Source organism: Haliotis asinina, chromosome 3, assembly GCF_037392515.1.
Source record: "Haliotis asinina isolate JCU_RB_2024 chromosome 3, JCU_Hal_asi_v2, whole genome shotgun sequence".
In the NCBI taxonomy this organism is placed as follows: Eukaryota; Metazoa; Mollusca; class Gastropoda; order Lepetellida; family Haliotidae; genus Haliotis; species Haliotis asinina.
The window spans coordinates 44101227-44223638 of record NC_090282.1 but is presented as its reverse complement, the minus strand read 5'-3'; the positions used below and the strand labels follow the sequence as shown (position 1 = coordinate 44223638).

The 122412-nt window shown below is 39.5% G+C and overlaps 2 protein-coding genes across 2 annotated transcripts; one reads left to right on the top strand and one right to left on the bottom strand.

The window, feature by feature from the left end:
* Positions 1–3402: 3402 nt before the first annotated feature.
* On the top strand, positions 3403–31070 carry LOC137278083 (uncharacterized). Its single transcript, XM_067810170.1, has 18 exons — positions 3403–3471; positions 4426–4642; positions 6638–6786; positions 9898–10001; positions 11917–11975; positions 14824–15002; positions 15763–15905; positions 16243–16313; positions 18179–18345; positions 19111–19191; positions 19631–20049; positions 20472–20539; positions 21224–21620; positions 22612–22730; positions 23192–23349; positions 23942–24021; positions 24577–24667; positions 30895–31070. Exons 2-17 carry the CDS (start codon positions 4446–4448, stop codon positions 24610–24612), a joined length of 2427 nt encoding a protein of 808 aa, XP_067666271.1. The 5' UTR covers positions 3403–3471; positions 4426–4445; the 3' UTR covers positions 24613–24667; positions 30895–31070.
* Positions 31071–37052: 5982 nt separating this feature from the next.
* LOC137276869 (transmembrane protein 221-like) lies at positions 37053–78415 on the bottom strand. Its single transcript, XM_067808517.1, has 3 exons — positions 77883–78415; positions 39947–40032; positions 37053–38317 (listed from the first exon to the last, which is right to left on the bottom strand). The coding sequence occupies exons 1-3, from the start codon at positions 78413–78415 to the stop codon at positions 38082–38084; spliced, it is 855 nt and encodes a 284-aa protein (XP_067664618.1). The 3' UTR covers positions 37053–38081.
* Between the last annotated feature and the right edge of the window lie 43997 nt (positions 78416–122412).

The window sequence follows — 122412 nt, the reverse complement described above, 5'->3', positions numbered from 1 at the left end:
ACTACTATGGTACATATATGAGACTTGTATTACTCCGGGCATTACTCCTATGTCGAACTGACCCGTATATCACAGCAATTCTGTCCATTGTGTTGGAGAATTCCTTGTACATCACATTTCCTTGGATGACACTTAGATAATATAACCGTAACGTTATCCTTTGGCAGGGGAATTAACATGGCCCATTTGTAAGTCTAAATAGAGCACTGACGCTTGAATTATAAAAGAAAATTGAAAGCGAGAATGGATACATTTTAAATGTTACCATTAAGCGCTCATTTGAAGCTGTTCTAAAACATATGAAATATGCATACAGTAATTGCATGTTTTCTTTCAATTCAAAGACATGACTTGTTTTTATACTTTACATGTGGAGAGAATGATGTAATGATCCTTGATACAATTTACAATAATCTACCTTGAAATTCATTACGTTTGTATAATTATCAAAGTGAACTGTGATATGGCTTCGAAGTTCTGGAACTGTCTCTTGTTAATAAAAGCAAGCTGGTTCTATTTACTCCTTTGTTTGTTGTTTGTTACCATAGAAACCTGATAGATCTACGGCGGAGTGGGCTGATGGTGTTATGCTTACGACTTGTCGAGGTTTTTTTTAGTTGCTGGATCAATTTAATTTACATCCATCGCAGATGGGTATTGATTTTGGAGGTATACTGTCTCGCTTTGCTGGCTGAAGCCTTTGAGCACTGGGTAGGCACGGGAGGACGCTACAGGGGAACAATAAGACATACACAGATAGAACTGATCTGTTGTCAGGGTGTGTCCTCGAGCTGTTCCCAAGAATATACGGAAAGTATAATGACGTCATCGGCCATGAGTCTGTGTCTGATTTGCTTACAGCGTCGCAATGCTTGGCAGAGTTACCGCCCTTATACGTGCCAGAAATGTTAGGGCATGGATTTGATTCCCTGTTTGCTCTATGTTTTAGGTATGTCAGAACCCTTGACTCCTATATGAAGCTCAAATCCTGTTCAACACGACGATAGACCTGACTGCCTAAGCAGCATATGGAATACATGGGCAATGAGAATCTACATGTAAGCGATTTTGTTATGGGAGGCTCCAATGGTCTATGATAAGGCATTGCCCAATAGAGAGTCTCTTTGAGTGTGGTACTTGATCTGCCCACGCAATGTATTTGGATTTCGGTTTCCATCAACTTGATGGGGCGCTTGATCCTTGCCTCGGATGTCCATGCTAAGTGCCAATGCTTGGGATAAACAGGAGTAAGTGGTGTCTGAGGTTTATCAAATATTGGGTTAAAGTCCAAACCGCAGTGTGAAGTGGTGAATGTATTACTTATGAACAAAATATTACGTTACGTGGTAGGGAGGGGGCGTGGGTGTTGATCCCCACCCCACCCCACCCCACCCCAAACCTCCCTTTTGAAAAGGACATGAGACCACTTTGAAGCGTTTGCATCGGAGGAGCCAAGGGTAGGGGCGCGGACACACACACACACACACACTCTGATCTATCTCTCCGACTAGACCGTCTGACTGCATGGTGCTGTCAGCCACTGTGTGTTGTACATTGGGACAACAAATGTGTTGTGACAACAATTGTAACATAGGCCCAGTTGGCCAATATTACTGAATAAGATCTGCCTGCCTGTCTGTCTGTCACGTTTTGGAAGGTCAGTGACCCAGATGTACATGTACTTATGTAAGATTCGACGTCGTAGGGAGGGAGGTGTTAATCGGCATTTGCATACTGATAGCATTGAGAGTTTAAAAGGGACATGCCCGGAGGGGGTTTGTAGGATGGGATACACCGATTAAGTTCTGTAAGACTTTTCTCAAAATCAGCAGGTATACCAATAATAGCATGGCTCTTGGAGAGTGTGGCAGACTCCCACTGCAATACCATTATACCTCTAGATCAATAATGTACTGGTGCAGACTGCTGCAGCTACAACACCATAGACTTCCTTATCAAGCCTACCAAATACTCAGATCTCTTGATGATAACAATAAATCGACCTGGGCTTCACACATAAGACAAATACTTTTTCAATATGGTTTTGGATTTGTATGGATCTCACAGGATATTGGTTGTATAAAAACATTTATATCTATTTTTACGCAACGATTTTATGACTGCTTCCTTCAATATTGGCATTCTGCACTTGAGTCTTCATCAAAATGTAAATACTATTCACAATTTAAATCTTTACTTAATGTTGAACACTACTTGTCCTCAGACCTCCTACCATTTCAACGGAAAGTTCTAGCTATGTTTCGCTGTAGCAACTTTAGATTAGCAGTGGAAACCGGTCGCCATACAAATACACCATATGATCAACGTCTCTGCCTCTACTGTCACTCTGCTGGTTTGAGCTATGTTGAAGATGAGTTTCATGTCCTGCTTATCTGTAGCAAATACTCAGAAATAAGAAATAAGTGTTTCACAATCCAGCAGACCCATCCTCCTACAATTGAAACCTTTGTACGTTTACTTACCTGCACCAACATTAAATGTCTTAAATCATTAACTACATTCCTCTCCACTGTATTAAAACTAAGAAGTAAATCCACTACATCAACAAACTGACCATGTACTTCAACCATTACTCTACATCTAGCATGTATATATTATATATTTTTGCATGATATTGTATTATGGGCCAGTGGCCTACATTACTGAATAAAATGTCTGTCTGTCTGTCTGTCTGTCTGAATGTTTGCTGGAGATATTAAAAAGGCACATGCTGGAGTTGGAATTTCGGTGTACTTTAAATAGATATTGGAAGAGTTATGTGGGTTTGAATAAGTGCAGCTTTAAAGAAACTTGTGGCAGTGGTATAGTCTACGACACTACAAAGGCAGGTGTCACTGAAAACGCATCTGTATATTTGTGGGACATTGTTAAATTATATGGAGCCTTAAGGGGCCTTTTCATATGTTATGGCAGAGGGGTGGGGTGAGGGTGGGGGTGGGGGCTGGAGAGAGGATATGATGTTTAAATCATGGAATATCATGCACAATGTGATTTTTCTTTCGTATGTAGTGTATTAAAGTACCCTGTTGACCGCTCCACTCCCACTGCTCCCCCCATCCCCGACACCCCACTCCCCTCCCCTCATATTATCGTGATAAAATAATTGATGCATACACACAGACACACACACACACACTATATCTCTCTCTCTCTGACACACACACACGCGCACACGCACTACTAAACAAAATGGGTGCATGCAGACAGTCTTGTAATGAATTGTGATAGACGTTTTGACAGATTCCATGATATTGCACAAGTACACATGGAAATTAATCAAACCTACGGTAGCGGGTTTCGAAAATGATTACTTCATTATCGACATTGTTTTTATTATCTGAAGACCTTCGCACAGTCTAGGGCAAAATGTCAATCAAAGGGAGACAACTGACGTTGCCCGCGAAACTGCACACACACACACATGGAAGACAGTTGACCTCGGTTGAGACGGTTGTTTATTTGCAATATTTTCTCTTATCAATTCATGTTTCTGAAGCTATTTCAATGCAGTGAAGTGTTCATACGTTTCTCTGTTTCAGAGCAATCATTGTCAATCTTGCATACTTCCTTTATTAGGTAACATTAATAGATTTGTGTGAAAATATCGTCGAGTGTCCACCCACGAGTCAGTTTGAGATGATCTTATTGGACTAGAGGAGGCGATGTGATTTTGTGTCAACAGCAAATACATGTGACATATTCTGTAAACAATCTTTGTGGGAAGAAAAGTGATATATGATGGAAAAGCAGCGAATTAATCTGAAATTAAATCGCCGATTATACCAGAGTTCACGAATAGTGTCTGACTCTTTGACAAATCTGGCAGAAACGCCAGTGGTCAGATAAAAACCACCAACCCGCCAGCCCCAGTGTCTGACTGAATATTTCACGTTGTCTTTGTGCGAAGTTGTTATTTGTGGCATGTGACACTTGTGTGCTGTGTATTAATGTTATGTTTGTTATCATACAATGTTAATAATTTCAATGCCAGGTATAAAAAATGTTAAAACTGAAATGTTTGTTTAACCTAATTCTGTGGGTCCTGTGAATTTTCGGTTGGTCAGACACACATCTGAAACTTACAGGACGCAAAGTCCTGTTATTTTGAAAAACCACTGTGAACACTGTTATCAGTTATACTACATTCACGTTTTTGGTCTTCCATCGCATGCATTTTTTCCTCTCTTGCGTGTTAAGAAATTACGTACTGTCTCGTGCAGATGGAGTTTAAAAGACTTTCACCACTTGCTTTGTGATTATAATGCCTGTAGTAGAATAATAACATGATGTAGAGGTAGGTCCCTTTGTAAATGAACAACAATTTTACCGACAGTTTTAAGAAAGAAAGCAACAGGCTTCTTGTTAATATGCCATTAAATTTGAACTCACTTCGTCCATTTTCAGAACCTTTTCCTGGCTTCATTATGTCAGGTAGTAGTATTCCTGATGATGTAAAGAAGAATGTCAGAGCTGTACTCTTGTCAAAGTCCGGGGGCTGTGGAGTCCTTGTCAGTGACTTCAAGAAAGACTACCGCCGTCTTAACAACTGCAAACTCTTCATTGAGAACTATGGATTCAGTAATATCAAGGATTTCGTTGAAGCTATCCCTGAGTATGCCAGGTAAAGAAATGCTCAATCTCTTCATTTTTAGTGCAGGTTTTATGGGGAATACTGCTTGACAAGAGATAATTCAGCCTTGCAAAGCAGGATCATGATGAGGTATTGTGGCATGCAATTTACATTGCTTGTGTGTTCATTGCAACATTACGGTAAGAGTTCCTCTCGTTACCCCAATCCCAAATAATATTTATTAATTGATATGTACTAGAATTATTAATAAAACCTAACACAACTATTATTAGAGGACTCACAAAAACAACTAGAATTCCAAAAATAAAGTACATGTACAACATATAGGGCTGAACCACTTAGTGCTATGAATGTTAATCTGAGGAAGAAAGAATACAGGGAATTGGAAGGAACTCTTTCCAATAAATCAAACCTACCAGGATATTTCCAACATGTGGGTATGAGTCTGCGAAAAAAGTTTGGTTTACAAATCTCCGTGTTTGTTTACGGATCTCTGTCCTGTTTCCATGTGGTTTTACTGGAATTTTGGGCGAGTCCAAATGAAAGCTGAACTGCCGTTGTAGGGCTTATCAACAGAGGGTATTCACTGCGTCATTGAGAAACAGTCAGAAATTGAGAGAAATGAAGATAAGCATATGGAGGCTAGAATTTGGCAACAATCAAAATGCACAAATGGTAAAGACGAACCATATTTGCAAAATTCATTCTTCTAACAACTGACAGCCTAATACCAATAAACAGTAATATTAATAAGGGCAACCCGTGAAGGTCCCGGGGTTGAATAGGCCTTCAGCAACCCATGCGTGCCATAAAAGGCGACTCTGCTTGTCATACGGTTCCCAGTTACGCAGATCGATGTTCATGCTGTTGATCACTGGATTGTATGGTCCAGGCTCGATTATTTACAGACCGCCGCCATATAGCTGGAATATTGCTGAGTGCAGCGTAAAACTAAACTCACTCACTCACTTAGTAAGGGCAAGTGCTGAATTCTGCACCACGAATTGAGATGTTCAATGTGCTACAGTCTGATAGTTATTACTCCGGATAACCCTAGATGCAGCTGGAAGGTGAATAGTCACATGACATGTCCCACCAGGTACCCATTTTCTGCTGGCTGAACAGAGGCAATTTTGAACAAACTCACTTGAATGGGGTGAGACAACATGTATCACATGTGCTTCTTTGTGGGGCAGGACTGAAGTTGTAGAAACTCTCAGGAGTCAAGGTGTCAAACATGGTCACCCATCCAAGGATTGTCCCTGTCAGATGTTGCTCAACTTTAACATGATTTGTGACCTGAGCTCTATGCACAGGACCGCATACCACCACAAACAGTCACTCCTATATATGACTTGACCAGCCAGCCTCAAGAATTTTGTTTGATGCCAAGTTTCTTTGATATTAGCTGATGATACATTGATAGTGGAAACACAATTGAATAAAAGAAAACATGACTGTCAGTCCTGAAATTAAATATGGCTTGATACAGCTTGACTGGAAAGGTGGATCCTGTCTATGCCTACAGTTTTGCAAGCCCAAATTTGCAAAATGGAATCTGGTGAAATTATTGTGATGGTAAACTTTGGTTTGGCTCTGTATAATGAGCCAGCACCTGTACCCGTAAGTCACATGGGAACCAGGGGTAAGGAGGGGTCACAGGTTGACAGACCATTCCATTACGTCCATGCAGCTAATAAGACTGGCACATTCTTGAACACTGTAATACACAGGGCTCTTTTGATTATTTTAAGACCTTAGATATCTGGTCCAAATTGAATATTTACTCAATATACTGTTGTTTCACTGGATTATTGACTGGTGATATACAGTGGTTCCTAATCTCTATTGAATCGGTTTCCATGTTAATTATTCCTTGACAATGCAATAATGATTTAGGTTATTTGTAGACTGTTATTATAGCCTAATTGTTAAGACAGTATCATGTGCAAAATGTGAAGTTTTGCCATCCACTGCCAACACTGTTTTGATCATAAATTTGATTCAATTGTATTGACATTCCAGACTTGAGTACTCCGAAAAGGATATGGCCTACAGAATGTTTGGTGTGGGGGACCCGAACACGTACATGTCCTTGTCTGCAAAGAAGGCACAAGGAAATATACCTAAAGGACATCCTGCAAACAAGGGAAACAGATTTTCAAGCAGAAATGGTCAGTATAATGATGATTTGTGGTGGCTCAGTAAGTCCCTATAACCATGGTAAATTTAGATTGTCCTGAAGGATAACATCTGGATAATTACACTAAATGGGTGTTCATGTGCCAATGCACCAGTGCTTATTCTGTCAACATAAACTGTTTGGCCCTGATTTGATTGTGGAATAGGACTGAGAGATGAAGCTCCATTTTCCATCATCATCTGACTCCATTATAACAATGGATGTGAGAACATGTTAAAACTACATTGATGGCTGAGTGGGGTGTATATCTTAACTTAGACTTGGTATCTGAGTATTAGGCAGCGTAACTCACAACATCTACACATGCCAGCAGATGCATGTATTGTCTTCAAGCAATGGACCAGTGATGGCCAACCATGTTTTCATTGAAAGGTACGAGATGTTGCCCTGTAGTGTGGAAATGGAGAAATTTATGCTTGTATTTTGACCAGGGTACTAACTGATGGTTGTGTTCTCTTTGATGATTGTCTTGTTTGATATTTCATGCTTGATACCTGCCGTGTTTGAACAGCCTTGTTTGATATCAGTCACACTGATATCTACTATTTTATATGCCATCACAGATATCTGCTGTCTTTGATATCTGTCATGTGAGTATCTGCTGTCTTATATGTCAAGTCATAGACATAGGAGCAGTTTAAGAGTTTGGGAGGCAAACTTTAGAAATTGATAACCAAGGACTAAGGAGTTCAAATGAAACTTTAATTAATAGCAAATGCATTACATTATTCAGGTAACACGTGTTTGTTTTAACTAAATTGACTGTTTAGCCATGGTGGCTGTTAATATCAGAGTCAGCCTGACTTTCCCTTTGAAAAAATTTGGATTCTATCAGTATCATTAGTGGTAAAAAAGTTTTTGATCTTGCTATTTTTTCAACTTTACCAGGGACTTGAATTTGTGTTTTATTCTTTTATTTTGATCTCCCTAAAACGATTTTCAGCTTTTTGAAATATGGAGGGTCGCTGCAGCTGCCTATGCAAGTTTGATGTCTGTCATGTTTAATATCTTTCATGTTTAATATTTGGTATGTTTCTGCTGGCATTTTTTACAGCAGGACATTGTGACCGCTTAGCATTTCCTTAACGTCACTGTGATAGTGTGAAAACGGGAATCTATTTTTCTTTATCCTGACTCATGCTTATTACTCTTATCTCCTTCTTCAATGTGAATGATAGTGGAACTCTTGAATCCCTCGTAGTTACCCGTGATAGGGACGCAAAAGTTCACTCACCTATGGTCCATGAAACCCCTTTCCTGCCCGGGTTGGTTGGGTAACCTAGTGGTTAAAGTGTCACGCCAAAGACTCGGGTTCGATTCCCCACATGTGAAGCCCATTTTCTGGTGTCCCCTGCCGTGATATTGCTGGAATATTGCTAAAAGCGGTGTAAAACCAAACTCAGTAACTCAAGTTGATGTGTTTAGCTAAGGGACTGTTTTATGTCTTCTCACTTCCCAGATTCCAGCGGGACAGACTTGAGGTAACTGATACTGGACTAGTGAGTGATTAAAACCTTACTCACTTACTTACTTTTCCTACCCAGTCATGTGACTTGCCATGCTTGTCACTTCTTTATCGCCAAGCAGCACCATATCCCTTTTTGTGTTTAAATCTTTTGCCCATCATCTTTTTGCCCATTCATCCATCGTCTTCCAGCTTACATGGCAGATACTGTATTCAGTGTTTGCCCTATGGCAGAGAAATTGCGTATTTGAAGCACAAATGTTCTCAAATACACAGTTAATTGAAAAGCTTGCGTCATTGTTGATGCAATGCTACTGCACCCCAAGTTCAGATAATCTAAGCTTGTACTTGCCGTTGTTAAAAACTTTGTTTATTGTTTGCCAGTTAACTACTCAGTGCTGATTAAATACCTGAATGCTTTACCTTGTTTTCTTATCGTGATTAAACAGTTACAGTTGATGTCTTGATGAAAGTTCCAAACTGATGTTGACTCCCAAAAACATGTCTATGACTCCCTCTCATGACACAAGGGAAATCATGATGACAAGTGAATTGTCATGTCTAGGGCAAACACTGATATTAATTTTCCGATTTGCAATTTATTCGTTATGCCAGAGGTCACAAGTCATTTATGGGAATGATCTTATCATGGTCTTTGGGTTGTTTATGAAAAAGATACTAGTGTATTAAAATCCACATAAATCCACTTTGTCCTAGAGAAGATATGACAAGATGTTGTTGACAGTGGAACTTGGAAGAACAGGATTCAGGAAGTGCCGTTGCGCAGTTCCCATTGGGAAGATGGGGGGAGGGATACTACAGGACGTATCTAAGGATAGCTGATGAATCCACGAAGTGGTCTGACTCATCACTGATTCTGTTGATTCTGGAAGCATAAGAAGCATGTGTCAGGATATGGGAAAATATTTAATACTTATTCTGACTCATGGCATCAAGCCCTCCCAACCTGCACCAGGGTTTGGCAAACCCAGGTGCAAGGATATATTCAGGAGAGACTGACAAGCATGGCAAGTCACATGACTGTTTGGATGGGAAAAGTGTTCAAGGGAGGCAACTGGTTAAATGAACTTTTATGTCCTCTTTGAGTTTGAGGGAACTACAAGGGATTCAAGTATTCAACTGTCCTTTGCATGGAAGGAGAGAAGCATAATAAGCATGAGTCAGGTTAAGTATATAATGTCAACTTTACTTAAAAACTTAATTTTTCAAGGAGAAATATGATTGATGTGGTGATTAGAAAATTGTTTTTAAAATTTGCCAGACACGATGACTGACATACTTTAAATTACCGGACATTGTACCAGTAAAAGCCAGGTAAATAGCAAATAACAAGAACACTACTGTTGTTTGATACCTGCCATTTTGAATATCTGTCATTTTTTATAGCCCCAATGTTTGGTATCTGCTGTGTTTGATGCCTGTCATGTTTGATAACAAATGTGAACAAATTATTGTTTTGGGGGAATTTTATTTGATTGATATTATTTTTTAGACTATTTAGTGATTATATGAGAGAGATCGAACTTAGCTAGCAAACAGGTTAACGCCAATTTACATCAATATGTACACTGCAGTGAAGTAGTCATGTTTTTGCAGGTGCGTCTCACTGTGCCAGTGATGGCAAGAAACTGATACCCAACAGCCGTGGACTATACACTGTGTGCTACAACACTGAAAGGGCAGACACCAAAGACAAAGATGTATGTATCTCACAGAGACTAGAAAGTCCAGTGTTCATGATAAGAAAAAAAGCTTTGCATTCCTTTAATGCATAGCCCCTGGAATTTTGCATGTGCATGCACTGCAAATACACCAGAGAAAGAAAACTCCCCATAAAACTTTGAAATTTAGACATCATTTCCTTGCATTTCAGAGCGTGTTGTCATTATTCACTTAGAGTATCTGAGAGAAGGTTGATGATATTTTGTTGTTTTTTGTGGAAAATATGTATTTCAGTTGGGCTGCATAAAAAATTACGTTTTTTGTGCACATTTTTTTCAAAAGTGACAAGGGAGGTAGGACTTCTTTAAATTTTTGATAGAAAAAAATGTGATGCGTTGTTTTTTCCCTCAGAAATACAGCTTGGCAAGTTTTATACATGTTAATAGATGTAGATTCAGTCAAACTCATTCTTACAAATGCTCATTCTTACAGTGGACAAATTGATGATCGGGTTGTGGCCTAATCAAAATTATCTTTTTTAAATGGCAATAAAAACATGGTTACGCGCACAAATAAAAGTGACATGCTGATGCCCAGAAACAGTTCACATTTTCTATTTAGCCTTATTTGTTCCCAGAACACGAAATGCTTTGCATGCAGAAGATAAGGTAGAAAATACCTTTAGTGAAATGTAGATTTATTTGCATGAAACATGCAGGTTTTTGCATAAACATGAACGCTGAAATAGTACTAGACTGGCAGCATTTCTTATGCTTGGTCAGGCGATTAAAGAAATATATCATAATGCATGTAACATCTCTGCATGCAAATTCTGTTAATTATTGAGCAGCCCAGAAGGTCTGGGTTAGAATTGATCTTCAATAGCCCATGCTTTTAATAAGGAGCAGTAACAGGACTGGATGGTTAGGTTTGCGGACTTGGTTGACACATGTCATTGTATCCCAATTGCATTGATCAATGTTCATGATGACGATTTTATGTTGATCACTCCATTGTCTGGTTTAGACTCGATTATTTGCAGACTGCCTCCATGCAGCGGGAATATTGCCGAGTGCATCATAAAACTAACCAGACTTAATCACTAATTACAGAGCAAGAATATTCTTGTATTTTGTGTTATACTTTGATAGCAGTTGATAATGTTTTGATAAGGATGGATAAGTGACAAAGAAGTGACTGGTTTATTGTGCCACTTTGGCAATTGGATATGCATACAAGCGATAAAATGACTTACATGACCCAAGAGCGTTAAACATGTTGTGATATAAATATTAAATGAGTGAAATTCACATTGAAAACAGTGTAAATACTTACTGGCTTTTATTACACAAATATGTAGGTACATATTAATCAATCATGATCAGAAAATAAATCAGTGAGAAGAATTATTAACAATTATCGATCTCAAAATTGTGGCATTAATAATGTCATACCTAACCTTTCATAATGAAATATAGTTTTAGTTTATTCACCAAATACACAAAGGTTGTAATTCATGGACTGCTTCTAAGTGTTGATTTCTGTTTTGGCTGTTTTGCTGAAAGTTACCTCTCTAATGTTTATCAACAAACTGTCGATATTAAATGAACCATTATTGATCTCTATGATCTACAGCATTAGCTGCAGATGTCAGGCAAAATCATCAAATGGATTTACACATATCCATCCATACTGTTTCCTAGTATTATGGGCTTGTAAGGTGATGTTTAATTCCCTTATAACAAGAGCAGCTTAGAGGAGGGAGCTTTACTGCTTACTTCACTTTCTTGTATTGACTGCAGCTTTTAAGGAGTGTTGAAATCCCTCTGTAGTTTGGAACTTAAGAGCTATAACAAAGGAAACAAATTTCCATTTTAGAGAAAAGAACGGTTTCAACATTTTTGTAATAAGACTCTTGTCACTGAGAGTACAGCCTTTCTATGTGTCTTGCAGGACATCACTGACTTGTTCAGACAAGCCGGGGAGGTGGCCGAGGTGAACATCACACAGAAGTAGGTGGTAGAATTAGGAGCTGTATTGTTGGCATTGACCAGTTTAAGCACTTTGGACTGACCGTTGCTCATATTTCTTGTTTCATCAATGTTTTAATTGTTCTCAGTGTTTGTTATGTCTTGTTCAGAATTGTCACAAATAATGAAACATGATGTCATTCATCTTTCATGTTGTCAGTCAGTTGCTTATCCAACAATAAATGCAAAGAGCTAGTTTCTTCACTGGAAACCTACACCTCTTTTAATGCTCTTAGAAAAAAAGATTAAAGGCAACACTGACTGATGTAGCTAGGCAAACATCTTAACATCTACATCATGCCAGAGTGACATCAGTTCTAGCATTTGTTTGTGAGTTGGTTGCCTTGGAATGAAAGCCTGTACTTACATGAATTGAACAAAATACCTAATAGAGACCTTTAGCATGAAAAACGTAACATTATTTACTGACTACGTTTGTTAACTTTGTGACAAGTTGTCACTTGAAAAAGATGAGTCCCAACAAATTTCTTAATTGACATGATATTTGTGAGAATCATTCTCAGTATGTAAGTGTGTATGTCACACCACCAAATGCAATTACAGCATAGTTCAGTTCAAACAACCAGGATTATTGTCTCCTTGTCTGAGTTAACAATCTGACAGTTATGAAAAAGTCAAATGAAAATCCCTGAAATCTTCATTGTTTATCTAGTCTAATTTATTGAACTGATTTCTGAGGGTCACCCATGAGACTTGTGTCAAGCTTTACTTATATTATAATATTTTGAGAGTCTTTTACAAAATTGTTGCGTCAAATATGTATGAATCACACACCATTTAAAACTCAGTAGGTGGGCCCAGTGTGCATTGGTGCTCGTTTGAATGAGGAGCATATTGTTTTCACATTTCTACTCTCAGGTACTATGTTGACCTGTTGGCTGTGACTGGACATTGTTTCTATCAATCACTGGTTGTTCAGGTCCAGTATCATTATTTACAGGCCAGTGTGATGTGAATAGACTATTGCCAAGGTGTCTGGAAACAACAAATAATCAAATAGGGCATGTAGTTGCACACTTGTAACGGTGTATAACTTTCAGTTGTTGTCTAGTTCCTGCTTCAGGACGAATATGTCCTTATGTGTAGGAATATGTGCCTTCAGTGTTAGTGTGTCTGGTGGGTACATCAGCAGGGTGGGAGCATTGTGCACTGACAGCAACAATTGCTGGTCAAGTGTTCTGTCTTATGTGACTAGAAATATGTGTGAGAACTATCATGTTGTTATCAACTACAAGTGTGCAATTTCATTATCTGATTTCAGTTGTCCAAAAAATCTAACACAGCTTAGACATATAGCTTGAAACAACAACAAACTTTTGTTATACAGTTGTCCTATGGAATGTTTGTGTGTGTCTCATTGTGCCATACATTTGCTCCATTCTTTCATTATATGTTCATGTCAGTGAATATTTTACAGCAGTTTGTTACTGTCATTTTCCATCACATCACGTAAGTTTACATATTAGAATACTTTGTATCATGATATGGTACATAAAGTTAGCTGATGGTGTCTGACTGTGACGTAAATGCAGACTTTGGCCTGAAGAAATCTGTGGTCTAAAGCAGACTGTGGCCTATAGCAGACTGTGGCCTGAAGTTGTCAGTGGCTTATAGCAGACTGTGGCCTGAAGTTGTCAGTGGCCTAAAGCAGACTGTGGCCTGAAGTTGTCAGTGGCCTAAAGCAGACTGTGGCCTGAAGTTGTCAGTGGCCTAAAGCAGACTGTGGCCTGAAGTTGTCAGTGGCCTAAAGCAGACTGTGGCCTGAAGCTGATAGTGGCCTGAAGCTGCCTATGGCCTATGGCAGACTGTGGCCTGAAGTTGTCAGTGGCCTATAGCAGACTGTGGCCTGAAGTTGTCAGTGGCCTAAAGCAGACTGTGGCCTGAAGTTGTCAGTGGCCTAAAGCAGACTGTGGCCTGAAGTTGTCAGTGGCCTAAAGCAGACTGTGGCCTGAAGCTGATAGTGGCCTGAAGCTGCCTATGGCCTATGGCAGACTGTGGCCTGAAGTTGTCAGTGGCCTATAGCAGACTGTGGCCTGAAGTTGTCAGTGGCCTAAAGCAGACTGTGGCCTGAAGTTAATAGTGGCCTGAAGCTGCCTATGGCCTATGGCAGACTGGGGCCTGAAGTTGTCAGTGGCCTAAAGCAGACTGTGGCCTGAAGCTGATAGTGGCCTAAAGCAGACTGTGGCCTGAAGCTGATAGTGGCCTATAGCAGACTGTGGCCTGAAGTTGTCAGTGGCCTAAAGCAGACTGTGGCCTGAAGCTGATAGTGGCCTAAAGCTGCCTATGGCCTATGGCAGACTGGGGCCTGAAGTTGTCAGTGGCCTATAGCAGCCTGTGGCCTATAGCAGCCTGTGGCCTGAAGTTGTCAGTGGCCTAAAGCAGACTGTGGCCTGAAGCTGACTGTGGCCTGAAGCTGATAGTTTCTAGATATGAAGGTAGGGTGGTAAGCTATGTATGTGTGATGTTGGTAAGTATTTTAGTTGCTTAGGATAATGAGCATGGTTAGGGGAAAGATGTCTTTTGATGACATGAATGTTTGCTAATGGAAACCAGCATGGCTTTATGCACTATCTATGACTGTCCTGTGTTGGACTTGTTGAGACTTACCATCTATCTGTCGATCACTTCTTAAAACTATCCATCACTTCTTGAGACTTTCCATCACTTTGTTCATCACTTCTTGAGACTTTCCATCACTCTGTTCATCACTTCTTGAAACTATCCATTCCTTCGTGAAACAATGTGTTTGTTCACAATGGTCTCTTAAGTGCCAGGTTTCCTTGTATTAATCATATTCTGTGTTCAACAGCTGGATATTTGTACGCTTCAAAACGAAGCAAGGAGCCCTATCATCGCTTGAGAAGTTGTCTTATCTGCATGTACGCATTGCCGATGAGGGTAAGAACAAGAACAAAGAACAACGGAATTCAGTAGTGGAGCAGAAGGAGGATGAGGAGGAGGCAAATGATAGTCTCACGGCCAACAAATGTACCTAAACCTTTGTGAATTTGTCAAGTGTTTGTCACCTTAGCCAGAAGTCCACTCCACTCTACTTCCAAAACTAACATGCCCTCACCATAATGTGTAGTATTACAGTGTTTTGTACTGGTATGTAAACAACCTTTGTTCTTCTTGCGGGATATTCATTACAGAACCCAAACCATAACCTATCAGTGAAACCTAGGAATAAGAGCAAGGGATCTTTATCATTTTCCTAATATGAAGAAGACTTGGGAAGTTCACAGATTAAAACGTTAACTTTACTACAGTTCTAGGGACTGCTTATTTTTTAAACCAGGAAGCTTCTTGTAAATGTTGGAAGGGTTCGATCAAAGACTGATGGCTAAGGCTGGCAGATAAGCTGGTTAATAGTTTAGAGTAATGTCTGTCAACTGAAAAACAATGGTCAGTGCAGTGTTGTAGTATTGTTAACTGACCCAGGCACAAGATAGACCCAAACAGTATACATAAATATATATTAAACAGAAGTTGCAAGTTGTTATTTTATCATAATAACATGGTTATTACCTGAACTTGCACCTTTTCTTAAATTGAGTCCTTTGTGAGCATTACTGAATTAACCAAGAGTCACAAGGTGGGTCTTTTGCAGTAAGCTCAATTAGATAGTACAGGGCTTTCCATGACCACACTTTCAACATTGGTGTTCTGTCTATTTTGTACATTGCATCAAGTATAAATTACAAATTTCCCAAGAAGTTATATAAGTTTACTTGTGTTAATCCATTAGTCCATGTGCGTGACGGTGCGCCAAGAAGACAAGATAATCCACAGAAGAAACAAGATGCTACAAAACAGTTGATCAGTAAAGTGGTTCCTGGTGGTCAGAATCATGAAGTCTTTGTGGGGAACATTGCAAACACTCTCAAAGAGGTAGGTAGATGGTTGTGGACAGTTGGAGGTTTTGTGTGTATATCTCCATATGCATACGAGGCCCATACTGTTCCGTGTTAACTGGTTAACTTCGAGGACCATTCTGGAGTTTGGGTTTTATCTTCTCTTTCCTTCAGTGTCAACATTCAGTGCAGATGCAAGTATATAGCAAGTGAACAGAATGAGCCTTATGCATGTTACATCCAAAAAATAAATAGCTGTATAATGGGTTATGTTGGTTTAACAAACATTGTTTATCTGTATGAATTGTGGGTTTTCTTTTTGGTCTAGATAGAAAAAGAAAAAAGTGTCAAGATTTCTTATATTTCTTTAACAGGAAGAGTTTGATGACATGATTGCTGAGTTCAACCCAAGAGAATCCCGACTAATTCGGAAAGATGTGAAGTTGTAAGTTGTAGTGCAAAGTTGAAAGTTCTTCATGATCCTGACAAGTATGACATGGTTTGGGCAAGTTTCTAGGAACTTACACCTCTAGTGGATAGGATTGTATATCTGGGGATGCTTGCCCCAGCATTTTCTGTTGATGCAGTAATTTCTTTGGCTTGGAACAGGGGTTCATTAAAACATCCTTTGTCTGGTAACCTCATCTGCTAATTATCTTATTATTTACTCATAATGTCTGCAACTGACAGCAAAGAGATTCCACTTTTGTGAGAGATATCTGTATACATGAAGCTGATCAAACATCCGGGAAACAATGTGTGAGTGAAGGGCTCATGGCATTCCAGACACTGGAATTAATCTTTAAGCATGTTTGAAGCTTGAACATCAATGTCCACACATTTGTATTTTCTATTTTTCACAAATACACTAATTTGTTTCTCGCTTTAAACCCACTGTTTGGTGAATAGAAAATGTTTTTAAATGGAGAAGTGATCTGTTAGACTTTTGATCACCTGCTTGTGCAGTTCCCTAAATTATTATGCAAAATCAATTTTTATCCACCCAGTATGTAATGTAGGGGGATATAGTCGACGCCTTATCTGTCCGTCCGTCCCCCGTCCGTAATCATTTTGTTTCCGAAGCATAACTCAGAAACCGTTCAATATTTTTAGACCAAACTTGATAGATATGGTTGTGCCTTTTGCTATTTACAGATTTTTGGCATTTATATTTTTTTTGTTTTTCCATGGAACGTTTTGGTGTTAGTCTTATGGTGGGGTGGGCTTCGTTTCCGGAGCAGAACTCAAAAACCGTTCAGTATTTTTCTGCAAACTTGGTAGATATATCAATCAGAACCTGAAGTGGTGCCTTTTGCTATTATTAGGTTTTCGTTATTATTATTTTCTTGGTTTCCAAGGAAACGTTTCTGACATAGTCTGAAAAATGAGGTGTGTGTTTCGTTTCTGGAGCAGAACTGAAAAGCTGTTCAATATTTTTCTGCAAAACTTGGTAATACATCAGTCAGAAGCTGAAGCTGTGCCTTTTCCTATGTACAGGTTTTTCTGATTTATTATTTTCTCGGTTTCCATGGAAGCGTTTCGTACTTAGTTTCAAAAGTGAGAGGTCTGTTTCGTTTCTGGACCAGAACTCGAAAACTTCTTAACATCTGTCAGTGTTACTTGGTAGACATGTGTGGCAGACCCCAAAGAGGTGCCTTTTGCTATTTACAGGTTTTTCTGATTTATTATTTTCTCGGTTCCATTCCACGTTGCCGACTTCATTTCCAGATCAAAACTCGAAAACCATTTCCTATCTTTCAAAAGATCTTTGCAGATATACGAGACAGATCTTGAAATGGTGACTTTTTCTGATTACAGATATATGTCTTTTATATTTTTCATGAATTCCATGGAAACAATTCTGCCATGGTCTAAAAACACAATAAGTAACTTTTTATGGATATCAACTTCTTTATATGAGAACACAACGTTTCGGAGTTAACCTTTACGTTGTGTTCTCATATAAAGAAGTTGATATCCATAAAATCTTTATTCCTATGCATTTCACTTCCAAATGCCCTTCAAAGACACAATAAGTAACTGTCAGATGATTTGTCCTTTCAAATATGTGGGTGCCGGGGGGATATGTCATCTTCTGATGACTCTTGTCATTCTTGTCATGCTCTTTTCCCACTGCTTCTAAGTGAATATGGAGTCCTATATCTCCTATATCTCCTATCTCTCCTTCTGTTGTCAGAGGAAGTCACACAGTTCACTCATAGGTTATGGGTAGTTACAGGTGATTTGTCGAGTCCCCTGGACAAGCACCTTCTTGACATATTGAACAGAAAGACCTTTACACCTTTTAAGGTATGCATTTGTGGATTTTGACTCGTCTGTGGATGCCCAGAGGATGATTGAAGCCTTGGATGGTGTTGAGATCAAAGGTCGGAGAATAGAAGTGAGGATTTCCAAGGCAGAGAGTCCGCCAACCCAGAAGAAACACCAGACCAACCCACCACCATCTCATGTTGCAGGTGAGTAGTGAGACTGCTGGATGACTATTGACGGGGACACATTTATTATGTGAAATAAGAAGAAAACTGAAGTATTAGTAACTGACAAAAAAACTGGAAACCCAGATCAAGTTTGTTTAAGAGGTAACAGGGGCAGATAACTCAAAGTGAATGAATCTAGTACTTCCTGTATTTTGTGCTGTGCTTTTATCAATAGAAGTCAATTACTGGTATAATATAATACTGAACTATCAATAGTCACTCATACTATTGATGCATCAATAGTTTTGTTGTTTCCACCATTGATTAATCGCCTTTGGAAAACATACACTTGATTAATTGATTGGATTTGGACATTTTGAGATATCTCTTTCCCCCCAGCATATTTCAAGTGCATAGATTGATACTCATGCTGTTGATCTCTGGATTGTCTATTCCTGACTTGATTGTTAACTTCTGCCATATGGCCAGAATATTAAGCCACAGCTCTCAAACAAATCTCAGCTGACAAGACTGAATCAAATCTGGAGGCCTTGTTTGCAGTCCTGTGCCTGTGGCATTAATACTGAGAAGGAAGGCATCAGAGATCAGATTGTCAGTCCACGGTAGGCTTGTGTTGTATGTACTCTGTGTTTGTGTGTAGTCAGGGCAACTCCAGGAAAGGTTATGGAGAAATGCTCCTCATGAAATGTTTTTGTTGTGTGCGCATCATCTCCTCTTTCCTTTTGTGCTATGTTTCTATCAGTGTATTTATGAGTGTGCAGTGTTGGTGTGTATATTCCCCAGGTGGGGAAGCTTCATCAGGGAGTAACATGAAGGCAGACGTGAATCACAACAGTCACAGTAAGAGCTTCCAAGATAAACCAGGTGAGGCTCCAAAGTTGTTATGTTGAAAACGTGACTAGTGTTTTCAAGCAAAAACATTCTGCATAAGATGAATTTTTTATTGAACTTTGAGACTAATGACATTTATGTAAATGATCAATATATTCCTTGTTATGAAACCTATAATTAGGTCACAGAATGTTTCAAAATGCAGATATTAGACCAGTGATTTCCAGAATTATTTCCTCACTAAATTTGGTCTTTTGATAAGAATTAATTAACCTGTTAGTGGTCAAGTTAAAAAATCACCACTTCACTGGTTGCATATGCCAACTGATAATTGATGAAATAGCTTCCTCGGAACTCTCAAATGCAGACTTATATGGCGAATCATCAGTACTTTACACAGGCCACAGACATCGGTGCAGGACATGGATGTGTTGAATGTCCAACCAGTGACATATTGTGTTTTGTTTGTCAGGTATTTTAGGACCCATACCAACATCTGGCCTTGGACGAGGGGATGCTAGCAACTCTGAGCTGAACCTTAGTTTTGAAAGTTCCTCTAGCTCGGGCTGTGGTCGAGGACTGAATCTCGCTGATTGGATGCGAGACATCAGTATTAGCATTGACAGCCGGGGGAAGAAGATGGTGACATCCACCCAAGTAGTTCGGTCGCCACAGAAACCACAGAAGCAGGAGCCGCCTGCCAGGCAGGTAGCAGAGGCAGAAGATGATATGCCTGAACTTGAGGCCTCCATGCCAGAGCTGGAAGTTTCGATGCCTGACTTGGAGAGTTCTGTTGATGTAAACAACACATCTGGTGAAGGGCTAGAGAATGGGACTGATGACAAACCCATCAGCATATTTGTTGCCAACTTCCCCAAGTCAACTACAGCAGTAAGACGGGTTTCTATTGTAATATGTCAGTAGCAGGTAAATTTCACTGTACCTGAACTGGTACACAACACAGATAAATTGGGATTATGTTCCCAGAGTCCTGTTTTACAAGGTAAAAGTGCCACTTCTCACACAGGTGTTACGTATTGGTAATGGCTGCCCATTACAGGTTCACACCTTAGAATGTTGTCAACTTTTTCATGAGAGATACCTTCTGCTTTGGCTGTGTGACTTGTGACTTGCTGATCAATCATAATGATTTTGCAGACAGATGATCATGATGTTTTTTGCTGGATTGTCTGGTCCCGACTCGACATACAAACACCAGATCATACTGCCATATAGTTGGAATATTGCTGAATACTGCATAAAACTAAACTCGCTCACTCACTCACTCACTGAGATTTTTATTTTGTTTTCAGCGTGAGCTTTACATTTTGTTCTTGCGCTACCACGTTATGAGTGTCAACATTGTCCCAACCACCAAATGGTAAGTGGTATATCTAAGTGTTGTGATGACATATCTAGACCATTACTATAGAGACGCATCTGTTGGTCATCAGTAATGCATGTTGCGGATATACAAACAATATTCCATAGAGGTTTTCAGTAATTTTGTTTTGAAGTTCAGTCCTCTTGTTCATAACTTCTCTTTTCAAATTAATCAAATTGAATGTTTAACACCCTTGTTCATTAAATAGGCAGTCTGCTTAAATTTACTTCCACCTGCATCATGAATGGAGATGTGATGACAGAGCTGTTGTCTCATTTTTGTAACAGTTCATTTTGCAAGTGAAATTCTCAACTGATGTCATTGTAGCTTTACCCATGAACATCTGGATTTACATTTTTCTTCAGCAACCCATGCTTCTTGTTAAGAGGTACCTCATAGGTCTTGGTTGAAATTGTTTGCTTGTATCAGTGTTCTTTAATATCACACGTCCATGGTAATACAAAGTGTGAAAACACCCAAAAATGTGACATAGCCTTTGTTTGGGGAATGGATTGAGTAAGATGGGATGAATCCCGTTTCAGAGGCATTACTGTAGTGTAAGGAATATTGTACACTTAATGTAATACTCATTCTTTGTTTTCACAGAATTAAATTTGTGATGAATAGTTTAATTAAAGCTGCATATCTTTCCACCTTACTTTCATTTTGTTGTAATTACAGCCCCAAAGCATATGTGTTGTTGCCAAATTTGGACATGGTTGAGGCTGCCATCCGAGACTTGAACCAGATGGACTACCTAGGTCGACCATTGTTGCTAGACATTCCCCGAACCACCCCTGAGGTGAAGGAGAGACTGATGGCCCGCAAGTGCAATACAGGTCGACCTGTCGCCAAGACACGCAGCCAAGTTTTGGATGGAATTAGTGACTCCTTGGACTCTTCAACTGAGGCATCATCAGAGTCTGAACGCAGTATTTATGAGGTATTGGAGCTGTACTCTCACATACTAGACAAGATGAAGGTGAGGAGGAACGTCCTTAAGGAGGGCAGCCACATCAAGGTGCTGGTGACATCTGCTGAGGAGGAGACCTTCTTCTGGGGGCAGGTTGTCAGTGAGGTGAGGGACACTACCCTGATTGTATCACCCATTATTTAACATAGGTTTTGTCATGGCACTAACATCTCTTCGTGCAGTGGAACAAAATGATCAGTGAAAAGACCAATTATCGGGTGCTAATACTGCAAGGAAGAGACAAAGTAAACAGTATGTGATGCATGAAGGCCCATTTTGATTCCCCTCTTGATTACAATGTGTGAAGCCCATTTCTGCTGCCATTTGCTTGGCATATTGCTGATAGTGTCATAAAACCGGACACACCCACTCTTAAAATTCAGATGTGATGGGCCAAGTTTTATTCAGTGTTGTACAAACAAATCAATTCAATTCAAGAAAATACTTCAGTTATATAGCCTGGGGTTATCAGTTTTCACATAGATAAGAAACAGTTGCTTACAAAATATAGACAAAAAACAGAATAAGCGTGTGATCGTACCTACTCCTTGATATGATGTATTTGTTTCCTTCACAATGATTGCTGTGACAGAAAATGAAAAGTTGACTGCGTTCGCTTCGGGTGACTCCAAGCCGCCATGATACTATGGAGTGATGTCTCCTATTTTCACTCACCTGGCTATTTATGTTTACGGCCTCCCAGTCAGGCATTGTACTTCAGTGGAATTCCCATCACAAAGAGAAATGAATAAACTTGAATTGAGCTGGCAGGCAAACTATCACTTGGAAAATTGACACGTCTAGACTATTTTAATACATAGTTTACTTAGCAGTAGTTTATGCCTTAGTGAAATCTGTTAAAAAGTCATACATTTCACAAATTGCTTCGATAACTCAGCTTTTTTCAAGTTCATCCTCTGTATTTGGTTACATGAACAACAGCCATACGATTGTTTGTAAACAAGCTCTTAGTGATATCATATCTCGTAAATTTCAGGTTTCAAAATGGCTGACCAAAAATGGGGCTTGGGCAGAAATGAATAACTAACAGTAGTGTGTAATGGATTTTCAATTTGATGTTTATTTTCGATCAAAGATGGAGAACCTAAGGTCTTTGAAACGACTGGTCCTTGAGCTGCAAGATACAGAAAACCACCTGGCCAGGACAAAGGGCCTTGGACGATGTGCTGCAGTGTATGAAGGGGAGTGGCACAGGTTGGTTCTGACGGTCTGTCCTGATTGTATGAAGGGGAGAGGCACAGGTGGGTTGTGACAGTCTGTCGAGATTGTATGAAGGGGAGAGGCACAGGTGGGTTGTGACAGTCTGTCGAGATTGTATGAAGGGGAGAGGCACAGGTGGGTTCTGACAGTCTGTCAAGATTGTATGAAGGGGAGAGGCACAGGTGGGTTCTGACAGTCTGTCCTGATTGTATGAAGGGGAGAGGCACAGGTGGGTTCTGACAGTCTGTCAAGATTGTATGAAGGGGAGAGGCACAGGTGGGTTCTGACAGTCTGTCCTGATTGTATGAAGGGGAGCGGCACAGGTTGGTTCTGACAGTCTGTCCTGATTGTATGAAGGGGAGTGGCACAGGTGGGTTCTGATTGCCTGCCTATATTATTGTAAGGGGATAGGTACAGGTCTGAATGTATTTCAGTCATTCACTTTTTTGTTTCAGGGCCTGGATTCTGAAAACCTCTCTGCGGCACAATGAGAAGCTGAAAGTGTTTTTTGTGGACTATGGCAACATAGAGCATGTGCGATCGCATGAGACTTGTGTGGTAGCACCCAAGTTCTGGGAACTCCCACCCATGGCCAGACCATTTACCATTGCAGGTAGGACACTTGTGGTATGCAGGGTGAATTATCTTCATCTTCACTATCCTTAAGTATCCCTGGTTATTAGTTGGTCCTGTTTATTACAAGTTTGTCGTGTGTGGAAGTAGCGACTCAGTCCTTAAGAGAGCTCTTTGATAAGAATTGGTCTTGTGTATTGCATGCTTGTCATACAGAAAAGGTTGGTGGCTCAGTCCTTGGGGGAGCTCCTGGATAAGAATTGGCCCTGTGTATCACATGCTTCTCCTACTTTTCATACAGGAAAGGAGGGTGGTTCAGGGATCTCTTTTGTAATGATAGGTCTCTGGTACAATATGATCATCAAATGTGGGAACGAGTATGGATCTGCTAGTAGGGGAGCTCTTTATAAGAATGGATGCATCGTACACAATTCTTGTTGTAAGGGGCAAGGCACCAAAAGGAATGATAAGAAAATGTTGATCTGAGTGCGTTCAAACACTCAGCAGGTAAGTTGCTGTTATTGCTCTCTCTTATTTCAGTTGTACTGTCGTGGTATTTTCCAGATGACCGAATGATTTCATGTAGATAGTGCATATCAATACACATGTGGGAACATGCATGTGTGTTTCAGGTGCAGGACTCCCAGACCTTGGCGCCCTAGAGTCATCAGTTGTTGACTGTCAAGTGATGAAGACTGCCCCAGTTGCAAGTGTAAGTTGTATTGGAGTCATGACATGTACCACCTTGTACCATCAGCTGCTACTGTCTTAGAGAACATTAGCTACTGGTGTACCTTATATTAATGTGTGTTGATGTTTTAGTTTACCAATGTCTGCACGCCAATGCACCTGACTCACTGTTGAGTTTACTCTCTATGACTAAAGTTTTCACAGGTTACTAAGACAGTGTTGAAACAGCCTATTTGTCATTGCCTTGTATATGGCACTACCAGAAACGAAACAGAATTACTCCTCTATGAAGTCTTAACAGAAATGTGCATGTCATGTTTCCAGTTTTTGTTGATCCACACATTCTCTCAGACATACCTTACCTGTGACGTTGAAGATGTGATGAGTGACACGGTTGCTTCTGAACAACTTCATGGTGTCGTTGAGCAATACTGGTGCCAACAAGGGCCAGTCATTAAATGTCTGTGTCCAGATAACAAAATCATGTTGACGTCTGACTGAATGAAATTGGAAAAATATTTGCTGGAATAAAGAAAATTGCTGAAAGCAGTCATGAAGTTTGTGTTGCTCGTTTCAGGCTATGCTGACTGAAGTGGACATACTGAGAACATGAGGAATGCATGTTGTTTGGACAAGCTGTGGAGCACCTCCACACATGATCATACATGGTACAGTCATCATAAAATGCTACAAATATTTCATTGGTTTTTATACTTTGATATCAAGTTGATATCTAGATACACATATGTTAAACATATCTAGATATTGGCGTATCACATGTGCCCTGGGTCATATGGTCTTGGTCATTTTTAACACAATATTATGTTGCTGTCATGGAAACAGCTCAGTCTGTTTGATTATATTATATGACTGACACGTTATATAAATTTGTTGCAAGTAGAAATCTCTGTAGATCTCGGGGATCACTCTTGAGCAAATGGTCACCATGAAGAAAACCCTTCCTTAATCTGAACAATGGGATATTCGGAAGATGTTATTAGATATTTCTATGTTATTACATGTGTAAGCATGAACAAGTAATGGCAGTTTCTCCCCATGTTAAATGGGTAACAATCCTCAAATCCCTGCCCAATGTGATCCCTGAGATCAGTTCATGGAGAGACATTAGCTGTTCCCATTTAGTTTATATTGCATTGCTAACTTGTGTATTCTCCTCAGGGTACAATCCCAGCATTAACACACCTATCCTCCATACTACTTCATAAGTGTTTTGCCTTGAAGTTTTGAACTGGGCTGATATCCTATAAACAGATGCACATTAGTCTGAGATTGTTTTTGTTAACATGATTCAAAGCTTATTTTATGAAAGGTTTGTGATCTGATGGTTATTTTTTATCCAAATTTTTCTACAGCCTTAATGTTGTTTATTTAGGGTTAAAGTAGTATTGAACGAGATGACAATCAGTCATCAAATAAAATCAAGATTCACAACTGGACTGTATGTTGGATGTTCAGCAGCAATGCCAGTTGTCTAAACTAAGAATGATTTGTTTTCCAGTCATGAGCATGTCAAGGCATTTATTCTAAATAATGTCTTTATTTTTTTGTGACAAAAGTCCAGCCATACCCTACTACTCAGTGTTTGGCAAATTTTGTCAGTGTCCTCGATGGCTTAAATAACTGGCTGCATGGAGACGTTGATATACACACAGTATCCCATGGTGCCCTGGAACTGGCATCTTCAGCTTCTAGTTCAGCATTTCAGCCTTCTTCCTGTCTCAGATGTTGAGTTGTACATGTTTAGAGAAATCTAGGGTGAATTTACAGTAGACTTTGCAGACATTTTCTAGATTGTGAACACGTATTGAAGAAGTATTTGTTATTATATCAGTAAGCTGTGCATATAACTAACACAAGAGGGATCTGTAGCTTTAGTTCAATATAACCATAGTTCGTTGTATGCATTTACACAAGAAAATAGGGCAGCTTGTGAATTATATCTTTTATCACTGAATATACCGATATTCAGAGTTTTCGGTTATGGTGGGAATGCATTTTACACACATTAGATGGGACTCAGAGCATGTGATCGAGGATACCAGATGTCAGACTTCCAGTTTTATTGAAAGCACAGGCTACTAGAATCTCTAATTTTCTGAGAAAGTTAATTTCCCCAAATTACAGATGTTATGTCTGTCATGTCATGTAAATGTCTTTGGTACAAACATAGTACACTGTGTCTTCATTATGTGTTCTATTACTGTCAATTATATCGTGAGTCAGTCATCAAGGTGCTTCAGGTTGTTGTTCCAACCTTTCAGATAAATCTTAGTTCCAGCCAGTATTATTTCTCTTCAGTAAGAGAACTGAATGCCTACATAGACTGCATAGTCAGAGGTGCCTTGACAAAGGATCAGTATGAATTCACAAGGCCATTTAGAAGTGGTCAGATGCAACATATGTTGTATTACACTTACTGTCCTGTCCTGTGCTGGTACCTAGGTGTCTGACTCTTCTGGGATGGGTTTGAACCCAATTCTCAACCCAACAAAAGTATCAGAACCTGTACTTAACTAAGAAAGTGTAAGCCCAAGTACAATATATATTACAACTACATGTATATGTCTACTCGCTTCATATGATGTGTTACAAAAGATAAGTACCCCCTTGGTCAGTGGTCAACTTACTATAATAGTCTTTATTTATTGTGCATTTAGAACAATCATCTGAATATCTTACAGCTTTGGAGTTTACCAGAAATGTCATTTTTATGAAGAATGCTGGAAGCAGTAGATTTCCTTAATTGGAAACTTTGCAAGGTGCTGGAAACAGCTGACAAGGTGCTGCAAATGTTTGTTTGAAACATGCAAGATTTGCGCTTCGGGTCCTCCACAAACCAATTTGTGCAAAAAACAAGGAATATGTACCAACAATTAATCAGATAAGGTTAACTATGCACAGCCTCACCCCCACCCCCACCCCCACGCCCACCCCCACCCAAAAAATACAAAATAAGCATTTTGTCAGTCTAATATTTTCTAGGTCTGTTGACTCTGGAATACAGGGAAATTGGTGTATAGGTGAAACTGATACTCCTTCATTATGGCATTAACTGTATGTTTTTCAATAAACAAGAAATTTGGATAATGGTATATGTTCCATCGCAATATCTTGATACACTCTTACCAGAAAGAAAAACATTTGATTTTAATATTTAAAAATATGATGAGAAACACTTGCCATTGATGACCGCATATAAGCCAAATTTCTAGAACCAAAACAAAGCAGGCTGTAAAAGGGGGTTGTCTTATCTATGACACACAATTTCACAAAAGGTAATTATTTTCTTGTATTAATAAAGAGTTGTGATACTGAGACACTTTCAGTGTAACTGAAAACATCCTAGTCTTGTGTCAAACAATCTATGGGCATTAACCATCATCCTGTCATTACAGTCAGTGAATATGCTTATGTTTTACAGGTGTTGTGTGATATTATTTCTTGAGAGGGATATAATCTGTTTATCCCCACCATGTAAATATAACGTGACCGTAAGTGTTTCAGAAAGCTTGTGCTGTCGGAGGAAAGTTCATGATTTTTAATGTTCCTGGAGTCTGTAATAGGCTGGTTAACAGCTCTCATTTAAACAAAAATCATTGATATAATGGTAAAAACATATTACTCACAGGTTTAATAATAAAAAGGTTACATGTTCATTAAGTGACTGTTACATTTCTTTTCATAAAAAAAAAAAAAATATATATATATATATATATATAAAACACCACATGAAATAATATGCTGAAGTAAAATAAGTTTGTTGGAGTCTTCGTAATGCAAGGGAAATAACTCCTTAATACTTCTCTCTACTTTTGACGGATATGACTTGTCAAAACTTTCCCATATCGTCCAGTACATTGGATATGCTTGTTGACAAAATTGGGTAATAGCTAATAAAGAGATCAAACAAATTTGCAATATTTATGGTTTTATAAAAAATTAGTAGTAAATTAGTTTTGTTGACTGATTATCAGTTAATAGTGTCTTAGTTATGCATGTACATTATAAAACATACCTAGTTTAGTTGAAATATTTTGCTTCATAAAGACATTTATGTTAATATTTTGCAAGGGCAACTGAATTTAGTTATATATTCCAGTGTGGTACGTTTCACTTTAGTTTAATTACATTATTAATTTTTGTGTCCCTTGCCACATACACAACGGGGTCTTTGCACGATAACTGTTGTTATCTTATGGTAACCATGGTTATAACTGTCACTGTTGTATGTCCTCACTGTGTAGGTGGACTCTGCACTTTTCCTGACGACATTTAAATGATTTTACTAAACTGCATCATATTCTTCCAGAGGTTTGTTTATTGTTCCTACCTAGTTCTATACTTTTCATGTTCTGAGCTTATAAGTTTACTGAGTGTACACATTTCCTATTTCAACTGAAAGGAAGTAAGTTCTCTCTTCTTTGCATGTCTTTTTTATTATTTTTTTTTTAAAAAAAATAACTTGTGACATTTTATTGTAAAAGTTTTTACAATTTTTTGTATGCATGTATCCCTTTCTGAGGTCAGAATGGGACCTTTATGCCTTTATGTTCTTAAGTATTTGAGTGTGTGGTTTTTTGCTTATATAGTCGGAACAGCCGTAGTACGGGAATATAGTTGAGGCAAACATATTTGTATATTGGCCGATCCTGTGCCAGTGTCGTTTCTGTGTGTGGTCAGCTATCAATATGACCACACTCATTGTGCTATCTTTTGTGAATTGTCTTTTCTCTTGACCAGTCCTGCTCACTGTGGTATATAGACAAGCTAGTGCAACATGTACAAGACTATGTATGTTCTGTAACACTGTATACCATCAGCTGAGATTTCCCTGCCTGTTAGTATGTCAGCTCAGCAGGTCAAGACCAGTGGATCAGTTGTTATTGCCACACATCCATCTTCCTTATCTCCACCCTCCTGCCATATTCCTTGCCACTGATCTCTGAAACCTTCGCATCAGTGGAAATGAGAGTGTCCTTGGCTTATTCCACCAGCGATGTGTTTTTGTTTCCATCAAGTTATTCTTGTACGTGTTTCAATATGGCAGAAACAAACCTGAAAGTTCTTTTTTAGACCATGAGTCAGCTAGTCATGCATGTATCCAAGTGTTCTGTCACTCAGTGGCTCAGGACATCAACGTGTAGGTAAAGATACATCTCAGGAACCTGATGTTTTTTGGAATAGTTTTGTTTGTTAGTCTGCAGTCTTATTCCTGAAAGATCATTTAAAGATCAACTAAATAACTTTTAGAATTATCATGTTTTACCACATGCATGTTTCTCAGTGATGTTTCTCAGTGATGTTTCTGACATGTTGATGACTACAGCTGTATGCCCAATATATGGAGGAAGAAGTAGAGAGGGAAGTAGGTATCTGATCCCATGTGTTCTCATACAGGCTGGTCAATCCTAAACAGGTCAATCTTGAGATCCGTCACCATGTTTTCTGGTGATATTGAAGCCAGTACAAAGCAGTGTCATGAAATGATTGCCTGGAAACCAGCTGTTATTTTCATACCACAGGCGCCTCCCAGTTCTTGAGAGCATGCATGTGCTACAGTGGCGACACAGCAATGTCTGTTTCTTATGAAAAATAAACTGAACAATATCTTTAAGCTGATATTACTTGCCAGTGTGCTTTTTATGACTGCACATCTTAGGCATCTGAATAAGGTAACAAAAAACTATTAAAGCCAGTAATATGGATAAAATATGGTGGTAATATGAAAAAAGTGGTCAAAGATATACATGTACTAGTATATTAAACGATATGAATCTAATAAGTAATGTTTGATTAAGAAGGGAAAAGTTGTGTGATTCTCGATTAGTGGATTTATCACAAAGCATTAACAAATGTTTTGGAATTTTTTTGTTTGTTTCATGCAGTTATCACAGACTGTACATAATAGGTAATCAGAATACGGTTTGGCTAGAGCTGCCTGTCATTTATGGACAAAGTCAAGTGTACATTTGTGTGAAATGTTCATGACAGTCAGTGACCACTGTCCACACTAGTGCTGCAACGCCATGTCTGTCGTTTTGGAGACCATATTCAGTTGTGCCAGTTGGTAGTTATCTAGTGTGTAATTGTAGTGACACGTTTTCTCATTTAATTAAAATATTTTTGATGTTTTAGTAAAGTAGTTGGTTGTAGTTTGGACAGAGTTTCATATGCATGTAATATAAGACAAACACACAGCTCGGTCTGTGACCAGCCACTAAGTCTTAAGACCACTGCATTGTAAACCTGGGCCCACTTGCACAAAGCGATCTTAGCGCTACAATGATTGTAACTCCCATTCTCCAACATAGGCATAAGATAGTCGTAGCGCTAAGGTCGCTTTGTGCTTGTGAATCTTACGGCATCTCAGCGGTAAGAATTAAATATACCAAAACGTACCTGCCAAAGAAAACTTTTCCACGGTGCCGAAAAACGCATAAAAGCCCACATTATTCGTAGAAATAGCAACAAAAACATAATACCGCTTTTGAAACTGAAAACGGCAGTTTTAAATCGCTAAAACGTAAGTCTGCATGGAGATTTGACCGCATGTTGCCATTGTCCATTTTGAACAAAAGTTACAATCCTTTGTAGTAGTATTTCTGTAGTGTTATTTGACAGTTATGATCATCATGCTTGTGCGCACGTGTTCAGTTTACTTTCCATTCGTATCAAATGATTAACGGTTATTATTTCGACATATTAAATACATTTTCTGCGTGAGGCGACGCAAATTTGACAGAAGCGCTTATCGTAGTGCGAATGCGCAGTAAGTTTGCTGATTTTAAAATGGTGCCGTTTCATAGTCGGTAGTTGCCGTTTTTAATGTATTAGTAGCGAGGTACTGTGTTTATTTTGCTGTTTTCACGGTCAGTGTGTTGCAGGGAATGATGTTGCGCAAATACAGGGTTGTGGACTGATGGTTTACGGGCGCACCGTTTTCTGTACGTCTTGCTGACCTCTTCCATTTGCATGGTCTTGTAGGATCATCTTAACTTGGATTGCAAGAAACTCTTTAGTTCTTGTGAATAAATATTGTCTTTGTACCTTTTCCTGACTTGTTGTTTTATGTCCCACTTGGGACAGGTGCTATTTGACAAATGTTTGTCATGTGCAGCTGGAGCCTCCATCGAGCAGCACCGAGAGAGAGTGAAAGTTTTAAATCTTGGGATGAGGGAAACCATTGTCAGTCATGCTTGCATCTTAATTTGTACCTAATAATGACTACAAAAACCATCCTTGTGGTTCTTGAGAATTACCTTCTGTTCAACTTCTGTGCTATTTGTTAAATGATTTTTTTTCTCCACCAAATATGTATGTGTGTATACCATGTCTACTGGAAACAATAGATTGTATCACGTTTTGGTTGGCCTGGTATTCAGTCAGCTAAGTGACAGATGGTTGCCGTGTCTAAATGTTGCAGGTCAGTCTTGTAGAAACTAATATACGAGTACTTATAGTAATATACTATACTCTGTTGCAGTATGTAATCTATACATTCATTAGGCAAACCAATATCTTGACATGTTGCAGTGTGTAATTTATACATTCGTTAGGGAAACCAACATCTAGACAGGTTTGCATTGTGTAATCTATACATTAGCTGGGCAAACCAATAGTTTGACTGGTTGCAGTGTGTAATTTGCACATTAGTTTGGGCAAACCAGTATCTTGCCATGTTGCAGTTTGTAATTTATACATTAGCTGGGCAAAACAATATCTTGACATGTTCTGTGTAATCTACACCTTAGCTGGGCAAACCAAGGTCTATCCGGTTAAGGCAGAGTAAGCCAACACAGAGGTCCTGTGGGGGTTGCTGTGTGAAATCAAGTCCAATGCAAACCAAGGTTTGATGTGTTTCAGTATGTAATCTATGCCTTGTTCGGCTCAACTTAACTTAGAGTGTGTGATGGGGACCTTGGTCAGGCAAGTGAAGGTCTGGTATATTTCAGTATGCAATCTAGACATTATCAGGAACTCCGAGGTCTGGCTAGTTGCGGTTCTGAAAGTAAGGTCTCTTTCCAGATCTTGAACATTTGGGAAAAAAACGGCCATGTCGACTGGTCCCAGATTTCGTCACAGTTACGCCTCTTGGTCTGTCTGCACACAAGACTTCAGTTAAAGGTCAAGGACTATTACATCTGCAGGGACACCTTGATGAGACAAAAACGACAACGAACCTCACTCACTCATTCACACTTAACCAGGTTTCTACTCAGGACAAATGCCCCACTTGCTGAACGGACGATCAGAATGAAGGAAGACAGTACAGTGTATTGAACAGCAACACCCCGCCGTGGACGTATTATTTCCGGATTCCTCACAACAAATCAATTGGTGCTGTTAGAATAGTTTATTTATAAAGCAGCATAGATGAATAGCTGAAGCCCCAAGCTCAGCAGTCGAGATTGTTAAGGACAATACGAGGACGTATTCTAGCACATTGATGCTACTGATGGTAGTATTTCTGTACAGGGTGGTTAAGTTAGAAGAACAATATCAACTTAAGCAGATCACCAAAAGATGCATGACCATTGATCCGCATCCTCCAGTGTGTCAGTGTAACTTTCACCATAATTGATGACGTTCTTTACGACCAAAGGAAAGATCACCATTAGCAAACCATTAGTGAGTGTATTTAAATCAGCCTTGCCACATGTCAGTTAAAAGTCCCACTGCTGTTGAAAGTCTTGCTCAATGACGTAATGCAAGTGTACAGATAACTTTGGGAGGACAACAAATTATAATAGTGACATGATTTATATTGCGCTGTCTCCACGTCAAGAAAGTATGCTCAAAGCCTCAAATGATGGTAACAGGCAGTTGAGTTCTTCACAGTGGGAACGACGTTTTTAGGTACTAGTATACTCTTTATGACAATGCCAGCAGCATGATTTCCACGTAAGAAACGTTTTCATGACAAAATTGTAATGATTTTGAAAGTACAAGCGGCGATGCTATTATACGCGTTTCAGTCGTTCCTACACGTTATCAAAAATGAACTAGGGATGTATTCAGATGAAAATGAAAACTTTATGCTCTTATTGGTGGAGGAAATTTATATGATGAAAAAGTGGACAATTTATTTAATGATCTAGACTATGTCTACATTTATATGCAAGTGGAGACCTTCAAACGATGGGCTACCTGATGAAACAGTCTGGGAAACTTCCACATCTAAGCTGTTTCAACATGTTTCAGGAACGCCTTCAAACGATGGGCTACCTGATGAAACAGTCTGGGAAACTTCCACATCTAAGCTGTTTCAACATGTTTCAGGAACGCCTTCAAACGATGGGCTACCTGATGAAACAGTCTGGGAAACTTCCACATCTAAGCTGTTTCAACATGTTTCAGGAACGCCTTCAAACGATGGGCTACCTGATGAAACAGTCTGGGAAACTTCCACATCTAAGCTGTTTCAACATGTTTCAGGAACGCCGCAGAACATCCAGCTGTTTCAACATGTTTCAGGAACGCCTTCAAACGATGGGCTACCTGATGAAACAGTCTGGGAAACTTCCACATCTAAGCTGTTTCAACATGTTTCAGGAACGCCTTCAAACGATGGGCTACCTGATGAAACAGTCTGGGAAACTTCCACATCTAAGCTGTTTCAACATGTTTCAGGAACGCCTTCAAACGATGGGCTACCTGATGAAACAGTCTGGGAAACTTCCACATCTAAGCTGTTTCAACATGTTTCAGGAACGCCGCAGAACATCCAGCAAGCTCTATATACGTTTATGACATACCGAATATTTGATGTTTAATCTAGGTTTCATAATTGATATTGTTTGTGATTACCAGAAGATGGTTTTCTTCAGATTTGTGACCTTTTCAAAAATATGGAAACGAGCTAATAACATTCCTTCTTGTTACATTCGAGCTTCTGAAGCAAGACGTCGACAAACGAACCTACCGAGAGGTCAAACTGACACCGAAACGACTGTAGGCACAGTCCAGTTGTGACATCAGGATGTATGAGATTCACCAAAGGCCTATTTCTGACCCGACGACACCAAGAAACTGTTCAGACTACGTCTGTTGCTGTTCATGACGTTACGTCACAACAGACAACGTTAACTGTTTCACGCTTCTGTGCTTATGCAATGGTAATTTATAACGCTTTTGTGTGATTCTGGATGAGCCTGTGTAGTCGCTACACGGCGAGGATTTTCGAAGGCCAGTGTCCGTTCCTCCGTTCGCCTGGCATTCCGCATTCTATTTTGGCAAGGGGTCAACCTCAATTAGGAATGCCAGGAAACAGATACTACAGCTTCAAGAACACGCCCTACCTCATGTTTATTTATTGGAAATTACCGAAATTAATCATTACTCTCCTTAAAAAATTCACTTGTCTGAGGTGTCAATTGCTCTTTCCCATTTCCGAGAACCCCTCTATCAAAAACTGCTTCTATCGCGAAGGTCAATTATTTTGTTCCCATCGTTTCGCCTGATCTCACCTTCCAACCATTGCAGTAATTCTGAATTATTCATGAATAGGTTTGTTTGACTCTTGGTTACCCTGATGTGTCTCAGAGGGATTCAAAGGATTGGGCAATATCAAAGCACACGTTAATATTTTATATGCCTATCGTTAATTGTTCCTTTCTTGTATTTTCTTTACATTTAAATTTGTTTACATTTCTTCAGAATTGACACGAATTGGTTAAATAGAAAGTATTTTGTTTTCCTTATGTCTATTATTCTGAGATGCTGAATGTTTACATCTCTTTGATAATACGATTAGTTCTCCTTGTATTTAAGCAAAACGTATCTTCTTTTATCATCATTATCTTCAGTCACTTATATCAAAGACTGATGATGATCTGTGAACGAGCAGCATGAAATATTTCATCCATATTCCTAACCTTCGAATATAAATGTGAATTATACCATAGTGCAATGAAGCCAAATGCACGAGTTAATCGTGTAATATGATCATTCGCCTGCCTCCACATATCAACCATCTTCAATGTCTGACAGTCAGAATTTTACCATTTTATCACAACTTGAGAGTATTGAGATTAATTCAGACTTCCTCTCTTACAACACACAAAACCAATTTCATCCGTCTGGATTCCAGTGCCCAACTGCAACCTAATCTGAGCTTGAATTACAAAGCGAGAGGCGAACCAATTTGTCAGTGAAGGTACCATAGTTCCTGGCACTTTCAAAAAAGTGGAATTTTCCCAGAAATAGTTCCTGAGAGTCAAATATTGATCCCTTAGGCTCACAACAGGCGTGCACTGGCGCTCGCTTGTACTGTTTGGAGCAATGTTGAGGATGCAGGTTTCTTTATTGCCAGAACTCCTCTGCGCCAACCTGGAAAATATTTTCCAATTATCCTAAGCTTGAGCCAAAATCGTTAGAGAAGTTTTGGCTTCGAAGAATTAGTACTGTTGTGCTGTTTCGTAAAGAAGGAAAGAGTTTTCCATTGACATGAGCTGATAAATATGTTAAGATCCGCAAATGATCAGTGACAAGCATGGATGGATTTCACAATTTAGATATACGTTCGCCATAATGTACACGATATAAGAGACACTCTTCACAACTGCCTGTCTTGTCAAGCGCCTTTAGCGTGGACTCGATACGCAATAAACTTCAATTACTGATTCTTTCAGGGGCCGTAAACTGAGCTTAGGCTGAGGGTGAATATCGAACATTAGGTGTAGTGTGTTGTTTCATTCTTATGCTGGACATCTTCGAACGGTTTTAGTTACAGAAGACTTTGGAACCGAAATATGTTTCTTCATGTTATATGTTTGCTGATATTATGGATAATAGTTCAACCTATGATTGTCATCATTCTGCAGTTGACCTTCATTTCCGTTAAGCAAGACGGAAGTCTTGAAAACACTTTTCACATTGCTCTTATACATGTAGTTTTAAAGATGGTGTTACATCAGTTTGGTTTCGTTGACTGATGTTACATTTACTACTGTTGAATCCCTTATCTTGGGATTGAGAAAATGTTTGAAATTTTTCCTCTATGGATTAGTCAATATTAATGCCACTTTTTCAAAGTGCTGGAGTAGGTTAAACGTCTTCATAACGTTCTTGTGTACTCATGTAAGTTATTTAGTACAGGAAAGGTTAAAACGAACATGTGCTCCAATTTTGTGATAAACGCCCATCTTGTTTCATTTATTTGAAACTACCTCACATACAGCAACGATTTACAGCATCCGTCATACCTCCTGCCATCACACCTAGAATTCACTTCAGCTTCGGGCCATGATCAACCAGAAAAAACACCCAAAACATAATTCAATTTTCAAAGTCAATTAAATCTGTAGTTGCCATTAAATCACTCATCGTTTTTGCATTATGACTAAACACAGAATTTGGCTCGGAGCGCAAGTCGTCATGGAAACAGATCAACAGGTTAGGCAAAAAATGCCGCAACGGAGCCATGGACGTAATTCGCCTGATATAATTGTCATGATTTTCGTTTAGCCAAGAGGACCGAAACTGAGTGCCTACCGTTACATACAGTGTTTGCTATATAGGCATCCAACTAGAAGACTCTTAGTGTTGATGAGATTAAATGACGTCGTTACATAAATGTATTAACGCCTGAAGCACTGACTGGACTCGTTCTAAGTCTACAGCCATCCCACATAATCGAGATATACATAAACAACATTAAAGGATAAACCTACAAGGGTTTGATGTATGTCACAGTCGTGTTCATTATACTTACCAATGTCATCATACAGTAGAACACGTTTCAGGCCACATCAACGAAGCAGGATTAAAAGTGAACACTTTATGTTACACAATGACTCAAATTTAGGTCTAGGACAGAACATGTCATGAATATCCCCAACACGGTGGGTTTAGAAGCTCCCTAACCCAACTTGCATCATGCATCATTGGTAGCTCTTTGAACTGGATAGCAATATTTCAAAATGTTCAGTTCAGTTACCATTCTTGTTGAAGTGATAGTAAACGTTTCATTTACAGACCTATTGTTTGTGCAAATGTTTTATTTATTATTGGTCTATTCTTCAGTCTGCTAAAACCTAGATGTTACCAGTCACATGTTACCAGTCACATCTTACCAGTCATCAACGGATTACAGAAAAAAATCTTTTAGTTTCACAAAATATCCTCCTTAACATCAACATGGCACTGACACATGACATGCCAAATATGTTCCATACATATCTTCGGTCAGCGCGTGTTTGTCTATTATTAATAGGACATTATAATTGTACATATATACACTTTAGATAATTGTAATTAAACAATGTACGAAGACATCTGGAGAAAAGATTAAATGAAGATGGGACGAGACAAGCTCTAGATGATTCAAGCAGGATTCACAAAGAGGATAAAAAAGGACTAAAGAAGAAGAAATGGTATGCTTAATTCTACTGGAGACATTCGATGCGATGAGCTTCAACAAGGTAACCTAAATCCAATGATGTCTATACGAAACTATCAAAGTGATGAACGTCACGTATTGTGTTCTATGTGTTGGAAGTCGGCCTCCATGCCAATCGTTGGAAACAAGTCATCCTGACTCGTGATGTATTTCTGCTACCCATTCCGTCACAGAAGCTCCATCTTATACGATACTGATCAGAGACGTTAGTGCTGCCTGACACTCAGAGACTTCCTCTCACACAACTTGGTCATGATGACTCCATACGTGGTGGTGGTAAAATTCCGTTTACTTTCTTTACAACCTTCAAATCTCCACACGCCATAATGGCAGACATTGTTACACAGCTCCCACTAACATCCTGTGCGTCTTACCACCTTCCAATATTTCAAATCCGTCAAATACCGATTCCAGACTCCAGATAACAGAGCAAGATGGCGTCTTGTTAACTGATATCGTGATATATCCACACTTCCACGACTAAATACAAGCCAATAGTAACCATTATGTTTGCCTTTCACGTCTTTCTAGTGCTATCTTGAGCGAATCAAGCCTCTTTACACTTGAATTTCCTCGGGGTTTTTTCCGGTTGTAAAAGCTCTATGTTACAAGCCGAGGTGTTCCGAATGCCGTCAGATGTATTCACTAACGTCGGCGTTGTGTCAAACAAGGGTAGACAACTCGTTCCGAGGTACGTTGACATCCCCCGTAGTCTTATGAGAATGTGGAGGGTTTTCGTAAACCGGAAGTCCCTCGTCCGCTCGGCTTTTCTCTGCTCGCCAGTGGTAGGAGTTCTGCATAACGCTGAGTATGCAGAACAGAATGCCCGCTCCGAGGATAACGCTCGATGTTAGCGCCGGGGTCGACTTCATCTTCATCATCGCAAACAGGATCAGAGCTGAAACCAAGCATAATGACTTTACCAGAGCGAATACACGGCACTGATCCATCAAATGTGATCATAAATACTCAATTTGTGTCGCCTGAAAATGTATTATCCACAGTCTATTTCGTGAATGAATTGTGTTTTATGCCGCATGCAGCAACATCACAAAATCGTATTAGTTTGTACAGTAACAATCCATGCGGTCACTATACGATCGAACTGAAAACAATTATATCTTTGTGTTTCAGTGACTCCTTTCTATGAGTTTCGCCATTTCTTGCTTTTTGAATCCGTTTTTGTTGTTCCCCCGGAGTGGTGTTCTCTCGATTTGTGTTTGATGTTTAATGGCATTGTTTTGATACAACAATAAACAAATCATGGAAATGTCATATTAGTGTATAGCCACGGAAAGAAATTGCTTTGAAGTCCTCAATGGCGTCCATCTCAATCATACTCCCACGGGAGTTGGCTATAATAGGAACAAACAGTTCGGTATTGATATAGGCTGGAGATTAAGGGCGCCATGTTAACTCAGGTTAAAGTTCCGTCAAAATTGTTCCCTAAAAACGTTTAGTTTGATTAATTTATAGTTAGGGCAGATAGTATTTCTGTTCACTGCAGAGTTCTGAAGAGGGAAGTTTGAGAACCGGACGTGGTTACATGCATTTAGGAAATAAAGGAACAGACGTGACAGAGAGAAGTCCTTGGGTGAAAGTTAAGACTTATAATTGAATTGCTATGGTGCATTTTTACAAGATCGAAAAACTTCACCAGTCCTTTGATGCCAAAATAGCAACGGATAGATTTTCCTTCGTTCCTTTCGCGAAACTAAAACTGCTGTGCCATTCGCTAGCAAAGGATCTATATGAAGTCGATAATAGTGTTTGCTCCCCGTTGAACCATCGAGTAACAGTATCCTAAATCCAATTCTGAAAGAAAATCACTGGGCGAATATATTTAACTTTGGACACAACTAGTCTTTGGTCGTAAACTAGCATAACCTAGATTACAGAAATTTATAATTGCATGTTCTCCTGCTGGAAATATAGACGCGTCTCTCATGAGTAGCAAGATTCACAAATCAGTGCAGAGATATATCAAGCACAGCCGCATGTTTTATAGATGGTAGACGCCTTACTCGTGGGTAACCGATGTTATGTTACCGACAACCATAGATAATAATATATTGGATCTGGGGATGACGTTTTACGGAAAACATTAATCGATACATTATGTTAAACAGTTAGCATTGACAATAATGCATTCAAGCCTGATGCTCTTACTCACCATATAATTTGATTTGGGCTCAACAATGTCTCCTCACCCTTCATGTAACATTGTATTAACGCTCGGTGGCTGTGTATTCGATGGGAAAGCTGGTGTGAACACGATACTGTTGTGTCAACAAGTGGTAACTGCACAAAATGGTTGTACGAACCAGTCTGGTAAGACTCACATTTTCTGTACTGACCCAGGAAAAGATAGTAAAGATGCATATTTGTTGCACTCACCCAGCAGCAAAGATCGTACGGACACAGATTAATGCACTACTCACCCAGCAGGTAAGATAGTAAGGAAACATATTTATGTACTACTCACCCAGCAGGAAAGATAGTAAGGAAACTTATTTACTGCACTCACCCAGCAGGAAAGATGGTATGGACAGGAAGAAGCCGATGACAGCGATGAATCTGCTACTGGAACACTCCCTCAGATACTTCAGTGCTCTGTAACAAGAAGACATTTCATTTCACTCAACGTAGTGACATTTCTATCACATTTACACTGAGAGTCAGAACTACGCCGCAGACTTGCTTGGTCGTTGTCAGCACAATAAACGCCAAGAAGTACGTGAATGCATTAAGACGAATACATCGCACACATTATTATACTTCTTTGAAGAATAGCAAAACTAAGTATTTCTAATAAGTGCGAAAATGTTTACTTAGAAAATAGTTTCGACTTTACAGAAACGAAATCATTACTGAATGCAACGAAGTGCTCAAACAATTATATTCTGTATATTTTGATGTCACATGGGTAACCAACACGCTTAGTGAATTAGTTAGAGCATAAAAGTATTGTTATTTGATGAAAATATACTGATATCGTAGAAGGCCCGCGAATCATTTCAATTTTCTACGCACTGCTAATTTTACTGAATGAGATCATGCAATCTTCAATCATATTTAGTCTACATTTGCGTAACATTGGGCATAATCTTCCTCATGAAATATTCCTTCCCTAACGCTTTAACCTGTAACTAGATCAGATAGCGGGACTAAGACAATATGCTCAGTGAGTGAAAGAGAGTCTGCTCCATGTCACGACAGTACTTTCTTTCAGGAAACGACACATTACACAGATGGATGAGAAAATTAACTATCTGCCTCAAACTGCCGGTCGCTTTTGGGAATTTGAATTTCATATGTTCCAGATACACAATAGTTAAACTTTCTAAAGCTTGTTAGACCTCGACTCACATTTGCATCCAAACAAGTGTTTCTGTTTAGATACTATGTAGGTAACCGATTTGAAAATGTTTCATTGTAATGGTTGATAACACATTCAACACACAGTAGATTTAAATTTCCAATAGTCTGTAACATTAAGCTACAGAAACTCTGATACAGTGAAATGATTTATTGGCGAAAGCTATAAGTCAAGCAATATAGGTTGGGCATGAAGGATCTGTTGAAGTCAGGTTCTACACCAACTATAGAGAGGTCAACGATGTATATGGGCGTTTTAGAAGCATAATTATTACTGATTGTAACGAGGAGCTCACACAGTTAAGCAATATGGGTTGGGCAGGAACCGCCAAACCAGATCCTACATCAGCTATACAGAGGTCATCAGTGAATATGGACTTTATAGCACCAGAATCATTACTGGCTGTTACGAAGTGCTCAAACAGTCAAGCAATACAGATTGGGCACCGAGCAAATGTTATAGGCATGGTCCTACACCAACTATACGGAGGTCATCAATGAATATGGATGAGTAAGATGGAGTGACAGACAGCAGGGTGATAACATTTCCTTATCACGCGAAGTTTGCTCCTTGGGGTCTTGTCCGGAAGCGAAATTTAATATGTCACTGAGGTATATTTAGCAACAATGTTAGCTTAACGTGGTTGTCTAACCTTAACCGGACACAGTCTATGTGATATTTACAATATCTGTATTATTTAGCCAGCTCAACTGATCATGTCACCATGCTGGTTTGAATTGGTCGAAATTACCAACTACTGCAAACTTGGTATCAACCTTAAGGTCAATGTCAAGAAATTGTGATGGTTAAAGGAATTTATTCTGCATGTTGGTGCTTTGGAGTTGAGTGATTTAGAGAAATCAGAATTGAAAGAAAGAAAACAAATAGCTGGATGGAGTGTCAGAAATGGAGTGGTCAGATTTCAACACTTATGTTCTTGACTTATCTGAAATTACCACGCCAGTGCTTCAGAACAGTTTCCTCATGGACGCTTTAGGACGTATGGCGCATTTCAGAACCAATGCATGCGAAAGGTCAATGGAAGAACTGGTGGTAGGAATAGACCAGCTTTCACAAGGACCTATGCTTGGCTTATCCTTGCAGGTTTCTACAGACTTCTGTCACAGTGATTTTTCTATCTCGGCCAGCAGCAATAGAATATGCACAAAGCATGGCCTCTCTAAGATCCAATCAGAAAATGTTTCACGGAGACAGAATGGAACTGACTAGGACATGTGTACTATGGATACGTCTCCAGATTCCAAATTCATCATTCTGGGAATCGACTTCGAGCACATGTTCACTGGAACACTTCATGAAAATACAGTGAAATCCCAAGAGCGAAAAGCGGTGACATACCCCATAAAATGAAAGTCAACCACTGCCATTAGATATAAATGATTATATTTCATCATTTATGTATACTTGTGAATCAGCCCAGAATCTGTCAGAAAACCAACACTTTGATGACGTTAGTAGGGGTTTAATGCACCATGGTTATGCACCATGGTCCAGCACTACAGCACGTGAAACAGCAGAGCTGAGAGAAGACAGATCGATGGAGACAATAAATGGTGTATGAGTGCTGAACTCTGGGAAACAAGACCGATAGCCCTGTCTTTGAACGTCAGGGAAGCAGTAATTATGTTGGCTTTCATCGATGGTCTGGGAAACAATTGATTCCACTATTCGTATTTCACAGCCCAGAAGTTGAGGGTTCGCTAAGTGCCCTCATTGCCACCCAACTACAGGACACAGCAGAAACCACGGACATTTGTTTGAGGAGCGAGATGAAAACGGCTACGAGGAGGTGAAGTGTGTTGTTATCATAAGGTCTTGTATCAAGGGTGAACGGACTGCTTAGCTGCAGGCATGCACAGACAACTGCTGAAGACAATATATGTTGTGTGTAGAGTTTGTAAAAGAGTGATTGAATTTTTTAACACGCAGGCAAGCATGGATGATACTTACAAGCTATAATTATAAGGGAAGCATGGATGATACATACAAGTTATAATTATAAGAGAAGCATAGATGATAAATAGTCTTGTGAAATAAACTTATGGCTGATAGCATGAACACCGATCTATGCACTGCGATCTATACACAATGAGCTATGTACTATAATCTATGCACTACATTCTATGCGCTATGCGCTATGTAGTATTATCTTTGAGCTATGCTCCATGCAACATGACCTATGTACCATGATCAAAGTCGCGCTTTCTAACCACCCAATTTCCATAAGTCGACTTCCGAGAGGCATTAATATGTTAAACAATTCTGTTTGGTCCATCCATCAGTTGACAGATTTTCTTCCCTATTGAATTGTTCAAATGAAATTGTAATTAAAAATGTCGCGGTTTGTATTTATCAAGCCATGATGGTAGGATAATTGTGTATGTGAAATGTACAACTTAATTTCAGTACTGAAATTAAGATTGATGGATTCGAGAGGCATACGATTTAGAGAACCTAGACTGCCTTAAATTCTCTTCTAAATTATAGAAGAAACAAAAGTGTGATTTATGATAGAATAGGAAAGCTGTGATTCAGAGTCCAGATTTGTATAAGGTTAATTTAACGCCTGTAATATGACGACAGTCTGAAAATAGTTGAGTCCAGACAATCCAGTGATTGATATCATGGGCATCGATCAACGCATTCAGGATACAATGACGTGTATCACTCTCTTAACCTCCCGTGAATCTATCATTTAAGACAAGTCATCTCTGATGACCAGATGTAACCCGTTTCTTCATTGTTTACGGTTAATATAGAGTTTGGTACTAGACGCACTCTATAATCTTGTTGAAGACAAAGATAGTAGTCTGTGACTGCAAAAATAGAGAGACCTCACACGATTTGAAAGGGTCTCAACATAATTGGATTGGTAGACGTCTGATTTAACGTATGAACGGACTATACACATTAACACAACCAGATATACTCCTTGTTAGACACAACGTGTCCGGGACTGAGGATATGTATGGTGGACAGGGGTTTGTGAGGTGTGGCTGCTCTGGACACAGCAAGTGTCAAACCAACAGGTGTAAATGTTTCAAAACCTAGTTGAAGTTGATCAGTCGCTGTCACAATATTTTCAGCTGTTTGTGACAATTTGTAAAGTTGACATTGTAATCTACTTTTGCATGCTAAGTTATTAAGTGAAATTTTATGAAATGACAGAAGTATATTGATTGTTGTGACTCAAAATAACGCGAAATGGTTGACCATCTTAGCCACTTCCCGAAATGACTGATTTCACAATCTGACTGTAACATATATGCGGTGTAAAATATTTTCAGCTGTTTGTGACAATTTGTAAAGTTGACATTGTAATCTACTTTTGCATGTTAAGTTATTAAGTGAAATTTTATGAAATGACAGAAGTATATTGATTGTTGTGATTCAAAATAACGGGAAATGGTTGACCATCTTAGCCACTTCCCGAAATGACTGATTTCACAATCTGACTGTAACATATATGCGGTGTAAAACAATATAGAACAGCGTGCACTACATTGCTCTGGACGTCTTTTCTACCCTAGACTGCAACTTTCGGTCCCGACAAAATGCTTCATAGGTTATCATGATTCAACTCCTGATAACTGGACATAGCATAAATGGACAGCTTCTCTTTTCGGCACCAGAGTGACTTCATAGAGTAATTCGTTTCATAAAGCTGGACATCTAAGCCAAACTGGTTGATGTTACCAAGTGTTAACTCACGTCTTGACACAGAGGTAACGTTGTCTGGTATAACGCCACATGTATGAAACATGCTTTACAATGACATTAGCCCCAGAGCTGAACAATAGTAAAAATTCATACATGTTAACAAACAACAGCTCCTGACTTGATGTCCCCAACAAGTTTGCTGATGTTTTTGTTTATTATCTAATAGTCTGTGGAGCAATACATAGACTGGTAGCGGCATATGAATTCTGTTTAAGATATTTTACCATATTTTACCATGACTAGGTCTTTAACTATCATAACTGGGTGTCAGAATACCATGACTGGATCTACAAGCCCCCCAAACTTACACCTTGTAGGAAGGATTACTGGACCTTTTTCCCCGATCACTCCAATGTCCAGCAAACGGTAGCAGACTGTATATGATTAAACACTTCGACGATATGTTTCAGCGACTCATAATGCGGTACACTAGAGCCGTATTCAATACGCGACTTTATCCGAGGTCTACATTAAGATTACATAGACAATTTAAAGTAGAATGTTCACCTATAATTGTTGCTATAGACATACGCGTACAATGGATCAAAGGATAATCCTGTGGCGCCTTTGGCGTGTTTACTGTGTGGGCTATCAGTCCTTCATACACTGGCTCATTACTGTCAACATACTGTCTGAACTGTCATGGGCATGCTCGCATCACACCAGAACACACTGACTTGTGGGAGCCACTGCGTTGTGAGATCATTACCCAATTTGAAATAATTCCCTCTCGTTCCTAAAGGAGATCATGTTACAGACACAGACCTCTCAAAAGGTGACTCGGGATCTTTTTCTTGTCAGCTTGGTGATGCGGTCCTGTCGGGCACATCTTGTATTACATATATACAAATCTACATATATTTTCGTCACAGTTGCATTTGTTGTTTACTGGCTAGACTACGTCCTATTGTACAGGCGGTGATATCCACGTGTGATTTCGTGACCAAAGAGTTGGTTTTATTTCCATTTAATAGTCAAGATGTATTCCAACTTAAACAGAGCCTTATATTCATATACCATGAATCCTCTGTTTGGTTTGGTTTGTTTGCTGTGTAATGCCACACTCAGCAATATTCCAGCCATATGGCAGCTTTCGGTAAATAATCGAGTCATTAACCGAAAAGCCAGTGATCAACAGCATGACCATCAGTCTACGCAACTGCAATACATTGACATGTGTCAACCAAGTCAGCGAGGTCTGACCACCCTCTTATAAACATGGTCTCCCGAAGATTTCTAACCCGGACCCTCACGGGTCTTCCAATGGGAGATGTCTGGAATATGAGAATCGAGTCCGCATGAAGCTGTTTCAAATGGAAACAAGCTACAAGGTATTACAGTACTGAAAGTGAAATAAAACATTATCTTTTGCCATAAACGACTCGAATCATAGGGCATGAAAATGCTTAATTGTGCTCTCCCCGTAGCTACCAAACTATTACAGAGGCCTAATCGAGGCGTGATTGAATTTGGCGATTTATGGCGATTCTACTGCTGAACCAAATTTTACCACCCTGCAGTGACTACGTACGATTAATGTTCAGGATTCACATCACAGAAGCAAGGACTACTAATGCACTAACTGTCCAGTCGGTGTGAATTTGTGTGAATTTAAATGCTACATTGGACTGGATTAATTCCATATAGGTGTGTAAATGTGGAACTATATTCAGTAGTTAACTGTTGACATTCCACTTCAGTGTGATGAGCAGTTGGTCCTGAAAACCACACACGAAGAATTATACGGACATTGTTCGACCCTTAACTCGACCAGACTTCATCATTCTGAAATTAGCATCTGCTCTGGCTACTTAAATCTTATACTAGCAAGGGAAGACGTCTTCCGAGACGCTCTTGGACTCAATTCAAACCAATTTAATCCTCTCATGAAATTCAATGATTCTTGTGTACATTCATCCTCTCGACGGCGAGCCCTGGGCGTCCGAGGTGGGACTGCAATCACTAACGGCATGCAGCCGAGGTCGCAGGCAATATATCGGCAATTCACCGGCTACACCCTCCATTGTTTCAAGAATAGGACTTGTATCACATTTGATTGCACGTCTCTGGAAGTCATTGGTCTCTCATAAGCTGTAAACGGCGGTTGTTATAATCACATACTTCCATTACTGGCGCCTTTAAGAATCTGGGATTGATCTTTAGGAACGTCAGAATGGAAGCAAACAAGTAGGTAAAAGCTAGACGTTTACGTTTAATCTATAAGAGAGATTTACCGTTATACATGAGACCTGCATCAGGACTGGCAGGTTTAGGTGGAGCCTTGGGTACAGCAGGGGATTGACTTTCCGTTTAACTGTAATAGTCTATCCGAAAGTAGACAGTCAACTTGCCAATTGGGGATTATGTAGATTTCTCTTAGTATGCCTGCTTGGTAATATATATCAGAATGCAGTATCATTAGCTCCATTGCGTGCAGTGTATACTTGATAGAAACAGTTTGAAATGTACGTTGACAGTTGGGATTCGTTCAGAAACTATATGCATAATTCAGTTTATCGTGGACCGATTCGTTTTCACGTCGAGAAGGGATACAAACTTTGAACACAATTCAATTTTATTCCGATTCCTAAAATATAAACATATAAACGGGATCAATTAATTCCATTCTGTGCTGATGTATTTTGAACCATTACCTGACCTACATACAAACAACAGACAGCCGATATATACCCATCTGACACACAACACAATGCTGTGGAAGGTAATGATACAACGTTGTCACAACGTTAGTATTACGTCATTTTGCAACGCTATTCACAACGTTAAAGGAACGTTATATATGTACCTTGTCAAACAGTTGTGTATCGACTATAGCACAATAATTTGCGTTACGATACGTAACACTTTCCACTTTGAGATTCACCATTTAGCTACAGCTTCAGATAATACATGGCCAAAACAACAAGCAAATTTGTTGACGTGAATTTGTGCAGTGTTACTGTTAACTGCAGGAACTATTCACATATCAATGTTAGATATAAAGTTAAGACAACGTAAATACGTTCGCATAAAAAGCTTTAACATTGTGGCGACGTGAAAGTGACTTGCCACAACGTCACGTCACAATATCAAGTCACAACGTTGTGACAACGTAACTGGGACTCCTCAGAATAATGTTGAAACAAACGAAAACATAGCTTTGTGACAATTTGTTAGCTGGGTAGCTGGAATACGGAGTTAAACAACAAACAGACATCCGCTACAGCTGGTGGCAGGGAGACCTGAGACGATGAACTCTCTGGGAGGCATCCAGTAGGTAATGTACTACTACAGTTATACACTAATGAACAAACAACAAACAGACATCCGCTACAGTTGGTGGTAGAGAGACCTAGGACGGTGACCCCTCTGGGAGACATCCAATAGGTGATGTACTACTACATGTACAGTTATACTATAACGAAGGCGAGCAGACGCGCCTGCAGCTCTCAGTGACTGTACACCATGCCCTGTGGGATGAAGACGCAGTCTTGTGACGAAAAACAGAGGGAGCACTTGAGAAGTCAATTAGCGACTATGATCACAAGATCAAGTGAGCATAGAGTGTAAAAGGTGTAGGTAACACTGTCACATATACTCATGTACATATGTCATTCGACAGAACCTTCGATACGTACGTCAGCTATACTAATTTTTTGCATGTGTAGAAAATGTCTCGTTGAACCTGTATACAAAGAATATTTTACCATAACGACAAGGGTGCATATGCCCAGATAAATGAAATCTACAAGACAATAATTCCGTATTTGCAATGTAGTTATACTGTACGTAAGTGTGTCTTCCGGCACATCCAAACCTTTTTTGGACATGTTAAAATGAGGTCTCATTTGAAGTCGCGAATTTCATGGACATATTTTGGTTACAGATAAACTTTTCAATCTAGGTTTAAGTGTCAAGAGCTTGATCAGGTCAGACATTGCATTGAGGACTTGACCCATGATCTCCCTCACACGTAAGTGTCGTCTTCTGATTGGCTTACTAAATCAATGTACCCCGCTTACACGCGCGAGTAACATTTTGTATGTTACCTGCTGCAAATGCCGAACAGTGGGAATTCGTTGGGTACTTCGTGAATGTAGTGTTTGGTCTGCTGCCTAACTCCGGTACACCTTATTATGATCCAATACTTCAAAAAGTTCATAGTCAATATTGAAGTCTTAGGTAAGATAAATACGTTGTTCTCTGGTCCCTCGAGGCCCTTGAGTTGACCCTTCAGTCCATGGACCCCAAGGGACCAGTGAACGACTTACAATGTGACACGATTCCATTTGATATGACACATCGATTGCCATCATGCCGGCCGATGCTATCTCACGGCTATACTGCAATGTTTAAGTGACTGTGTGCAGGTAGTCGTCTTATGGAAGAGCTGTTGTTGGGTGCAGTGTCAGACAACAAAACAACCACCCACTTCATCAGGGTCAGCTGTGGCAGTGCCGGGTGCCACAGGGGGAACAGTACAAGCTGACCATTTCGCGGACATGTATCTTCACTGATTTACAGCAAGCCATTCATGCAACTGTTATCACTATTCATCCATTAACAGAGGGATCCGGAAGGCCACCATTGAATGCATATCCTCTGGGGTAGAGCAGATATCATCCCCACACCATCAAAGCGCTTCCTACCGGTTCAGATGATTCACCTTATAGTATTTCGTGTTTCATTGTTTGAAATGAAATGAAACGAAACGAGTGGCTAAAGGCGTTATATGCGACTCTAACATTCCATTTCTTTAAAAAAATATACACAGCAGTTCTAAAGACAAGAACAAAGGACAGAGCACAGTATTGATTATATTAACCAGTTATTGCAGTTTGTCCAAACTCAACCGTAGAAATAGAATCTGTTTCCAATAAATTCCTTTCAAAGGACGTAATATCGACTGCTTGGTCGGGCGCCAATGGATGAACCAGTCCAGTATTGCCTGTTTCAAAATAGGAATGCACAGACATTTTTCATTGAAGGGAAAAAAATAATGTTTGATATATTTCTATGGTTTTTCGCTTGAACAGTTAATACAACGGCACACATGCACCGCAAGTCGGATTCTAATGCAAAGGTGAACAACATTCTTAGATCCCACCATACATCTTTCCAACGCTCTCAGTTGGACGAATCAGAGGCAACTAGTGCTATTGGTTTCGGGAAGCATTCGGTCCGGGACTTCGATTTTATGTCCAGCAAACAGACCAAAATTTAGGAGTAATGCCATCAACAGTTATAAACGAATTATGTGCCCGAAAAATGAAACAACAAATAGATCATGACGCGTATAAATAGAAGAAGAAAAATGATGAATGTCAGTTTGAATAAACATGTTAATAAATCATGGATACACACAATAAAAATAATACGATAAACTGTAACATGGTTGTCTTGAAATGTTGGAAATGCAATCAACGCCAGATAACCTAACAATCCATCACGATGTGTGTACAGATGTGAAGAAAACATGCAAAACAAAAGGTTGTTATGTATTTATATTCATGAAAACTAAGCGACCCTCTTTTCGAGTTTGTATTGCCATTATGATTTCGTTCTAATATTATGAAATGATTTGTAAACTTTGCTCAAAACCTAAGATGTGTTTTGTATTTCAAGCCACCGGGACATATACATTGGAGTTACATGGATTATACAAGCATATACAGCTTGAATAAACAGGGTATGACGACTAATACAATTGTTTTCTATTACATTATTTTGTTGTCTTTCACTTTCAGAGTTTTGGTAAATTTCATTTCAATTTCAATTTTGAAGTTAACACGTGAACATTTATGTGTATAAACCTTTAGGATGAAGATGTACACATCTACGATGCTGGCAGCTGTTGTGAATGCCCTAGATTTTTATTAGGAGTAGGTATGATTTTCTCAAACGTTTTCAGGAAAATAATTTGTAGAAGAATAAAATAAAATGTAGCAGAACGGTGACTGCACATTTTGGAGTGTTAAAAACCTGCCTCAGAGGTACAACAGTGGTCCTCAGACACGTCTTCAGTGGTGACTGGATGGATCGGGTGGTTAGGATTGGTGATGGAAAGTCTGGTTCAGATTGGATTATTTACAGACCGCTGTCGTATAGCTTTAAATGGCTCAATGAAACTTCAAAACACAAACAAATCTTGTATATATTTGGGGGTGTTGGCCGAGGCATATTAATCCCCCACACCACCCCCTCCCAAAAAATATCTACAATGAGTAACTAAATAATTAAAAAAAATAATATTAATAACCACAAAGACAAACAAAAACACCGAAGTAAGTAAAACATTGCGCTTTATATGCACTTTGGCTTACTAGTTCGGTTTTTCAGTTTTCACAAGAGCAGGCGGCAGCTTAAAGTGTCTCTCGCTGTACCCAAAGCCTACTCTTTGTTGTTCTCCCTATTGTGTCACCTCACCCACATAGCTGCTAGTGACTCTCATTTTGTAACAGCTTCCGTACTCGTCTGGAACCCTCTAATGAGACTTTCAGATCTTTTCCTGTACGACCTGTACTTCATGAACATTGGTTTGTGTCTAGACACATTTGGTTTAGACCCAGGGAGGTGGCCAGGTTGAAATCTTACGTACATTAAAGGCCAGCTACGAGTAGGTACAATTGGCTGTAAATGGGATTCGAGCGTCATTTAAATATCGCTGTTTTTTTCTGTTTACAATTCTGTTATTCAGAATGATAAATATTTCGGTTAATAATCACTCTATTGACGCAAGGGAACTACGCCTCACTGATTAAACTATCTGTGTCTTGCTCAGGCAATGGGCCATAACGTCTTATTTTCAAATACACGTCGGTCATGTGAGCGAAGATTGTGAGCAGATTTGGCTTACTCGCTGCATGAACACCTGGTGTCGCCATGGATGTTTAGAGGTACAGTATTTTCACTACTGTTCCACAACTGAATAACGTCTTTATTATATGGGGCGGTGGCGTAGCCTAGTGGATAAAACCTTTGCCCGTCACGCCAAGGACCAGTGTTCGATTCCCCACATGGTGACAATGTGTCAATCAGATTTCTCGTATCCCCTGCATTGATATTGCTAAAGGCAGCGTAAAACCCATCTTACTCACGCATTCTTACGTCATATACGTGCCACGAACCACGCTGCAGAAGCAATGACGTCACTTTAGACCTAAACTGTTTCCCGGTTCCCGATACGTGGCCAGTTGCCATATGAGAAACGGACCCAAGCGTACTTTCGACCTTAACGGCATCACCAAGAATGAAAGACACCATGTGTTTTCGTCAGATATGGAGAATCTAAATCATCTGAAAAGAATCACAATTTCCCTTGGCGAATGCTCTTGAAATTGAGTATTACATAAAACACTTCATTTTGTTTTTGCAAAATGCCAAGATAATCATGATTCGTGAACAAAAGAGATACTTTCAGGTATAATTGCGTCATTATATTACTGATAAAAGATTATATCAACCTTGTAGTTGGCAAGAAAACATCAATATCCTTTATATGCCGTTAATGTTTTCATAACGCAATCTAAATGTGTTTAGGCGTGAACATTCGCATAAGGTTATGACACGCAAGTCGGATATTAAAGATTAACAAGGTATAAACAACATCTTTATGGGTCGTAACTTTTTATCGTTGCCTCGAAACGTTGATTTGAGAATGTGATTTTCTGTCGCGAAAATAAAAAGACAGAATAGCACCCAATTAAGTCGAATGTAACGTTTCTCAAACGATCGAGTATAGGCTTTATGATGCCAGTGCATGTATGATACACATCGTGGCAATGTCTTTGGGTTTTCAGACACACTCACGGGTATGATGATTACAGATCTACTTTGCTGTATTCAATTTCCAGGAACCACATTTGAATAAACTCGTTTTGGGGATTCCTTGAGAGTCATATGAACGTAAACAGTGTCTTCCCTCAGTCATTTCATACATGAAGCTATATATTGAACGTCAACGTCAGATAATCTGTAGGAAAAAATGCGCAAGGAAATTACAGCAAAAAAATATATGAAAGGATCACTAAAAATGAATGTGGACACCAGGTGTTCGCTGAAAGGGTATACATGGTGTCATTAATAACCTGCAGCATCGGGCAACTTAACAGGCTCATTCATTGCCAAGCTCGTGCAATAAAGCTCATACCATTTACACGAACACACAACATGACTGATGTTCGTTATTTGTGCGTGTTGTGTGATAACACCGTTAAGAAAAAGAATGCAGCATCACAGTCAGCCTTTTCTCGTCTCAAACTCTACATTTAAGTTCTAAAATGTGAAATATAGATTTGTCTGAGGCTCTTTACAGTTAGACGCAAGGTCATGGTCAACGCCTAAGGCAACTTCGTCACTGGTCACTAACGTCATTTGTGGAGGAACACCGGCGGTAATGGTTTGACAATGCAATCCAATGTGTTTAGTCCCTTACACGCACTCGGATCTGACTCTGACGTAGGTTGTAATCTTGTCATGATATACGAGACAAGCTTCCAGAGACGACTATTATTGCTACGGGACACTGTTGGCAAACCTGCATACTGCACATACAGAGATAACGGTTCCATCGATATGGATGTACCAAAATTCATATTTTTCTTTCAAAAGGTTCAAAGACAATTTCAAGTAACGCCATCTCTATTTCTTCAGGCACTGAATACACAGATATATTTGATGTCAATAACATTCATCAGTGTCATGTACTGTCTGTCTTCACTCTGGCTTATATGCACACCAACCTTTTTGAGCCATTTTTAAAGAAATGGTAAAATCGTGGCGATAACATAGTGATAATATGGAATTCCGTCCAACAAGAACAAGAAAGGTGATCTCGCTGTGAATTCATGGGTGATAAAACGCCAACTATAGCGAGTCTAGTCTGTGACTCGAGGTTACAGACACATTAGATGACGGAGATCCCATACAAAATCCGCCTACTATGGCTAGACAATAGCGGTGTTAAGTCAGTAAAGTGGATTGAATACCATAATTGCAGGATCAGAGGCTGAAACGTTTTTAGATGTTCTTCACCGGCTGCTAAACATGGTAGATTACTCGATAAAAAATACAATGTACATGTATACATGTATATATGTATATATGTATACATGTATATATGTATATATGTATATATGTATATGTATTTTAACAAAAGAAACAGCTTTAGGACGCTAATCTTTCTTCAATAATTTTGAATTTTGTCATATCGTATTTATAAATTTCAGGTACTCGCTGATTACCATGTAATCAATTCTGTCTCATTTCCTATCGATGACTTGTTTATTTAACTTTAATCAGTGCATGCTAAGGCACAAAATTGAAATTCGTACACTAACCTGAAGAGAGTACATACAAACTTGTAGAAAGGTCTTTGACAAACGCCGATGCAGTTTCAAGTACCACAGCCGAGACTCAGGAAACTCCATTATCGCTGACTGGAGTAAATGGCAGCTTGTGTTCAGACAATCAAATGTAAATACCGTTGTTCTTTACATACCGTTTCCGTCTCTGAGTTCCCAGACATGGCTGAAAGGTATTTGACAAGGGTGATTTCGGAAGATGGCTCGACAGCTAGATGTATCGCTTTTCGTGATGCAGTGTGCATTGTACAAAGTGATCTGGCAGAGTAGTACATGCAAGCGCTCAATTGTGAGTTTTCATGTGGCATTGAACAGAAGCTTTAAATATCATGCTTTAAAGATCAGAACAGAATTGACATTCATACAAGCGATTCATATGTAAGAATGGAATGAAAATAGACATGATTCAGCTCATAACTGTTAAACCCTGACTTGTGCAGAGAGAGGTCAGTTAACGGGCGTTTATGTACTTTGTCTGCTGCAAAAGATGGCTTCATTTCTTATAGATAATTCCCCATTCCCTCGCGTGGTGTAGTAATACCCTAATTCCAGACATTTGGCGCTTATTCTTCAGAGATATTGTGATACTTCAGAAGTTTCGTTTTGATTAACAAAGGTCGACACGTGCTTGTGCAGCCCAGGGGATCATTAATGGTTAGCTATGTGACATTTGAGACAAACACGGTATGTAAAAACGCTATAACCAACGTCTATCTCCTTGACGAATACGTTGTCATTTGTGAGAGTGACCTGTACACACGCTTCAGAAGGTGTCTCGATACAACCTTATTCAAGGCACGTTTTGCGTGAATATTTGAGCCGGTAAATGTATGTGCTGTAGTTCCCACGAGATGTATAGGAATCATGTGTGTGTGTGTGTGTGTGTGTGTGTGTGTGTGTGTGTGTGTGTGTGTGTAGTGTGTGCATGCGTGTGCTTATGAATGAGAAAGAAATGTGTTTTATTGTGTGTGCATGCGTGCGTGCGTTCGTGTGTCGTATGTGTGTGATTTCAGTGTTCTGCGTTTCGAAAACCCTGTAACCCATGACAGGTAAACTCCAGAATCTAACATCACCTCATCGGTTTTGGCTTGAAGGTCTATCATTAATCACCGTCTGCACATGACAGAACTGTTCAGGGACCATCCATTAATGCAGTTTGTGACGCCGTCGAGAACGATGATGTGTAGATGAGTTGCCACGGAACCACTGAAGTTGTTTCAACATTGACTTGCATCGCGTGTGTTTGTGATGAGAGTTTCCCTTCGGACAGGATCCGCTCACAGCGAACACTTTGTACAATAATTTTGAATACTGCTCCACTGCTCCTACTGAATACCACGTGCTTATGACATATTCGGAACAGTACCGAGGACTCTAAGAACACATTTGCTGTGATTAAGGAATTATTTGCCGTTATTTACAACCATTAACGTCGATACACAATTTACACCGCGCTTTTTGGCCGTTGATATAGTATGGCCGAATATAGAAGCATTAATAATATCGGAATAACACCCGAACCATGTATCAGTATAACCTTTGGGATCATTGTTCTTATCTGAAAGACAACAATAGAAGTATTATACATATAAGTAGAATAACACTAATTTGTTACCCTAACGACAATCAGCTACTAGTTTCACATAACATCACATAACACGGTGATGATCATTACGACATTGAGACCCCTGTTTGTGTTCAAGGATGTACACAAGAATGTTAACACACTTCCTACAGCCGGTGTGATACATTTTGTTTCATAAATGATTGCCTTGAAGTAGTTACAAACATATTTTGACAAACACAGAGAATATTTGCGAAGCTATATACAGTACCAGATGGGAATGAAACAGTGCAATATTAGACCAAAATCAGTATTGACTTGGAACACCTGACACCCGATAATTCTTTTGTTCGCCTCAATCCTATTAATGACACATGTATACCTAACAGGTCATTAAATCAATAACTGTAGAACTTATGATTACGTTTATCAATACCGCAGACTCCATATTCACTTTCGCATATTGGCAATTGGGAAATGCGATCATCTGTCAAACAAACTTCTTTGAAATGGGCCCATCAGTAGTGATGACGCTATTGGTGTATATCAATTCCTGTAACATACTATTATATCGATATTTATTGGGCATATGTGGGGTTTGAAGGAGGTGGATTAGACTTTGATTATATTTGCAAATACCCCAACAATCGGGAGACGCATGGCTTCAAAACGCTTCAGTGACAATAGTCGAGCATTTACAACAGACTTCCTTGATATGTCTCAGGCCCAACACTGTTACTGCTGGTCTGTTCTGAGGTAAAATAGAAACTTTAGTCTTGTCTGGATCCATTTCCGGATCCTCTGTTCACAGAACTTAGAATTGGTGCCATCATGCCGTTTCATGAGTTTCGCCTCACGCTGCTTTTACCAATATTTCAGCTTGTACCCACGTGAGGAATCGACAGGCCACGATCACTGATCCGGTATTCATCCAAATATACGTGCATGTCTCTCTGTAATCTAACACTAGCAGATGACTGAGTATAATTTGATATAACAATATGTTGTTCTGATGCTCCATGTTGAAATCACATACACTTTGAAACAGTTCAATTATCGGTACCACTCCGCGTATCAGCTCGATTTCCAGATCCAGTTGCAAGGGATACGTCTAGGATGCCATCCCTTGATTCTTAGTGCTTTGCGTTTGCCTTAATATCTTATGATTAACTTCCACAAATCGACTGAAAATATATCGGCTTCTTTGGACATTCCAAAAAGAAATCATATCAGTTCAAAATATTTATTCTCATGTTTGTGGATATTCATTATTTAGGAGTAACTGTAGTTTGTACAGTTCTCATCTCTGACAACCATAACCAGCATCGATATGTAGGAATGTTATTTCCAATCACATTGCTGGAAAGCAGAACTTCCTGACGCTGTAGTGCGTTGTTTTCCCCGGCTCGCTGAGCCTGTACTACAGTTAGTTTTAACCAAACCTCACAGGATGTAGCCAAGAACATAACACGGAAAGGGCCACTGTTATTTCATTAATCACAACCCTGACATAAAACGGCGTACTTGTCACTACACTCGCTCCACTTGTCCTCAACATGATAATGGGCAACATTCTATCCAGTTAACGCTGTCCTCAAAGACTAAAATGTTTCCAGCAACGGAATAATTACTAAAAGCTAAAAACGTAAATAACGCTGCAACAACTGCGTTGTCTGTGGCACAGAAGACTTCCAGAAGCGCTGATGTATTTCAGTGCGGGCATTATTGCAAAGAGTGACTACAGACCTTCTCAAAAGTATATGACCACATCCGAGGTCTGGTAGAGTACTCTTGTGTACAGAGTACGCAGAAGGTAAATATTTGATGAAATACAACATCATGACAACAGCTTACCGATCCCCAACTATTTGGGCTGAAGGTCGTTTTGAACAATATTTCATGAGATGTTAAAGGTGTTTCAAGTAAATCCCAACTGCAGTTATTGAACTGAACTTTTATATGCATTGGCACTGCCAAAACAAGGAACGCAGTCGTTACCAACAGACGTGTTATAAACTGTCATTGGAAAAAACATATTTTGAAATATTGTTTTGCATCATCTTTCATGAGAATGATCTTTAGCAAACACGGAAATCTTCAAGGATAGGCAATAACAACAATTATACTGTGGTTGTTTTAAGATAAAATGAGATACTCAGATAGTGACATTACAGCTACGTGGCGATACCATGATGACTAATGGGTGTATAAAGGGTATTGCCAAGTAACTCTTGAGACACATGTTGATCCTGATTAGTATTCCATACAGGAATGATTTTGATTGAAAGAACAGCTCTGTTCGATGAATTTATCCCGTTTGGGAAATTAGATTGCAATAAGAGAAATAGATTTGTGTAATTCGAAAACAAAATTCGATGGCCTTAGTAATAAAACTTAGAAAACTGATCATGTTTCCATAGTTTCGCCAGCTACAGTTGTAAAATTTTGATGATCAGGAGCAATTCATATTCAATTGTGTCTTTATTGATAACAATGGTCTCCTTCAATTTCAGACTGCTGATCTTATAATCAGTTCTTCCTTTGTGCTCTCTCATCATTTCCTTCAGGAACCGTTGCACATTGATTTCTCTGAATATCAAAATGTCGAGCAACACTATACGTTTGCGCCAGACGACTCGGTATTTCATTCAGTTATTGTGAGAAAGGAGCTTGTTTAGACACCCATATGGTATAATATTCCTTTCAGTATTAAGAGTTACTGTCTATTTACATGCCAAGAGAAAGATATTACCCACGTTATGGTTGCAGCAAGTATTCTTTACTGTAACCCAAATGTCTAGCGTCCAATTATCAGCTGCAGGAATCACCATGACGTAATGAAGCATGGACACGAAACACAAGTAAAGCCCTTACTATGCGATTGAACTGTTTGGACTGATTTTTAGCTATGTTTCCTTATGGTCTTTATCTTGTTAGGAAGACGCATTATCAGTTTCTGGGGTTTGAAATAACATCCTTGACCGTCCTTCGAGTGTTTCGTCTTTCAATGGAACTACTTGAATAAGAGATAAAATATTGGCAAACATAGGGTGGAAACAATTGCAATCTAGGGCCACTGCCAAGAAGGTCACACTGACATTTATAACCAGTGTCTTGCAGTTGCCTCTAGGAATACCTTGTTTAGTGCATAGGACCTGGTTGCCACTATCGAAGACAAGTAGTCTTCAGATATCGACTGTTCTAAGTTTAGACCGTGCTCCGTGTCTAATTACCTGAATCACGTGACATGATGGATAACCTCGTTTTGAGTTACGTGATTACTCTATTCTGACACAATAATCCTAAAACACTAGCTTGACTTTCATGGCTGTACCTTGCGAGGATGAAGCTGTAATCATCAATTGTATCATCAACACAATCAGTGAGAGAGTGAGTTTAGTTTTACGCCGCACATTGCAGCCTTCTGGCTATATGGCGGCGATCCGTAAATAATTGAGTCTGGACCAGACAATACTGTGATCAACAGCATGAGCATCGATCAACGATAATATATGTCAATGAAGTCGGCGAGCTTGAATATTAAATCCCGTTAGTGGCTTCTTACGACAAGCATGGTTACTGCAGATCATTTCTAACCAGGATCTTCATGGATGTGCGTGAGTTCCCACCACAATACCCTACCACACTCCTCTCTTCCCATTATCAATAGTAAATAGTCAGCCCGAGCATTCGGCTGCTGGTATTGACTGGAGTAAGTGCTGATTGAACTTCCATCACTGCCGTTATGCATTAACCGAAAAACTGATTGTGTGAAGTTGTAACTGGACACGGTTTGTCTGCCATAAGATTGGAGTCGTCAGCTTATGTCTATAGTATTAATACTTGCATCAAATGCGCAGAGTTTAAAATATTAGGAAAAACATCGCCACTTCCAGCAGAAACTCACCTTAGTTAAAAATAACTCGTTCAAATCTAAATCTCGGATCAAAGCTTCCAGTTTGACCAAAGTCTGATACTTTTGAAGAGAATTCATCTGAGCAAACTTTATGTCAGGAATAATGTTCTTTTCAGTCTGATCTATAGAATATATCCTGTGGGAAATCACAGAGAAAGATCGGCGCAGACTGCTTAGAATCGAACGATGGCAACACGCTGTTGCATTAAAGGTTACTAAATGCCATGTTAAAGGTGAGAATATAACATGTGAACATCAGAACACTAAACAACGTGCCATAGGATACACAGTACAGCCCTCGGGACACGTTATGCAAACTGTGAAGTGAGTTTGAAGTTTTCACAAAACGATGAACGCTATATATTGGCTGTATGTCTTCTTCGAGAATAGTATACTTTATACTACACTACTGTCAATATCTCGTCGTGTGTTAGGTGATACCATTTTAGGAACTTATAAGAGAGTTCATATAAGAAAGTTCGTCCACATTTCAAATGTTTATTTGGACTGACACGGGGAAATCAAATATGTGAATGAATGAAATTGTTAAAATGTATTTGGTTTTGTCGTTTACTATTTTCCATCACCAAAAGCAAAATTATAAAGTCAGTTTCCATGTACTACACCTATTCGTAATAGTACTATTTTAGATACTACTTCTCTGATATTTGTTACGAATATTCCTCCTACAAGGGGCGACGGGTTAAAGCATCGGCTTGTCATGCCGAAAACCGATTTGATTCCACGCATAAATACAGTATATGAAGCTTATTTCTTGTGTGCTCCATCGTGATATTGCTGGAATATTGCTAAAAGCGGCGTAAAGCCATATTCACTCACTCACCCTACAAAACGTGGTGTAAAACAACCCTGCATACGCGTCCCTACCGCTCTAACACATGCCTGTAATAAAAACGCTCATCTAGTTACCATAGTGTCAAAAGAAATAATGCAACTTCATCACAGCAGAAAATAAAATTATCGGGAGACTAAAAAACGGCAAAGAACCACCGATAGACGTAATCTCAACTTCAAGCACCTGAGCTTCTGTTAATACTCGGTGGAAGCTGATGGTGTGAATGTGTTCTCAGGCACAAAGTGAATTGAGCGAGTGGCAGGGATAACCGCCTTTACCAATGATGAATTAGATTTACACTGTACATTTTCACGATTATGTGAGTTGTCTGGAGGTTTGGTGGATAATACGTTACAGTGGATAGTAAATAGTGTTACTGGTTCGTCCAGAGAGACGAATGATGTCAGTGTCGTGTCTCTGTCAGGAACAAGAAAAACAAGTATTACCAGTCTTTTTATTCTTCAAAACTATGAAATCCATACAAAACTAACGCCAAATTCATTGCTACCAAACATACCTGTGTGCAACCCAAGTCTACACAGTCATTTTGTGCGCCCTACTTGATTAAGAAGAATGGACGTGGCATGCCCTACATTTCTGGTCCATAGCTTCTGCTGCTGATGGAAACGTGATAGATGGGGGTAATGGCGGCCCAATATATGATTCTCAGCTGTTTATTATTCGAAAAAAGGAATTGGTCTCAGTTAAGTTTTATTTGTCTGTAAGATTGAATTTTCAGTGAATTACGTCTTTATGACACGACACCCAAAACCAGAGGGAAAAGGGTTATTAGGGACATGATAATTATTTAGGATTTGCTTTATGAGTGGCAGGGTCCCCCTCCAGCAACACTGCTACATTTTGCACCACAAATGCCTGGTTTATACTTGACCATCAACTCCCGTTTAAAGGAAACCAGGATTTCAGCCTCGGGTATAACAATGTTTAACGATGTTAAGGAAACTGAATATGTAATACAAACATTAGGCCAGTGACACACTAAAACAACATGGTAATAGATAGGGTGTAGAATACAAACACAGGGAGACAAATAGGACAAATTGTTATGGATAACAACTTTTTTATTGCAGGATTGCGACGTCTCCGTACAGATTCTTGTAATGTTGTCCAGCAGGAATGAAACACAGGGAGACCAGTGACCCAGTCTATATCTGAAGCAGGGAGACCAGTGACCCAGTCTATATCTGAGGTAGGGAGACCAGTGACCCAGTCTATATCTGAGGCAGGGAGACCAGTGACCCAGTCTATATCTGAGGCAGGGAGACCAGTGACCCAGTCTATATCTGAGGCAGGGAGACCAGTGACCCAGTCTATATCTGAGGCAGGGAGACCAGTGACCCAGTCTATATCTGAGGCAGGGAGACCAGTGACCCAGTCTATATCTGAGGCAGGGAGACCAGTGACCTAGTCTATATCTGAGGCAGGGAGACCAGTTATCTACTGGTATGATATGCAATGCAAATGGGTTAAATGGGTTTAGAAAGGGAATAAGTTCTGTTTAAGGGAGTGAAATATCCAAATTAAGCATGCTATACAAAATGCGACATCAATGTTCTATAACTTCACACAAGCAGAACCACAAATCAAATGTGTTCCATTACCAATATTAAAACAGGTTATTCATTTATTACAACGCGGCAGAAAACAATCAGCATAGTAGCGTGTTTAGGCCACATTACTTCATACCTTCAGTTTAACTGCAAATATTTAAGTGAAGCGATGACCACAAATGTCAGCATGACCGACTGCTTCAAGGCAATAATCCTGATACTCGATTCTGATGTTCTTGCCCTTCAGAAACTGGTGAAACGTTTGCAAACTCACGCGTACGTCCCCTCTGTGAGGAACGCTGTTTGCAGAAACACACGCCCAACGTACGAGGAAGCTCAGTTTTGTGACGCATACCATTTATAGAACCATTTATCTAATTGGTTTTTCTGTTTATAGGGTAAATGAGATTATGAATTTTACTTGTGCGTGTGGCTGAAGCTGAAGGCAGCTCACTGAATTGATGCCCCGAATTACACTCCTAACCGTCTCTGGTGACATATCATGAGGGCCGAGGCAATAAAAAATTGATTATTTTGAGGATATTAACTGGGCAAATATACTGAGGTCGACATGACTCCAGATGACTTTTTGTATAGATTATGTTCAGTTTCTGATAAAGGCTTCCATAGGTGTAATTGAGCTGTGCGATTTTGAAAAACGATAAACAAAGGGATTTGTTATAGTCAAGATATCGTGCTATTATCCAAACATTGCAAATGAATCTTTTAATGAATCATTGTTATTCCAAGTAAGTGACAGACTGAGGCATGCTCGTGACTGTATCTGTCAAATAGCGATTTCCATGAAGGTGAACAGGAGGAATTGTTCTGTAATTACACAAATAGTCATGGCATAAACGAAACAATTTAACTTTGAATTCAATTCAATATGATATTTCTTCCATATTCAACTTTATGAAAATGTAAGTGAGTGAGACTGGTTTTACTCTGTTGTTAGCGATATTCCAACAATATCACGGAGAGGGACACCAGAAATGAGCTTCACACTTTGTACCAGCGTGGGGAATCTAACCGGGTTCTTCTACGAGACGATCGAAAGCCTTAAGAACTAGGCTACACACCATCGCAAATAAAATGTAATAAAACTGATGTCTTAACGAAATAAGACGGGCATTGTGTGTGCCGAACGAGGCCATTAGCTCCCCCTTCAATTAATCTCGTTGTCTGTGTTGTGTCGAAGTGTAGGTATAATACGACTTCCATTTTACACATTGCTACACTCCTTGTCCATAACTTTGCATGTAACTCACGATTACAAAAAGAGCATGGGTCGAATACCATCGATAGAGTTTCAAACTCTCCAGTATCGCCTGTAATGTAATGATTCATTTGGTGTTCAGGGGGTAATTAAAGATCTGCATGAGACGTTTTAGTTTGTCAACTCGACGGCCCTTCCAGGGTTGATCGATAATTTGGTATTCATAGTAAATGCTCTGAATACAATCTGTTCATGACAAACGTCAACTCAGTCAAGTAAGAAAATAAACCTGCAGCGGTATTCAAAATATGGCCGTCCGTGACCTCCGCACAGTGTTTTGATACATGCTCTCTACTGGGTTGATATATCTATGAAGTTATATATACTACAAACAAAAACCATTAATATTGGAATACCCTAAATTATGATAGTCATATATACGTGGTGAACTCATTTATATTTTAATGTAAATGCAACTTTATGTGTGCATAAGAGGCACATCAAACGACATTTCAAAACTTGCAATGAAGCAACTGATTCAACATTCCTTGGGTATATGTGAAATGCAACATTGTGAAAAACAGCGAAATACAAGGGTACTGAAACACGCCAGCACAATGTTTGATTCAAACGTTCAAACTAAACAGACAAGTGCATATGGAAGATAGACTTCCCATGCAGCGCGTCTGCAGGCCATCGCCTAGTGGTACAACCAAAAAAACAAAACAAACTGTAATACAGCTTTATCTCAACATGTCAATGCATGAGAAACGACACTGATATTCTGGTGAAGATGGGATGATGGATGGCGGTAGGGTCATTGAAGAGGGAAGATTAGGAGAGGTTGGGAGACTTTACTTTTGCTTCAGACTGTCAAGCTGATTGCCAGAAATAAATATTCTTTAAAGTTGAAGTTAGTCCTATAGTTCGAATAGGAACACATCTGGTTATGCAGCAGTAGCAATTCCTTGTAAATTATAACCCTTTGTAAAGAAATTACATCAAATGGTAGCCATTTTCGGGAGATTTCAAAAAAGTTTTTATAGCAATGGTTGTTAGATAACGTACCCGTGAAGGACCCGGGGTAGAATAGGCCTTCAGCAACTCATGCTTGCTATAAAAGGCGATTATGCTTGTCGTAAGAGGCGACTAACGGGATCGGGTGGTCAGGCTTGCTGACTTGGTTGACACATGTCATCGGTTCCCAATTGCGCAGATCGATGCTCATGTTGTTGATCACTGGATTGTCTGGTCCAGACTCGATTATTTACAGACCGCCGCCATATAGGTGGAATATTGCTGAGTCCGACGTAAAACTAAACTCACTCACTCACTCACTTGTTAGATAACGCTGTTTATTTTCAAACTCTCAAGTATGTCAGACATTAACCCAGTTTACAACTATAGATTATTTTGCAACTTTATATAATAAGAACGAATGTGCTTTTAGAATCAAAAACCACGAAAAATCTAAACTGATATGGAATTGTTTAATGGTTCAAGTACTGTCTGAAAGTCAATACACTGTCAAGGGTATACAATGTGATAGGTCAACTGCAACACTGACACCAATGGCCAGACAGTGTGTAATAATCTTGGTAAAGTCCCCTCCGAAAATCTGACCTACTTCATCATGATCATGTTATAATCTTGGTACAGTCCCCTCCGAAAATCTGACCTACTTCATCATGATCATGTTATAATCTTGGTACAGTCCCCTCCGAAAATCTGCCCTACTTCATCATGATCATGTTATAATCTTGGTAAAGTCCCCTCCGAAAATCTGACCTACTTCATCATGATCATGTTATAATCTTGGTACAGTCCCCTCCGAAAATCTGCCCTACTTCATCATGATCATGTTATAATCTTGGTACAGTCCCCTCCGAAAATCTGCCCTACTTCATCATGATCATGTTATGATCTTGGTACAGTCCCCTCCGAAAATCTGCCCTACTTCATCATGATCATGTTATAATCTTGGTAAAGTCCCCTCCGAAAATCTGCCCTACTTCATCATGATCATGTTATAATCTTGGTAAAGTCCCCTCCGAAAATCTGACCTACTTCATCATGATCATGTTATAATCTTGGTACAGTCCCCTCCGAAAATCTGCCCTACTTCATCATGATCATGTTATAATCTTGGTAAAGTCCCCTCCGAAAATCTGCCCTACTTCATCATGATCATGTTATAATCTTGGTACAGTCCCCTCCGAAAATCTGCCCTACTTCATCATGATCATGTTATAATCTTGGTAAAGTCCCCTCCGAAAATCTGCCCTACTTCATCATGATCATGTTATAATCTTGGTACAGTCCCCTCCGAAAATCTGACCTACTTCATCATGATCATGGAAGGTATAGTAATATCCCCATGTCTCTCCATCCATGCACAAGTTGACTATTTATGTCGAGTTTACCAGACCAGCTACATCTACCATGAGTGCGTGTATCGGTTGTGAACAAGGTCTCACACACAACGTGTCGATGATTTCATTCGGAGAAATACTTGCTTACATCGAGCAGTGACTGCATAAAATGATGCTCAGTTGTTGGAGTGAGTTTATCACTCAAAGTGATTCGAGACTGACACGTGATAACTACGACAGTGACGAGCAGCTACCGGTTCCTTGAACATCCTGGGTGGGGTAGCCTACTGGATAAACCTTCGTTCGATTACCTACATGGGTGCAATGTTGTTAACAGTCAAGTAAAACCATGGTCACTGACCTTTCAGCAGCAGGACCAAGTTTTGTATTGATATTTCTGGAAATTATCGCATGTGTTTGAAATACAGTTCATAGCAAATCACACACATCCGTAGGTGCCAGTGATCATTGTGTATGAAGCGGTCGGAATCGCTGTAAGTGATTTCAAATACTGGATTTGTATAGCTTTTATGTTCTTTGCTGCAGGACATGAACTGCCACCATGGGCAGGGACGGTATTACATAAAGGCAGAATGGCGTCTACAGTCTACCGTAATCCATGACAAGTGCTTATTTGTCAAAGTCCAGTGGATGTAATAGGTCGGTGACGCAAGATGACAGAAGTTAAATTACCTAGTTTGAACTATTCAATCTAGTTTCATTTTCCTTGAAAGTTCATTTGAGTTTCGAGTTTGTTTCCCATCATCGCCTTTGTTGTCTGATGTCGGCAATTTCAGAAGCTATTTATTCATTGCGGCATACGACACGGTAAACTCTCTCGGTGTTCCCGACTATAAAGTGATTTCGTTTGTTTTGTGTTCTGATCGTCACAACCTTCAAATATGACAAACTAGCACGTGAAAAGCTGCTGTTTATACGTTCGAGTTATCCTGGTAACAAACGTGCCTGCTGCAGAGATTGAACAAGGTGAACATAGCATCAGAAATGTTTTACCGGGGTATGAATGCAGGAGGTTTTTTGTTTTTGTTTTAAATGTGTATGGCCATTATTAGCCGTCACAGCATACATTCTCAGTGATTGTGTGACTGATTGAGTCAATCTGTCCATCAGTAGATGCTTACGTCATTCAGTCAGACAGTCATTACTTAGGGTGTGGCATGTAAAGGCGTCGTATTTCTTTCTATTCAGCACACTGTGGTGAACGGGTCGTTTGTTATGGTCCCTAGAGAATCAAACAGTGGTCAAGAGGAAAATCCAGTGGCTAATCGAAACGGGCTTTTCATCACCAATAGGCCGCCTCATACCCCCGACTCTCTGTTGTTTGTGGACAGTTTGGCCTACAAAAACAATAAATCTGTTCTTTAATTACCTCGGCATCTGACCACCGCTATTTACTCCAGTAAGTGTTGATTTAGCTACCGTCATTACCTGGTTTGCCCTCGAACCATTAACTGAAAAGCAACGAGTGCTATGTTCTCACTCAAACCGGTTTCTTTGCTGCATGACAGTCATAAGTCATCAGCTTGACTCTGTCAATCGTTTAACTACTAGCTGCAACTACACAGGGTTCCATAACATTCGATGAAACATCTCCACGTAAGGTAGAATCTGAGCGCGGTTAAAACAGGTCGTTGAAATGTACAAATGTACTCCTGATCAAAGCTTCCAGTTTGAACAGAAAGAGTTTTGCAGAGCATTCATTTGAACAAAATTCATGTTATAAGAAATGAGTTCTATCGGTCTGATATTAAAAATGTGCCTTGTAGGAAATGCATAATGGAAGAGCGGCAGTAATGCACATAGGATGAATAAAATCGGATGATGGCCTTTAGCGGAAACACCCTACTATATTAAAGATTCGTAAAATGTCATCTTAAGATGGGACGATATCCCATGGGTATTAGACAATATTGCCTGGTTCGTCCAGTTCTTACCCAGAGCGGAGTTTGCCATCAACTTGACTCTGCCAATCGTATTACTTCTTGCAGCAACGCAGAGTTCAATAATATTTGATAAAACACATCCACTTCAAGTAGAATCTGATCGCGATTGAAATAACTAGTATTCATCTACACGCTGCAGCAAAACCTCCAGTTTGAACAACAGAAACATGCTACATTTGTAGAGCATTCACATGCAGGTCACATCAGGAATAATGGTTTCTTTCTGCCTGATAAGTAAAAAAAGTCCTTTGGGAAATACTCCGCGTGCACACGCTGTCATGTGATAGGTTTCTTAAAGCGAGATGTTAAGATCACGGAAACTTCAAATGGCCATTTTACAAGGTAACCTGCTGTGCTGTGATATATAAAACACCCAACAGAGCATGCTCTAGAAACTGTGAGGAGGATAAACAGATTCTCATTTCGGGTGACTATATATAGTATATACGCATCTTTGTCTATCTTAAGAAACGTAAATTTTAAAGTACATAATCATTTGATATTGTGACTTGCCCATGTGGCATCATTGAACCAAACATGGTATATAAACGTAAAAAAGAACCTTACAACAGAGATGTTATTTAAAGGTTCATTAGATCTTCTTCCATATTTTACACGCTGTTCAGAATATATGGACTGACACTGGATGTAACAAATGTTTCATGCTGGTCGTTTACTGCTGCTCATTGCATAATATTAGCCACAAATGCAAAGTCTTTTAAATTTTCTATTTTTTAATGTCACTTAATTTGATATTGAATACAAATATGTTTGAAATAAATGGCTTTCGTCAAAACTTGCTGGAAAATAATTGATGTCCCTTAAATGACATTGTTTTACTCTTTTACATACCAGCAGATATTCATCGCTGCTTCGTTTAGAAAACTGTTGTGATTTGATATATGTGTATGAAGACATAGACGAACTATAAAGTTTCTGTCTTGTATATGTCAGAATACATGGCATAGCCAACTATATTTGCCCAAAACACAAAGTCATGTATCTGCATGTTGTAACCCCTTCACCCACTTCAATACTTCCCCAGGTCTAGCTTTATGTTCATTTATTAAATCTTAAAGACACTGATTGAACTACCAGGGTACATTTCCCTGCCACTCTGGAACATGCCTGTAATAACGTCACACACTTCTAGTTAACACAGTGCCGAAAGATGTAATGTAACGTTATCATAGGAGAAAATAGAATTATCCGGAGCCTAAAAACGCCAAGGAACCACCGAAAGAAGAAGTCTCAACTTCAAGCACATGAGCTTCTGTTAATGCTCGGTGGAAGCTGATGGTGTGAATGTGTCCTAAGGCACAACGTGAATTGAGCGAGTGGCAGGGATAACCGCCTTTACCAATGATGAATTAGATTTTACACTGTACATTTTCACGATTATGTGAGTTGTCTGGAGGTTTGGTGGATAATGCGTGATAGTGGATGGTAAATAGTGTTACTGGTTCGTCCAGAGAGACGAATGATGTCTATGCCGTGTCGTTATCCTGGCCTTCAAAAGGTGTTTTTATTTCAAGTCTTTGAAGCTACCACTGGGTAATATGTTATTGTAAGAAAAAGAAGGCAGTTTGGAACCAACACAAAAGCCCTTGCACAAACCAGTTTGAACTGGTTTTATGCCCTGTTTGATTGAAAAGCACAGACGTGACGTGACCCACAGCTCTTCTCCAAAGTGTCTGCTTGCACTGTATATTCATTAGTTAGATGGAATATTGGATAATCGGTGGCGCAACATATGCTCATAAACTTGTTCCATTCGAGCAAAGCAATTTCTTTCCGTTCGATAGTGCGATTGTGTGTTCTAGGGCTCACAGCTTCATGACACTTCTTTAAATTTGACAGAGCTAGGGTAGCCGTGGCGGGCAAAGAATATGCTTTTTCATTCTTAGAAATAACATGTAGGTCTTTACAACGTCACTGGCATGCATCCATTACATGTATGTAAAGCCTGGTTTGTATCTATATATGTCTCAACTTCAGATATGTTCCAGTGTAGACTACCAGGATCACGCAAGATTTGCGCTTATAAACATGACACAGAAAAGCCAACATGGTCATGTGATGTTTGCTCAAGCAGTTGATATTTCAATACCTTTCAGGCTAAGAAACAGTCTGGTTTGTGTGCTGAAATATTTTCTTCTGTTTAAAGGTGTGAACATTCAACGTTAAGCATACAACACGGAGTGTCACATGCTTAATCCTCAGGAACTCAATACAACCAGAACTCAACCCCCAGTGTAAACTGCCACGACTTCATAACAATGACACAAAAAAGTAAGCTGTGCTATGATATTAGTCCAACAGATTAATACCTTTTATCTTTTGTCAGTTTAAGAAACCTATCGGGCGAAGCGATGACCACAAATGCCGGAATGATGGTCCACAGAATGACCAATGTAGCAATCACAGTTTTTTTAATATTCTTTAGAACCACTTATGATGAACTGGTAGAACGTTCGCAAACTCTGACAAACCTCTCCACATTGAGGAACAGTGTTTGTTGAAACACGCCCAACATACTAGTTACCACAGTCATGCGACGTACATCCTCATGACCCCTTGCCCAGTGGTTTATTTGGTTTATTGGGTAAATCAGGTTAATAGGGTTTGTGCGTGTGGCTGAAGCTGTAGGTAGTTCCCTGAACTGATGCCCAATATTACACCCCAAAACGTCTCTGGCGATATAGGACGAGGGCTCGAGTCATAAGGATTCGATTTTATCGAGGATATTAGCTGGGCAAATATATTGAGGTCCAAATAACTCCAAATAGTTCCTATTTTAATCATGTTTAGTTTGTCACAATGGTTTTCACTGATGTTTTGTCCACCGCGACGAAATTATTCAGCGTGCAGTATTATTGTCCTACACATGAATATGCATAAGTTTTCAGTTTAATCAATCAAGTAATTCCAAGCAGCTGGCCGACAAAGGCCTGCTCGTGCCCGTATCTATTGTCAGGTGGCAATATGCAGTGAGGGGACCAAGAATAATCGTTATGTATGATGTAAGTGTTTATAATAAACAAAGGAAGTTACCTTTGATTTGACTCAAGACATATGATCCACATTCAGCAAGGCCTCAGTATATATCTTACGTTGGTATTTACTGTCGTAATAAGACGTGCATTGTCAGCCAAGAAGTAAACTCAGAATTTGCATTATTGCTTCAAACATTCTTTTAAAATGTGCACCTTAATATGACTGTCATCTTACACATTTATTGCTCGACCATCGATCTAATGCCATCGACATACCTTCGGATTCATTAGTATGACTTGTCATACATTGCATGAGCTGATGTAGGATAATTACATATCTAGTTTATCTCGTCATCAACATCTCGATGGCCGTTCTGTAGATGTATAATCTAATATTTAGAATCGATACTTGAAATGACTGTTCAAGATCGAAGCTCCTCGGCAAGCTCAATCATTCAGATGAAAAATATGAACGGTATCGGAAAATGGCTGTCCGTGCAGTGTGTTGACACATGCTCGCCTGCGGGGCTGATATGTCTAGGAGTTGAACGAGTTGTATAATTATAACATGATTGATGATTCCTATTAAAATTACATGCGTCTGAGTATAAGTTCTGCACGCCGCTGCACAATGGTACAATCACAAGGAACACTGCAAATCTTGGAATAGTAATATGTCGATAGAACATCAATATCACAGAACTACATCCATCAATGGGATGTCCTGTTCAAAGACCGAGCGTGACTGGCAGTGATTCGAGATTGACAAGAGATGATTGAGACTATGACGAGCATTTCCCCTTGGCAAGTTCTGGACTGATAGCCCTACAAGTTGCTTTCCGTGCATGAAATAACATGTACAGGATAGCATATATGTAGAAGTTGGTAGCCTTTGAATATTGACTGGTCTGAATCGCCTCAAAGATAGCATTCAGGAGATGTTAAAAACTGGCAGTGTTTTGCTTTTATGTTCTTCTTCCACGACATGATCAGCCACAATGATCAGGGAAGCTAGTGTGTAATGATCGAATGACGTCTACCGTCTACCGTAATGCATGACAAGTGCTTATTTGTCAAAGGTCACTGGTTTTAATATGACGGTGACGCAAGAGTGATAGAAGTTAAATCACCTAGTTTGAACCATTCAATTGAGTTTCATTTCCCTTGAAATTAAATGGCCGGAATTGTCAATCATCACCAGAGTTTGCCAGAAGGTATGTCAGAAACTAGTTATTCATTGACAACATTAGGGCAAAGATACGGTAAGCTCTACCCACCAGTGTGGCTGACTAAAGAGCTTTAGCTTTGTTTCTGATCACATCCACCTTCAAATATGACAAACTGGCGTATCAAAAAGCGACTGTTTATACATCCGAGTTATCCTGGCAACAAACGTGCATGCTGCAGAGATTGTATTCTATCTGACAGGAGGCATGATGAACGTACCATGACTGGAGGAATGGTGAACATACCATGATAGAAAGCATGGTGAACATACCATGACTGGAGGAATGGTGAACATACCATGATAGAAAGCATGATGAACATACCATGACAACACCTTTAACTTTGTATCCACGAGATAATTTTTCTTCAAATTTATGGCCGTATTTACTGGCCGTGAAACGCGTAAAAGCACAATTTATCATTGACCGAGTGTGTGATTAAGATTGTTTATTGCCCATTGTTTGATACGTAGAGGTGGCATGGAACAAGTATTCTGGATGACATATTTGACATTGTTTGATATATGCAGGTACTGTGAGAACATGTAAACTGGTTACTATACTGGGCATAGTTTGGTAAAGCTCTAGAATGAATGGATAGGTTCCTTAGGGTAACAGTGGTATTAAACAGTGTTAAAGGGAAATATCCACTGGCTAATTGAAAGCGGCCTTTCATCACCAAAAGGCTGTCTCATAACCCTCACTCTTTGTTGTGTGTGGACACCCTGACCTACAAAATCTGTTCTTTAATTAACTCGGCATTTGACCGCCGATACTTACTCCAGTAAGTGCCGATTTAGCTACCGTCATTGCCAGGTTTGGCCTCGAACCATTAACCGAAAAGCAACGAGGTTGTCACTCAAACCGTGGCAGTCGTAAGTCATCAATGTTACCCTGCCAATCATTTCACTACTTGATCCAACTGTACAAGTTTCACAACATTTGATTAAACATCTCCACTTTAAGTAGAAGTTAAATTAAAATAGGTCGCAGAAAATGTTCTAATGTACTTCCGATTAAAGCTTCCAGTTTAAACAGAAAGATTTTTTCAGACCATTCATTTGAGCAAATTCCATGTAAATAGGTTCTGTCAGGTATTCAAAATGTGTCTTGAGGGAAATGCACCATGAAAAAAGCATAGAATGAATAAAGTCGGATGATGGCCTTATCGGAAACACCCTACTATTGTAAAGGTTTCATAAAATATCATCTTAAGGTGGGGACACACCATAGAGGCTTGAGACACAAATACCCTGTTTCGGTCAGATGATGACAGGGAGGTCACTCCAGGTGACACAATCTGGAATAGGTGAGAAGAAAAGAGTTTCATTCAAGAAAGTTTCCTGCTGGATGTATACAGTTCTGTCCACTTTGAGAAACGTATGCACTGATGTAACAATTGTTTATAGGTTGTTCTGGTGATATCATTGGACAAAACCTAGCATATATACATGTGAACAAACCTGTTTTAAAAGATCATACAGGACAGTCTATATAAATCGTTTCCAACATCTGAGATGTTGCTAAGGTATTTGGATAGGCACTAGAAGTCACAGCTGTTTTAAACTGATTTGACTATTGTTGTTCGTTCATTGCGTCTGATTGCAAATTATTAGTAATATTTTCAGTCAGTTTATTTACCTGTGTGTATTCCCAAAACTATTTCTGTGGCATATTTATTAATCCAAAGGAGAATGAAAGACCAACTCATATAAAGTCAGTGTGCATTAATACCTATGTATATTTCTAGCTGAACTTGCAACAGTCACCAGTAGCTGAGGAAAGGTGTAAAGCCTGGGTACCAGGAAGGAATCAGGTGTACTGTACGTTCCAGCGGTTGCTAGTACTGCGACCCTTCCTTTCCTTGCTGGTGATCTATAGTACACTAATCGCCATCTGTCGCTAACAGATATCTATCTTGGAGCTCACTGAACTCTTGTCACCAACGCCGAGTTACCTTTAAGATCTACCTCCTGTTATTTCATGTTGTAAGCCGAACGGCTTGGAATCCGGATGATTTCCGAGTTACCAAAATGTCCGGTTAACGGGGTTCGGTGTAAATTTCCCTGCCACTCTGCCACATGCCTAATAGCATCTCACATATTAAGTTAACTTAGAGCCCAAAGAAATCATGTAACCTTATCACAGGAGGGAAACGAATCACCCGGAGAATAAAAATGGCAAGGAACCGCGAAAAGAAGCAATCACAAAGCTATACGTGTGAGCTTCTTTTAATGCTCGGTGCATGCTGATGGTGTGAATGTGCCCAAAGGCACAAAGTGAATTGGGCGAGTGGCGAGAGACAGGGATAACCCCCTTTACGAATAATGAATTAGATTTTATTTTGTTTCCGGAGAAAGTCAAGACTGGGTATTCAGTTGTACTGACGTTCTATATTAAGTGAGTTAAGCTGAGACTTGGCTAATCATGTGTGGATGTAGTGGATGGTAAATAATGTTAAGGGTTCATCGAAAGGCATGATGTCAACGCCGTGCAGTGCCGTAATGTGTAGCCGGTTAGTATTGCAACATCTTTTGGTTACCAGTGTTTGACATGTTCACGCAAAAAGGTTAAAATGTTTCAAACAACGACCACATAATACAAACCGAAGGATTTTTGTGTCCTACTTGACAAAGATGCACAGACATGTCGTGAGCTACAGATATCGCCAACGTTTTTGTTTGTACTGGGTCTGTAATTACACGGTTAGTAATTTATGTCAAATTAAAGTTTTGCTAAATGGCATGGTATCAGTATCAGACACCATATCATAGTCATGGTATCGTTTGTATAAAGCACACGACATAAAGTGTATCATGCTCAATAATCAGGAACTTAATACAACCAGGGCTCCAGCTCCAGTATAGACTGCCACGACTTAAAGAGATTTTTCGTTCATAAAAATGGCACAGAAAAAGTAAATATAGTGCTAAGATTACTAGTCCAACAGATTAATAGTATTTTTCCAGAAAAAGAAACAATGTTATTATTGGACGAAGTGACGACCAGAAAAAGCCAGAATGAGGTGGGGGGTTATTTCTTAGAACCTCGCATGACGAATAGAACAGAAACACACACCTCACGTACTAGGAGCACAGTTGAGTATTCCCGTTTGAACTCATTTGCCTAATTCTGGTTATTGTGTAAATCAGGTTATAATCTAACCTGTGCGTGTGGCTGAAGCTGAAGGCAGCTCTCTGAACTGATGCCCATGTTACACTCCTAACTGTCTCTGGCGACATAGGCTGAGGGCCGAGGCTATAAAAAATCCATTTATATATTAGCTAGGCAAATATACTGGGATCAGAATGATTTCAAATGACTTTCTATTTAAATTATGTTCAGTTTCTGAAAATGGCTTTACCTCATGTTATTGTGTACCCGACTTTGATCTGGAACAAACAGGAACTCATATCAATCAGTGTACGGTAGTATTGTCCAAACATTGCAAATGGATATTTTAATGAATCAGGAGTAACAGACAGATGAAGAATTGTTTCGTCCAGCCCATTGTCAGCTGGTAATATGCATGCAAGTAGAAACTGCGAATTGCTGTGTAATTACATTTTTAATGCCACTGGTTAGAATCAAATAAGCGATTATTCCATAAACAACTTGACCTAAACAGCCGATATTCACAAATGAAATATGCATTCTTTGTATATGAGATTATTTTCATTATGACATTTAATACATTTTGAAATGTACACGCTATCTTTCTTGACCGTTTTGTTATCCAGAAGTGTCGGTTTCTACGATACGTCTCTCACTTTGCCCAGTGTCACCTTCGTAGTTCATGACTTGGCATGATTACAAGATCATCGATCTAATACTGCCGGAAGACTTTCAGATTCGATGTATTTCTTCAGCTGATGTTCACGGGTCATTAAGGCACTTCACTATACATTTAGTTCGTCATCGTCACCTCGATGGCCATTTCAGGGTTGATCGATACTTTGATATTCAGAATCGATGCTCGCCATCCCGAAAACGTCTGTTCAAGATCGAACCTCCTCGGTCTACTCAATCATTAAGATCCAAGAGTCAAAGAAGAACATGAACCAGTCGAGGTATTAAAGAATGGCTACCAGTGAGCTCCGTACAACGTTAAGATGCATGCTCATCTGCAGGGTTGTTATGTCTTTGATTTATAGATTCATGACGCTCACTTTCTATTAAAATTACACATGAGTGAGTGTCCGTTCTGACGCTTTGTGGTACAACCACGAGAAACACCTTGCAATGCATGGATTGTGAATATCCCGACAGCACAACTGTAACACAGATATGTATTTGTCAGCTTCCTGGAACTACTCCGTTCAGAGACCTACCAATTCATATTTTGGTGGGTGTGGAGTGTAGGGGTGATTATGTTTTAGTCTGATGAATTCGATTATACAAATAGAGATTTGCTGACAGCTGAATTTTGGTTCAATATTTTATTTTTTAAAATTCTGGTTTGCTGTTTAGCTGAAAGCATATGAAGCCTTAATGCTCAATATCAGCTCCCAAACTTCATCCCCACATCAGTATCAGCGCATGAAGTGATGAAACCCCGCACACCAATGAAGTAATGAAACTATGACCCCATGACCCCATGACCCTAACAGTGGTTGTCATTTGTTAATTTGTTCATTATTAAACATGAAAGTCATATATTTGGGAGGAAAACACTGAAAAGGACAACTATACATCATGACTGACTATGACGACACATCATTTTACAACTTCGTACATTGGGATGAAATTGTTTTGAGATTAATAGCAAGAAACTGTAAACTTTTTCATGATGAAGGACGTCAAATTTCACACTTTACCTGTAAAATGGTATGAGATAATCACGACACGTACACCGTCGGCAAGATACAGCAAGTCTCCAGACAGTATGTGTCCTGTTAGTAATTTCCCCCCGGGAATCTGACCTCCCTCAAGGAGATTATAGAACGTTAAGCAATAATTTCACGTCTCACGGTCCATACACAAGTCATACATTCTTGAATATTTACCCCGAGAGTGGATCAGACCGTCTACATCCACCGTGAGTGAGTGCCCATGTTATTAGCTGATATTACTGACATAACGTTCTCACACACAACATCGTGCTGCTCATTTCGATCGGGGAGAGACTAGGTTACACAGTTCAGAGACTTTATCAAAATTAATGCTCACTTTGATGGGAATGACAATCGAACAGTTCTCATCCAATCACCAGACCAGAGCTGGGACAGATTATCACTCAAAATGATTCAAGATTCACAGGAGGCGATCACGACAACGACGGGCAGTTGCCGACAGGCTAGACTTGCAGCTTTGGGACCAACTTCTGTATCTATATTCCGACAAATAACCTAACGTGTATAAATATCAACAGATCATAGCAGATCATCCAAAGAAACTGTATGTGCCAATGATAATTAAGCATGAAATATTGTGAATCAGTTGAAACATAGCTGCTTGTGTACAGCTTTTATATATAGGCTGCATGACATAGACAGCCACAATGGCCCGGGAAGTCATTGCATAAAGATGGAATGACGTCTACCGTCTACTGTAATCCGTGGCAAGTGCTAATTTGTCAAAGGTCAGTGACATTGATAGACCGGTGACGCACGGGTGATAAGTCATACTGATAGGATTTAGATCACCTTTTCTATACCATTCAGTGGGATTTCATTTTCCTTGAAATTGGACTGACATTAGAGTTTGAAATTTGTTTTCCATCACTGCATTTGTTAACCAGAATTCTATAAGACGTAAAAGATTTCAAAAGCCACTTATTCAACATTGGCGAAAGTAAACAGCGGGGAATTTCTGCTCAACTGTGTGGCTAACCTAAGTGTTCTTGTTCTGGCTTCTGATGACACTGCTGATCTGAAAATCTGGTACGTAACAACGTGGTAATGTGTAACAGCGAGTGATCGTGGTGCCCAACCGACCTTTTTGACGTCGATACTGGATGTTGTGGGGATCAAACATAATTTCAATTCAAGCCATGTTGAGCCTAAGATGGCAGAAAGTTTATAGTACGTATTTATCTTGAGATTTCAAATAATACGTATCAGTAACAACATCACGTCCAAGGACATCAGAAATGAGCTCCACAATGAATCCACGTGGAGAAACGAACAAGACTTTCGGTGAGACAAGCGAACAACTAAGCTCCCTTATTTCGTTTACTTTCAGAGATCTGTTTCAGAAACGAATAAGTTCAATCATACAAGTATATGACACAACAACTTGTGTTTTGGGTTTTTTTTGTCCCCCCACCCCCACCCCACCCCCCACATTTTCACTTACCTTTCTTCTCCCTCTGGGGTTTTGAGAATCTTGGATGCGAAGAAACATTGCATTGAGCACACCATGAGACAGCAGATGTCCATCATAATGACAAACATGGACAGAGCAACTGTCACCTCCAGCACACTCTCATACACAGAGGTGGAGTTGATGAGGGTGGCGCCGGTCCCGGGGGTAAAGTCCACCTCCGCACCCCCCAGGGAGAAGATAATCTGAAGGGACAGGGCACACAAAATCAGGGAGGCGAGACACAGAAGGCCAAGACTGAACAGGAACTTGATGACGCAGCTCTCCTTTTCACACAGCGTGACACGTGACGCGCTTGCGAGACTTTGGTGCGAGAGGTTCAGAGATCGTCTGGAGAAACTCGATGGCCGACTGAGGTTCCCGTTGGTTCTTGCGAGAAGCGTGGATATGCGAGATCCGGCGTCGCTACGATGTTCGTCTTGCTTTTGGAGGATAACATCCAGGAGTTCTCGATCTCGGCAGTTTTCAGCTGCTCTGTTATAATCCTGCATTATTTGCGGGAACATTCAAGATGGCGGACATGATGTGCAATGGCGGACGTGGAGGATGATAATAACCGGAAGTGTGGCACCCCTCCGCCATCGTACAAATTAGAACGACCGGGTCTATTGACCAGGAATTTCATACACCTGCAAAAGAAATGATATCATTTGAATGTATAGGTAGTAGATATCCTTGTGTTTGCTTTTGATACAACATCACAGTGATATTCACAGTTAAAATCCGAGTACCACTGTTTACATGACGTTTGTTTTAATAGTTTTGAGCCTTCTCCCTACTTTGGTGTAACCAACTAGTTCAACACGGACTGCCCCCCGCACCTCGTGTGGATGCTGTACAGCGTTGAATTCAGTTTTCTGTTTGAGACATTAAATCAATTATTTTGTTCTTCAACTGAAAGGAAATGGCGCGATCGTGGAGTGATGTTTGAAATATTTAAGACACGCTATTCTCCCTGGGGTTGAACCAGCTTTAACAGAAGCTATCAAAGTTATTCGGTGTTAACCATAGTCAACCCGAGCTAAATAAAATCTAAATTTGATTGGTTTAGGCCTGTAATTTAGTGTGAACCATTTTAGCTCAAGACGTTATTATTCATGAACATATATTCTCCATTAGATTGTGATGTTTTCATAGATAATATGCAGCGTTTTATATGCAATATCATCATTCATAGTTGATTGTATCACACAAATATATATTCGTTTAAGATTGTACAAACATTCCTGAGAAGAATCACCATACAGTCTTCTATATCCTTTCTTCTTATGATGTCCTGGCGTTGACTATCCAATTCTTTGACGATTCGTAATTTAAACATTGCGTGCATATATCCGTCCGTGTAAGTGGCCATATAATGTAACAATCGATATATTCCATACTTGTTCTTGTGTTAACAACATGTTGTGAATATGTGACACGTCCTCCTTACCAGCTTCTTTACGCGGACAATACTGTCAGTAAGTGTTTAAGGTTTATTGAGTTCATGCTCAAACAAATAGAGCCATAATGGCCAACGTTAACTGGTTGCAACCGGAATCTGTGTATCTTCTTTCTATGGCACAGTGATCGAGTGGGAACTCTCAACCTAAATTTGACATTTGGGCCGTCAGTAAGCAATGGCGTGGAGTCGTTAGCTCGACAAATGTGGTATTTTGAGTATTTGAATGTTTTATTGGTAATGGAAACTCTAAATTTGGTCACTGGGGTAAGATGACCAGACAGAACCAAATCTTTTCTCAAATCCCAGATTCGTTGATTATTATATGATACCGAAGGAAAGATTTTGCGCAAAGCTGACATGTGCAGACGTTTTCCTAACTACTTGTTTTTTTCATACAGCACGGACAAGTGAGTGAGTGAGTGAGTGAGTGAGTGAGCACTCACCAAAGTTAGGAACCAAACACAGCCCTTCAGGATTAACTCCAAATTGTTAAGCACAACCCTATTCCACTTCTTCAGCTGATTACTTCAGAACCAATCAGTCCGATTTCTCTGATCGATATATGTCATTTCCATCTGATAAATCTATTGACATAAATATCAAAACAGAAAAAAATCAATCGTACAAAATTATTAAGACGTGTAAAAACGTTAACAAAACGTTCAAATGTGTTCAGTCTTAAGACAGCTATATGAACTTTTTTCAAAGGAACAATTTTCAATGTTACGCTTACGAATAATGTGCCTGAAGCAGTATACACAACGGATGACGTCATCTCCCGTTTTATAATACCTAGCCAGGAAAGAGTCCCGTTGAACGTGAAGACGATACCAAACAAAAAAGTAAAACCGAAAAAAGGATGTCACACGTCGACATTCGATATCAAATGTTTAGCTCAGTTGTAGGTCTGGCCGCGAGCCAAAACCTACGTTTGCTGTCATTACAGATTCGACAAGGGAGGCTACTGTGAATATAAAAATTCACTTAATCCGAGTTTTTCCCCCGATATCTTCTTCACAGTGTTAGGATTCCATTAGACATTCCAATGCCAGCCTAAAAACTATCGATTCATTTTCATGTCGTTACCCACTGCGAAAAATGACAGACATTTCGTTTACCGTTTCCAAAAAGAACGCCCAATGACGCTTCAATATGGGCGTTAACTATTCGACGTTATCATATTGGATTAAGTACATGCTATATGATACTGAAATCCAAACGTTTTGAGACACAAGGAGTTCATGCACGATTCACCTTGACAAGTTAAAAGCGCAGTGCGTAGTGTAAAAAAGAATAATGTTGCCCAGCCGTCTGACGAGAACTGACGTTGTACGTGGGAACCGTTAAATAATCCACATCTATTGACTTTACAGTTGGCGGAAAAAGTCCATGATTTGTCTTTGGGGAAATAGTTTAGGGGAAAAGGTACTGTGAGGCATTACTGAACAAATACCATCATCCTCCAAGTATCGACTGATGTCTGTTGACTTTACATTTGGTGGAAAGATTCTCTTACATATAACTGGTGAAATCAGTTAGATAAAGGACAAGGTGTTAACCGGTACTAAATAAATACCGGCATCCGCTAAACATCGACTTGCGTCTATTGACGGTAACTTTTGGCGGAAAGATTTTCCTATTTGTCTGGTGAAATCACTAGAATAAAAGATGTCGATTTGCAGTGTTGCTAAATAAGTATGGGATTTCGGTATATAAATGGACTTACTATATCCGCTACAGTATAGCAAGTAAAAAATACTGTTCAAATGTAGACTTAGAGGTTTTAAACCGAATGTGTTTGCTGATGATTTCCCTTCCACTCGGAAGACGACGGAAGACAGCGGAAGATGGTGGAAGACAGCGAGAAGACGGTGTACAGTTGCCATACACTCAAGCAAAACATTAACTGATATCCAAAATCAAATGTCTGTGAATTATGACTTGTAATAAATATCATAAATGTATTTTTTGAAATGTTTTCTAAACTAAGCTCTCTATAATAATATTGTGATCATGAATATGACTGACACTGATTAATAGGAACGACAAAACACTCTAGGAAATCGCTGCGAAAAGCAGAGTGGGTTATACAATTCTGACTAAATCATAAGTATGTGTCTGTTTGACACCCAATTCAATAGTATTACAGCTGTAAGACGAGATCTGTAAACACTCAAAGATCAGACAATACAGTGAATGACACCATGAGATACAATAACAGCAGGTGTTTAGGAATCACTGTCAAATAGCGATGGTACCTTCGCGAAAAGATAAGCGTACCCTGCCCCACCTTCATAAATATAGTTAACTGTTTACTTGTTGTAAAAACTAAAATAGAGAATTGCAGACATTATTCTTCAATATCCTCCAGATGTCTCCCACAAACCCTCTGAAAGTTTTACTGATGCCTTGAACGCTGCAACCATGATCGAACAATTTCTGAGTCATGTGTTGCTCTTTGAAATCTTGGCGAAAAGGTCCTGGTCAATTATACAACTAAAGTTGTAAAATGTGATCACCAAAGGCTCGAGGTGCTGGAATATTGCAAGTTAATGAAAGGGAAACTGACTTTTGGAAAGTTGAAATAATCCCTTTTGTCCTTATGGAGATTTTTGCGTAAAAAAAACAGTTATTTTTCTTTTTATTGCCTTTCGCTGTGACCTGCCGGACTCAATAACATAGACACAGTTAGCAATCTCTCTACTCGCCGAGGCCTAATATATTATGGTGAAGCATGTAGCCTCGTTAAATGGGTTCACCTAATGCTGTGAATCGATCAGTGCTTGATGTCGGAACACATAAAACGCTATGAAGAATGTAATAAAATTATAATACTTTATTATGTAATTTTATTGTAAACTACTATGCTCTCAGCAGAGCAAACAAAGAAAGTTTAACGTATTTCATTACTGTATTCATTTATTCGTAGATTCAACACCAGTAGCTAGTCAGTGAAGGTTTGTTCTACTGCAAGAAATATAACATACATCTACAAATGCAAATGCATTCTTCGACATTACAGTTTGGCTCATTCACAATACGTGTCAGTTATGCTTGACTTTGTTGAGATCAGAAAGGGCGAGGATCCATGCATGTCGGCTCTACCCCAAGAGACAACCATATATACAGGGGTATTATCTCGCGGATAGGACAGTAAGCCCCCTGTTAATCTGCTGGTGATGAGAGTCGATCTCATTGGGTATATTCAACATAGATCATTCTGATCCTATTCATGGTATTTCATCAAAGCTACAAGGTGGAATAGAATAAAAGAATAAATGAATTCCATTTACAATATTGTTTTGATCGTTCGGTAAAACTGGAAGCATGTAACTCTCAATAGTTGGTGCACATGAATGTTTTTGTCAAGGTGAGTATGGTTCCAAACCACTTTTACCAATATTCACGGAAGAGATATTGGCTTCACGCGTTGTACCCATGTGAGGAATCGAACCGGGTATTCGACATGACCAGCGAACGATTTAACAATGATGCTACCCTATCGCCCTTTTCAAAATGAGGATTTTGTGTAAGTGAAGTGATCTTGTATCGTTGGCTTCGTTCGAATGTGTGCCAATGGAATCGTGGATTCATGGTCTATTTACGCGTATTCATTATCAAAGCTTTCAGTCACCGGTTTGTCTTGCCAAGACACAGCTGTTTTCATACCGTTTTGATTAGTAAATAGGTAAATGTGTGGATAGGCAAAGATAATTCACTCTAAATGACACGGTCAAAACAGAGGCTTTATTCTGTCGAATGGTTTGGTAGACTAAGTAAAAGTGGTATATCATTATCCATCACTTTCCTGAAGACAAGTGGTTTTTTTTTCAAATACATTATGATTTTAAGCAATATTCCAGGAACATAATGGCGGGATTTCACAACCGTTTGATACTTAGTTTCAAGAGGTGATGACCGTAGGTTTCACCCTTGAGGTTACACAAGTGCATCCTAAAGCCTTTGTTCATCAGTCATCTCACTCTTTAATATATATAGCATATTATTGTTACGTGGCAATAGTAGTGTTACCTGTATGCAGAAGTCTTCTCTGCAAGTGGCAGTAAATTTATTGAGGCGCTCGTAGTATATGGACTTTGAAGGGTGACTTCAAAATCTAGTAATTTGGAGTTACTTCCCTTAGGTGAGTATGTTTACAGTGCAAATGCGTACTTGACATCTTCGTGACCTGAGAATGTCGAGGGCGATAGGATACCTTCGATATTTGCGATTTATCTGTGTGCCCACTAAGGACGAGATACCAGTGTTAGAGTAATACGTATTGCGTGGTTCCAACAGTGTTTTTGGTTGTGACTAATATGGGATATTCGAGAATTTTGTTAAATGACAGGTGGTTATTTATCGATTCCAAAGTCATCAACAATCAGCAAAATGTTCAGCATTCGATATTATCGTCTGTCTTTAGGCCCGAAGCCGACTAAAAACCACTCCGACCCACAGCTTTTGTTATCTGCAGGTCCTTATGCTCGACAGCTTTTTCATCCTCAGCAACTAAGAGTAGTATTTCCATTTTAAAAAATAGGGCCTAAACATTCTGATCAGGACCTAAAACTTTTCATGGTTCTGGGTCCGTAAGGCGTGAAGCTTGTCAGCGTTGAGGGCAGACACTGATCATGTTTTCGCCTTTTAAACAGTATATCAACTATCTCAAGCGGAAAGGTAAGTCTCCAACACGGTTAATGGTTTCTCGTTTGCCAACAATAAACATAACAACATAAACATAATATGTAGGCATCTTTAAACTGGCTTGTAGAAGAACTGGTCAACCAATGAAGTTTATCGACCAGGTAAAAACAAGTATGTCTTATATGTTAATTTTTTAGTGTTACATCCAAAACAGGATGTTTCTTACAATTCGCTACTGCCAAAATGGCTTAATGTACAACTATTTCTTACACGCTGAATGGTGAGTGACATGTCGAGCATCCATGGTTCAGATCTTTCAATGAAAAATCGTTCTCTATGACTGGAAGCAAGTAACAAACTACACGGAGAGTTGTAACCATCCTGTCTGCCATCGAGGCATTTATTTAAAAAATGGCCCGTTAATTAAACAGCTCCAAGCATGTAGAACCGCATGTGGGATGCTACGTCGCGAGGAAGATGTTTTTTATGTGAACGTGGATGTCAATGTCTTCATTACCTCCTGGTTTATTTGTTAACTGATGCAGCTGTGACAGCAGCAGTTTCATAACCAACCAACATCACGAACCCTCCTGGGGTGCATGGCCCGGCACGTACAGGCATTATAGAGATCCAACTGCACTGTGCCACAAATAATCCCAGGAAAGTATTAAAATCGATATGGAAGCTTTGTAGGAGGAACAGCCAAATCCAGCTTTCATCGTCGAACTGAGCTATGAGCTGGGCAATGTGTTTTGATTGACGAGTCTACATCACCGGTGGTATTGCGGCTTAGAGATAGAGAATCGAGTCTGTTGGCAATTATTCAATCTGTTTCAATGCCTTGGTTGCACCGTTGCAGCTAGAGGTATGCATTAAATGTTTGATGGATCCATGGACAGTAACGCTTACATGTGTTATCTTACTTTAGGGTGAAAAAGGCTTCATAAATAATGGAACACTGTTAAGTTGAGATACCTGACAATATTGTTACATAGATCATTACACAGATGTGGCATGTTAATTATCTTTGTCATCAGCATAGAGTTGTCTCTAGCCAACTTGAATGTTACTTTCAAAGCAAACACGTTATAGACATACGGTAAAAGATATATATATAAAAGATAAATGATCGAAAAGAAACAGTGTGTGCAACCGGATCAAAATCATGTCTGTGCAATCAATGTACCGCAAACAATATGTTCTGTGACTTAGGGAGGTCTCATATTTTACAAACCATCTTCGTCCTACTGAACGATGTTGATGTGATCTATTACCTGAAGATTGCCAAAACGAACACACCATATTGCAGCGACGGCCCAGTTACCAGATGTCAGTTAATGTATAAAGTCCATATGCGGATCCAGCGGGGGTAGGGGTGCGCATTTTCCCTTTTCACAAAAATAGATCGGACCTAGCAATGTCCACGTGTTTTTATTCACTATCAATTAGTGATGTCACCATGTGTTCGAGAAAGGTGAGCGTATCCTGCCTAACCTGCAAGTACCCGTCACAAACACATGCAATGCAAGTCAACTATTCATCTACAACAAAACCGGAAAGATATTCTACGCATCAAAGGTATTGTATTAGACAAAATCTGTGCCACTGATTCGTCAAATAGGGAAAAATCCTCTGTGTCCATCAGGTGGTGGCTGAATGTTGTACCACCTTTTGATCAACTTTTGATTTTTTGCTATGACATATAGGCACAGAAGACCAGGGAATCCTACTTAGAGTTTGATATTGCGGGCAAGCTGAACACTGGCATATGTTCTTGACTGTGACTGTTAATATTCATGCTTATATCTATATATAACCTATGAGACGGTCCCAAAGGACTGTTACATTTCCCACTCAAGCTGGTACTCAGTAGAGACAGTCTAAGAAAAACGTCTTTACCAAATGTCCTTCTATGTTTGTGCTACCAGCAGCAAGTAAAGGAGATGTTGTTATTACCAGTTTAAGGAAATGTTAAAATCACCAAATAAATGCAACATTACGATCCCCAAATGTTACTAGAGTAAACCTGTTATGGTCCCGGGGTAGAACAGGCCTTCAGCAACCCATGTTTGCCATAAAAGGCGACTATGCTTGTCGTAAGAGGCGACTAACGGGATCGGGTGGTCAGGCTCGCTGACTTGGCTGACATATGTCACCGGTTCACAATTGCGCAGATCGATGATCATGTTGCTGATCACTGGATTGTCTGGTCCAGATTGGATTATTTACAGACCGCCGCCATATAGGTGGAATATTGCTGAGTGCGGCGTAAAACAACTCTAGTAGAGTAAAGTTAAGGTTAAGTGACATGCATGTGCTACAATCTTAAAGTATCTTGTTTCTTGCAGCAAAAAAGTAAGTAGTGGAACGACTAAATTATCTCAGCCCAGTAAGACTATGGCAGAAGGACCTCTTCAACAGGAACAACACTACAGCACTGCCAGGCAACAAGTGGTATCCCTGTAGGCCGGAACTTGGTGTGCGACATAAGCCAACATCTCACCGCCTAAACGTTTCCGAGGACGTGTGCTAGTTTATTAGAAAACACATTGCCTAAAGAAACTCTGATAAGGAATATTGAAATCTGCTATTTATTTCTGGTTACGCAAAATTTATCATGATGAAAGCCAAAAAGCACTGAGAATACGGTACAGTGTCATATTAAGCTTGTGTAAACCCATGGTGTCTTAGTGAAATCATCTCAATTCAGGTATTTCTCTCAATATCCAGGAGTCTGTGATATGTGATACAGGATAAATAATTCTTTAAACAAGTGAAATGTGTAAAAGATTAAACGAATTCTCTCAGAAAGAGTATTTACGAGAGGAGATTGTCTTCTCTAGAGCCTCGTACAACTACAGAATACCAAATTGCTACAAACGTGCCATCGACCTTTGCCAAGAACTACCAGAATGGAAGGATCTGTAACACTGGCAATCCGTGACACGCACATCTTGTCTTGAATGAAACTAATTTCAGCACTATAACAGTCTTACCTTGTCCATGACGCCCGCAACGCGTTCTCTAAACGTCTTATATAACCATGGTGAAGTTGAAAACATGGACGTAGGGACGACTCCAGCACAGCGAGGCTCAGAGACGAATGTCCTTGCTGGCGGTTCCACAGAGCGAGGGTGCTGGTATTGATTTTTGGGTCCCCATTAACTTAAGGGGAACGTGTATGTATTTGTATGTGCAGGAGGGGAGCAATGGGGGGAAAGGGGATTAGGCTGATTCGGTGACAGACGGGATACGTCAACGACCTCGGGGATGTCACAGCGCTGACGCGTATCACCGTTGGTGTCGCGAAGTACATTTGCTTATAACTAGAATCTTCGCTGTTACAAGGCAAATGTTACGGTAAGTTAATCTCACCAAGGAAAGCTAATGGAAAGGGGGCACAGGAAGGTCGTGATTGTTCTCAGAAGGACTGCGTAACTTTTCCAAATTTATGTAAATGGAAAATTCCAGACATCCCGATAAATATTTACAAAGCATAAATGTAATGGGACCAATCAGGAAAAAACGCTTTTCAATCAATACTTGTACAAAAAGCTTTTGCGGATAACTGCTGTTCTGCATGCTGCAGCTATATCCAAATATCTCTAAACACCAATTTCTTCACACTAATACTCAGTGCTTGTGTCTTTGAAGTGTAGTGTCTTCTATCAATAAATGACACGAGCAAAACGATGTCCTTCCTCATCGTACAGTCAGTATATTATGTCTTGAAGGTCCATGGAAATGGGAGTCTGGTCCACGGGTATGCATATGCATATATATTCTCCGGTGCAATTTATCAGAAAGGCTACGTTGATCAATAATCCTATGTCCATGGTGGCTGGATGAACGACACAGATAGTGTACCCACTGCGCTGTCATGGACTTAGCACACCCTTTCAAGGCGTCTTTGATGTTAAGGTCCAGAATCTGCGGGGAAACAGAGATGAGAGCAAAATGTTCCTAAAATAATGGGGATACTGAATGTAATGGTACGATGTTACAAGCAGCAGGGTCGAAGTTAATTAGTCGGGGTAAAGGTTACTCAACGATGATACAAGGAACAGTTCGTGATGGAGACGATATAGATTTCTTGGCATGTTGCTCGTATAGATTCCTTCTGTGTCATTTCCATAATAAGAAATGTGAAACGATGAGACGATATTTTTCGATGTGGACGTTGTCATCATAGCGTGTGTTTCCTTGATGTAGGCAATGAATATACAGTTTTTGTTTGACCATTAGGCTATCAAACAGCACCCAATGTGTCCTGAAAATATGTCTTGTCAGATTAGTTGGTGAAAGGTGACGTGACGAAACATCAGTATGTGTACTGCGACAGTTTTAACACGTTGCCAGTTCACTGAATAGATTTAAATGTAAAGCATAATTAATAAGTCGTCTCAGTATGTTTTTACGTTATTTGTTGCGGTATCACAACTATTAGTACTTCCTGGATCTCGAAGCAATAACTTGGAGGCCAATGGTCTTGTTTGTTTTGCCACACTAACCGGAAGACTTCACTATGTCATCATGTCTTGCTTGATTTTGTTATCATGTCTTGCATTCACTTTGTAATTATATCTTACTTTCATTTTGTCATCATCTTGCTTTCTCTTTGTCATCAAGTCTTTCTTTCACTTTGTCATAATGTCTTGCTTTCACTTTGTTATCTTCTTGCTTTCACTTTGTCATAATGTCTTGCTTTCACTTTGTCATAATGTCTTTCACTTTATCATCATGTCTTGCTTTCACGTTGTCATAATGTTTTGCTTTTACTTTGTCATAATGTCTTGCTTTCACTTTGTCATAATGTCTTGCCTTTACTTTGTCATAATGCCTTGCTTTCACTTTGTCATCATCTTGCTTTCACTTTGTCGTCATGTCTTGCTTTCACTTTGTCATCGTCTTGCTTTCACTCTCATCATGTCCTGCTTTCAATTTCTCATCATGTCTTGCCTTCACTTTGACATCATCTTGCTTTCAATTTGTCATCATGTCTTGCTTTCACTTTGTCGTCATGTCTTGCTTTCAGTTGCTATCTTCTTGCTTTCACTTTGGCATCATGTCTTGATTTCACTATGTCATCATGTCTTGATTTCACTCTGTTATGTCTTAATTTCACGTTGTCATCATGTCTTTCTTTCACATTGTCGTCATGTTTTGATTTCACTATGTCATCATGTCTTGATTTCACTCTGTTATGTCTTAATTTCACGTTGTCATCATGTCTTTCTTTCACATTGTCGTCATGTTTTGATTTCACTTTGTCATCATTTTGATTCCACTTTGTCACCATGTCTTGCTTTCACTTTGTCATCATGTCTTGATTTCACTTTATCGTCATGTCTTGCTTTCAGTTTGTTATCGTCTTGCTTTCACTTTGTCATCATGTCTTGATTTCACTCTGTTATAATGTCTTGATTTCACGTTGTCATCATGTCTTGATTTCACTTTGTTATCATCTTGATTTCACTTTGCCATCATGTCTTAATTTCACGTTGTCATCATGTCTTTCTTTCACTTTGTCGTCATGTTTTGATTTCACTTTGTCATCATTTTGCTTCCACTTTGTCATCATCTCTTGCTTTCACTTTGTCGTCATGTCTTGATTTCACTTTGTCATCATTTTGCCTCCACTTTGTCATCATGTCTTGCTTTCACTTTGTCATCATGTCTTGCTTTCACCTTGTCATACTGTCGTTCTTTCACTTTGTCGTCATGTCTTGCTTTCACTTTGTCGACATCTTGCTTCCACTTTGTCATCATGTCTTGCCTTCACTTTGTCATCATCTTGCTTTCAAATTGTCATAATGTCTTGCTTTCACGTTGTCATCATGTCTTGCTTTCACTTTGTCATATTGTCTTGCTTTCACTTTGTCATAATATTTTGATTTCGCTTTGTCATCATCTTGCTTTCACTGCTATCACCTTGCTTTCACTTTGTAATCATGCCTTGCTCCACGATGGCACCATGTATTGCTTCCACTTTGTCATCATGTCTTGCCTTCACTGCTATCACCTACTTTCACTTTGTCACAAGGCCTTGCTTTCTCTTTGTCATCGTGTCTTGATTTCACCTTCCCATCATCTTTCTTTCACTTTGTCATCATGTCTTGCTTTCACTGCTATCACCTACTTTCACTTTGTAATCATGCCTTGCTCCACGATGGCATCATGTATTGCTTCCACTTTGTCATCATGTCTTGATTTCACTTTGTCATCATGTTTTGCCTTCACGTTGTCATCATGTCTTGCTTCCATTTTCCTATCATGCCTTGCTTTTGCGGTGTCATCATGTATTGTTTTCACTTTGTTATCATCTTTCTTTCACTTTGTTATCATCTTGCTTTCACTTTGTCATCATGTCTTGCTTTCACTTTGTCATATTGTCTTGCTTTTACTTTGTCATAATATTTTGATTTCACTTTGTCATCATTTTGCTTTCACTTTGTCATCATGTATTGCTTTCACTTCGTTATCGTGTCTTGCTTCCACTTTGTTATCATGTCTTGCTTTCACGTTATCATCATGTCTTACTTTCACTTTGTCACAAGGCCTTGCTTTCTCTTTGTCATCGTGTCTTGATTTCACCTTCCCATCATCTTTCTTTCACTCTGTCATAATGTCTTGCTTTCACTGCTATCACCTTGCTTTCACTTTGTAATCATGCCTTGCTCCACGATGGCATCATGCCTTGCTTTCACTTTGTGATCATGTCTTGCTTTCACTTTGTCATTATCTTGCTTTCACTTTGTCATCATGTCTTGTTATCACTATGTCATCGTGTCTTTGGTTATATTAGTTACGTTGACCCTTCAGTCCTTGACCCTTATGCATATTCTTCCAGGCAATTAATGCATTTAAAATGTTACGATTAAACAATCGCCTTGCTATGATGAAGGTGATTTGTGGTTGCTGGATATATACATGTCAAACTCACATCAGTGCAGGCTAGAGCGACCAATCGAGAAATGGCTCTATTCTCAAGTTCTATTCTTTTCCAGCTATCAGTTACACCTTCATCAGTTACACCTCGGGTTACATGTGTATACTGTGACATGTTACATGTGTACGTCGCTCGTGTCGTAAGGCTGGGACGTTCAACCACAACTCGCCTTCCAACTAGGACCATGATGTTGTGAGTGAGTTGAATTTTACGCCGCTTTAAGCAATGTTCTAGCAAAACCACGACGGGCTTCACACATTGTACCTATGAGAGGAATCGAACTCCATCGCCCCTATAATGACGTTGATCATTGCTCGATCAGTCTGACCACATCTGCCGCTGTTACAGTCTTTTGTTACATGTCAACACGTTTTGATACTTGTGATAACGTGTGCTCAATCCATGCCATCACCGACACTACGTTTAAACCAAATCCAACTTTCCTGTCTGTCGTTGAATGTTCGCTGTTGTGTACATGATTATAACTGCTCGCATGTCTACAACTGAAAATAACATTTCCGATTTATTTTCTCAGCTGTTGAATTATTGATAGCACCAGGAAAAAGAATCAGTGTCTCCTTGTCAAGGTATCCAAGCTGGTGATCGTCAAGACATTGAAGAAACTATATTGTGACAGAAATATTATATATTATTAAATACAGAAAGTCAACGCTGAAGAAAACCCAGTCCGGACTCTCCTCGGAAACAATTCCATGTTTATGTAATGACTGGATCTCTGAAAGTCAGCGCTGACACTAAGTGTTCGCGACAAGGTAAGCAAACACATCTTCACAATGAGTAAACTCCTTTGAACATAATATCACGACCTGTCAATTGGAACAAAACCCGAAGCGATGTAGTCCTGGGTGCTTACTAACTTGGTGAAATACACCACCGCCGCCTTGACAGCTAAGAGCCTAGAAACAAGGTCAGGACAACCAAAGGTTTCTTGACAGCAACTGGTGTACACACACACACACACACACACACACACACACACACACACACACACACACACACACACACACACACACACACACACACACACACACACACACACACACACACACACACACACACATTAATTAAAAGGAACGTGAACGACTATGATGCCCACCCCCGTGTCCGCTTATGAGTGAATGAAACAAATCACGAGGTGACGTGTTGTATGACTTCAGTCTATCTTTAATGGGCAGCACCCCATCTTCCGGTGAAGCATGTAAACTTCTGTCTGGGTGATAAATGATAGAATCTAGTGGCCACCATCATTCACCAAGTCATCTCATCCCGTCCAGTGAAGGTCTGGCTTTGATCAAAACCTTGTAGACAGAGAGACTGAATTATGTCCGAGTTGAGTCCCCTTCTACACTAATGAGGCGAATACTGTCACATGATTTGTGAGATTCATGATGGAAATTCCCTACAGTGATGCCCATTAAGTACCGCTGTAGACCCAACTGTAGCGTGAAGAGTATAAATTCCGATGAAAGGAAGAGAATAGTCAGCTACTGAAAGAAGAAAGAAAAAGAAAAAAACATAGAAGACTAGAAATTAGGTTTCTTGGGAGATGAAGCGGAAAGAGTGAACAAGTTGTTCAGAGAGCAGGAAAGGATAGATAGGTCTGATCAGTACGCGGCGTTGTATTCAGGGATGGGGAGAGATGTTCCATTTTTCAGATGCGAAGTGACTGATACACTACTATGAACCTGGAGCAGCTAATTCACATATACAATATGGTAACCTGCTGGAAGTAAGTATTTACAAGGGCAGGAATCCGAAGACTACTCACTCCCGCTTTGTTTAGCGTCGAAAGCCAACACATGAAGCTGTTAGCGTGTAAGGGATCCTGAAACTGTTTCATATATAACCCAACACCAGTCGAATTGATCAAAGCCTACCGATACAGGGAGACTATTTGTTCAATAAATGTTAGAAGTGCCATTTTGTCGCCAACTGGAGCAGTATAAAGTAACGCGAAGAACTAGATTAATACATTGATGCGTTGAAGAGGTGTCTGTTACACATAAACACAGTTCTAAAAACAGCTCGAAACTCTTTGATCAGACTTTTCAGTAAGGTCATCGTTGAAGTTCAAATTTGAGCGGTTTGTGCTGAATGATGTGGACTGGGGTTTCTTTATCGCTTTGTAGACAGACTGCCATTACAAAAACTTGAAACATTTCTGTAACGAAACATTTTCAATGAAACCCTCAGCTGAATGTCTGGAGTTCAGTTTGGTAAAACGGCTTTGGATGATGAGGTTCATGACGTTGTTGAAAACTGTGTATTATCACTACACACCAGAACTACTTCAAAGAAAAAAATATAATATTTCATAAATATTTCAGAAATCACGACTGGGTCATTATACTGCCGCCATTGTATCTTAATACTTGATAACCTTTAGTACTGAGGTCAAAACTGAATGATGGTATGTGAACGTCTGAAAGGAGATTCATAAGATTATATTTGCATAAGATTATTATTGTTTGCATTAATTAAAAGATTATATTTTCATAGGCAGATTTTGTGATGTTTAAGGCAGGTGTTCCCTGGATATTTACGTACAACAAGCACAAACGTAATGCGTATGTTGGAGTATGACTGACGTTACAAATACATCAAAGAGAAAGAGCCTTAATACCGGTGGGAGAACATAAACATTTGACTGTTGAAAATTGACTGTTGTCTGTTAACTGACACTCATAAACATGTCATTCTTCACATCCAGGCTATCGAAATGAAGGCATTTTCCTTGGGCTGGTCATTAAGAACCATATATGACCAGTCGGAATATATGAATGTTATAATCATGACATATTTAGGTGATCAGTATAAGTGTGAATAGTTCATTAGGTCAGACGGAAAACATGAATTTCAGATTGGTACCCTTGACCTGCAACTCTAGATTCTGCGCAAGCATTTAGCTAGGAAAAGTTATTCAATTGCCTGATTCCTCAAATCTGAAGTCCCATCATGTTGCCAACTCAACCATCATGTTCCCATTTGTCCAACTGATGGCAATGCCTGTGACATTTCAAAGAGGCTATAAAACGTGGAGGCGTAGGAGCTGGTAGAACCTTAAGCGAAATATTGATTTACCAAAATACAGTTATGACAATCCGATTTAATGTTTGCGTGTCCAATGACAAGGGTATTTGCAGTTTATCATCACAGTTGTCGAACCATGGAATCGTTACAACGTTTACCAAATTTAATGAAGCAGAAAAATGTGGTCCATTTCCGATTGAAAAAAATTAAATATCTTAATACCTAATAGTATGTTTGCCTTGAATATTACGTTGAGGAACTATTTTACTTGAGGTAGACTGAGGTTTAGGGGACATCGAACACATCGTCCTTCACCAAAGATCCTCGGCCATACAAATTTGGAACGGGCCTATTTGAACACTTATAACTATCAAAAAAGGCGTCCGAAAAGGCTAAAGATAGGAAAACGTATGTGTATTCACAGATGAACCAAAGCAACTAAACCCTTTCAAACGTATCTATGCCGAAATCCAAAGGAAACCAATGTTAAAACACATACCCTGTGTTATTCCGACGTTGCTGCAGAATGTTTACGAATGAGCATCAGATTGCTAATGACAAAAAGTGTTCCAAAATATAAGCTTGTCCTTCCCCATTTTCCAAAAGCACGTGAAGGTAAAGCGCTAGAGCACATGGGGCATATGGGACAAAAATACATGAAATAGGGATGTATATGAAACCAAGATTTTGTTATCAGTTTCAAGAGAGGGAATGTTTACCATGAACTGCGTATGAGCGACCCTTCTCTCGAACGAAGAGTCGTATCTGAAAGATAAAGGACGAATAGGGACGCTCACGCCATACTTGGTGATACCTTGACTACTGCCATATGTATCTTATTTCATGTAAGATACGATCCACATATTTAGATTCTCGATAATTTCTTAAACTTTCATTTTGCTGAAAAAGTTAATGAAACATCACGTGGTTCTCTGTTACAGGTCATAACGGCATGTGTTTACGAGACCGTCGTTGTGAGGATGTTTCGTGTTTGAACCATGAATGGGCATCAGACTGAAAGTCACTACTAATCCGCAGTCTTTTAAATCGTGACTATTTTGACATGTGCGTGCGTGCGTGCATGTCTCTATAAAAGTGACATAATCATGAACGCGATCGTAAGCCACACATCACCTCACACCAGCTAATGCCCTGGAATGTGAATCTGGAATTTAACAGCTCCCCACAGTGCTATGTTGATTCTAGAACAGACACACTGCCGCATAAAGGGATCACAGAAGACGTCGGTTGAAATCCAATAGACCAACACTCCTTACAGTGTCAAACGGCTGATCCATTCTGATCACATTCAGTCTAGTTCACGACATCGCGTAATCTCGAAAATAAACACTTGTCACTTAACTGAGGTAACCTTACTTACAGCGCTAGACACCAATGTCTGTGATCGAGGCACAACCGGCATTGGCGTTAAGTGATGGTTAAAGATGATATTTCAACGAAAACTTAGTATCGATGTTATGTAGAAGATGAAGTTTCTTTCTATTCCCACCAACACAAATATCGCATCTTTATATACTGGCATTATATTTCGATTGCCCGCGTAGGGACGACCACACGCAGGACAAGGCCTCCCGTAGGAAATGTGGAGGTGGATCTGGAACTCCGCTCACCTCATTTTTGTCCGAACCGGCAACCCAACTCATTGCTTATTTGTGTGGCATGTATTGTATAAAGAACTTTGAACTTTGAACATATTATTCGTCTTATTTTTTAGCTAGTTCCCCTGTCGACATATGTTCACGTTGACAAGGTTGTCTACATGTGTTCTCATTCAGTGATTTTCCTCCTTTGAAATTAATCGTATTTACCTTTCCAGCATGTTACCATGGTGATAATAAAATAACATCTGGAAGTAGAAGATCCGTGTTAGATTGGTCTTAAGCAACCCATGCTTGTCGTAAGAGGCGACTAACGAGATCGGGTGGTCGCTGACTTGGTTGACACATGTCATCAGTCCCCAAATGCATAGATCGATGCTCATGCTGTTGATCACTGGATTGTCTGATCCAAACTCGAGTATGTACATGTACAGACCGGATTTAGCTTTATGTGGGACCAGCAACAAAGTTCATGTGATGTCGATCAGTTCATTTCAGAATTTGTTATAAAACTAAGGGCAAGTTATGAACAAGAATGGCACTCGTCGCTTGTAAACAGTCCTAATTTTCACTTTGTTCTTGTTTTAATATCTCATTTAATGTTGAATTTTACACAAAAGACTTACTAATCTCAAGATTTCGATCGGCGGCCTTGCTAAATTCAGATGTCCTTCACACCAAACTGAAAACGGTCGATATATTGATCAACCCAGATCGAATAGATTATGTTTTGTATGTAAAGATAACTTTATTGAAAATGAATTTCATTTTATTTTAGTATGGAAATGTTTTAAACATTTGTGATGTTTATATTTACCACATAGGTTCTATTGAAATCCAACTGTTCATAAGTTTAATATGCTAATGTCAACTGGCAACCCAGATGTCTAGCTATTTATATACGCAATGGGATGAAACCTAGAGATTCACTCCCATGCCGTTGATATCAGATTTCCCTCTGTGCATTTGTAAATTAACATTTTGTCTTTTGAACTTTATATGCACATATGTACATATGCTGCTCTGAAATCCTGAACTGTAACCTGGATCTATGATCTCCACTACAAAGAAAATAAAGATTGATTGATTGATGCAGACCGCAGCCATTGAGCTGAAATATTGCTGAGTGTGGTGTAAAACTAAACTCACTCAAATGATAAAATGTCGAAATGAATGCATGGAGCTATATGTCAATACTTTCCAAAGCTAGAAGAAATACTCGACTGTTAGAGGATATTGTGGTGTAAAATATCGTGTGAAATGTTCGCTGTTTGTCGAGAAAATATTTTATCAACTGGGTATTGCTTTAAAACAGTCACTGCTTCTCTGTATTTGGCGCAAAGCATTATTATAGATATGGAAACTATTCATTTTCAACTGCTGTACTGATTTAAGATTTCCGATACAGTTGGTGATAGGTTTCAATAACTTTTCTACAGTTTCACCGACTGAGACCGACGTAAGACCTTTGATTAATACATTGATGTGATATAGAAGGTCTTGGAGGGCGAATCGAAGGGAAACACGGCGGTTAAGAGTCGGCTGTGTTTTTGGTTCGGAGTCATGTGGTGTTGAGTTATGTGAAAATGGTGGGCTACCAATATACCAAGAATAGCTAAAAGAAGCAACAGTAATTGTCAGCTGGCAACTTTCTACAAAGACTAGCCCCGTGAAGATCCGGGTTAGAAGTGATCTTCAGAAACCCATGCTTATCGTAAGATGCGACTTACGATGACTTGGTTATTACATACCATCCAATCAAAAACTGCGTAGATCAATGCTCATGCTGTTGAGTACTGGGTTGTCTGGTTCAGATTCGATAATTTACGCCACATAGCTGGAATTGTTTGCAAACAACAAGCAAAATACCAAATAAAACACCCTAAAACAAAGATTGTCTTTCGTGCAAAGTCAGACAAGAATATTACCCTTTCTTTTTCAAAGTATGACGATGATTTCTAATACAGGAAAAGGCAAATCTAAGTGACCAGTAACAAACAGATCTACTAATCGTTTATCAGATGTTTAATGTTGGTTGAAAATCAACATCCAGCATGGTTAACAGGGCCGACAGTTCCAAGTATTTACTTCTGAAGAAAACCAATGAATAATTTCTTTTGTAATGAATCTTTAGCATCTATAACAGTTCGTGTGATCTTCTGCCATAGTGTGTGGTAATGTGTTGCTAGCGCGTTAAAGTGTTTGATCTGCATTCCTCTAGAGGTTGATGTTTCTGTTTATTGCATTGATCAACATTTCGGTGCAGTTTCTAAAGGTGATACTTTACTATGACTGAATGAGTTTAATATTAATAACCGCTTTCAGCCTGTAACACTTGTGTTCCTCTCTGTTATAGATAAGAAACTTTAGTTAACAGAACAATCTTTGACTGACACCAACCTCTGGTATGTCATGACTATTATCTCACATGCTTCATTCTCTTCTTACAGTGGTGCTTTACAGACTAAACCTATCACTTATCAAATAATATCTCGAAGCTATTTGCGTTAATCAATTGCTTCTGACAGCATAAACTTTAATCTTAAAAACTGTTTCATAACAACGCCCCTTACAGACTTCACTGTGATCATGTACAACCAGATGCCTCAGTATTTCATGGTGTGGGAATACATCCCAGTAGGACAGCCCCACAACACACTCCTGTATGTAATGTAGGTAACTCAGCAGGTAATGGCTTTAATGTCTGGGTAACACTTATTCCTGTCAGGATTGTTTTGGTCTATCTCAGAAATGTAATCTTCAGTTATTGATCATAGCCAGATGTCTACAGATTCTAAAACTACATATTCCTGCATGACAGTATGAGGTGGATGTTAATGATATTATTATAGATCATGTGCACAATATTACTACATTGCATTCTTACCATGAGAATTACCAGTCTAAAGGATTAGCCACTGCAACAATAAAACTCTTATTGAATACCATTAGGGTTTATCGATAGTTAAGGCAGTCATGGTCTAGTTTCACCTAGTCAGAACACATATGTGTTAATGTTAACCATTACAGCATGTTGTGTGTGCTTCGCGATATCTGGAACTGGCATGATTTCGTTTCAAGTCTAGGTAAGTGACAACACGTGTCAATCTTAACCATTACAGTATGTTGTGTGTGCTTTGTGATATGTGGAAATTGCATGATTTCGTTTCAAGTCTAGGTAAGTGACAACACGTGTCAATCTTAACCATTACAGTATGTTGTGTGTGCTTTGTGATATGTGGAAATTGCATGATTTCGTTTCAAGTCTAGGTAAGTGACAACACGTGTCAATCTTAACCATTACAGTATGTTGTGTGTGCTTTGTGATATGTGGAAATTGCATGATTTCGTTTCAAGTCTAGGTAAGTGACAACACGTGTCAATCTTAACCATTACAGTATGTTGTGTGTGCTTTGTGATATGTGGAAATTGCATGATTTCGTTTCAAGTCTAGGTAAGTGACAACACGTGTCAATCTTAACCATTACAGTATGTTGTGTGTGCTTTGCGATATCTGGATAATGCTGTTTGGGGTATGTGTTACCAATGCTGTTCTATGTAGGAACAGACTAAGGAGACTCTCACCTTCCGGAAACATTGTAATCAATGAGTATTTTCTCAAAACTAGCTGTAGTACAGTGGAAGCTGTCTAAACCGGCACTCATCGGGACTGAAGAAATAATCCATTTTAGACAAGGTACCGGATTGGAGAGCTGATGATAAATGTAAAAACCACAAATACGACTGAGATTTTATTTCGGTGTTGACAGCTCACCAGAATCCAGAATGGACAGATGCCGGTCTAGACAGCTTCCACTGTACTGATTTTCAAGGAATCTTGTCCTTTCCTGATGATGAATTTATATTCACTCAGCGAATGATCACGGCATGTATAACTTTTAGTAAAAAAGTACGAATATGCACATTATATTTTGAAAGTGTAAAGGAAAAGTACATTTTGCTCTTGTTGTATGTGAAGGCATACGAAGGCAGTAAGCAACTTTTCTTAACAAAAAGTAAGCATTCCCCAAAAGCTCTCTGACTGCAAATTTACAATGAGCTTTTCTAATGTACATACACAACTATGGGAAATACGCTTCTGTCTATGAACAGACATTGTTATACATGATGATGCCCTGATGCTGAACAAATCCGTACATATTTCTTCACACACAAAAACAACTCATAACTTTAAAACATTGGGATGACAAACGTGCTTATGTTAGGTCGCCCTTCTTATCTAAATGTTACTATGCAACAGCATCAGACACCATAGTCTTTAACGCGAGCAGTCCAGCTGGTGTACGGAGTGTAATGAATCATTATAATTGTGATGATTTTTGATGTTGTTATCTGAGGATTTTCTGCCTGAGAAGAACATCATTCGCAAAAGTAAAATGAAACAGACTAAATACGCTAACCGTATTTTCACAGAGAATCCAAGAAATATGTACACACATCACCAGATTATTAGCATACATTAGATTCACGAATCGTAGACGGCATGGGCAAAAATAAGAAGTAATTCTGATCACATGTGAAACTAATCATGTATATATGTTTGCAGCGTAACGAACGACAGACACGTCCGGGGTTTCTAAAGCGAGATTCAACATACAGAGCAAATGTAGGAAATGGGTTCTACAGCACAAAAAACATGTTTCGATTTTTATCAGTGCCAGATGAAGGGTCACACGCTGCGATCAGTTTATCGTCTTCTTATCCCAATGACATCCTTGGCTCTAGTCATGCAATGCAGATTGCTTGAACGCAAGCATACAACACGGCAATAATCAATGCACTGTACTTTAAGGGAAAACATTGATTTTATTCATTAGAAACCAACACCGAACTGCAAGAACCTAGAGACAGATGAAGACCTCTGGGGGTCGTTGTCTAATGGAAAGACAAATACCCCACGTACTAATGCTGCATCTCACAGGGGGTTGAGTGGTATGTATTCGGATCGGTGTCTTGGGTGATTTTAAAAACATCACCAGTCCGCCAACCCCACGTATTTGAATTTATTAAGCCTTGAGGTACATTGTGTTTATACCGTATACATTGGTGAGTCAGTAATTCATTACGTATCACAACTGGTTTCCCTTATTTTAAGGTTTAATATTTGTTGAGTGAGTGAGTGAGTGAGTTTGGTTTTACGCCGCACTCAGCAATATTCCAGCCATATGGTGGCGGTGTGTAAATAATCAAGTCTGGACCAGACAATCCAGTGATCAACAACATGAGCATCGATCTACACAATTGGGAACCGATGAGATGTGTCAACCAAGTCAGCAAGCCTGACCAACCAATCCCGTTAGTCGCCTCTTGCGACAAGCATAGTCGCCTTTTACGGCACGCATGGGTTGCCGAAGGTCTATTCTACCCTGGGACCTTCACGGATCTTTAATATTTGGTAATTACTACTAATGCCAAACACATCTCTATTCGCAAATGCATTTTATACCTGAATAACACATCGAAATGAAATATTACTACATATTCCAAATATTCCAGTTTCCTCAGATACACATGATCTTATGCTTGGTTGGGAACATGAGTCATCTTATGAATACATCATCAATGTGTATATATACAGATTCCAATTATGATCTGGTACATGTTTTAAGGACGAGTACGGTTAAAAAACAAGGTTGGGATAAACAAATAAATTGCAAGAGGAAACTTAAAATCAATAACGGAAAGCGCACACTTGTTCTTCAAGTTAAACAAACTGAACGCGTGAATGTAAACACAAACGGCTACAACGTTGACTATGATATCATTATCGCTTTACAAGTAAAACAATGGATAAAGTAATGTTCAATTTTTCACATATAGCTATTACGAGTGCGGTTTCCAGAGAGCAGTTAATAGTTACCCAAGGCCATTTTTACTTGATATGACTGACAAGAAGAGCGTACAAAACCATTGTGCTAAAATATTGAGAACAATTCAATCTAGTCAATATTTGATTCACAAAAGTCTGAAACATCCGACCCCGCATTTCCATTATCGACTAGGCGCTCCTGGGTGACCACAGAAAGGTGTTACCATAAGTTTAGATATCATCGGCTCCGTGATCGCCAAGAATTGAACGACATTATCTGTCTTCGAGGGTTCCACAGAGTAGACGGTAGAACGCTCCCAAACAACGCTCACATATAAATTTCCATATGAAGGCATGGAGACCTTAACTTGTCGATGTATGACAATACATGCACTTGATATCACCTCCTAGATATATACGTCTTTGGACAGGGATGGCGTTAATTACAAACGCGGGTATAGTGTGGGTTAGAATATTACTTGCAGATGTAATTGTTAAAATCCAAAAACATTCAGTTGCATTGGCAATGTGAAGAAGTTGCTAGGGATCAGGACATCAGTGGGGTGATACACGTATCAGGATGAAATATTGCCAGAATCACAGAAGAAACGAGAATGAACCCAAACACACATTGAGACTATTGATTTTTCAGAACAACAAATTTCATTTCAAATATTATTAATGTCGAAATCAAATCTCCACTCTGCTAATCATAACTACCGGGCACATCTTTACACCCGTGATGTAATGAACCGATGATGCTGTAAGATCAATGAAACCAGCTAATCTTCTCGTGTTGCTGAAGGTGTGGATGAGTGAGTGAACTGGTTGTAACTTGGTGCAGTGTTTCAGTCACATCAGGTGAAATGAGGTTGAATTGCGGGGTGAAAGTTTCCTTCAGAAATACTCTCACTCACACGGTTCCTTCATGCTCATTTGTTTGCTAACACTAGTTCGGACTTAATGGTGCGGATGTTATATTGTTAACCCACAGATATTCTATGCCGCAGTTAACTGTGGAATTTTGTCAGGATGTTATCTTAAGTTTCAGGGCCTAGATTTTGGAAGCTAATTTAGTGCTAGCATAGTCGTAAGAGGCATGCATTAACATTAGCTTACGACTATCTTAGCGTTAAGAGGGCCTTGATAAACCAAGTTTATCGATGTCTTGGTGGGGTTCAGTAAAGGTTACAATCAAATTTAATACCACTAGAGTATCCACCTTACTAGACACGAAAGTAATGAAATGGCTCGCCTATCATGCATAGGTATTCAAAGTGTCAGTGACATGGGCTTCAACTTTCAACTTTTTTCTGGTAGACATGTCGAGGACCTTTCCGATTCGACCAAAGTGAAATCTTGTGTAACTCCCAACCTTGACTTCTTCTCATGATGAACAGCTAACATGCCTCTGTGAGTGTTGAGGGATTACACTGGTGTGACAGCATACATTGACTGTTTCACGAATACCTGATATCACAATATGGAAGTCATTCGTGAACAGAAGCTTATGGTGTTGATGGACTCGCAGATGCTGATTTTTTAGATGTTTTTCTTTTGTTTTTGGTTTTAATATGTGTGAAATACCCTGCGTCACCGAGCAAGAAAACCCTGTGCGGGAATATGTATAACAAATATCTTATCCGGTAGACCCATTCAGATTTTATTGTTTTATGTTGCGGACCAGTTTAACTGGTCGCTCTATTGACGATATATCCAGACATGTGAAGATGTCTGTCAAGGTTTCCCTGATATAGGGATGTTTCGCCCCAAAATCTCTCAATAGAGTCGTCGATTTATATTTGAGACAACGTATTTTATGTCTTTGCAGACAGACCAAACCTTCGGGATGGATCTTGCAGGTCAAAAGACAGAAGATACAAAAATTCTGATAAATATCTAGCAGATCAAATACCCCTGCACGACTCTCCAAATTCTACTCATGACAAACAAATGCCAGTGTTTGCAATACTTTAAAGGTCACATGCAACCAAAAAATCAAACATAATATAAACACAATTATCACTTATTCGTGACATCTAATATGCATTGCTGCTTGTTAAAAAACAAATCAACGAAATTATAAGCGTACAATCGCGATTCAAAAGTGCAATATTATGTACTTACTTCCCCCGAAACGAAGCCCTCGGGAGACCGAACCCAGTCATAGCGGGTGGCTGTGCACTCAAGTGTAACGACGACTTCCGATTGGCTTGTTCATTTGCTGATACGCTGAGGGCTCATTTTGTGTACAGAAAGGAGATGTGTTTGATGGGCCTTTTATAAGTATGGCGAGTTACAAGAAAGTAAGATTTTTTATGGATAACAACTGCATTTATTGTACTTGATGCATCGTTTCAGTATGGATTCATATACCGTTGTCAAACAAAACCATTTACCCTAGAATAAGTTGTTATCCCCTGAGAATGTATATAGAGTTGTTTGGTTTTGTAAATACACGTTCTCTGAATTTGAGTTCGATCAAATCAAAAATCATCTCAGCAGAGATGGTGAACTACTGCGTGACTGGAAATTTTTAAAGTGTCATCCGTCCTAGTACGTACAAAGCAGGACTTGAAAGAGTTTGCACCAGTTTCCGTCAAATCCAGTCATCCGATAAAATGGCTGTAGTTTGTTTGCAACCCACAGACATAAAAACTTGTCACGTGTGCAAGTATCACACCTGCCTAATTATATAATGTGGCAGAGACTGGACTCGGGTGCACGAGTCATAAATCAATTTATTTTGTTTATGGCGTATAGCCTGATAGGTGTTAAGTTCAAACTGCATGTGGTCAATGATTGAAGCTGTCTATTGTATATTGTCTTTAGCAGACAGGCAGGCAGACATACAGGTGTCAATAAACTAGACATTGAGCTTTCTCTGTGACAGAGGCTGCTTACTACAATCAACAAGTTTTTTATGTAACGAGTAGATTATTTACTTGTTTGTGAACACAACCAAGATTATACTACTGCTCACGACCTCATACTGCGAGCATGCATACTGTTTCACGCTCCGCGAACCTATTCACTGCGCATGCGTTATGGGCGCAGCGCACCACAGCTGTTGAAACTAGTTTTTCCCCCATCGCTGGGGGGAATTTAGTGATTCGTTTGAACTCCGATTTCGCGGGCTTTTTGTCATCGCGTTTTTTCAACTCTACAGACTGAATTGACACTTTTCATGATTTGTTTCGGTAAGTGCATACCTAAAGGTATCGGAATCTGCAAAGTTGTGTTTTACGTTGCATGTGACCTTGAATTTGCCAGCTGACCATTGGCCTGCTGCCGCCTGTAGGCTTTCAACTCTACAGGCCCTGAACGAAATCTGCAGGCCCATTTTGATAATCAAACCAATAGAAACAAAATAGACAACACTGTACCAATTTCAAACTGTTTCCAGAAAATCAGTTCGTTGGCGCCGAATGTTCCGTTCCCATGCGCAAAGCGTTGAAATACCAGGAAATGAAACTGTAAGTTAAATGATAGACCAATGAGTGATGTGCGAACGTTAATAACGAACAAAACTATAGGAATTGTTCCAGGTGAAAAAAATGACAGGTAATTTACTGATGACCACAAAGCCCTGCAAATATTTGAAACTGCCGACCCGATACACTAACAACCGGCGCTGGGCCTCCGGGCCGGCGCTTCTTTCGAACGCTGTGTGATGGCTTGGGAAGATTATATGGGGTAGCTGAAAAGTTGCCTTGATGGAGTTTGTTACTAATTAATTATGCATAAATGCCCATCTTCAGTGTAAGTAAACAATCTTAGTATTTATTTATTAATTACACTCCTCCACTGAGTCTTACAAACTCTAGTAAGGGGTCGCATCAGGTAAACTTTGAAATACACCAATCTGAACACAGTTTACCAGTGGACATTCGCACATACCTTTTGAACTTGTACCTCGAAAAGATTTGTACCCGAACGATTCCGAATGCTATTTTCCGTACGACCGCTTCCACGTGATGCACGTGGAGCACGCCACAAAAGTGAGTAAACAGTCGCTAAAGGTAACGTTTTTTATCAACGTTCAAGGATGTCAGCTTGCGGAAATATTACTTAATTGTAACCATGTGATCAGATAGCCCTAAGAGTATATACTGCAGGTCAAATATCTGTGTTTTATGCGGATTTTCGTTTGTTGGGGGATCAGTGTCAGCGACTGATCCTTGCCAAGCCCCATTCTCTTCCCACATTAGTTACTTGTCACATCCTCCTACGTAACCTCTGTTCTAATACGACCCAAGACTCGTGACTGGAGGCAATCAGATTTAGTAGTGCAATCAGAGACCTTGTTTCGAAAGTGATCGTTCGAAAGATCTCGGTAATTTCCGGATGCATCATGAAAACTAGAACCTCTTCCCGAGCGCGATACTCAAATGTTTCTTCTAGACAGAACTCAGTCATGTCATATTTGTTTCTCCACATGACTTGCATTTGTCAAGTTGAATCTAAGTCGATGTAACACGTGTTCTGATTGGACAGAAAAAAAGGGAGATAAATCTGCTGCCATTTTCGCCGCTACGGGATTTTATGAGAACCGCGAAATATGTCCGTATTAGAACAGAGGTTCGTAGGAAGATATGACAAGTAACCTCTGTGGGAAGAGAATGGCCAAACCCTAAACAGTAGCCGTTGTCTGATTGGTTATATCCATTCGACCGTCTCGCGTTTGACTGGACGCTCATAGGTCCCTCAAAGGTTATCTGACGCAAGCTCGATCCGACTAGGGTTAGATTCAGTGGTGGAGAGAAGCGCATAATACTGAGACTAGGCTTACTTAGACTGAGTCCACGCAGTGCCCCGAGTTCAATCAGTGACTCCTTTCATAAATAATGCATGTTTATACTCATTTGCCGATATGTTTATGCCATGCTTTTATATCATGATATGGACATCAAGTGAATACATGCATGCTGAATTTATAAGGGCTTCTGCTTGTATCACTTATACATACATGTTATACCATAAACATTCACGATCTGCTACTGTCGGTGTCTGTTTTCTGTTGGCTGGGTCAGACGGTAAAAAGCTAGAGCCATTAAAAGCCCAAGAGTTCGACAGTACGGGTTCATATACAGTACTTGGTCGTACAAGCGCACAATGCAACCGTGGATTTGCTATTAAAGGAGTGAAGGCATCTGAGAAGACAGTAATAGCTTTGTTTTATCAAAAGGGACACATTACCAATAAAGTTCGTTTTATTCATTAGAACACCTGCAACTTCAACCATTTCAGTTGTTGAAAAACGTGCTAGAAAGGCGTCATAGACCCTGACCAAACTGTAAGGGTTCTGAGAAACCACATCAGCGAACTATCTTCTCATTTGTTCAACTGACAGAAATGCCTGTGTCATTACACACTGGTTATAAAACCCCGAGAGGTGAGAGCTTTTATATGGCTGTAACAGTGGTTTCAATGAAATATTGATTTCTCGAAATGTGGTTATTACAGGTTAGTTTGAGAGTTTGCTCTCTAATGGCAGAGTATTGGCAGTTGGAAATCGTAGCTTCCAAAATGTAGTGCGTAAAAAACCAAGAGGTTCGATGAAGAAAAGCAAGAAGCAATTTTGATCGTCTTCCTATCCACAGATTGAATGGGAAATCTTAATCACTCTGTTCTCCCTGAATGTGGTTGGTACCGGAAAATCGTTTTTCAAACATTGTCTGTCTTTGTAATTGGGCACACTGAGTGTGAGTTCTAACCTTTTTTTAAAATAAAATCCTTCCAACATCCATCGATTTCAGGGGAACTGTTTCAAAATGAAACAGATCGGTACTCTATAAGTAGATACCAGACCGCATTCAGCTGCATAATATCAATTCCTTGCTACCGTGAAGAGCAGCAGCATGGTACAGCACACGTTTACAGTGATCATTGCAGGCGGAAGTGAGATGTGTGCATTCACAGACACACAGGCTTGCTTTACATTACTGGCTGTTGGGAATAGCTCATCAACCATGAAGTCAGCATCAATGACTATTCATCATCTGTCTCCGGAAATCAACCATGCTGATTTGCATGCACGTACAACACCAATTTCCGATGGATCCTCAGCAGAACATGTTTTGCCAACGATTTCTTGTATTGTACAATGAAGACCTAATGAGATGCTAACTTTTTTAAAAAGTTAAAAAGGAAAAAGTTAGTTGCTTTTGTCTGAAAGTGTCATTCTGTGTTCATAATGCAGTGTCTCAATAGCACCAATGAATCTGTATGACTATGGGCATCTGACATTTCAAATACTATTTAAGTGTGAATTTCTGATACATGTATTTACAAAAGATAATTGAGCCAATAATAAAACTAGTGAGTTAGGGTTAACGCTACAAATGTTCATTTATCATGCGGTGCCGGCTTACTGTGAGAGGAATCAAAGTTCTTCAGGCCATGGACGTACATATCTTTAGATAAACAAACGAGCACTGGCATAGGGCTGATTATAATAATCAAAGCAAATTTACAAAAAACTATCTCATTTGGACATGTTGAGGCATAATCTGTCTAAGGCATTTAAATGTCAACCCAGAACTACTTGGGCGTCGGGCTAATTCAGCGTAGGCGCATGACATTGCTGCTGTACTTCAGTCAGTTTTCGAGTTTCAGCTTTATTTTGGTGTAAGACAAACTGTTACCAGGGTTACATGAGGGCTGCAGTCTAACGTGACCAATCCAATTCACTTTTATGTTCTACTCAGATATAGATTGAATTAAGGAGGAAAAATCATCATTCATGGGTTTCAACCTTTCAATGATCATTATTACGTGATTTTGTAAGATGTTAATGATTTCATGATAATCAGCATTTTAATCCATTAATCTCTATATGCCAACTTTCGCAAATGCAATCGATATATAAAAGTGTCTCTGATTGATGTGACATAGCCATGAGCAAGTGAACTGGTAGCTATTTCTAGTATGTTTTCTTGGACTTCCGAGTTTCGCGAGGACATTAGATGAGGCTTTATCTTCGTGGTGAAACACGTAACTTCAACTTGCCGTTAATATATGGCCAATAACGTCATAATGATTTCTGTGACAACCGTTTAAGGATATACACGGAAACGTCGCTATTATGGTACAATGAAGATGTTGTTATCCATGAATTCTGTCCACTGTGCAGATGTAGATCAGATGCTATATTCAGCTTTTTTCACAATATCAGAAAGTTTCGGTTACCTTCAGACAACTGAATTGTGTTCGATTCAACATACAATATCAAAAGCAATAGTTGTTTTTAAAATTTGTTTTTACATTGCTCTTGGCGTTGATCAGCATTTAAGACACAGAGAGGAGGTAAACGGGAAATAACCTGGTGCCTTCTTGTTATTTCTCCTACATTTTCATGTCTGTAACATGACAACTGATTGTCACTATGACCGACGCTTTGTTACTATCCAGGTTTTAGTCTATCTTTCAATAATATCTAAACTTTCCTATCGGGTTTCTATTGCGACTGTCGACCGTGTTCTGCTGATCACACAGGTTAAACTGGAGAGATAGAAACGGAAACAAATACACCGTTTTGGTTTTATCAATGGCGTCATCGCAATGTGGTCAATACGGCTTCCTCCTTCTGAAATGACGTCTGATCTTGATGGAGGAGAACTGACTGAGGACTTCCATCAAGTAACAGACCTGCAGTCAGCATGATGTAGTGCAACCGGTAGTCCACAACACCCAGAGGCCACTGCCATCATCAACTCCATCTCAGATCATTCACAATGCTCACGTAATAATTTCAATTGCCACATCTTCCGAGACGTTTTTCCCCAGTTCAAGAAATGAAGGATCAGACGTGCACTGCTGGAGTAAAATGAAGCGTACTTAATGAGAATTCTACCACTTCCAGTCGAGAGATATATTACCCCTAACGTCAAGCTAACATACATGGGACAAAAAGTAGGCTCATATTTTTTGCAAAGACAATATTCTTCAGCTTATTATTTTTCCTTCATAACCATGATCATAGTTACATGGAAAGGGTACGTTGATAATATCAAACTGTAGTTAAACGTTGCTTTTATTAGGCTTGTCAGTGACACACATGCATAACTTAACACATAGCGCTCGATCACCAGACTTAAGCAAATAAAATATTTATACAAAACCAATTTGTGACACTCCTTTCTACTCGGTGACATTCGGCACGGCAGAGATTCTGATCCTTAAAGCAGAGTCAGTAAAGGGTTAAATGTATCATTGACATAGTAAAAGTTTGCTTGTCTTTCTCTCCAGATGAAATACATAAAAGCAACACTACAGTCGTCACTGCACATGTACAAATGAATTCTAAAAGGCATATGCTTCATTTTAGCGATTTCCGAGCAGCTAAAGTGGCCAGCAGTGAAGGAGGCAATGTCTTGATTGTGTCATGTAAGGGTACAGTAACAAGTAACAAATTCTTTGTTAATGCCATCATCGAACCAGTGCCATGCGCCTTTAGTGCAACAATACGGCGATCAGGTACAAACTTAGTGAGAGCTGTAATGAACAGAAAGGTGGCGAATGCCTCCTCAGACAACTTTTCACCATAAATGCCATTTTGAGGAGTAGCGATCCGTGCCCTTGTGTCAGAAATCTGTTTAAACTGAGAATATACAGCCAATTTGCAGGGGAAGCAAGTCTACCTCCGTGATAAAAGGTATTCGTTGTTTAGTGTTGTTTAAATGCCATTTCGAGGAGTAGCGATCCGTGCCCTTGTGTCAGAAATCTGTTTAAACTGAGAATATACAGCCAATTTGCAGGGGAAGCAAGTCTACCTCCGTGATAAAAGGGATTCGTTGTTTAGTAGTCCAGAAGGATTGTTTTTAGTCAAAGATTTTAAAAAATATCATTGTAAGAATGATTTATCAAACTTGAAGACAAGAGAAAAACAAGCCAGATCAAAGCAAGCCTTCAGCCAGAAACATAATAAACCTATATGCATTGTGGAACCCACACCTAATGAAGAAGAACTGCTATTGAAGATTCGGGAAAGTAACTAAATTATATGTATTTGCAAAATACGATAGCATGGTTACGCAGCAATATATCTGTATCAAGACAACTCTCATTATTATAGATGGCTTTTATGAGCCTCCAAGTTTAAGAGCAGAAGAGGTTTATGCTTTTCTGTGCATCGTATTTTCTTCAGAAAGTCAGTTTAGGATATTGTACAGTGAATATATCTCCGCTAGTGTTTTTTTTTAAATCACGAATGGCTAATGGCGATTACAGCAAATATTTACCACAGCTCACACTTAGAAGACACATACTAAGAGCAAGGTTGTATCTAGCTTGCTATTCAAAGCTTAAGACTGTTTATCCAAACTGACTTACTAAGTACAAACCAATTTGTACAAACCAAATGCAATCTGAGAAAACAGCATCTAAATAGCAGGATTTCCTCATTGACCACATCCATGTGAAATTAATGGACAGAGTAGTTTTTATACAAGCACCGAACATCCCGAATCTCACCAATACTGCTTCCCTTTCTTTGTAGATTTCAAGTGTTATCAGACTATTGTCCAGAAGCTGTTTGATCCGTTCACAGCTTTTGAGACCTTAGTGAAGATTTCAAATCGTTTCTGGTTGCTGTATGGCTGATATCTTCAGATTTGATGTATCAGTGACGAAACTGGTGCAATTCCCTATTTTGACATGTAGCACTATGTTCAAATAATTATCTCTGTTGAACAACTAGGGTGCCTTGACATGTGTTCGTAACAGCTGCCACAAGCAGATGAGGTCAGCGATGATTTTGTTAGTCAACAGCACATATAGCTATTGTTACCAGTTGGTAGTAATTAACAAAACATATCCATAGCATTGTCGGAATCGTAGGCCCGAGAGAATTCCTTAGGGAAAACAGGCCAGCTTCTTCCCAATGGTCACGGGGCATGTTTTGTCCGACATATAAACCGACTACGTTATATACTTTAGATAGAACTTCAATATTTGGTATTAACTGATGGAATCAGCTGGGATGAGACTGGCAGCCTACGCATGCCTTGTACGCGCAAAACATGTAATTCGCACGCGCTAACCGTGCCCGCCACGTGCTCTGCCCGAAATAGCCATTTTGTCCAAAAAAAAACGCAGTTCATACCGAGAAATAATCTTATTCTTCACAGTGATCCTTCCTGGGCCTGTGGATAAAGCCGCCAAGCCAGTACGCGGAGGGTTACGGGTTCGAAAGCGTCATGTATCATAGATACAAAGCAACACACATACATGTAACCCATTGTCAGTGACAACATGTTACCATCAACCTACAGTTTCTCAACGTCTTTGAGGAAATGGTGACACTGGTTTGCTTTCTTCAAGAAGAAATACTCTTTCATTCAAAAACGAAATTCGAGTCAAACACGACATCTGTTATATTTTTTTAAAGTAAATATAAATAGTAAACGGGTTGTAATTATCCATGATGTGTACAGATATCACATTCTCATTACTTTTTATGACACGAATATGATGTTATTATCCTTTCTGACATAAATGTAATCTAAACAGTAATAAACAAAGTCCAACATTTTTCAACAATGGGGTTCAGTTTCGTCTTGCCACTGTTCAATATTTGTTTCACAGTCTCGTCTTGTCACCCTACATGGAATACACTGATAACGAACCGACCAGTTTGTCATGCTTTTCATGCCTAGAGTTAGACAGAGAAACAACAAACACCATTTTTACGTCTTATGGCATGGCCAGATCGCCGATCTCTGGCTGTTGCGAGCAGACGTTAAGAAAGACTAATGTAATTATCTGAATCTATCAATTCCCTTCCAGAAAGTCTGCTGATAGTACCGTCGACTGTGTCGGTGTGAACATCCACACCAGATCACTCAATGCATCAGTTGAAGGTGTTGACTTGACAGGGCATCTTATGCAAGAAGCTTCCCAATGATCGTTTGATCTGTTAAGCTGAAGATATTTCATTCTGAGAGCTAGATTTTCGGGCAATTATACCTTTCTCTCTGAACAATTTGCTCCATCTGTATTTCGGAAAGATAGAATGCCACGTGATAATTCTTATTCATAGCGTCCAAAGTGATGTCCAAGACATTTTTATATCATATTTTACTTGTGTTTTCATAATTGCCTAGCCCACTGATGCCTCACGTTACTGTGTCAGAACTCAGTGCAAGTAAACACGAACATGTTCATTCTTATGTATCGTTAAAAACACAAAAACGTGATATAAACCATAACAGTTTTATAAACATGCACCATCTAGGATGATCCGCCCATACTAACACACACAAACATGTACACAGTCATATCAAACACACATTGCAATGGTGTCTTGCACATGTACATCACTGATGAGCTAAATATTGTCACGTTCATGTGACACGATATTTGGCGTTCAAACATGACAAGGTCGATTATGGTTAGGATTATGCAGTGAATCAGAGTCTGTCTTAAGATCAGTAAGTATGTTGGCGAGGTAGACCTCATGTTAATTCCAGTCAAAGATCAGACTCAAGTCCAAACAACCACGCGTAAAGCATACAGATGCAAGTACAATGTGTAACTCAGATGAGTATCGTGGAGGACAATTTTGAACGATAACTCCTGTGGCTCCACTGAGATGGATTTCAGTAAACGTTGTTTGTGGTAAGGATACCTTGTTCGAAGTTCATAACAAGACCAAGGAACACACATATACTATCAATAGTCAGCTCCAGCTGGTGCACTGTGTAATTGGTTACAGGTAGCTCTACTATCTATTGTGGACCACATATTGTTGATATGAACACAAATCTGGTATGCGTGATCTCCATGTACCGAGATATAACTATTGTTTTTGTTTACAGTAACATGGATGGATACAGTATATTCATGTACAGTAAAGACATAACATTATAGGACAAGAAATAGAGAAATAGTAGACTGGTCGAATTTAGTCAGCACTGGTACTTAACCCTTAAATGTATAACCATTTATTATTTACCATGTTTCACAAATATTTTCCTCGTTCTCAATTGCTGATTTAGTTAGGATCGTCACCTGTGGCTATATTGTAGAGATGAAACGGAAACAAATACACTGCTTGGGTTTATCAATGGCGTCATCGCAATGTGGTCAATACCGCTTCCTCCTTCTGAAATGACGTCTGATCTTGATGGAGGAGAACTGACTGAGGACTTCCATTAAGTGATAGACCTGCAGTCAGTATGATGTAGTGCAGCCGGTAGTCCACAACACCCAGAGGCCACTGCCATCATCAACTCCATCTCAGATCATTCACAATGCTCATGTAATAATTTCAATTGCCACATCTTCCGAGACGTTTTTCCCCAGTTCAAGAAATGAAGGATCAGACGTGCACTGCTGAAGGTACTGTGACTGTATCAGTAGATTGTACATCTACGTAACTTACATTCAGGGAGTAAAAGCCAAGAAAGTTGCATACATTCTGCTTCATAATAATACCCAAACAGAGCCCAGCAAATCCTTTAAGTTAAGATAAGGATTGCATTTAAACGACCATATAGTTTAGAAAATAGCACTCAGGCTACAATATAATGGATAACCAAAACAGGTTTAGTACAAATGTATTTCTAGAATTACTGTGGTAAAAAAAATAAACTGTTCTGTGAGGCTATTCATTTTGATCATTACATCACACAGCGACTGTTTAAGGGGTCTACGGAATGTTTTAAATCAGACAGATATTTCCAAATATCTAATTTGAATTTCAAACATTATTGGTATTTAAGTCCATCATAGAGCATTTGACAAATATTCCAAGCAATATAGTGAAAGCATTCTACCAGAGAGATTTATGGAGACAAATACTCCAAAGAAAGTACACAAATTCTGGTGTTTTAAGGCATTTGATACAAATTCCTGTGAAATAAAACGATAGAACACGATGAACGGCATCGATGAATAAAAATGTCTCCAGAACAATAAGTGGTATGAGCCTAAGTCTTTTCAAAGTTATTCTATGAACACTTCCATAGTACTGACCCCTACGTTTGGACTCGCAGCTACATTGCAAATACATGGCATCAAGATAGCCGGCATTATCAAAGTGACAGGGGACGTTTTCAAAGTGCTTTCCCGTAATGGTGAGTATCTGTCAGACATCATCACTAAATGTACGGCTAATTTAAAGGTCACTATCACGATGTGTCAATCACGATCATTGCCGATCACTACTGACTGTTCGTCCAGACTCGGGCCATTGTAGAGTGTATTCCTTCCTGCCGTTAAGTGATATAGGTCATAGAGTATAAACAACATCACAGACAGACACGCGATTTTACAAACAATTACCTTGAGATTAAAATATTTACGATTGTATTTATTTACCATGAGACCCATGAAGGTCCCGGAGCAGAACAGGCCTTCAGCAACCCATGCTTGCCATAAAAGGCGACTATGCTTGTCGTAAGAGGCGACTAACGGGATCGGGTGGTCAGGCTGGCTGACTTGGTTGACGCATGTCATCGGTTCCCAAATGCGCAGATCGATGCTCATGGTGTTGATCACTGGATTGTCTGGATTATTTACAGACCGCCGCCATGTAGCTGGAACATTGCTGAATGCGGCATAAAACTCAACTCACTCATTTATTTCCGATGAGTCATCGTCTGGTATTTTCCTGAGACTGATGAAGAGGAGAAGTTGTCTTCACATAACTACAGAAGAATAGTGTAGTGTAAAACATATGCACGTTAAAATGTGTCGTTCATTCGTATATAAATAATTTGCTAATGTGACCATTTTCAAACTTCGCGTGAAGAAATACTGTGGTTAAAGCCAAGGCTACACATTGTCCTGGGTATGTTTCGTAATGGTGTTCATTTTGTCCAACAGGCCCTGCTAGTTCAACGTCTTGGTACATCTAGGTCGAAGTACATGTGTCCAATCGATTGAGCTGAGTCATAAGAGCACGTGCTTCATTTGGGGAGAAAGGCATCACGGGTGCAAGAAAGTAACGATAAGTAATGAAATTATAGACAAACAACTGTGTCTCTCTAACAACACGTCAATATCTACACTCAGTCTTAGTTGGGAACGCATACATAATTGTAAGTTAGTCGATAAAGTCCATAGTTTCTCAAATGTCTTTAGTGTGAGTGTGGTTTTTTCACAAGCGAGACGTAAAATGATTACTGATACACAGGTTTCGTATTTAGCAATGTACATCTGCCATTCATTGATAATATCGATTCTCGTGGTTTATATTCCTTACTGCAATCACATTTGAAAAAAGATCGAACGGTTCAACAACTGATATATCAGTTAGTTTAAGGAAAGCATTAATCTGAAAACGAAATGAAAATATATCTACTGTGTCGATTAGGCCTAATGACGAAGAATGTTTTTTTTCAGGAAGAAGAAATCAGCTTTTGTGGAGCTGATGATGATGAAAGACAAATCATTTGGCACATTTACCATCCTAAGGTTTGATGTAATCTATTGTAAAAGTTGTGAAATAGTCATTAAGATTTAAGCTACGTGTATTCCCAAAGACATTTTCGGAAGGCAAATTTTCTCATTGTGGAGAAGATTGTATGTTACTCTCTGATAGCTGTACCTAGATGAGCTATTAAAACTGAACATTATTAGCGCGGATTGATTTGCTGGACAACTACATCAGAGATATCCTATGGGTGTATCTTGTCTGGGAAGAATCTTGAGTTTGACTGATTTGACCTATAAGTCCACATCAAATCTCGGTGGAATATTCGTTGAAGTGGACATTGTACTTCTTTTTACGTTTGAAGAATATGTAACCAAAGTTTAGTTTTTCGTGATACAAGTTCCAATGTGCAAGGCGATGAACGTTGTATTTTGAAAACGTGCCAGGAAGACTAACCCATCAGTAATGGTTGCCAGCTAATGGCTAATATTTGTTCGCTATTAGGCGCGCGGTGAGATTTCGATCTCGAGCCCCATAAATATCTGTGTTCATCTGACAGTGGATGCTTCATGTCACTGCTGATACAGTTTACACAAGTAAAAGGTGTAATGTGGCTAACATTACTTTCAATTAAATATTCAATGGCTGAAATGCACTGAATCGAAGTCACCTGTTTACAACTATTAGTTATGGAAAGGTTTCACATAAAGCAACATGGAGGGCTTCTTCCAAATGAAATGATGAACGAAAATCAACATTTCATCAGTCAACATTTGAGAGAAGTTTTTTAATGTCTTTCCTTGCAGTCATAGCATACTGCACATGTGACTTCAGGACAAATAACTGCCACAAGGCTTCTACAGGGATTGAACATTCCTTGCTAATATCTATCGATTTATGGCCACTCCAGTGGATATAAAACACATTGTTCTCTTCTTAAGGAGCAAAGCCCGCATAAAGTGACCTCCCGAAACACCCATAAGGATCAGATGTCATCCAAGAAGTTAAACAATGATCGATTGAAGCTAGAAGTCGCTATTATTATAGAAAAATACACATTAGTCTTGTAAACAGACAGTGATGTGAAGGACATAGGGTAATAGAAATCCCTTTGGTCGACGAAATGTAGCTTTTGTTGGTGTAATATTGGACGAATGGGTGAACTGGGATGTTTGAGTGATAACAGAATAACAACCCTAATAGGAGTGTGAGACGGAATGCATTCAAACTCAAATTGGGTTGGCGTGGGTTTTTTATGTCATTTCTACTACAGCACCAGCAACATGTGTCAATAGTTTAACAAGAATGTGTCACTGGACACTAGGCTGTTTACACGTCTTAGAAACAATTTATAGTACTCGCTCTCCCATCATTACTACTGAATACAATCATGCAGAATTTCCTAATTTGGTTGGAAGAATTGCAGAGCTGTTATTGTGACAGAACCTTTAATGCTGCTGTAAGCTTCATCTGCATCTTTTTCTTTGTGTTCATTAAGTTTTCTCTGGTGTTCATTAAGCTGTGAGTGCATAGCGGGTGTCGAAAAATGAATAAGGCCATGTTTTATTCATAGTATGAATGAATGAATTTTCGATAGGATTACTGTTATATGACAGTGTCTCTGCTCCATGAACGCTCGTTGTGGACGTTTCACTTCATTAAACCCCACGGAGGGTTGGCCTCGTGCTGACAAAGTTGCACGGTGGACATGAATCTGGTATTCGAAAATAGCATCAACCGGTCCTGGCAAGGTATGATAAGCAACTCTGGGATGCTTTATGCCACGAGATCCTGAAGGTCAATTATCATTTTCAAGTAATAGAATAATTCCATGCAGAATACAATGTCGATATATAACTATGATATATACTCCGTTCTGGAAGGACGCTCCTAGTCAGCGCAGCCTTACAAACATTGTCGCCATGTAGAAATGAAGTCAAGCATTTGTTGTGGCCATTTCATAAACATATTGACTTGATACAATCAATATTTGGAATTATAGATTTTAGTTCTTTTGTTGAGTTGAGTTCCATCGGGGATTCGAACCCGCGCACCCAGAGCCAGGCGCCCGTGGTGGTTTAGCGGCTGACTTTGTACGCTGGCGATTAGGTGCTTGACTCTGGGGGTGTAGGTTTCCATCCTAGATGGGACTCAATCCAACGAAAGTACTAGAATCTGTACTGTACTAAGAAAGTGTAATCCCAAATATAACTTGTGTTAAATATAACTGGGTTAAAAATAAAAGCATATGTTCCCTAAAATCTATTTATCGTATGCAATGACTATATAAGAGATATTGCATAGGCTTCGAAGAAATACTTTATTTATGACAAGAACATCATATGTATTGCAGTCGAGTGTATTCAAATTGAAACTAAAAAGGTATTTAAATCAGTGTGAGCTTAAGACGTGGCACGTGAACCTACGGTTATTTTGTGTACAATTGGTCAACCTGGAACTTTGTAATATGTACACAGCATCTCTGAATTAGTGACGCGGTACTGGTTACTATAAACTAAAGAGTATATTTTAGAGCTTCCGATTCTAAGGGGAAATGTGATTGCTGTCTGCAGTTTTACACACATACGTACATTTACCAGCATAAAATTAAGGGACAGTTCATAATTTGTGGTGTGAGGGGTGTGGTGTTAAATTTAAGAGGGCACCCATTTTGTTTTGGGGACGCAGAGGGGTCATCGGTTATTTACATGTTTTAGGGGTGGGTCAGAAATTTGAACGTGTATAATTAAAAAATTACAATTGAACATTATGGGAGGGACAGGGAGCCACCGATTTGATACGTGACATTCAGGGTTGGGTTACTTACTTTCTGCATACATATTAGTGAGTAGGGGTCATTCACATTGTACATACTTCTCCACGAAATCATCATCACCCTCACCCCCCTAAGAGGTCTCTTAAAACATGTGCTAGTTCCAATATGTCACCAAAACCCGAAAGTTTGTACAAAACACATAACGCAATAAATATACAGGGAGTTGGACTAGGGTAATATAATTCTGGTATATTTCAAGCAATGAATGTTAAACTTAAGATAACAATATCTACCTTGGTTGTTCGATCCTACCACTTTAAACCAGATTCTTTTTCTGTTGTTTATCGTGATCGTTTCTCGCTTCCGTCAAGATTTGCGTTATTGCGATGTCCCATTGGAACTCTTAATGCTCACATACAACGTCCATTTCCTTCCAGCAATCTGATAGTCCCGCCGACATGGACCACGCACATACAGATCTGATTACTCAGTTCAGCAGAAGAAGGTGATACCTGGGACGTGCAACGTGTGCAAGAAGAATCTTCACACCAATCCCAGATGTAAGACAATATGATTCCCTAAAGACATCACATTTCCATACGTAAATGCTAAAACGTCAATGGGACATTCGCCGGTCAATTATTAGTTTCTTCCTAGACAGCAGACTGTTGTTCTGTTTATCAAAGATATAGAATAGTGATGAAGCTGTGACGTTAAGATGACGTTGAATCATGCATGTCCGTTACGACTTAGCTCATGTGACTGACCTAAATCACCAGCAACCTAATCCCTAAAACATGCCTCTTTAATACATATCAAATCATTTTCTTCAATTTACGAAACTGCAGTTTTACGGTTGATCCCTAACTGGATGTACTTCAAATGGGAAGGGCAGCGTAACGTCAGTGTGAAAGAACCCAGCCTCAGCTATACCCTGAAACAGATTCCTTTTCATCAGTCATGTCAGGGTAACGGAGACGGTCTTGAAACAACAGCGATGAGGGCGGACTGATGGGGGAATAGGAGGAATGGCGTGGCGTTTGTCAGCTCACAGCTGATGTCCACGTTCGAGTCTGAACATAGGTACATATTACTAAATCACCAGTAGTCACATGGTTAAAGTTTTGCAACAGAACTGGGTAAGTTTGTAAATATCTATCATTTTCCTTGTATTCCGTTGATATATAACGTTGTTTAAAAAATGTATTTCACAGTGCTTTTTTTTTTATCTCGGTGAAGTTCTATTATATCCATTAATTTGGAGACCAAGATGACAGTTTATATGAAATTACAAAATGACGAACAAACCAGTGTGAAGTGTAATGTAGACAGTTCCGGTATTTTCTTCTTATTGTTTTCTCTACTAACGTAAAAGAAGATCATATTGAAGGGCACATCTTCCATGACATAAAATTATGGATCTCTTAATTATAAAATCGCTCGGTATATTTAAACTGTAATCACAGAAAAAAATGCCCCAATTAATCCATAGTATGTCAGGGAGGAACATGCGTATCATACTGTGGCGTTTTATCGCGACGTCCCAAGATCATGTAGTTTTATCTGGATATCATTATTATTAACATACATATACACATTACGCTATTTTAGTATACATATCGACATCACAAGGTGAAGACTAAGCAATGTCTGTATCTAATATTTTATCATGCAGATATATTGCTATCTGTGCCATGATCACGGTGACATTGGCCTGACGTCTTCTGAAGCGGGTCTGTCACGTACATACTTGATTGAAACTAGCTGCCAGACAGCTCCGTGATGATCTGGAAATATTCTGTGTTGTGTCCTGTACTTTTCCTTGATCCAGAAACGTGTCTATGTATGTATTAATCACATGTAATCATTCCGTCTGAGAATCAAAGCTATTTCAGCATTGATGTTTGGATCAAATGAATACTCATAAAGATTCAAAAACATCATGAATTACAAATGTCCAGGAATCAATTAATCTTTACGATGAGGAAACTAAAAACAACTTAAACACATTGACGCCTTCACCTTCTACAACTCTTCAAGGTTAAAATATGCAAATAATTCCACCAGGCGACAACTTTGAAACACGAAGTCATAAGCCAAAACAAAACGTGGATCTCAGGGCTGTTAAGACACACTGAAGCTGCCTGCCGTGTGTACTCGCATATTTGGGACAGTCCTGCGCTCCTTTAATGCTTTATATCTTAGAATATCACCAAGTGGAGAACGCCTCAGACACAGCGATTTGACCTGCCATGATGAAAGAAGCGTTAAGCCCATCTCACTTTGCCATTCTCTCCCCGATGTTCTCGCGTGAGTTATGCTGTGAAACTTATTGTGAGTTTTACGCTGCATTTAGAAATATTATATCTGCGGTGGTTCGATACAAGAATTGGTTTACACTTGGCACTCTTAACAACTAAACTGATTTTCGACTTGATGAACCAGTCGCCATATCCCTATGACCCAGGTGTAAGTGTTGGGAGAGTGAATGAGTACTTTTTCAAGTCGGTTAATAATATTCCCGCAATATTTCTCCAGGGACATCTGATTTCTGCTTCACGCACTGTATCCATGGGACGAATGGAACACTTCAGCCACTAAACCAACTCATCCCCGCTCTCTACCCTTTTTAACCGTAGAAGTGTCCAGATAATGGCATATACCACTCACGAGCCGAAACATGTGGCAAAGTAAGCACACCGTTAACTCACACCGGCTCGGTATATGGGGTTTGGAAGTTAACCTAGCTAGGTCCTCACACAAGCTCGGTATATGGGGTTTGGAAGTAAACTTAGCTAGGTCCTCACACAAGCTCGGTATATGGGGTTTGGAAGTAAACCTAGCTAGGTCCTCACACAAGTTCGGTATATGGGGTTTGGAAGTAAACCTAGCTAGGTCCTCACACAAGCTCGGTATATGGGGTTTGGAAGTAAACCTAGCTAGGTCCTCACACAAGCTCGGTATATGGGGTTTGGAAGTAAGTCTAGCTAGGTCCTCACACAAGCTCTAGGTATATGGGGTTTGGAAGTAAGTCTAGCTAGGTCCTCACACAAGCTCTCGGTATATGGGGTTTGGAAGTAAGTCTAGCTAGGTCCTCACACAAGCTCTCGGTATATGGGGTTTGGAAGTAAGTCTAGCTAGGTCCTCACACAAGCTCTCGGTATATGGGGTTTGGAAGTAAGTCTAGCTAGGTCCTCACACAAGCTCTCGGTATATGGGGTTTGGAAGTAAGTCTAGCTAGGTCCTCACACAAGCTCTCGGTATATGGGGTTTGGAAGTAAGTCTAGCTAGGTCCTCACACAAGCTCTCGGTATATGGGGTTTGAAAGTAAACCTAGCTAGGTCCTCACACAAGCTCGGTATATGGGGTTTGGAAGTAAACCTAGCTAGGTCCTCACACAAGCTCGGTATATGGGGTTTGGAAGTAAGTCTAGCTAGGTCCTCACACAAGCTCTAGGTATATGGGGTTTGGAAGTAAGTCTAGCTAGGTCCTCACACAAGCTCTCGGTATATGGGGTTTGGAAGTAAGTCTAGCTAGGTCCTCACACAAGCTCTAGGTATATGAGGTTTGGAAGTAAGTCTAGCTAGGTCCTCACACAAGCTCTCGGTATATGAGGTTTGGAAGTAAGTCTAGCTAGGTCCTCACACAAGCTCTCGGTATATGGGGTTTGGAAGTAAGTCTAGGTCCTCACACAAGCTCTCGGTATATGAGGTTTGGAAGTAAGTCTAGCTAGGTCCTCACACAAGCTCTCGGTATATGGGGTTTGGAAGTAAGTCTAGCTAGGTCCTTACACAAGCTCTAGGTATA

Excerpts from the sequence above, each read along its gene's own strand:
- LOC137278083 (XM_067810170.1), top strand. The coding sequence starts at position 4,446 with ATGTCAGGTAGTAGTATTCCTGATGATGTAAAGAAGAATGTCAGAGCT. Across the intron at positions 20,540-21,223 it reads ATTGTCCCAACCACCAAATG|CCCCAAAGCATATGTGTTGT; the intron begins GTAAGTGGTATA and ends TTGTAATTACAG. Across the intron at positions 22,731-23,191 it reads TATGAAGGGGAGTGGCACAG|GGCCTGGATTCTGAAAACCT; the intron begins GTTGGTTCTGAC and ends TTTTTGTTTCAG.
- LOC137276869 (XM_067808517.1), bottom strand. The coding sequence starts at position 78,415 with ATGTTCCCGCAAATAATGCAGGATTATAACAGAGCAGCTGAAAACTGC. Across the intron at positions 40,033-77,882 it reads ACCCCAGAGGGAGAAGAAAG|AGCACTGAAGTATCTGAGGG; the intron begins GTAAGTGAAAAT and ends TTCTTGTTACAG. Across the intron at positions 38,318-39,946 it reads CATACCATCTTTCCTGCTGG|CTCTGATCCTGTTTGCGATG; the intron begins GTGAGTGCAGTA and ends GCTTGGTTTCAG.